The 144179-nt window shown below is 39.8% G+C and overlaps 1 protein-coding gene across 1 annotated transcript; it reads left to right on the top strand.

Moving 5' to 3' along the window:
• The first annotated feature begins 77686 nt into the window (after positions 1–77686).
• Positions 77687–137191, top strand: LOC149204862 (malate dehydrogenase, mitochondrial-like). Its single transcript, XM_089394810.1, has 7 exons — positions 77687–78001; positions 78756–78929; positions 82034–82202; positions 82384–82445; positions 82855–82982; positions 97732–97849; positions 136764–137191. The coding sequence occupies exons 1-7, from the start codon at positions 77747–77749 to the stop codon at positions 136902–136904; spliced, it is 1047 nt and encodes a 348-aa protein (XP_089250936.1). The 5' UTR covers positions 77687–77746; the 3' UTR covers positions 136905–137191.
• Positions 137192–144179: the final 6988 nt, after the last annotated feature.

The raw sequence follows: 144179 nt of genomic DNA, 5'->3' as shown, positions 1-144179 counted from the left end.
TAGGACCGTAGCGGTTACGGTTAAGGCTAACCGCTACGGTTTCTCGGGGCGGTTTGGGTACGGCGCCGAAGTTGTCAGGCCCGGCTCCGAGATACCTTAGCGCTTGACGCGTGGAGAGGCCCTGACGTGACGCAACGTCACCTTCTCGGGCGGTAAAGGACGGCAGTGGGGGCCGCTCCGATATCAACGTGGATCGTCGGATCTTCGGGGCTTGATCCGACGGTGGGCGGAGCAGGAAGATGCTCGGGTTGTATGCGGGCGGAAAACTTTGGGTAGAGGGTTTTTCGTTGGTTTTTCATTGGTTTTTTCATAAAATCAAACTGCGCGCTAACCCTTTGGAAATGCGCCAGAGGCGGGTTTTTGACTTTGGTAATTTTTGCAAAGGATTTTTATAGGCAAAAGAGGTTTTATAAGGTTTTTTCAATGCAAATGGTGGTTTGAGGAGCATTTTGACTTGCAGCAAGGGGGAATGGGATGGGACAGGTTCACCAAAGTGACCAGAGGTCATTTTGGTCCCTTTTGAAGAATATAGGGCTATAATGCCAAGGGGAAGGAGTATTTATAAGATTTGGGGCTTTATACACCATAGTGTTAGTATTATTAGGGGAAGGGGTAAAATAGGGGAGCTATATAGTAGAATTAGAGGTTAATATGAATGAAGGGAGCAAATGAAGGGGATTTTACTGAGTTTATCTGAAATTGACTTGGTTTTGAGAGTAGATCAAAATGAAAGATCTTAGACCAGAAATGTGGCTTCTGAATGAACTAGAACCATCATAAAACCATGATTTCTCTTCATAAATCTCAGCTAAAGAAAGGGAGTGTTAGTAATGGAATAGAGGGGAAGAGGGAGGTTAGTTGCGCTCCTTGCTGTAATTTGATGGATTTAACCACTTTGTCCATTGACAGATTTTTGCCTTGGCAAAACACCTCTTGACATATGTGTAATGGTGAAAATACCTTTCTGCAACCACAACTGCTTACCCAGCTATTTTCCTAGCATTTTTTGTTTCTCCATTGGAGGGTGCATTTAGGCTTGCAAACCCTTACTTGCCTTTTCTTTTCTTTGGCTTTTTCTTTTTTCTTTTCTATCTACTTCTACCCTTATCTCTTCCAAGGTCCCAGATTAAGCTGTTGGGAACCTTTTCTTCTCTACCTAAACTACTTGTCTGCCAAGATTAAACAGTTTGGACAGACTTCTTTCTCTATTCTATAACTCAAAATTGAACACATGGCATGATCCAGATTAGACTGTTGAATCATCCACAAAATTGAAATAAGGTCCTCAATACTTGAAACACTTTACCCACCTCTTGTTCTCTAGGAAATATGGGATCTTTGTAATACCAAAGCAGAGCATATTTGGACTTTCTTTGGCCAATCATGAAATATGAAACCTATTAGTATAGGTATCCAACAGTGGCTCCACATGGGGATGGTTTTTCTTCTGAAAGACCAAGAACAGCAGGTCAGATTGCCTTGTTCTTTGACTGCCCATCTCAATCTTTGAAATCTGCTGCATAAATGTGTCAAACTTGTGTGCTTTTTCCTTGGAGAACCTCTGATTCTATTTGCCTTTTATTGCTTGGTGAATCACTTGGGAAAACTGCTTCTTACAATCTAAGACAGAAAACAATATGTACATCTGCATATATACAATGAATCCTTGGATTCCACTCATAATGAACAGTCAAAGTAGTGCTTCAGCATCCTGCCATTGACAGGACCTTCATCCAAGTCAGTTTCAGTCAAACTTTTGAGGAAGTAGGTGTTATTACCTTGCACTGCTTGGACAGCAAATGGTCCTTTCCATAAAGAGTCAAACTTTCCATGTTTCCCTTTCTCTTCTCTTCTTGCATCCCACTTTAAAACTTTGTCCCCTACATTGAAATCTTCTGCTTTGGTTCTCCTATCAAAGGCCTTTTTCAGTTTCTCTTGTAGTATCTGCACTCTGCTGAAAACTTGTTCTCTAGTTTGCTGTAAACAGATTATCTGATTAATCCTTCTTTGCATGTCATTTGGCTCTGCTTGGCTTTCTTGCAGAAGTTTCATAACCGGCACTCCTAGTGATGAAGGAAATCTGGCCTCTAATCCATAGACTAACTCATATGGGCTGGTCCCAATTGATCTTTTAGTTGTTAGTCTGTCTGCCCATAAAGCATTTACTAGTTTCTTATGCCAGTTCTTTTTGTTCTCTTCCAGTACTTTCTTTATGATATTTATTAAACTTTTGTTTGATGATTCAGCAAGGCCATTTCCTTGAGGATAGTAAGCTGTAGAATGGCCCAAAGTAATGTGAAATTTATGGCAGAAGTTCACCATTTTCTTGGATCTGAAGGCAGCAGCATTGTCTGTTATTATTTTGTCCGGGCAGCCAAATCTAGCCAGTATATTGTTTTCCAAAAACTGAATGATTGCTGAATCATTTGCTTGTCTGCATGGGGCAGCTTCAATCCACTTGGTGAAGTAGTCTGTCGCTGTTAAAATCCATCTGTGTTGCCCTGAAGATGAGGGATGAATTTCCCCAATGAAATCCAAGCCCCATTGTTGGAAAGGTCTCTCTGTTGCAATGGGCTTCAAAGGAAGTGGCAGCAACTGTCTTTTGCCTTCAAACAGTTGGCATTTGTGGCATGAGGCTGTAAATTTCTTAACATCAGAGAACATAGTGGGCCAGTAATAACCAGCCCTCAATATTTTGTCTACAGTGGACTTCCAGTACAAATGTCCACCACAGTCTCCCGCATGGAAGTCTTGCATGATATTGTTAGTTTCATTCTCTATTAGACAGTGCAGTAATATACCTTCATGGTTTTTCCAAAGTAAGTTTCCATCTATCACACAGAATCTAGATGTTTTCATTTTTAGGAACCTACACTTAGTTCTGGACAGCCCTGGGGGAGCACACAGGTTTTGTAACACATAACAGATATCAGAGTACCAAGGAGATTGTTCAAAGGCTACATTGATCTTTGGAGTCGCCAGCTCTGTTCCACTGTCCAGTTGGTTGATATCTAAGGCTTGGAAATTTGCTTCTGTCATTAATTTGGCCAAACCTTGCCCTTTTATTAGCTTTGTGGGTTTTATTTCAATGTCAAATTCTAGTATATTGGCAATCCATTTTCCTCTCCTGCCCTCTAAGTTTTCTTGGGTGAGAATGTCTTTGACAATAGGACTTGGTACATAAGCCACAACATGGGAGTAAAGGATGTAAATCCTAAAGTCTTTAATAGCTTTGATCAAAGCATAGGCTTGTTTTTCCATTATTTGATACTTTAGGGGGGCATCTCTAAGAGCTCTGCTGAAGAAGGCAATAGGCTTCTCATTCCCTTGGTCATCTTTCTGTAATAATACAGCAGCAATAGTATGTTGGGAGGCAAAGGAGAAAATGATAAAGTCTCTGTCAAACTGAGGATTGGTTAACACTGGGGTTTGAGTCAAGGCTAATTTTATACTTTCAAAGGCTTGTTTTGCTTCGACAGTCCATTTGACCTTTGAATCTTTCTTTAGCATATTATTTAGTAATCTGATTAATTCTGCTAAATTAGGGATAAACCTTCTTAAAAAGTTGATTTTCCCTAAGAATCCTTGCAACTCCTTGACATTCCTGGGATGAGGCATTTGTAGGATAGCTTGTATCCTATCTGGATCAATTCTTATGCCATCTTTTGAAATAATGTGTCCTAAGAGTTTCCCTTCTTCCAAGCCAAATAATGACTTCTTGGGGTTTAAGGAAATACCATATTTCCTGCATGTTATGAAAATCTGTCTTAAATGTTTCAAGTGTTCTTGGTCAGATTTTGAAAAGGGTGTTAGATCATCTAAGTAAATGACCAAGAAGTCATGAATCTCTTTTGCAAAAGCAATGTCCATTGCTCTCTGAAATGTTGCCCCTGCGTTTTTCAATCCAAAGGGCATTTTCACATACTTGAAAGTTCCCCATGGGGTTGTAAATGCAGTTTTGTCCTGATCATCAGGGTGTACCAGGATTTGATTGAAACCTGAGAAACCATCAAGCAATGATATCCTTGAAGCCCCTACTACTCTTTGAAGAATATGATCCATTTTGGGTAGAGGGTAGTTATCTTTGAGTGATACTTGATTCAAATTCCTTAAGTCTACACAAAGTCTAATCTCACCAGTTTTCTTTCTTGTAGGGACCAAATTTGAAATCCATTCAGAGAATCTGATTGGTGCTATGATACCAGCTTTGAACATTTTCTGTAATTCTTTTTCAATGGAAGGAAGGAGCACAGGATTGATTCTTCTCAATTTCTGTTTGAATGGTTTTTGATTAGGCTTGAGGGGAATGGTATGCTGGATAACAGAGGTATCATAGGACTTTAGATCCTCATAACCCCAAGCAAAGACATCTTGAAACTCTTTAAAGAGATCAATATATTTGGGTTTTTGATCAGGGGGCAAAGCAGCAGATAGCTTTATTATTTTAGGCTTGTCAGTGGTACCAATGTTGCATTCTTCAATTGCTGCATCTAATGGCTGCATCTTTGGTTTCCTAGGGACATCATTTGAGTCAAAAATGTCCTCTAGTGGGGTAAGGCCTGCTGGAAGGAAATTGTCTTTGAGTTGTATGATTTCATCTTCAGCGTTGCTCACCTCTTCACAGTCAATTTGGTGAATTTGCTGAATGTTTTCATTGTCGAAAATGGTTGGAGTCAGTAATTGTTTTGCTGTCCTAGGTGACATTGGGTGAGCAGACTGTTGAAACTGTATTTGTGATTGACATGCTGACTCAAGCATTTGTGATTGGCATGCTCCATCAATATCAATATTTAATCTTGTGAACTCTTGTTGCAAGGTTAAAAAATTGTTTATTTGCATGTCATCCTCAAAAACTTGCCATTCTTTGACATTGTTTGGAATAGAGGGTCTGTATTTGACCTCGGCTGTGAAACAGTTATTGGGTTCTAATGGGAATTTGAAGGTGCTGGCAAACGTTGCCAAGCTGTGTGCATGGAGATTGTGGCCCCTTGAAATTTTTGTGATAACAAACTCAGAGAAGGTCTCTAATATTTCAATTACAGCAGACCTGTAGGACCTCAATCTCTTGTCATTGGTGACAAAATTTCCTTTCACTTGTTGGATTACTAGATCAGAGTCTCCCATGATGGAGAGCCTGGGTGCTTGTAATGATTTTGCTATCTTGAGGCCCAGCAAGAGAGCTTCATATTCTGCCATGTTGTTAGTGCACCTAAAATTCAATCTGTAAGCCCTGCCTTCTGCATAATCTTTCTCTTTATTATGTATCCACACTCCAGCTCCTGCCCCTAACTTGTTGACTGACCCATCAAATTCTAGGACCCACAGGATATCTTGCTGAACAGAAGATTTAAAATTCTGTTCATGAGATGGCAATGTGAGCAGGAGTTGGGGTTTCTTCCCCCATTTGTTTTCTAGGACAGCTTTATCACTTGTTTGACAATCTTTAACAACTAGAGGAGGGTGAATGTGTATTGTTGGGCTGATTGATGTTTGGCAGGTGCTACTTGTCTGATCAATGTTTTGTTCTTGTATGAGTGCTTCGGTCCTAATGTCATTGTTTGAGAGGCTTGTGTTGTCATTGAAGAGGATGAAGGAGTCTATGTCCGAATGGACAACATATATTGGAAAATTTTGAGGCTTTTCTTCACTGCTGACCATATACTTCATGAGTGTTTCCCTGTATAGTCTTTTTGGTTGCCCAAAGACAGAGATAGTTGCATATGACATGTCTAATTGCAGGGATCCTTGGAGCTTGGCTCCCCATGATCTTGATAATAGCATCCCATATTTGGGTGGGATATCAGCAACTACAACATCCATTAGAATAGTCTTGTTGGGATATTGAACCAGAGATACACACAAATCTTTTATTAGGCCTAAACATTTGACTTGGCTGGAATCAAAAGAAAACAGGTCTTTGTATGGTCTTGTTATATCCAAGTTCAGTCTTTCCATGACTGCTTTTGGCATAAGGTTGTGAGAGGCACCCGAGTCAAACATTGCATTGTGCAGTATTTTATCATGAACATGCAAGCTGATATAAAAAGGTAAAACCCCTGTGACTACTGTTTTTCCATCTACCTCTGGGCCAAACAGTAATTCTGGAGTGTCATCTAGCACATTTACATCATCTTTGCTATTAGTGAGTTGAAGGGAGTTCTTTATCTGCTGCTTGTATATGTCATGCTTGGCTAGCTCTGAGAGGGGGATTGCTATCTTTAACTTGCCAATCTCTGTACCTAGGTCAAAAGGTTTGTCAACTTGGATTTTAGAGTCACGGATAGCAGTCTTTTCTTTGTTCACTAAATCTTCTTGTTGGATTTCATCTTGATTTCGAAACCTGCCCCTCATACTCATGTCTTGAGGGGTAATGTTCGGATTTGGGTGGGAGGACGAGGTTGCCGTGGGTTGTTGTAGTGGGGACAGTAGTTCAGTAACCTCCTCAACCACTACTTCTTTTGTAGGCACGTTTGTGTTGTGATTAGGTTCTGTGACCATGGTTTCTTTGGACTGTTGTTTCTCCTTTGCCTTTTCAGGCTGATTTACATTTACAGTCCTACTCCTTAGTTTGTATTGTTTATGGACTTCATAGACAGCAGTATCATATCCTTGTTTAAAGTCAAAGGATTCTCCTGATTTAGTTTGGAATGTTTTGCTTTCATCCTCCTCATGGTCTTCTTGTGTTAAGAAAACATGGCTTTTACCATCCAGACCCATTAAGTTAATTTCGGGATCTTCATTGAGCTGATTGGCTGTGGAGGTTTCTGCATAGTTTTCTTGAAAAGGGGGTCTAATGTCTTGGTCAGCACTGGTTTTTCCTATGTTTGGGTTCTGAGTTCTCCTAAAATTTGGGTTTCTAGGAGGGTTGCTTTGTGATGCCTCCCATGATGATCTTCTTTCAACTGATTCCACCCTTTCACCTAGTCTCTTCATGCTGTTTAGTATTGCATCCAACTTTTGATCAAAACCTGAGGGCTCTTCTCTGAAGCCAGCCTTCTTTTCCAGCTTTGCCCTGTTTCTCTTGGCAATCAGGTTGGCCTCTACAGTGACTGCAACTCTTTGAGCTTCTGCAAGGGTTGGGGGATCTCTTTCTTTCAGCTGATAGGCCATATCAGAGTCAAAACCGTCAGGGAAGTTATACAGGGCCAAATCAGGAGGGGGTCTTAAGTTCTGGGGGATAGCATTATATACATTGTTAAACCTAGCACAATATTCCAAAACTGTTTCTTGGGGACCTCTTTTAATAGTGTTATATTCACCGAGTATGTGGAGTGGATCTTTCTTTTTCTCCCATCTGTTGGTAAACTCTTGGTACAGGACCTCAGGGGTTGCAATGGAATTTGCATTCAGGGATCTAAACCAAGTTCTGACATCCCCAGTTAAGCTTTGAACAAAAATTCTCATCCTGACACTGTCATCATCTATTTCATAGGTCTCAAAGTGGTCTTGCATCCTCTTAGCATGCTGGACAGCTGTTAAAGGGCCATGGGAATCAAAAAATGAGATTTTGGTTTGGTAGTCTTGGGGTAGAGCTGGAGCATTAGCTGGTATCTGCAGAGGTGCATACCTGTTAGCCATGTTTATGGGGTTTATGGGGTTAATAGGAATAAATGGGACAACAGGGATTATAGGTGTGACAGGGTTAATGGTATGGGTAACAAGCGGGGAACTGGTTGAAAGAGTATGTGCAGATGGTGAAGATGGGAGAGGAGGGCTTTGAGGTGTTGATGATGAACTAGGGGAACTAGGGGTGGACCGGAACAGAACTTTGCAGGGTGTGGGAATGCAGATAGGATGTTCTGAAATTATATCTGAATCGGCAGGCTTCTCCTGCTTTTGCTGTCTCCTAATGTTCTTTGGAATGATATTTGGATTATCAACAATGATGGGTTGATTAGGGTCAGGGTTTGCCCTAGTGTGCCTTGGGTTTCTTTTGGGAGCCAGCTTCTAAATATTCTTTTGAATTTGTACAAGAAGTTTATATATGCAAGGACTGGATGAAAATTTTGGAATGGCTATATATGTTTCAAAGCTAGGATGAAGATTCCCTAATCAGCTCTTCCCTAAAGCTGTTCCTGTGGCACAGAAACAGTCCTAAGGCCTCTTGGCTAGTTCAGGCTTGATGGTAGCTTTGGAAGATAGATAGTAATTGAAAAATCTTTAAGAAGTCCCCAGTGGAGTCGCCAATTATGTTAACACCCAGGTTGTTCCCTATGACTCCCAAGGGAATACGGCCGGGGTAACCACTAACCAATCTTTGGATCACTGTTTCTAGCCAAACTGTGATCAGAGAGGGCTCTCTCTTTATGATTTGTAACTGTTTATGATAGGGTTTTAGGCTAGCTATTATGCACAGGTTTTGTTTATGTTTTGGTTGAAGAGTTTCTTTTAGGTCTTAGTGAAGTAGTATTCAGAGAGTCAAGTATCATTGGGCAATGGAGTCTATGGCTGTAGGTGTCTAGAAACCTTGAGGTGAACTGGTGAAGTTTGCAGGGCCATTTGGATACTTCATAGAACAAATTTTGATTTATAACACAAACAGGTGAAAAAACCAGTGAAAGCAATTAAGAATTTTCACTAAAGTATTCGAGTATTTCCACCAAACTAGGCATGAGAAACAGATAGATGCCTCAGGAGCAAAGCTTGAATCCCTGGGGATGTCTATCACTGTAAAAGATATAGTTTTTAAAGTGCAGCAATTAAGAATTACACTCCATTCACTGTATCTGAAGAAAACATGGATAATAGCTCAGATTGAGTTCAGGGTAATCAGTGATTAAATCCTGTAACTATTCTTCTACTTGGCTATTAAGTGTAAAACATTTAAACAACAAAAGAGAACAAAAGACTCGAAAACATGTAATACAGAGATTTAAGAAAACTTATTGTTTTATGAAACACTCTGGAATCCTGCAACATTCACCATTCATCACAACGCATCACATACACCAAGCTTTTGGAAATTCCATTCTCCCTTTGTATTACTTCTCTCAGAATCTTACAGCAAGTGAGACTTCTAAAAGGAAAATAACAACAACCCCCTGAGCTTCTGCCAGGGGTGAATATATACTTGCGATTTTTACAAAAATATCTGAGTCCTGAGTTATCTCAGACTTAATATTCTCACCAACTTTGAGATATTATTATCAGAAATTTATTACAGCATTGAATACAAAATAAAGGCGCCTTAATGTTCTGTCAGAAGATATTTTGGCCTTTGGGATCTGCTGAGTCGGTTGAGATACTTTGATTAAATGCTGGAGAACCCGACTTTATGGCTTGTACGCTGTATTTTGGGTTGTCACCTGTGATTGTGACTGCTGCTGTGGTGAGTAAATAGCTCTGCTGAGTTGGCTCAGCATCTGCCTCTTCCTTGTAGATTTTATTCATCAAAATTGTGCCTGCGCATGACTGCTCATGTACTGGAGAAAACTAACGCTACAGGTTCTGGCCTGATAAAATTATCTGTGTCAAATTCCTCCATACTTCCTGTGTGGGCAATTGATGATTTATGATTGCCCCCATAGTCTCATCTGCTTCAGTATACTTAAAGAAATTTGGTGGTGTATCAAACAGATGATCAATTTCATTCATAATAAAAAACAGATTATCCACCCTATCATACAGATTCTGCCCTGATGCTGGCCCTGTGTCTGTTGAGGTACTGGGCTGTTTTGCAATCTGTGCTACTGCATGGGCATCAATCCTTTTGTTGTAATTTTCTAGGGTGAGCAGTCTTCCTACACTGCTTAAAATGCTGGGGAGGCCTCTGTTCTGCAATGCCACAAATCTGTCCAGGAACTTGTTGATCTCGGTCTGCATATCCTGTGTCCTCCTCTCCAGCGTACCAACTAGACTTCTTAGTGTCAGGACTCTTTTAACTACTGAGATTGTTTCAGTCCTGTTAGTAATTCCCATGGTAGCTAGTTGAGAGCTAGTTTTGTTATTTAAAACATTGATCATTCTGCTGGCAGCATCTGGCATGTGGCCAAGGCTTGCTCTGGCTCTGTGTATTTCCTTGTTTGCCTTGGTGATGAGTACTATTTGCTCATCCATAGTCTCAATATACTGCCACTGATTGGTGATGGATCGACCAATGTTTCCCCAGAGGACTGCTTTTAATTCTGCTGTTACTTTTTCTAGTGCAAGCTCTTTTTCTAGTTCAGCTATTCTCTTTTTTAGAGCTTTTATCTCTCTCTCCTTTGCTGCTTCATTCTGCTTGCTTTTGTCAAATTTTTCATTTACCTTGGCCAAAGATTTCTTGACTTCATCAAGCTCTTTCATTTGAGATTCAAGAACTTGGATCTCAGCTTGCAGCTTCTGCATATCCAGAGTAGGAGTTGGCTCTGTTGTTGGTGTAGTTGTTGCTGTAGATGGTGCTGTAGGCCCTGTCTGTTGAGGAGGAGGAGTAGTCGTTGGCTGGACTTCCTCAAGGTTGATTATCACAGGAGGAGGCTGGGAGGGTTGGCCCTCTTCTCTTTGCTTCATTGCTGTTTGTAGTGCTGCCTTTGCAGCTTCTGATTGTCCTAGCTGGTCTTGAGTTCGAACCAGCTCCTTGTATAGGGATATCAGTAGGTCTGTAGCATCCTTTTCCTGCCTTTGCTGGGCAACCTCGTCTGTTTGCGGATGGATGGTGGCTGGGAGCTTGATTTTCTTTCTTAAGGCCGCCATGTCTGCATCCCTTATCTTCAGGAGTTCTTGGATACCTTTGACATCTTTAGGACCATGTCCTATTTCTATAATTACCTCTTCCAAGGACTTGATCCTGTTGTCCTTGGCTTGTGATGATGCTCTCTCCAATTCCAGCTGAGATGCTGTGTTATCAAGGCTGCTCTTCAATTTGTAGTTCTCCAACGTTTCATCTGCCAAGGAGGCATACACCATTTCACCAGTTTGTTTATGTAATTCAATCTTATCCATAGGGTGTATGTCTTTGGCCAGAACCTCCATGTTGATTCTTAGGTAATCCGAGGTAGATTGAGGATGCAGCGTTGTGGGCATGAAGTGACTCATGATCATCTTGCCTTCACTTACATCAAAGGCAGACATGAGTCTTTGCTGATTGGTAGGAGCCAGGTTCAGCAAATGATTGTACAGCTGTACTTTAATAGGATCACTCCTCCTCTTAATGTCAATAAATTGCTGTTTGATGCTTGACTGTCCTTCTCTATGCTGGCTGGAGGAGCTGACCTCTCCTCCCACGGCTCTATCATGTTCATGCTGAAATGAACTGGCTGAAACTTCTCCACTGGGTGGGCCCATGCCCATTGCTTGCCTCACTGCTATGTCATCCTCTTGAGAGTCATTTAGTCTTTGTCTTTTCTCTCCCCGATTGATGGATGAAGTCAGGGGAGTCTCTCTATCCCTTTTCCTGGTTAAGTCCTCCTTTTGTGGGGTTTGGAGGACTGAGGTATCAACAGTAGTTTCTGCCCTAGGAGGCACTATTGTCTGAGCCTGTTGCTCAGTGGAGCTTGGAGCATTAATCACTTTTTCTTGCTGCAAGGGCTGCTGTTCACTAAACTGTTCCTCTTCTTGTTGCTGCCCAAGTTCCTGCTGCTCCATCTCTTCTTGTTGCTGCCCAAGTTCCTGCTGCTCCATCTCTTCTTGCTGCTGTAGCAATGTGTCCACTTGTTCTTCTGTCAATGGAGGTGGCTGTTCCACCTGCTTCCCTTTATCCTTGCTTGCTGTCTGTGGTGCTTTCTCGGCAGTTTGCTGCTGTGCTGTTGATGATGTAGCAGCTGCTCCAAGTTGCTTTTTGTAGGAGAGGGGCACCTGTCCACAAGTTTCCAAGTCAGCTTCCTTTTGCATATTTCTAGCCTCTCTCTCAAGTAACTCTTCATTAGTAATTTCCTCCTCTAGGGTACCCTCTTCCCAATTTGATGCATTGGCATACTGTTCAATCTCGGGTTGTCTCTTGTGTGCATAGCTACCCAATTTGTATCTAATCCTCCTGAGGGAGATAGAATGATTGGGGTCATAGGGTATCCATTCAAAGCTGGTTTGCAGTCTAAGGCCCTCCAGGATACTGTCTGCCTCCTTCCACCCTTCCTCTTTTCTGTTATATAGGAAAGAACCCAGCTGGCTCCTCGCCTTTAGCTGTGACTTCTTGTTCTTGCTCTGAAAATGCAGGTAGTCTGAGTTCCCAAACTGTCTGAAATAATCCAAGGCAAAAAGCCTCATGGGGACATACCTTGGCAACCTAAAAGGGGTCAACTCACAGCCATATATCCTGATGACTGCGTGGTTTTGGTAGAAGTACCAATTACCAATGCTGTAGGACTTATTCAAATGGAGAATTCTTCTCATGTCATCAGTTAGTCTAGGAGGAGGAGTACCATGCAATACTGTCATGACTGGATAAATGAATAAGTCAATAAACTCAGTGTATGTGTAAGGTGATACAGAGGTATGATGAAAAACAGAAGTCCAGAACACAACTGATCTTGGATTTCCCTGGGCATTGAGTTGCTTCAAAGGAAAAGAGAAGGTGGCTGACTGATAGAACAAGAATAGATGGTATATATATGAAGTATACCTGAATAGTCTTTCCCTCTTCAAGTTCATAAACTGCTCATGGATTTTATCTGCAATGTAGGTTGCATAGTCATAATGTACAGCTGGGGGTTTACCAGGAGAGAATATAGACAGCATTGCCATTAGGCTATCATCCACATCCTCCATCCCCCTGAATCCTAGGACATAACTGGTTAAATCCACTAACATCCTGCCCAATTCATTCAAATAGTGATACCCAATAGGAGGGGTTCTGACTGATTCAGAGCCTGGTCTTACAAACAACTGATTGATTTTAATGATTTGGTCATTTGACAGCTTGGTCCCTTTGTTTATCAAATTCTGCATAAAGAGGGGGGTCAATTGCTTGGCAGTTTGGAAGTGCAGCATTCCATTTATACTCTCTGGGGTAATCTGGAACAGGATTGAGCCTGTGGGGCTGATGACAGCTCTTTGGTTTGGGTCATAACATTCCTGGCAGCTGTAGATCAGTTCTGGCATAGGATTTACTTGGGGAAGGTTGTAGATGGGCAAATTTGAGTCCCAAATTCCCAAGATGTCTGCCCCACTCAGGTGCTGGGCTTTTAACTCATTCATCATCTGGATATTGTATTTGGTTCCCATAGGGAACCAGTCCAGCATTTGGTAATCCATGTCTCCCAGGGCTTTCCATGCTAATTCCTCGTGAGGAGCATTGAGGGGCTTGATATTTAGAGCAATAGGAGTCTCCATAGTTCTTCAAAGTGCAACAATTGTAGGTGAATAGTCAAAATGGAAGCAACACAGAATAGAGGTGATTCTCTGTGAAAACAGTTTGTATTTTGGATACCAGAGGGGGATTTACACAACAGCAATTGAAATACTGTTTGTTTTTAGGAGCAGAGCTTCTCTAAGGTCTAACTGTCCCCTTCCAGCGGGTGAATTGTATTTATCAAGAAATCTGCCGGGAAATGCAGAGGGACAGTGGTTTTGAGCGAAATTACAAGTATTAAGGCTCGGCCGGTGCTTTTTGGACTTCACAGTTACAATGGTGGACGTGCAGAGGGAAATGGGCGGTGTAAATGTAGTTTCAAGGTGTCTTAAGCCTTCTGAGCAACTTAAATTTCAATAACAGTCGTATGGAGGGCAGAACAATGGTAAATACCTGTTAATTGACGAACAGAGGTTGCGCAGGTGTGCACGGTTGATGCTGAGGAGGTCGCCCGGGTTAACTCAGCAGGTTGGCGGAAATTCGAACGTAAACGGTCATGCAGAAAGAATAATAGCAACAGGAGCGAAAAGTGGGAAAAACACGGTTTTTTGGGTAAATATAGACTTTTTTACCATTTTGGCGCTTTTTAGTGATGACGTCAGCATGATGTCATTGGTGGGTCAAGGTGAGGTGACGTCAGCTGTCATCATCGGGTGACGTGGCGGTAGACTATTGGTCCAAGGGGCGATGAGGTGGCGGCCATGTCAGCGGCCAGGTGGACGAATAGCGGGGCGAGTACAGGCGGGCGTGACGTGGCGATGCGTTGGCAGAAAACAGGTGGCGGTGAGGACCGTAGCGGTTACGGTTAAGGCTAACCGCTACGGTTTCTCGGGGCGGTTTGGGTACGGCGCCGAAGTTGTCAGGCCCGGCTCCGAGATACCTTAGCGCTTGACGCGTGGAGAGGCCCTGACGTGACGCAACGTCAGCTTCTCGGGCGGTAAAGGACGGCAGTGGGGGCCGCTCCGATATCAACGTGGATCGTCGGATCTTCGGGGCTTGATCTGACGGTGGGCGGAGCAGGAAGATGCTCGGGTTGTATGCGGGCGGAAAACTTTGGGTAGAGGGTTTTTCGTTGGTTTTTCATTGGTTTTTTCATAAAATCAAACTGCGCGCTAACCCTTTGGAAATGCGCCAGAGGCGGGTTTTTGACTTTGGTAATTTTTGCAAAGGATTTTTATAGGCAAAAGAGGTTTTATAAGGTTTTTTCAATGCAAATGGTGGTTTGAGGAGCAGTTTGACTTGCAGCAAGGGGGAATGGGATGGGACAGGTTCACCAAAGTGACCAGAGGTCATTTTGGTCCCTTTTGAAGAATATAGGGCTATAATGCCAAGGGGAAGGAGTATTTATAAGATTTGGGGCTTTATACACCATAGTGTTAGTATTATTAGGGGAAGGGGTAAAATAGGGGAGCTATATAGTAGAATTAGAGGTTAATATGAATGAAGGGAGCAAATGAAGGGGATTTTACTGAGTTTATCTGAAATTGACTTGGTTTTGAGAGTAGATCAAAATGAAAGATCTTAGACCAGAAATGTGGCTTCTGAATGAACTAGAACCATCATAAAACCATGATTTCTCTTCATAAATCTCAGCTAAAGAAAGGGAGTGTTAGTAATGGAATAGAGGGGAAGAGGGAGGTTAGTTGCGCTCCTTGCTGTAATTTGATGGATTTAACCACTTTGTCCATTGACAGATTTTTGCCTTGGCAAAACACCTCTTGACATATGTGTAATGGTGAAAATACCTTTTCTGCAACCACAACTGCTTACCCAGCTATTTTCCTAGCATTTTTTGTTTCTCCATTGGAGGGTGCATTTAGGCTTGCAAACCCTTACTTGCCTTTTCTTTTCTTTGGCTTTTTCTTTTTTCTTTTCTATCTACTTCTACCCTTATCTCTTCCAAGGTCCCAGATTAAGCTGTTGGGAACCTTTGCTTCTCTACCTAAACTACTTGTCTGCCAAGATTAAACAGTTTGGACAGACTTCTTTCTCTATTCTATAACTCAAAATTGAACACATGGCATGATCCAGATTAGACTGTTGAATCATCCACAAAATTGAAATAAGGTCCTCAATACTTGAAACACTTTACCCACCTCTTGTTCTCTAGGAAATATGGGATCTTTGTAATACCAAAGCAGAGCATATTTGGACTTTCTTTGGCCAATCATGAAATATGAAACCTATTAGTATAGGTATCCAACAGAAGCTACCCCACTAACTGAACTATGGTCTCTATGCAAGATAGAGGAAACTAGACTCAAAGCCAAGGATGATGTGGGATCAAAGGAGCAATCATTTGCTACCATGTCCAAGAGAAAGGAAAAATTTGGCAAATTTGGTCCACGAAGAACAAGCAATAGAGATATGTCCAAAATCCAATACTTTAGATGCCAAGAATATGGACACTACAAAAGGGATTGTCCTAAACTTAAGAAGGACAATAACAACAAGAGAAAGAGGAAAGAAGCTCATGTAAATCAAGAAGTGAAAGAAGAAGACAAGAAGCAGAAGAAGGAAGATCCTCCAGATCTCTACTATGACTAAGTCAACCTCTTTACTTAAAGTCTTCTTTCAAAGTTTTGACTAGTATAGGAGCATGTAGAAATATAATAGAATGCATGATTAAAGATATCTTCTAGAATATAGGAGCATGGTGTAGATATAGCTAGAGATATTCATGTAGAAGGAGCATACCTATTATAGGACCTCATCCATAATGAAAGAATATTTGATCATGATTAAAAATCTTAGAAGGCCTCTATCATCAAAAGGAAGAAACATTTGCAGGATAAGGGTCTTTAAGATCCTCTGATAGAATCTTCAAATAAGATTCATAAATAAGAGCAAATGTCTCATTGGGAGTCCCATTCATGGGATTCAAGAAAGGATGATATGCAAGCAAGAAAGGATGATATGCAAGCAAGAAAAGATGAAGCAAGAAATGCTACATCAATCAAGGAGAACCATCAAATGAAGCCGAGATGATCAAAGAAGAATCAAGATGAGGTATATATGCATCAAAGTTTAAGTCATTTCATCAGGCATATATTATTGGGTCATGGGAATAGTTTTAAAAGCATGATCAAGTATAAAAGGATCTCTTTCACCAATGACATGCTCGAAGGCATGTACTACAATGCAATGAAGGTCAACATAAAGAAGTGCTCCCATAAGGAGTATAAAGTGGTTGACTAATCAATCCAAGAAGAAGCAAATGAAGAAAGAGATCAAACATGTGAAGAACACCATGGTCACAAAGAATCACTATCTGACAAGATCCATTAAAGACATCTCCTGAAACAACGCATGACAACTCTGACAAAGGAAGAAAAAGATCAAAGGACCCTTGACACCTATAAAGGCCTTGGAGATATTAAGGTGCAGATAACTGATTCAACTCTACAAAGATGTCATGATGAAGAAGCCATCTAGCAAAAGCATTATTTGATGTTGAAGCAATATTAGGATGAAGTCATGAAGGGCTACTAAATCGAAGTATGGGAACAAGAAAGTACAACTAATCATCTATGTGATAAATATTCTGAAGCATAGCCAGATGGCAAAGGAGTAGCCAGATGATGAAAGAACCTGACATACGTCAAGAAGTCCACCTTCCACAAAGGAAAAATGACATGAAAAGCCAGGAAGGAAAGTGATCGATGGTTAGTTCCCTACCAAGAAGAAGTTCAAACAAAGACTTCATGACATCAAAAGAAAGAATGAGATCAAGCAGTTGAAGGACCCACGAAGAAGAAGTTGTTGATGAATGGACAAGTCCCTAGATAAGAGGGAGTTATAACAAGTTCCCAATTACAAAGGAGCTTGGGCAAGTTCATTATTAGAGTAAACTTGGACATGTCTTCCTCAATTAAGAGAAAGAGATAGACACAACATTCTTGTCTTCACTTGGGAAGAAAGAATGGGAGGATTGGGTAATCATCTGGTATCTAATACCCTTTGAGGATGTGTAGGGCATCCAAGACAAGAGTAGGAAAGAGGACCAATATTCTTTGAGGGCTGGGAACCCAAGATAAGAATAGTCCTAGAAGGTCATATTGAGTGAACGCCCAGGTGGATATATACCTTGAGAGACAATGACTAAGGTGTCTATAAAGTCATTTTTCTCGCCAACATTGTGCTCTGATCTTATGAGAGATAGAGTTGTTAGTCAAGGCCTTGCTATGAACAATGTTTGTTACTATGATGCTATAACAGATGGATTGCCAATCTGGTTTCTCTTATGTGAATTCTTCAAGATTGAAAAATATCCAAACACCTTGTAATGATCTATGAATACCTCCCTAGTTAAGAGGGGGTGTCGAAGAAAGTGTAACTAGGTTCGGTCTTCATAAATGTACTTTTGATATTTGTATATTTCCAAGAAAAGAAATATTATTTTTGTTATATTTATCAATGAGTTTCTTGCTCATTTAAATAGGTCTAGCACATGTAAAAGTGCTATAGGTAAGTCAAAGAGTCAAAAGAAAATGTTGAAGACCCTTAAGGGCATGTTACACCATGTATATATTTGTATAAGAGTCAAAAGATATCCCTCCAAGCAAAGTCAAGTCCTCTCCATGCAACGACATCATCAAAGAAGCAATTCTGAAGCAAGAAAAGTCAAGTCGGCCTAAAGGAGGGACAATCCTCTATATATAGAGTTTGTCCACTCCTCTAACAAAAAGGCAATCTACCTCTAAAATCAGCGAAGAAGAAAGACAGAGAAAGGGTGAAGAAAGTCGAAGTACAAGGAGCCTCTAGTGTAGCGAAGAAGGAGAGACACAAACCAAAGTTTATAGGGTTGCTCTAATGAAGAAACGCAATCACACGTGCGAGAAAAGAAGGGACATCTGTGGATATAACATCAACATGATCATAGTAACATATTCCTCCTTGTTTGGGCTAGTAACTTAGGCCTATAAGGCCTCCTACTCAGTCGAAGAAGAGGGTCTCTCAAGTGAAGGAGAAAGGAGCTAAAAGCATAAGGGAAACCTCCCACACATGCGAGAAACTAGGGTTGTAGTACTACTATATCAAGTTTGCACTATACATCAGGAAGAAGCTCAATTGGGTCAAGAGAAAGAAGGTATCCTCTTAGTGAAGGATCTCACTAAGGATCAAATATTGGTGTCTCTTCTAGAGCTAGTGTACTAAGGACTATCGACAAGTTGAAATAAGAACAAAGTGCATAAAGGAGGAGGACGAAGTGTCGGGGAACAAAGTGTCAGAAGGAGAAGGACAAAGTGTCGGGGAAACGAAGTGCAAGAAGGAGGAAGGACTTGACTTATGCTTGGAGGATATTCTTGTCAAGGGTCTAGGGTTTGGCATTGATCAATAGAAGCTTCAATAAGAGAAATTTACAAAAGGGTTTTCCTCTCTAAGAGAGAGAGGTCTTTCCCTGGCAGAGAGCCAACATCTTGTGTTCTTGTTTCTTGTGTTTTTGGTAGCAGTTTGATGAAGTAAACACACATGCATTAATAAGAAGAGAAGAAGATTAAGCTAACAAGATAAATTGTAAAAGTGTTTCACAAATTGTTATCAAGTCTGGAAGAATCCTACTATATCTAATTGCCCTATATTCTTCAACATATCCAACCTTCCTTGCTTTCCCTTCGCTTTCCTTACCCTTCCTTTGCCTTGCTTGCTTGCTTTCTCCTCTTGGTGCTCTTCTCTCTATCAAACTGATTCCAAGGCTAAACTGATAAAAAGTTGTGAACTAATCCTCAGAAGCCTTTTAATTATTGAGGCCTCTGTTTTCTTCATTTTCCTCTATTTTTCCTTCAATTTCCCTCTCATGCAAATATGTGACCCTTCATCTCCATTTTCTCCAATTTTCCTTTATTTTCATTAATAATTATTAATTAATGTCTCTTTGCCTTTGTCAATTTCCTTAACCATTAATAAACCAAAGTGGGACCCACTAGGATGTTTTTCCCAACATTCATCTTGGAATATGTGTGTCATGACCTTGGTCTTATTCTTTTGCCTTTATTAACTTTATTACATGAAATTTTAACTCAGGGTTGTTAAAAAGGCCTATGACTCTTAATCCCTTCCCACAATCCCACGCCAAACTCCAATAAGGTTGAGTAATGGTCGATGAAGTTGCAAGGATACTCTATGTTCTGTCTATGATCATGGTCAAGAGGCCAACATTGAGGGAATTAGAAAAGAGGAATATTGGTGATAAACAAAGCCTTTCGTCGAATATGCGCATGCAACTAACAATTTTAGTGAGTACAAGGCCTGCTCCAGGACTTCGTGCCACATTTTTCTTTACCTCCTAAATTATGCTATTGCAGTTCTTCTTGCTTTGCAAGAATTGTTGATTCTTTGAACTTGATTTATCGATTCTAGAAATTTTCACAAATTATTTAGAATTTATGAATCATGGAGAGAAGTTGCAGTGAACATCAAATCTTGTCGTTGCGATTCACTACAAGGAAAATACCTTATAGCAGAGGTTATAACGAAGGTTTTTAGTGTTATAAAATTGGCAAAATTTGTCAAAAAAGCATCCGCTAAAACATTTGTTTGTGGTAACAATTTTTTTAGAAGAGATTATATTGGAACTTCATCACAAATAAAAAAATTTGGGTAGTTGAAGGTTTTAACAGTTTTTTTTTTTTTTTTTGAAAAATAAGCACCAGTGTGCTACTTATAGAAACGCATCGAGTTTCATACATAATTAAAAGCACAAAGACATTTATTTCAAAGAGCATCAACACCTAAAATGTATACCACCCTAGTGCTTACAATAAAGAAAGCCCTGGTGCGTTCAACTCAAAGAGTACCAGAGCTTGAAACGTATACCGCGTCGGTGCTTATATAAAAAAGCCCTAGTCATTCTTTGATGAAGGAACGAGTCTAAGGTACTCAAACAATAATTCCAGTACCGATGCTTTCTCTTAAACATGCAACACCAACACGTCTTGTTTGCATAAACACACCACTGCATTTGTTATATATAGGCACTAGCGTTGTTGATTTTAATAGTGCATCAGGAATGGAAACAATATTTTGTAGAATTGGGGGTGTTATTGTTAGCGCTGCTGTTTAACGCCGATTTTCTAAAGGTCAGAGAAGGGCTCGTTTCGTTTGGTGGCATCTTCAAAGGAGCTCACGATGGCCATTTTCTCCTTTTTCCTCCACCCTACTTATTCTCCACCACCTTTGTACCCTATTTTCATCCTAAAACTCAGCAAAATAGCCCCTTTGCCTTTAAGCCCCGAGCGCAAAGCCTAAACCCACCATAAAACCTCAACCATATAACTTTGCGCCTTTATAACTCATCGCCTTACATCTCTGCCATTGATCTTCCCCGCCAATCTAATGGTTCCCGTCGCCTCCAATAAAGCAACCTTCTCTCCCATTCCCAACCGTCCGATCATCTCTGAAACAATCCGACAGCATTCGCTCTTTTCACGCCTGCGATTTGATCTAACATTAGCGTGTGATGAGAACGGTTTTTCTCTCTCATCTGCCGCTATGTGTCGATTGCTGAATGGAATCGCGTGACCTTGTCCTTTTACCGCTCAACACCCGAAGGCGGTGCAATCAATACCGTTACCGCCCATCCAAACCGCCCGCGCCCGTTATACAACTGCGCAACTCATTACCCCGATCACCATCCGATCTGCCCGCCTAAGATCTAACGGCCCAAATTCACCCCGCTCTCGCCTCGGCCAATAGCCTCCACCAAGCCATCTCCGTCGTCTATTCCCTCGATCCGACGACTATTCTCCCCGCTCATCCAAATTGTTCACTTGCCCATGCATTCCACGTCCTTCACCATTCCGTTTGCCTGAAGAAGGAAGATGACCAGCTTGTTAGCCGTCACAGTCAGACTCCCAACCACCATATTTAACCGCAAGCATGGCCGAAGGGGGAAAAGGACAAGCAAGACCCTATAACTGCATTTATCAGTTATGGAACACCACTGGTACGAGCACTCCAACTGCCTAAGAGGACAACACAACACCTGAACAGATCGGATTCTTCCACTCCCGCAAGAAAACACACTCAGAGACTCCACCAGGCAGTTAAATGCAGTTGGTGGTCAATTATGTCCCCTCCATACCTAAAATGGCCGAGTGCCTTTGTAATGAAATCTATAAATACCGAGAAACAAGATGTAATCAGGGTTGATGGTTAGCATTTGATGTAAATTTCAACTTCTGGAGACTATAGATATTTTGTCACTTGCAGTGTCTCATCTTCATTTTCAGCTAATACAAGCTTCCTTTGTTGTTAACTGCTCACTTTCCATTTTCCTCTGTTCTAAGCTGTGCCTGATATGCTGTGTTCTTGAGCTCTTGATGTTTAGAACTAGATAGTTTTCATCCTATCTCTGTGTTAGAATATTGTATGCATCATTGAATAGGTGGCCCAGGTTTCTTCCTATCTAATGCAGGAGAGTTGTCATCCTGTCTTTGCATTAGTAGATTAGATTTGCATACTTCTTTGCTAGTTGCAGCCAGCCATCACATGGTCTTGTGCATCTGCTGGTGTGGTTAGTATTCTCCGTATTCACCTAATACCTCAAACTGTGAGAAATTGGTGGTCTAAAGCTTGTAGTCTGGGGGTGCTCACGCATGTCTGGAGTGAAACAAAGTAGAAGTGGTTATCCGGCTTGAACTAAACCATCAGTCCTTCCATTAATCCTGCAAGAATAGTTGAATTTATATGTTACCAGACATCTTCGAGCTACAACCTAGGAGAGTTTCTTGGAATCCTAACATAATTGGCATTGTTGCTGGGGAGAGGAGATTGAAGCTCAACTTCCCTGGGAGAACGACACAGATCCAGCTTTGATGATAGACAAAGTCTGGACACATTTTTGGTTGTAATCATCTATCTGGCGACTCTACTGGAGGACCAACCTTTTGGCGACTCCACATCACAGTTCTAGCTCAGTTTGTGAGGCATACTCAGAGAAATCCTCAGAAATCACCAGCTGACCCAGTGCCTGACCCTGAGAAGATTGTTAAGCAGAAAAAGATCATTCAGAAAGGAGCATCAGGATCAGGTAAGCCTAAACAATCTTATGTATCTCTGCAAGAGAGGCTTGTAACTGAGCATGTTCATTTTGAAGATATAGAGCCTAGCATTATCAGTGAAGAAATACCCTCAGAGATTCATAAAGCTCCTTGTTCAATAAGTTCCCCTTTGGATCTCAGTCCAAAGAAAACTTCCCCTATAGTCCATTAGTTTCCTTCAGCCCTTTCATTCATTCCTTAGCCCCCTGCCTTTCAAACTGCCAGTACCCTTCCATCTACCCCAATCATGGCACGCCCACAAGCACCCACTAAGATGGAGAGAATCATATCCGCTAGGTATGGACCCCTGGTTTTGCCTACCCCCTTGAATGCCATGCCTGCAGGAGAATACCATAAATACATGCCTAAGTTCACTGATACAGAGGGAGTAACTGCTGAAGAACACCTTGAATCTTTCTATAGCTATGTTGATAACCTAGATATCAGTGAAGATGATGTGTGGATGAGAGTATTTGTCCAAAGCCTTGATGGAGAGGCTAGAAAATGGTTCAGAGAGCTGACCCCTAGGTCTATAGCAGACATTGAAGCATTACATGATGTGTTTTTAAAGCATTGGGGAGATAAGAAAGATCTGCTATATTACCATACTGAGTTTGGCAACCTGAAGAGGGAAAACAGGGAGTCGTTGTCAGACTTTAATAAAAGATTCAATCGTATGTATAGTAAGATACCAGCTGAAGTGAAGCCTACCCCCACCTCTGCCAAACTCACCTATGCCAATGCATTCGATTCTGATTTCTGCCTGCTATTAAGAAAGAGAAGATGTGCTTCTCTAGCTGAAATGCAAGATGTAGCCTTAGAGGTGGAATCTAATATCATGGCCGCATAGAAACTCAAAGGCCATGCTGATAGAAGGAGGCAGAGAGGCGAGGCTTCCTCCTCTTCTTCATCTTCAAAGCCTAAATTAGACAGCATGACTAAAATGATAGAGCCATTGGTTGCTGAAATATCCAAGCTGAAGGTTGAGTAGAGTTCTGGGAAAGCAAGGTTTCCTAATACATTTGCTCCTAGAAATCCAAATCCATTCAGAAGGGCAAACTAACAATTGCAGATCATTCAGAGGGGCAAAGAGGCCAGTGAAGAGCAAAGAGTTAAGGCTCCTTTCCAGAATGTGGTCATGGAGGAGGAGCCGTTTGATGAAGAGGATGAGATTCACTGCATGGAAGACAAGGGAAGTGCTGCCTTTTTGACATTAGCTGCCTACAAAGAGTCATTACTTTAGGACCAGACCAACCAAGAGTGGGACGGAGAAGCTGTTCTACAGACTGAAGACCAACAAAGATACAACCTGAGGTCAAGAACGAACAATGCCAAAGAGAATCCTACCCAAAGAGTTGTTGTCCCCACAGAGCAGCAGAGCAACAAGCAGAGAAAACCAGCAGCTAATCCAGTCATCCTCAAAGCACCAGCTCAAGAGGTAAGAGGCCCTGACAAGTTCCCTTCCCCTTTCAGTTTTGAATCAGAAGTCCAAAAGTTAAAAATATCTGTACCTCTGATAGAACTTGCAAAGAGTGAGGTCTTTAGAAAGCCTATCCTTGATGCCCTTGAGCTAAAAGCCACACAAGCCTCCACTGACTATGTGAATCTGCAAGATGATAAACCTGCATTTGTGCTTAGCCCAATGACTGAATCTTCTGATTATAGCTCCCCATCATTTTATGTCTTCTTGACCATTCATGACAAGATCCTCCACAACTGCCTGCTGGACACGGGTACCAGCCATAATCTGATGCCCAAAGCTGTCATGGAAGAGTTAGGCCTTGACATTACCAGACCTTATCATGATTTATTCTCCTTTGACTCAAGGAGGGTCAAATGTCTGGGATTAATCAAAGATTTGGCTATCACCCTAACTCAGCTGCCCATGAAGAACATGATGATGGATATTGTGGTAGCAGATGTCCCCCCTAATTTTGGCATGCTACTTTCTAGAGGGTGGATTAAGAGGTTGGGTGGGACATTACAGAATGACTTATCTTATGCCACTGTTCCAGTTTTTGGGGGAGAAAGCAGAAGATTGTACAGAGAAGCTCAGCTGGCCTATATCATCAGTGATGAGAAGAACCCCACTAATCATCCCATTTACGTTGTGGACACTGATTTTGGAGCATGTATTCTCCAAATTGAATAATTGCATAAGACCCCGGTGCAGCTCAAGAAACCAGTAGGCCAGACCATGGAAGAATAGGAGACGCAGACTTGGGAGATGTTCTTTGATGGAGCCTGTTCAAGGGAAACTGCAGGAGCAAGAGTGGTGCTGGTATCTCCAAAGCGAGAAGGCATACATCTGTCTTTCAAGCTTACTTTTCAGGTCACCAACAACATAGCAGAGTATGAGGCTCTAATATTGGGCTTAAACGCTGCCAAAAATAGAGGAATCATATACATAAAGGTGTTTGGAGACGATGATCTCATCATTCAGCAAATGAACAAAATGTTCCAAGCAAGGCACCCAAGGCTGAAACCATACAAAGATGAGGTATGGAGACTCAAAATATGCTTTTGACAGTTTTTTTATCTCATATATTCCTAGAGTCAAAAATCAGCTTGTTGATTCCCTTGTTGTGTTTGCTAGCATGTTCATCCCTCCCATGCCTCCTAGGTTGGCTTATGAAGTCCAGACAAAATATAGACCATCTTTTCCTGATAATGTCCAGCATTGGAAATTCTTTGAGGGTGATGATGAAATAAAGAGGTTTCTTCAAGTCATTGATGAATTCTTTGAAATGCAAATTGATCAAGAGAATGAAGCCTTGGAGGAAAGTCCCCAACCCCAGCTAAAGAATAGAATTGGCCAAGACAGCATTGTGCAATTGCCTAGCAATCATATACCAAAGGGGCTAGTCCATTTAGAGAAGCTATTTGACCATAATGATGTGCCTCATAAGATTGCCCAAAAAGAAGAGCAATCTGCAATCCATATGCATAACATAGGGAGTCCAGATCATCCAAAGTATATAAATATGTCGACCCATTTGTCTGCCGCCCAAAGTTCTGAGTACTGCACCTTAATGAAGCAATTTGCTGATGTCTTTGCCTGGGAATACAACGACTTTAAAACATATGATAAAAAGATCATCCAGCATAAGATCCCATTGGAGAAAGACATCATTCCTTTCAAGCAGAAGTTGAGACCCATAAATCCTTTGCTCCTCCCTCTGATTGAAAAAGAAATCAAGAAGTTGTTGGCTGCCAAAATCATAGTTCCCCTGAGGTATTCAAAATGGGTAGCCAACTTGGTAGTGGTGAGGAAGAAAAGTGGAGAAATCAGGTTGTGTGTTGATTTCAGGAACCTGAACAAATTCTCTAAGAAAGACAATTATCCTCTACCCAAGATGGATCATTTGCTACAGAAAGTCTCAGGAGCCAAAGTGATGTCTTTCCTGGATGGATTTTCAGGGTATAACCAAGTTATTGGACATCCAGATGACCAAGAAAAAATTGCATTCATGGCTCCTTGGGGCACTTTTATGTATTCCAAGATGCCTTTCGGGCTCATGAATGCTGGAGCCACCTTTCAGAGAGCTATGGATATAGCGTTTGTGGGAGAGAAGGATAAATTTGTCCTTGTCTACCTGGATGATATAACAGTATACTCCAGCAGCCATTAGGACCATTTGCAGCATTTGAATAAAGTGTTTCTGAAGTGCAGAAGGTTTGGGATATCAGTGAACCCCAAGAAATCACAGTTTGCTTTAGAAGAGGGCAAGCTTTTAGGACACATTGTTTCTGCTGCAGGTGTCAAGATTGACCCAGAAAGAGTGAAAGCAATACAGACCTTGTCTGTCCCAAGATCAAAAAAGGACATCCAATCCTTTCTGGGCAAGATAAATTTTGTAAGGAGGTTTATTCCTAATTTTGCAAAACAAGTGAAACACATCACCTCCATGCTAAAAAAGGGATCAGAAATCAAATGGACTGATGCAGCAAGAAGATCTTTCGAAGCCATCAAGAGAGCCATTATGGAAGCTCCCACTTTGATCAGCCCAGACTACAGCAAGGAGTTCCATATCTTCTCCTTTGCTTCTGGTGACACCCTTGCAGCAGTTTTATTGCAAAAAGATGATGAGGGTTCAGAGCATCCAGTGGCATTCTTCAGCAAAACCTTAAGGGATGCTGAACTGAGGTATGATACCATCGAAAAACAGGCTTATGCTCTTATCAAATCTGTAAAGGCTTTCAGGATATACATCCCACACTTCAAGGTGATTGCATATGTGCCCTCTCCTTCAGTAAAGGATGTCCTAACGCAGCCAGATGTTGATGGAAGAAGGGCCAAATGGATTGCAAAGCTTATTGAATTCAATATAGAATTGAAGCCCACCAAGCTGGTCAGAGGTTAGGGCCTTGCCAAGCTAATGGCTGAAGAAATCTGGAGGATACTGGACATGAATTTGATAAGCACAATTTCAGAGGATGGGCGGACAGAAGAAACAACAGTGGGACAGAAACAATCGTTGGCAGAAAATCTAGCTTCTTGTGAATGGTATTCTACAATAGCTCAATTCTTGCTGAAGCTAGAAGTGCCTTCAGGTCATAGTTCAAGTCAAGCCAGAACTATTAAGCTTAGAGCTGCCAAGTATTGCATTCATGAAAACTTGCTCTACTGGAGGGATCCATCTGGAATCCTTTTAAGATGTATAGACAAAGAACAATCTATGGAGGTCATGCATCAGTTCCATTCTAGCATCTGTGGAGGGCATCACTATTGGAAAACCACGGCCCATAAGATCCTAAGAGCTGGGTATTATTGGCCCACTTTGTTTTCTGATGTCTTTTCATTTGTGAAATCTTGTGACAAGTGCCAGAGATTTGAAGGAAAACAACAGTTGAAGTCCCTGCCCTTAAAGCCAATACATGCTAGTGGCCCTTTTCAGCAGTGGGGTTTGGATTTCATAGGAGAAATTAATCCACATTCCAGTGGCTAGCACAGATGGATCTTAGTAGCCACTGATTACTTCACTAAGTGGATTGAGGCCATCCCTACTAGGAAAGCTGATCACCATGTGGTCATGAAATTCTTGACAGAAAACATTTTCACCAGGTTTGGCTGCCCACACAAATTAGTTACAAACAATGCAGCAGCCTTCAGGGCAAAAGAGTTGGTGGATATGAGTGACTCAATGGGCATTAAGCTAGTTCATTCCACCTCATATCACCCTCAAGGTAATGGTCTAGCAGAATCTTCCAATAAGAGCCTGATAAGGATATTCAAGAAGCTGCTAGAAGACAATAAAAGGAATTGGGATTCCAAGCTGAAGTATGCATTGTGCGGTGACAAGGTAACCACCAAGAAATCCACAGGGAATTCTCCATTCAAGCTGGTATATGGCAGTGAGGCTATATTTCTAATTCAATTGACCCTCCCTGTGGCTAAGTTCTTGCAGGAAGAGCAGAATGATGAGGATGACATGGCTAGGAGGATTAGTGACTTGGCAGAAGTACATCAAATCAAAGATCAATTGGTTGAAAGGTCTGCAGCACATCAGAAGAGAATCAAGGAAGCCTTTGACAGAAAGGCAAATATGGACGATTTTCAGATTGGAGACTCGGTGCTCAAATGGGATGCACTGAAGGAAAAGAAAGGCAACCATGGGAAGTTTGATGCTCTGTGGACTGGACCTTTTATTATTTCTCAGATCCAAGGGAACAACACCTTCATACTGCAAATTATGGAAGGAGAAACAGTTTTTGATGGCCTAGTTAATGGGCAGTTTTTGAAAGTTTACATTGTTTAAGGCCTCCAGGCCTCAGCATTGTAAATATGTTGTTTTTATAAGTTTTAGTGTAGGCTTAATTAGACTCCATGCCCAATGGAACACTAGGAGTTTTTGCTGATTTGGTTTTTGTGATAAGGTAGTGGTCTACGGTTCTTGAGACCTCACAGGGAGGATCTCATCCCCAAAAGGAGCCAGTGTTAGCGCTGTTGTTTAATGCCGATTTTCTAAAGGTCAGAGAAGGGCTTGTTTCGTTTGGTGGCATCTTCAAAGGAGATCACGATGGCCATTTTCTCCTTTTTCCTCCACCCCACTTATTCTCCACCACCTCTGTACCCTATTTTCCTCCTAAAACTCAGAAAAATAGCCCCTTTGCCTTTAAGCCTCGAGCGCAAAGCCTAAACCTACCATAAAACCTCAACCATATAACTTTGCGCCTTTATAACTCATCGCCTTTCATCTCCGCCTTTGATCTTTCCCGCCGATCTAATGGTTCCCGTCACCTCCGATAAAGCAACATGCTCTCCCATTCCCAACCATCCGATCATCTCCGAAACAATTCGACGGCATTCGCTCTTTTCGCGCCCGCAATTTGATTGAACGTTAACGCGCGATGAGAGCGGTTTTTCTCTCTCATCTGCCGCTACGTATCGATTGCTGAATGGAATCGCACGACCTCATCCTTTTACCGCTCAATGCCCGAAGGCGGTGCGATCAATACCGTTACCGGCCATCCAAACCGCCCGTGCCCGTTATACGACCGCGCAACTCCTTAGCCCAATCACCGTCCGATCTGCCCGCCTAAGATCTAACGGCCCAAATTCACCCCACTCTCGCCTCGGCCAATAGCCTCCGCCGAGCCATCTCTGCCGTCTATTCCCTCGATCTGACAGCTATTCACCCCGCTCATCCAAATCCTTCACCTGCCCATGCATTCCACGTCCTTCACCATTCCGTTTGCCCGAAGAAGGAAGATGACTAGCTTGCCAGCAGTCACAGTCAGACTCCCAACCACCATATTTAACCGCAAGCATGGTCGAAGGGGGAAAAGGACAAGCATGACCCTGTATTTGCATTTATCAGTTATGGAACCCCACTGGTACGAGCACTCCAACTGCCTAAGAGGACAGCACAACACCTAAACAGATCGGATTCTTCCACTGCAGCAAGCAAACACACTCAGAGACTCCATCAGGCAGTTAAATGCGGTTGGTGGTCAATTATGACCCCTCCATACCTAAAATGGCCAAGTGCCCTTGTAATGAAATCTATAAATACCCAGAAACAAGATGTAATCAGGGTTGATGGTTGGCATTTGATGTAAAGTTCAACTTCTAGAGACTATAGATATTTTGTCACTTGCAGCGTCTCGTCTTCATTTTCAGCTAATACAAGCTTCTTTTGTTGTTAACTACTCACTTTCCATTTTCCTCTGTTCTAAGTTGTGCCTGATATGTTGTGTTCTTGAGCTCTTGATGTTTAGCACTAGATAACTATCATCCTATCTCTGTGTTAGAATCTTGTATGCATCATTGAATAGGTGGTCCAGGTTTCTTTCTATCTAATGCAGGAGAGTTGTCATCCTGTCTTTGCATTAGTAGATTAGATTTACAGACTTCTTTACTAGTTGTAGCCGGCCATCACATGGTCTTGTGCATCTGCTGGTGTGGTTAGTATTCTCCATATTCACCTAATACCTCAAACTGTGAGCAGTTGGTGGTCTAAAGCCTTGTAGTCTGGGGGTGTTCACGCATGTCTGGAGTGAAACAAAGTAGAAGTGGTTATCTGGCTTGAACTAAACCATCATTCCTTCCATTAAACCTGCAACAATAGTTGAATTTATATGTTACCAGGCATCTCCGAGCTACAACCTAGGAGAGTTTCTTGGAATCCTAACAGTTAGTTCTATGAAAGCACTGGTGCGATAAGAGTTACAATGCACCAGGGCATTAATTAAAAACAATACTGATGCTTGAAGACCTAAACGCCCCGTGTTGTAGTTTTCTGAAAATGCATCGTTTATGCTAAAAGGTAACATCATTGTGATTTTATTTAAAGTACAACACCAATGCATTTTTATGTTATGGACGCACCGGTGTTTTTGTATGAGATTTTTTTTTTTTTTTGAGACATTGACGTGTGATAGTGATATTATTGTAATTTTTTTAATCTAATATTCATTGAAAAATCAACATATATCTTATAACAGTATTCATATAAATTAATATTTGATTAGTGCATTTGTATATGATGTTTGGATTAATTTGTTATATTATCATATTTCACATCTCTTCATTATAATATTTAATCATCCATATATTTAATCAGTGGTGTAACATTTCACAGCGACATTGGATAACACAATAGAATAAATTAAAATGTATTTTATTATATATCAATAAGAGGCTATTTTTCATACAAAATGGGATTGTTATTGGTAACCTATTTTCTTTCAATTGGGACACTATGTCCATGATTACATTAAACAAAATTTCTGATTTTCACAGACAATTATTTCAAAAAATACAACAGGTTGCATTGATATCCAAATAAATCATCATTCTTCGTTGGAACTGTTGTCAGTGCTCGAGCTACTTCCATGACTTGGGTTATTTGGAGGAATGTTTTGTTTATTGCATCGATTGTTTTCATCTTCTTGATCTTGTTCCATCTGCAAACATAAAAATAAAGTGTAATGAGTGTATCTACATTAGTGAGAATAATGAAAATTGAAATAAATAATATACATCAATGTAAATCGAAAAACAATGTACCATAGCAAGAAGTGACTCGTGAATTATACACATTCTTTCAAAACCAAATCTCATGCCTTCTTTCAACAACTCTTTTGTTGGCGTAGTTCCATACTTTGTTTCCTGCAAGTTTTATACCCCATAATAAATCATATATTTAATATAAAGGATTTTTTTGTTCTATTAATTATAAACTCAGAGAAGTAAAACAACATAGATACTTACAAATTCCACAATTAATTTTTGATATGCCAACATATACTCACAACCCTTATTTAACCCAATGTCAATCAATTCTTCTGATGGCTCTTCTTTGTATGTTAGCACCTATTTGAAGACATTTAAGGATGGTTGTTGTAAAATAACTTAAAATATACAAAAATGAAACATTGAGTTGTTATAAGGAAATATTAACAATTACTCACAAACTTTGAAATCAACCCTTTTCTTCCTTGTCGTCATGTTTTATGTGCTGAATGAGTTCCATCTTATTTTCTTTTCTGCAAGAAAATATTTGAAAATTAATATTTAATGCTAATTATTTTTTTTATATGTACAAAGTCAATCATGATTACATACATTTGAAGCACGTTGTTGTTGAGATGACTCCTCCTGTGATGCAATTATGTCCATTTCTTTGACCATCTCCTTATACACTTTTTTGGACATTCCTACTAGCATGTTTCACATATCAGCGCATTGATCATTTGGGATTTTCATAATCTTCTTAAAAAAAGTAATAAACTATTTTTATAATGATATATGAAAACTAAATATAACAAAATCGATATTAATAAATTAATGATTTATAGTAATATATACATATAATTCTAGAAAATCATTTTATACAATTAGGAATATTACCTTTTGAATGATTCTTTTTTGTTGTTGTATGTTTTTGCTATTGCAACTCTGATATGTCTCATTAACAATTGCTCTAGAAACATTTCCTGTTGTTTAAATATAATTTCGTTATTAGAATCATTGCATTGATTTTTGTATTGTGAGTGGAAAGAATGTTTATATGTTCATTCCACTAGATCCCTCATAGTTTTGTAAAAAAAAAAAATTCCCTTTCATTAACCTTAAGCACCACTCCAGATGAGCTAAGGACCAATTCATCGTCATTTACATGTTCCATAATTTTTCTTTTCTTGTAATGATATTGATTTTTCCCTTTGTTGTTTCTCCATGTAGAATATTAAACATATATGAATTAATAGATTGTTTGAAGCATGTTATCTAATATTCTTAAGTATATTATTAATGAAAATTAAAAAAAAAAATTCATATTGAATAGTATTTTTTCATTCACCTAATTCATCATTCTACAATTTTTCTATCAGGCTTTTATGCACATTTGCACTTAGGTTATAAATAATCTTATCGACCTTGTTCATTTTGTGGCTTTGCATGACACACACCAACTAATACATATTAGTTAAAATTACATATAGTTCAAACATATTAATTTTGTAAAGAATTTACAAAGAACTTGCCTTCTCTGATTTTTTTGATGTGTTGGCATTGCGTCGATCAGTGTTTTTGTTACTTAAGACCTTCTGAGACCTTTTTTTTATCAATATACAACATGTACCAATCAAAAGCCATTAAATATATTTTAAAAATAAATCAAATAATTTTCAACCAAAAAGAGCTTTGGTAATCGGTGCATTTATCTAAACAAACACACTGATGCGTTTATAAGATTAAAAGCACCGAGCATTTAATTGTTCAACACCATTATGAAAAGTGATTTTTTAAAATAATTTTAAAATAGGACAATGTGATTTGTAAGGCTAAACACACCACATTAATTTAACGGTATTATTAGGAACAGACACACCAATGCATTATATTACACAAGGACCGATGATGAACAGACTGGACAAAATCAGTGTTATAATATATTGTTGCGTTGTATTACTCTAATAGCCCTAAAGTGTTATATTACATAAGGTGCACCGCGAAACATATAGTCATTTAAAAAAACAAGAAGGAGAAGGTCGACAATGCGATTTGTAAGGCTAAACACAACAAAATGATTTAACAGTGTTATTAGGAACAGACGTGCCGATGTGTTATATTACACCGGGAGCAACGATGAACATACTGGACAAAATCCAAAGTGTTATAATACATCGATGCATTGTGTTACTTAGATAGCCTCGGTGTGTTTCATTACATAGGGTGCATCACGAAACATATAAATGTTTTTAAAAAATAAATTGGAGAGGGCTTATGGTGCAATTTGTAAGGCTCAACACACTGCAATGATTTAACGGTGTTGTTAGGAATATGCGTATCAGTGTGTTATATTACACCGAGAGCATCGATAAACAAACTAGACATAATCGAAAGTGTTATAATTTACCAGTGCATTATGTTACAGATGGCGCACCGCACAACACAAAGTTGTTTAAAAAAAATAACGAAGAGGGCCAACAAGGTTTGGATCTAATTCAATAAGTGATTCCCCTACTTTATATGTCAAACACCCTATATATAGTAAGTACACAAACCCATTAAATCTAAAATGCCTAAATTGAAAAACCCTAATTGTGAAGTGGTAGAGAAAGTTAAACCCTAATGTGAAATTTTGTAAGAAGAAGCAAGGGTTTAAGGTAAGCATTGATTTTTTTTTTCATTTTTTTCCTGAATTTTAATTAAATTTAAATAGGAACAAATATCATAAAAAAAATTACTAGTAAAATCTATAGTAAATTTTTTATTATACAGGGTTTTAAATTTTATTTTTTTTGAATTGTGAATAAATCTAACAAAAAATGTAAAATATTTTAACAGTAAAATTTAAAATTCTTGCTATCTAGGGTTTTGAGTGAATTGCCATACCTTTCAATTTCTGATCTTTCAACGGATCCAAAATATTTTGTAGCTCTGATCTGACCTTCTCTTGCAAATGATCTCTCTTTTAATTAAACCCTAACAAAATTTGTACAAAAAATTATTAGTAAAATAAAACATAAAATTTAAAACTTACTATGCAGGTTTTCACCATACCTTTTAGCTTATGATCTTTTTAATAGTTCTGCTACTCCAAAGTATTTTGTTGCTACTGCACAATGCTCCTAGTATATCTCTCTTGCAAATCACTCCCTTGAAATTTTGGGTAAAATAATGAAATGGTGAATAACCTTTTACTATTTAAAAGACTTTATGAAATTAGATTTCAAAAAATCAATTGTCGCTCATTTTTTAATTTAAAAAAAATAAAATAAATAAATCACTCTTTTTTTATTTAATTTCTCCACACATCAGTGCATTTGATAGTCAAGCGCACTAGTGCGTTTATATAAAAAGCACACCAACATTTCTAGGGCACCATATTTTTTCAACACACTGACATGATTCAATTCTTTTTCATTTTCAAAATCCTGAAACGGTGCGATTATTTTTTTTAACGCAATAGTGCGATCTATATTTAAAAGAGCACCGAGATGGTTGAATTCATTTTTATTTTCTAAATTCAGGAAACAATTGCGTATCGGTGCGGTTGTATGTAAAGGGGCACTAATATGATAACTTAATTTTTATTTTTTTCGGAATACTGGAAACCGGTGCGAGTATTATTTAAATCCCCCGGTGCTCTTATTATTTAAATTGACCAGTGCGGTTTATTCTGATTAGCGCACCAGTGGGGTTTAAAAGTTATCTGAAATTTGTTTTCACATAAAATGACATATTAATCTCAAATTATTCTTTAGGACACATCCACATGAATTACAATAGTTCATAGTATACATTTTCCGCTTAAAGTCGCATTGTTCTTGAAAAATGGTTTCAAAACTATATTGAAATTCAGATTGTGGTTATATGGTTCTCGAGATTAATTTTAGATATTCACACAAAATTTTATTTCTGTTTTTTCTCAAATATAGGGACAAAATCTCAATAATATCAAATGACCAATTCTTCAAATTCCAGCTCATTCCATATTGTTGATCAAAGTCCTTCGCAGAGTTCTCCCTTTCCATCTCAAGTAAGTTCAGATTTTATTTATATTTCGATTATCTAATTGAATTTATTTATTTTAATCCATTTCAATTTGAATAAAAGTGTATTCAAATTATTTGCAGGATCTAGATTAAGAATTGAGTTCAGATGCAAAAACTATTACTCCATATTATTTTTAAAAATGTCGGAAGCTCTTATCAGGAGCAACATATCGCAAGCAGTTGGTAGATGAAAATGGAAAGCCTCTTCACCCTGCCAATTGGAACATGGCATCTTCTAGCTGCAATCCTGGATCAACGATGGTAATAATTGTTTGGTATACTGAAATTTCAACAAACCAATTGCATTGACGTGCTTACTAATATCATTGATATTGTACTAATGACGTTTAATATTTTTTGAAATTAGGATTCTAATGATGATGAGCAACCCACCTACCATCTTCCAGTGCACCCCACTAAAACGTCAAATCGAGAGAAGGTTGCATTAAGAGCAAGACTCAAAGAGGAAGCATACAAAGAATGGTTGAATCAACCACCTATTCAATTCCCACTACGTTCAGATTCACCAATTAGGAATGATTACAACAATAGTAGTTCTTCATCACAAGTTGGCAATGGAGATAATCAAATGGAGGTTGGTATGGATGATTACTTACGGGATACGACTGCCATGGAGGCAATGTTGTTAGATGCATTCCAGAATGATGAGCTAGGGGATGATGCTCATATCACTAATACCTTATTCGAAATCTTGAAATATGCTTCCACCACCCCTCTCTTTGGACCTAGCAACAAGTCAAAGTCTACTCAGTTGGGGATAACGATGTTGTTGTACAATGTGAAAACAAAGTTTGGCATGTCGAATGCATGTTTCTTGACAATATTGAGGTAATTGACTTGCATGATTGATCAAGTTCCTTATATTTTGTCACACAATCAAATTTAAAAATGGTCGATTTTATGAATGTTAAATATTGACATTGTACAATTATATTCCCCACCAATTGTAGGATATTCAAAGATAAGGTTCTTCCGAGTGATAATGTCTTGTCAGGTAGCTGCGAAGAGGCAAAATAGTTGTTGAAAATGTTGGGTGTTGAGTACATATCATATCATGCATGTCTGAATGATTGTATTCTATATAGAGGAGAATATGCATACAAAGAGACATATTCGAAATGTGGGCATGATATGTACCGTAATTAAAAAAAAAAAGCAGGCAAATCACATGGTCCTCCTCATAATATATTGAGGCAAATGTCTACAATCCCAATTATTCAAAGACTCTTTCATTGCAAAGAATTAGCTATGTTGCAGGGATGACATGCGTCACATAGAAGTGATTAAGGAGTTATGTGAATCCTAACAGATTCAATAGTCATGATGCATATAGAGGATACATGGTCTTAAAAATTCAAGGATGAAGTAAGAAATCTATGACTCATCATAGCCATGGATGGCATCAACCCATATTCCCTCCAAAACACCAACTATTATGTTTGGATTGTAGTAGTGATCAATAACAATATCCCCTCATGGTTGTCCGTGAAGAATGAACATCTTATGTTGGCTCTCATAGTCCCTGGTAGAAGACAAGTGAAGAATATGGATGTCTACTTACAACCATTGGTAGATGAATTTAAAGAATTATGGGAAGGGATGCATATGTACGATGTATCACGACCCATCACAACAGAGAGGAGTTTTATGTTGTATGGAATATGTGCTTACACCATACGTGATTATCCAGAATTAGGAGTTTGCTTTGGTAAATTAAATTCTTATTGATTTGTTTAGTAACAATATTGTTTCAGACTTAAAATAACGTTCCTTCTATGGACCATTCTGGTGCCATTTATGCAAAAGGAATGACGAAGATACTGAACACCTCTTCCTCACCTGTCCGGTTGTCAAAGAACAATGGTCTTTTCTCTCTTCACGCTCCCCCTCTCTCCATCAATGGCATGGCCTATCCATAAGCGAAGCCTGGGAAAATTGGCAGGAACAACACTCTGGAAAAGACAAGAATATCCCTCTCCTTATGTGCTGGTCCATCTGGACAGCAAGGAATCGTGCAATCTTTGACCAAAAACCTCCTCATTGGCCTGTTCTTATTGCACACCTACTTGCGGACCTTGCTCTCATTCCTGATGATCCTCCACCTGCTCCCCCTAGGACCATTACCCCTGAGCTCATAGATAAATCCTTTCCCTGGGCCTATTTTGATGGCTCAGCCCAAGAGGAAGGTTGTGGGGGGGGAGCCCTCCTCTACCTGAGAGAAAACCACTATTTCATGCTGCAAATACACCTGGGAAGAGGCACAAACAACTATGCTGAGCTCACCACTGCAAAACACCTCATTTTTTTTGCACATGAGAAAGGCTGCACAAAACTACAATTGTTTGGAGATTCAAAGATTGTCTGCAATTGGCTCACCAGAAAATCATCATGCACTGCTTTCTCTTTGAGACACATTCTGGATGAGGCACTCAGACTAACAGATGCTTTTGAAAAATTTGAATGTCGACATATCTACAGGGAGCGCAACACTCGGGCGGACTACCTATCCAAGCAAGAAGCGGACTGGCTAATACAAGAAGATCTGGATGGAACCTTCTTTCAGCACTATCACAGACCCTTTGATGACTATCAGGCTCAAAGGGACACTCAGAACTGAAAGGGGTCCCAACATGCACAAAATGCTGTTTTTGTTCTTTATTTTCATGCTTTTTTTATATAACTGTTATAATGGACAGCATCGACTATGGTGGACAATCATAGTTATCTATCTTTTTTTGTTTTTTTTGGGGCAGCAACCTACAGCTGCACAGCAAACAACAGTCAAACACAGTTTATATATGTTTCTTTCTCTATTTCACAGATAGTCTCTTGGATAGATACCTCTCCGAACTCCCTGCGTGGACAAACAGTTCGGGGAGAGGATGGTTTTTTTTATGATCGTATATCTGTTTCAGTTTTTTTTGGAACAATGGACAGTCTCCTTCAGAAGTTTTGAGAGGCATCCTGCCTCAGTATGCATATGCTCAGCATCTACAGAATGTAATTTCTTTTGACTTAATAGAAATTACGACATTTTCCATGGGAAAAAAACAATATTGTTTCAGATATTAATTTAATTTTTTGCAATTGTTCACATCTTCAAGGTCGCTAACATCTCGGCCTGTATACAATAATTTCATAGGTCTTGTAACAAAAGGGCATTATGGATGTAAATGTCGTGGACCTTCTCTGAAGGCTAGGTGGTTCGACCACCTACAAAATCCAGTGTATGACTGCTCTAGGGTATTCCTCCGAGAAGAAAACCCTTACAAGAAAGAAACATTTGCTTTTAATGGTAAACCAGAGATAACCAAAGGCCTGCAATAATGACACTAGTTGGATGGCTTAGAGCATATGAGATAGAGAAGGAGAAGGAGTTTGTAGGAATGTTCGATTCAAACGGGGAGAATATGTTCGACGATCCAGATTTCTTCAACACCTATGTTGAGAAGTTATACATTGGGATGAAAAGGAAAACTATTTTTATGGGCTCCCATATTGGGAGCATCTTAAAATTGCCCACTTACTAGAAACCATGCATATATTTAAAAATGTTTCATCTTATTTATGCATGCACATATCATTGAAAGAAAGTGATACATTGGTTGTTAGGAGAGGTCTTATTTCTTCAAAAACTAAAAAGAAACATTGGCCAATACAAGAAACTAAAGGAGAGGTTGGCCCCTCTTTGTCTTTCAAAGAAGGTGATGTCCCATGGATTTTAAAGAAATGTGATCTTTCTTTGTCAAAGGAAGTTATAATGAGTGTGAGGGCGCCTTCTCTATATGGGTCTTCACTACGATTTTGCTTCACTGTGCATGACCGTTTGTCGAAGTTGAAATGACATGACTATTTGAACCTTCTAAGCGTATGTATGTCAAAAATATGATTTTATTTTTATGTAATGGGATGTTTTATAATTAATTTTTGTATAATGTATTATTTACTGTGCAATGTCATTATCCTCTGCTCGTGCGTGGGTGTGTGAACCATGACTTTCCCCAAGACTTATGATGTGCCATATCTAAATTATCTGCATTTGTACATTGGATCACATCAAAGGAGATTCATAAGTCTAGCATTCTATGGTGGCGTCAAGAGACAACTGAGATTGTTTGTATGTTTGAGAAGGAACTGCCGACGAGTTTCATGGACTTGTAGGTTCATCTTCTAATTCACCTAGTAGATGAGGTTGAATTAGTTGGGTTCGTTTCTTGTCATTGGATGTTCTTCTTAGAGAGGTACATGAAGAAATTAAAAGGTTTTGTTCAAAAAAGGGCAAAACCCGAGGGGTCTATGGCATAGGGGTATATATCGTATGAGTCTTTCTATTATGCCAGTGATTACATCAAGCAGATTGACAACACACCAAGTGTGACGATTTGGGACGACGAAAGGGATGAAGACAAAAGAGAAGGGGAGCTTCTCGAAACGAATGGAAAGAGGTGCAAGCTTATCATTTGTCAAATTGCTACATAATAACGATTCACATTGAACTTCATATTAATGCATATTTTGATCTTATATATATATATATATATATATATATATATATATATATATATATATATATATATATATATATATATATATATGTTGGTTTGATTTCATTAGTGAATTCAGAAATTGAAGCCATCAACAAATTCATTCTTTACAATATGGAAGTGACACAACTGTGGGTCACATTGTACGAAGAGAAGAGGAGGAAATGGGACAATGACATGAAAGAATTCAAACGATTGAATGGTAGAAGTGTGCCTTATCCTGGTCATTTAAAATAAAATATGCCAATGACATGCCCTAACAGTTGGGTTGTTGATCAAGTTAGAGAGAAATATGGTGCATCTGGTCGTTACCCGCATGTTGAAAAGGATGTGTTAAACATAGGGATTAGGTGCAGCAACTCGATAATTATAATCTCTTTCTGTATAGTTTTAACTTCATATTGCACCTTTGAATTGTAACATCTATATATATTTTATATTTTTAATTATGTTCAGGTTATTAGACACATGACACTGTGATTTTTTTCACTTTTTTATAGGTGCATTTGTTCCCATCTATGTGGGCATATGGACATCATTTTCACACGAAAGATGTCGATGATGGATGCAAGGAACAACACTGTGGAGTGGAAGTCGAGTTCGACCAATCTAGTCATGCTAGCCACCGCGATCAAAACCTAATGCAGGGGACATTAGGTTACGTTGGAAAGATACAAGAGATCATTCAAGTGGACTTCTCTTCATTCCAATGTGTTATTTTTAGGTGCAAGTGGTGGGACACCTTTGATCAGAATAATGTAAAGGAATATCACGATAGTGGGATGATATCTATCAACTCTAGAAAGATGTGGCATGAAGCTAGGGAGCCTTATGTTTTCCCAAAACATTGCAACTAGGTGTTTTTTTACCTAGATGTGTTAGACATGGATTGGTAGTTCGTGTTAAGACACGATCCTAGATTAAAACATGTTTGGAAGATAATCAAGGTGATGATAATGGAGATTGATATGTACTTGTGTTATTTTATCATTTATACTGTTGTTGTATGTTTTTGTTTTCATTATTTCGCTAAGTATTTCCAATCATTGTTGCTCCCTCTATTGATGTCTCTGTTACATGATTGACATATAAAATACATCAACCTCGCACATAAAATACTTTTTTTTTTTATATTAAATGAAAAATGTATTTATTAATATGGAAACATAACTTTCAATTTAAAAGAAAAAGGAAAAAAAGTTATCAGTGCACCAAAAACACAGTCATGCACCGATTTCGGTGCTTCGTAAAACACAATCACACCGTAGATGGTGCGCACATACCTGTGACACATTGTTGTTGGTCCATAAATTTAATTCACAGCAGTGTGACACATGTATGCATCGATGCGCACATAGAACATTTTCACACCGGGACGGAACGTTCACGTTATTGAATACACCGAGATATAGCTATATTTTTAAATATTATTTAGGCGATGCGTTTGGTAAATATGATAACACTGGTGCGAGCATAACATACCAAGTGCACCGCATTTGTGATGGTGATTAAGACACATTTGTTTGAGTTTCAAATAGATTAGGTGAAGCATTTTTGTTTCCTGTTTAGATTATGTAAAATAAATATCTATTTTTTTTATGTATTTCTAACTAAATTATTTAAATTAGACATGCATTTATCATTGTGAACATGATGTAATATTAGCTAGGAGAAATGTGAAAAACATGAATTTTAGTGAATATTTGGTGATAATTTAATTTGTATTATTTAACTCATATTTATTATTAAAAAGAGTTAAATTTAAATGAATACAATAGCAAATAAAGAACCAAAATAACATCAAAATGTTATATCTTTATTACTAGAAAAAAGTTCACTTGCCTCTTTAAGGGAGAACTTCCAATAAAGAAAATCCCCAACTACAAGTAACTTGATCACAAGTCTTATTTTACATTTCTTTATCCTCATCTTTAGAGAGAAATTTTTAATTTAAATTGGTAAGAGTTGCTATAAAGATTAAATTTAAATTGCTTGAAAATCTCATAACTTTAGTAATAAAATAAATTTTATAAAAATAGAATTTTTTAAGTTGTATTAAATCTAAATTAATTGCGTCGAGAGGCGCTCTACAGCTCAGTATGGGAGAGATGTTGTCACATAACGTTACATTTAAAAATAGTAAAATAATAATTGAAATTAACAAATTAAAAATAGTAATAAGAAAATAAATTAATGTCTATCATAATTACAATACTTCAATTTACACCTTAATCTTATATAACTTTATATTTTCAATTTACACATTAATCTTATATAACTTTATATAGAGATATAATGTAACCCAAAATATAAAAAAACATAATTTAGCTTTTATTATGAGGAAGAAATGTAATGAGTAAAAAATTATAATTTACTTTTTACTACAAGGAAAAAATGTAATTTTTTCATAGGACAATAAATAGTATTATTGATATTACATTATGTGTAATGCATTCTATGTTCGATTTACATGTGACATTTAAAACAAAAATATATTTATAACAAAAAATATTTTACTACAACCATAAGTAAAATATTTCAATGTCCATATTAAATAACATAATTTTATAGATACTTTATATAGAGAAAAATAAAGTAATTTAAATTGAAAATTTTCTTATATTTTCACTTTAGTGAGAAAAATTGAAAGAATTCTTATTCCATTAATAGTTGTTTTCTAATTCAATGTATGAATGATATTTGTAAAATTTTCAATGTTTAATATGGATTTGATATGTAATATTTTATAAAATATTAATAATTAAAATAATTAAATGTATACATATTGGAAAAAATACGAGGCATATTTTAGCATTTCAATACGGAGAAAGTGAATTATAAATAAAATATTTCAATGTCAACTACATATATATTAATATACTAGTTGCCCAGATCCATTAAGCGCCTAGAGGGATAAAATCTCTTTTCACTCCAAAAGATGTTTGCATTTCAAGAGATTTGATCCCTCTCAGCGCTTGGTAGATCTAGAGTTAAGATGGATCTAGGCTACACATTGTAAAAAAATTATGATTTAGGTTTTTAAATTTAACAATAGGTTGAATTTTATAAACCAATATTGAATTAGTTAAATTGTATTTTTTAATAATTTATTATTAATAATATTTTATATTAAAAATTGAATGAGTTACACATTTTCGCATTTTTAAGAACTAACTAAATTATTTTACCTTTAATTATTTTATCGTTGTGAGTATTGAAATATTTTACTAATTAAGTTAAACTCAATATCAATGAACTATCTAAGCAATAGAAAAATATTTATCGTAATTTTATAATCATAGTTTCAACCATACTAAACTTTGTAATTTATAAAAATATCTTTGCCTTTTTTTTTTAAAGTAAGTCGTTTTACATGCAATTTCATATACAGAAGTTTGATATAAATTCACCAACCCATAATCTATAATAAACAATATTTCATAAAAATAAGCATCATGATGATAATCGTCTAACAAACATAAACATCATCTAAGATACACATTCGAATTCACTACCATCGTCTAATTATATACACTTTTAATAGCACATATAAGCGCCATTAGCTAGCGTACAAATCTAATAATCTAACAGAGCATCATCACATCTAACAAAACACAAAGAGTGTAACCTAACATTATCACCACACACATCCTCAAATTAATATAAATCTCATGTCAAATAATTGCTATCACGTACACATCTATTTGTAAGCACATTAAATGTTCATATCTAACATGACCTAACAATATACACATCAACACCAACATATAAATTAAGTACATAAACACGAACAAAATAAATGCATTCTATATATATATATATATATATATATATATATATATATATATATATATATATATATATATATATATATATATATATATATATATATAAAGAAGTCAAATAAGTGTAATCAAATATATGATACAACAGACGTAGTAGTGCCTGTAGCCTGGTCTGTAGTAGAAGACGATGGATGGTCAACTACCACCTGATCAAGTATGTATGTCGAACTCAACTAAGGTGGAGGACTGAGAGGTGGTTGGTCTGCAGTAGAATATGGTTGGTTTGCAGGAGAAGGCGGTTGGTTTGCTCCATCAGGAGAAACATAGGACACATCCTCTAGGTGACCAGAAGGATCACCGACACCCCGACGACCATGATCCGATGGGGTGGCACCACCAGAAGCATCATCATCACCATCCTCATCATCATGATCATGATCATCACCCTCATTTGTAGATTTTTATTGTAGATTCAACAACTTATGTGATTTGCTAAAACACAAGACAAGAATCTACTCTACTCTTCAGCAGAAACCAAAATTGATTGATGAAAACAATAAGCAGAAAAGGAAGAATATCAATCACACATAACACAATATTTCTCTAGGGAAATCAACTGCTCAAAACCCCGACTATCTATATTGCATTAACCAAAATATCTGAGAAGAAAATACAGTGCTTGTTCAACCCGAACAATTCCTGCACTAGTACAATCTATCTCTCTGCTTCCTAGGTTGACTATGGCCAACACTTAGCCAATTTAATAGCCTTCCAAGCCCCTACTTCCTTGCGCAATCCCTAAGGGAATTAGCCTCTATTTAATGTGGAAATTCCCTCTCCATAACTACGCAATCCAAACATAGGTTTTCAACTGATTGCATGCATCATCTATAAAATTCAGAAAATTATGCAACTGATAGTACACTGTCCCTAAACTTTAATCTCAACGGGGTCTTCCTCTGAACTGACATGCATGAGTTATTTATGAGTGAATATTTAGTTAACTGGTGTGGTACTGGTGATACACTGATGCACTACTCCACTACTAGACCTCTACTAGTTCCTCCAACAATTAGAACTAGTTTAACTGAATATAACTCAGTTAGACTGAGTTATCTAATTACAACTCCAAAGAACTCAACTTGGGCCCCTAAAATTTAGGGATCACTCTACATGACTCCAGATAGACTTCCAACTCGAGTTTCCTAAGTCAATTAAGTCAATTTAACTTAATTAACTATTACAAGTTGCTATGAGAATATAATTTCAATTTAATTCCCAATTTAATTCAAGGACAAATTAAATTAGAATTTCTAGATGCTATTTTTAACATTTCTTGTTGCTATTTTCAACACTCCCTCTCAACAATAAAGGAATTCAACTCTATCCTGGTCCGATACCTTTGGAATGTTCTACATGCAACACTTGTCACTTTTGGTCTTGCTACTACAACATCTGCAACCACAAAGCATCCTACTGAATCAGCATGATGCATCTGTCACCATAGTCTCTAACCGTTACTAGCTTTGCCTCTGTCGACTGAACACTCTGCGCTTTTGCTGACTCTGCCTCTGTGCCATCTGCACTATTGTCAACTCTGCTCTGCGCTCCTCAATATCTGACTATTATTAGCCTCTACCTCTGTCACTCTGACATCTGACTGCATCAACCGCCACTGATCCATCCTGCTACTATGTACTGTGGGCTCCTGTAGCAAGGTAATGATCCATGAGACAAAACCCCTCAATGGACCCTGCCCAAATTTGTGCACTCTTAGGACTAATACTTCACATCGCTCCACCTATCACCTGGAGGTATGACTTCATGTGCTCCCTCTTGTTACAGGGAAAAGTGTCTATATAGAACTGCTCTATCCCACTAAGGTGCGACAGCTGCCTTAGAAACAAACAGAGAAAAGCTACTTTCGTTTTTCCTTTATGAATTATAGATAGAGAGGGACAGAAAGACCAACCTCTGTCTTGCGCTAATCTCCTGATTTGATTCCTCTCTTCCTTGATAGTCTTTCGCTACTTGTTCCCTTGCACGCCCAACTTCACAAAGTACCTGTAAGATCACAGTAGCATAGCACTATACAAAGACATGGATCTATAATCATAAACAATCTAGGATCAGATGTAAATTGACCATACAAATGCAGCAAACATCAATGACACAAGAGCATGGAGGAAAACTTGAATAACTTTTATTGATAAACAAGAAAGAGCCAAGAGGAGTTACAACCAGTTGTTCTGACCCAGCATCAACCTCTCAGCAAGGAAGCCCCTCTTCACCTCATACAAAGCTTAGATCACCCAACAATCTGATGTTTGTCTCAAGAAACCAACAACAATTCCTTACAATATGCAAAATTCCAGCCTCTGGATCTCTGGGATGAGGGATCCATATATAGATATTTGTAATGGAGATGAGTCAGCTTATGATTTGATGAGTGTCTTCCCTCTGATAGTTCTTGCTTCCACTTGGAGATTGATGATCTCTTACTCATCCTTGGTCGAATTCAGAGAGGCAAGTGTCACAGGAGAAGTTTCTGGAAGCTTCCATTGCCTCTCCACCTCGCGGAATGACACTGCCATTTGTCATTTCTCGCCCATCGCACCCTATAGAAGGGCTTTTTGAAATGCAACGCACCCACACAGTGTATTTAGGTGAGATGCAACGTACTTGGCCAGTGGAGCAGCTGAAATGATCCTATTTTGACCAATTCTAAGCAGTTTTTCATGGAGAACTTCTGGGAGAAGCTGTAATCTGTTGACCTTGTTCCTTTAGGGGTTAGAACAACACTTTTAGGGACTTAGGAGACCTTGGTTTATGGACATTTCATGCTTGGGGTTGTAGTGCCCAAAAATGTCTATAACAGTTGCCCCCTAAAGCATGAGGTCGTTAATCTTTTGATGTCAGGTGAAATGCTTTATCATGAGGATATGAAGTTCTTTCAAGCTGGGAGGAGACCTATAATAAGATACAATACAATACATTATCTTCATAATATTTTCATGATCTAGCTGAGGCGGGCATTCCCATGCTCAACTTTATAAATTCATTTTCATGTACGTAGGACAGACAATCGTCTGAGTGTAGACTGATGATTCTGATAGAGCCATCATCCCTTTGATTGGATGATTATCTGTGCAGCAAAGATGTACATTTGATGTCTTTATTTCCCTGAATATATATTGCAGCCCGGATGGATGAAACTAGATCCGGGGTCTTCAATCTCGTTTGATCTTCACTCGAAGTACAAGTTGATCCATGTGGAAGATGTTCTGGAGTCGAACATGGAAAGACATCGCCTGATTACCAGCCAATGATGTAAGCTGTTAACAGGCGCGAGAGGAATCACCGATAATGATAATCACCCTCAAGGTACTGCAGTACAATTCACGTGGTGTGAATAAAGGACTTGGCGTCGAACACCACGCAAAATCTTTCAGTCGAAGGCCATTGATGTAAACCTATCGCCGGAAGTGAGAAACTTGCCATTGAGGCATGCAAGCTTCAAAGTACTGAATGGGGTGTTCCTAGATCAACTTATTGGATAATGATCTGATGTCGACAAGAAGCGATCCGTCACATGAGGCCTTAATGAATCCCACATCAATGACACGGAACGGAGCAAATGATTTTAATGGAGGTGAAAACGATCTGGTGATATACGGTTCAGGGTGGCTCATGAAAGAATGGAGTATAAATGTATGGTAGTGGGTGAGACACAAGTGACTTCTCTGAATGACTTCTCTTGAACATATCGGCGACACAGATGTGATGGATTGGTAGCATTAACCCCAAATGTGGATGGTATGATGGGACCATAGTGATGTGACCGGTGAATGAAACAACCCAACCCGACTCGGACGCGGAGTGGAAGTGTCATGTTCAAGAGCGACTTGCTACCAACAAAGTTTCTTCAAGTTTTCTTCCCAATTTTCCCCAGTCATTGCTGACCAGTACCTCTTTATCTTTGTCAAGCTTGAGGAGGATAACATATGCTTGTTCTATAATTTGCCCTTCGGGCAAACCCATCACCATGTTTTAACGAGCCTAGCGATAGTGAAACTCGTTCTCGTCTATAGACAAGTTTGTCGCTATTAAAATTTTAACGAGTTTAACGACAAAGATAACTCAGTCCTTTTCAATTTTAGAGAGTCTGAAAAGGAACGTAAAGGAAACTCCAAAATTCCTTTTTCGTCATCTAATCCCTTAAGTCCGAAAAAGTATAAAACAATACAGAAGGGATGAATTTTCGATACTTTTAACGAGCCGAACAAAACAAGTGCTCGATCTCTCAGGTCCAAAAAGATTAAAATTTAGAGGAGAGATAGCACTTCCAGTCCCTTTAACGAGCTGGAGAGGCCAATGGCTCTGCAATCTTTTCATATTTTACGAGTCAGTTGAAAAGAGCTTAAAGGAGACTCGTCTTTTGAGGAACGAGTGATAAAATGGGTAGCAACTGATTCCAGGTAAGGTTTGGAATTTTCCAATCACAGCAGTGTTACAAGGATGGCTAGTGAGATCACTCTTCGCAGCTGTTCCTCAAAATGGATAAACAATCAAATGGAGGTGAATGATCGGCCAATGCAAAAGTGGAGGTGATGGTGCAAACACGACCAAGGCTTTAATGGCTGAAGTACTACATTCACGATGGTTAATTACCGGGGAATAGTTCATTTTTTAATGAGCTTAAACGCGGGGGGAAACATTTGTTCATGTCTTATGTTTATTTTTGACGAGCTTGAACTATGCGCTAAAACTGCTCGAAGCGGGTTTATTTTTCAACGAGCTTGAACCCTGCGGTAACACTGCTCATGGCGGGTTTATTTTTTAATGAGCTTGAACCCTGCAGTAACATTGCTCGTGATAATTTTGCATGCCCCCAGCATAATAACGCAAATCGAGGTGCATGCCCCCCAAGCTTCATTATATTCATCTTGGTGGTTGGAATGAAGGTTTACCTTCGAGATCTTCGAAAGACTCGACTTTGATTTTACGAGATCGTAATCAAAGACTCGATTTGGAAAGGGAGTCGTTTCATTTTTTAATGAGGTTGACATAGTAAAAGAACTATCCTCATGACTCCTTGTTTCATTTTTTAACGAGGTCGACACGAGATAAGAACCGTCCTCGAAATCCATCGTATTTACAGTATTTGATAGAAAATCAAAAATTGATGGATGATTAAGGTTGATGGAATAATCTTTGTGGTAATCCAGAAGATGGGAGCGATGGTGGTAATCTTCCCATGGTGCCTCTCCTATTATCATTGATTGAATGACTCCTTTGTCTGTAGAATGTACATGCGACCAAGGATCTGAAGAGGTGCCATATTCCTTAGACCTATCTATCCAAACACTCGATGAGCGTTTATTTGGGTTTGCCACCCAGGCTAGGAACATTGATTGCTACAATATTTCCGTTGGGCTTGGAGGCAAGACCATCGCATGATCCATGTCGATATCGTTTTCTGAGATCTTTTTAGAAGATATCATATTGCAGGTTCCTACCGTCGCTACTTCCGCCAAATTGATTGGAGGTGGAAGGGCAAAAGTTCCCATTAATATAGGGTCTTTTAGTAGGCCTACTCCGATATTTTGAAGTGAATGGGGGCTTCCATGGATCATAGGAATGCTTCCCGTAACTTGAGAACCATTGGGGAGGAAGTTTTGTTGATCGACGATTGTAATCCCTCCTTGAAAGGGAAATGCAATCTTCCTAAAATAGGTCGACACAACAGCAGCCATGGCATATATCCATGGTCTTCCCAGTAGGATGTTGTAATCGAGATTTCCGTCGATTACCTCAACATCTATTTCTACTATTTTTCCTCCTAGTTCAACTTTCAAGTTACTTAGAATACCATATGGGGTATAGGTTCTTCTGTCGAATGCTTTTAATGTCGTCGAAGATCGCGACAAGGTTGGAGATCCTAAGGTTTTCCAGCAACTCATCGACATAATGCATGTAGATGCCCCCTCATCAATAATTGTTCGATGAACAGTTTTGTTGAGGGCTTTCACTTGAACAAGGAAAGCTAGCTGAGCTGGTAATTGAGGATCGTATCCTTTATGATCGAAGGATACAAGATTGGAATCCTTTGGGTCTATCCCACCAATGGCTGATAATAAAGCCTGCTTTTGGGATGGGCAATTTTGTAGTACTTCAAGAGTCAACATAGCGGATGGCGATTGGGCCAAATCTTCCACTATATTATAATGTTGTGCCACTCTAGCGCGGGGATTAAACGTCGACTTGTGTACTACTCCCTTTGGCGGTTTTATTGTCAATTCAGGAATGATGGGTGGCGCAACTTCCGTAGAAGTTGTTGTCGAACTACTAGGCTGATCTTTATCCTTGTTGTTCGATAGTTGTGGATTCCCATAATCTTTGTTCCTCGTCGATATCAAAGCATCATTTTGCTGTTTTGAGATAGACAACATAAGCACTTGGGATCGGGAAGCATTTTGATTAGCAACCAGTTTGGTTCCCGGGTTTGGAAACGGATCAGTCAATACCGCTGAGGTTTTTGAACTCTTAAAGAGTTTCTTAACTTTAGCTATATGTGGACAATCTCTTGTCCAATGATCCTCATCGCATATATGACACCCCGCAGGGGGTTTCCTTTGCCCAGAAGGTTTTTCAGGAGATGATTCTTCCTGTTTCTTCTTCTTCCCTTTGCCTTTCTTCTTGCCCCTTGGTTGTTTGGTTTCTTTGCCTTTATCTATCGATACGGCATTTACTTCCGAGGCAAGAAGTTCATCTTTTGCATTTTGACCTGAAATCTTACGGGTCTTTTTGGATGTAGCCTTTGTTGATTTCGTGTCTGTTGTGCCAATCACGCCATCGCCAACATGAGAGTCATTGTTTGATTTAGGAGGAGGAGGAATTGAGAATTTCGGTCTAGGGGCGTCAGGTATTTTATCGTAGAGCGTGCCGGACTGAGTGTAAATCAAGTCCAAATATTGCGCACAAGCGATAACTTGCTCTTCTATTACGACTCCCCCCTTCGCCACATCTTCCGTGATGGAAGGTAGTAATGACTTGATAAACCATTCAGCTAAGAGCTGATCGGGAACATACGTTTTTACCATTCTACGACGACGTCGCCACTCATGTATATGATCAGATATGTGAGTGGCCGTCGTCTGTTTGAAGTTGGTAAGGAGTTTCGTTCCCGTTTCGTACCTTATTGGTAATTGAAAATGGGTTTAAAAGGTTGTGGCTAAGGTACTGAAGTTGTCGAATGAAGCTCTAGGCAATTTGATGTACCATTTTGCCGCTGGACCAGTTAACGTCCTCTGAAAAAGGCGAAGCCTTATCGAATCATCATTTAGGGTGTTTGATGAACACCACAGATGAAAGGTCATCACATGATTCGACGGATCTTCACCCGGATTTCCATTAAATTTAGGAATATCTGATGGAAGTTTATGCGGAATCGCTGGCCACCAAGGGGCGTAAGCGATTGGATCGTTTGTTAACCGATTTAAATCAGGTAACTCTAAAGTTGCCACAAAGGGTAACTGCTGATTCAGGTTAGGTGAAGCATACCCAGGATAAGATGGGATTGCCTGAGCAGTTGGTCTTTGCATACCGGCATAATGCATTTGATGCTGGTAACTTTGGTAAGGTTGGTGGGCATGACCATTGTAAAATGGTTGATTTTGACCATTTGAATATATGGTTGTCCACTATTTGCAAAGATTTGTTGCTGAGAACCTTGGTATACTTGTTGGAATTGCGGTCGTTGGTATTGTACTAGCCATGGTTGTGAAGCCATGTGCTGTTGACCGATACTAACAGTTTGACCAAGATGAGGGGTAATTGTACCCGTCTGAACCTGTGTCATTCCACCAGTCGACGATTGTGGTTGAGTCGCAGGGTCAAGGGGCTGTTGCATTACAACCTGAGAAACCTGAGGTTGACATACAACAAGCAGCGCTTGAACTTGCGACACCGTCACAATAGCTGGCGTAGTTGGTATATTTGACATAGGTAAGCATTATTGCATCGAGTATACAACTCTTGGTTGTTGAGGTAGTATCGGTACCCAACCGCTAGAGGTAATTCCAACATAACCCAAATTTTGTTGTGAACTCCCGTATGGTTGTCCTCCCGGAGGGGATAATGAAAGGGCATACTGCCCCCCATACGGTGGTAATCCAGAACTCAAGGGAATGGTTTGCCCTTGAGGGCCGAACTGCCCAAATTGATCTCCAAATGGATCAATTTGCTGAGACTCAACATAAGAGTTTCCGGATATTATTCCGGATGAACAAACAGGAACAGACCATACTGTCGAAACGACCCCTAAGTGGGCTCCTTCTAGCGGTTCAGAGCTAGTTGGGACAGATGGTATACCGGCGAACATTGTTGGAGTGATAGCAGGGAGTTCTGCCGTCGCTGTGTCAGAAGACACAGTCCTAGATGTTGATGGTTGTTCAGACATTTCTAGTCTATCCAAAAGATTACCTGGCGATTCTACAGGAGCTTCCGCTGGCGGTAGACTAACTTTTGATGAAGAAGGATATAGAGTGATCCCGACTCCAAATTGCGATGGAGTACTAGTTGGAGGATCTTCCACAATCTCTTCTATGGCAATCAGACCAGGTGGAAGGGGTAGACCGTCAAGTCCATAGAATATTTCTGGTGCCGAAGAAGGTATGGAATCGGCAGCGACAGATGTTTGAGGAGTAAGACTCTCTGAACCGGTTGTAAATGGAACTGGTTCAGTAACACAAGTGTTTACCCTCAAACTAGGATCAGTACCACTGTCCTTCTGTGGCTGCTGAACTTCTTCTGTAGAGGCAGGGATTCCAGAAATGTTTGGAGTAACCGGAGTCTCTGATGTTGTTGGAACACTTGTTCTAACTTTAACAGGAGATTTGGAACCGGTTAAACGAGTTCGTTTTGTCCATACTAGCTTCGATTCCGGAGACAAAGACGGTTGACTCGTAAGCCTTCGCGAACGACGGGGTTTCAATTGACTTTCTTCCACGATTGCGGATTACTCGATCAACTAAAAATAAAGGGGAAGTATGTTTCTGAATTAAATGAATTTTAGATGCTTTGACACAACTTGTTTTTTCAATTTTTAAGAGTCGAGAAAAAACAAAAGATGACTCTAGTCTCCTTCGATTTTTAATGAGCCTGAAGTGACAAGTGCTCAGATGGACCTTTTCTGTTAAGGAGTCTAAAAAGGAACGAAAGGGACTGCTCTGGAAATCTAGGTAGAGGGATTACCAAACCAATCGCAAAACTGCAGAATACTTTTTACGGTACGGCAGTCAATCTTCTTGAATGCTGTGTTCAGTGCATTGCGATCGATAGGGCGGCAGACACGGCTTCCTATGGATAAAGGATTAAGCCTATTGGGGTCTCCCAAAATATATTCGACGGTACGTGGGAGCACAAGTCCGTACTGGCACTTATCGCCTCAAAGTGGAGGAATCACCCAACCATCAGTGAGAACAACAGTTACCAGGCTTTACGACGCCGAAATACGACTCTAGCCTAGACTTCTAAATGTTGTGCGTTAAGTTCCAAAGCATTGTTAGATTCATTGAATTTATTTTATAGTTGATCTTGTTTATGAAGTTTGCCTTTCAGGTTCGCCGCGAGATGTAGATGTAATTCCTAAAATGCAATCTAAGATGATAAACAAACTTTTTATCTTATTTGTGCAATGAAAATCCTATCTACTAAGGAAAGAAAGACAAAATCTTTTCACAAAGAGCAAAGAGCACACTCTAAATGCACTTTCCTAAATCAAACCAATCAGACTGTCTATTGCAAATGCACATGCATGTATTTGTTTTCGACTTTCTTAGTATATTAATGCTAAAAAGAAAGTTGATGCACAAATCTGAATTTCTTTTCAAGCGACAAATATCAACAAGTTTCCTTTCGAAATAAAAAATGGAGACGATCACCACACCTTACGATTTTGAAATGAATACTTGTTCTTGACACTAGAAAATTTCAAATTCAGACCAAAAACAATAGTAACAAGATAATTGACCATCAACAACAATCAAACTCTTTCCTATGATCGAAATTGACACTTGCGACAGTTTCAAATCAAAGGACGACAGTACGATTACGCTACTTTTGCAAAGGAGAACTGAAAATGACTCAACAAACACACAAAAACATCTACAGTTCTTTTGTACAAAGGAGGCGGAATAACAGCAAGGAAAAGGGGTTTCAAACAGACATATACTGATCACAGGCAACAAAATTCAAGAATAGAACTGGAAAGAATGAATCACAGAAACCAAAACTGCACAGAGCCTAGTCTGATCAACGCACCTGTAACACAGAGAATTTGAAATGTAGCGCACCTTCTCCACTCGGGAAGTGCGCTGAAGTTCAGATTCTCTGAATAGTACCTGCGCTGGGCCAGAAACGAGATTCTATTTGGGTTCCGGGTCACAGTTTGCAGTTCAGTTCTTGGGTTTTGGCTGAGCAAAAAGCAATCAGTAATGCAACAATCAGGGGTAGATCTAAGGAGGATCTAAGAGCTATCACAAGGGCAATCAGATAGTTTGTGCATCAGTTGTTTCAATCATAAACAGATCCAGTAGATGGATTGAAGTAGCATTTATCTACTTTGCATTTGCTATGGCAAATGCAGTTCGAATGCTACCTGTAAGTTTATGAAACAGACAACAAAGAATGATAAACAAACAAACTAATTCTTCCCCACCGGAGTCGCCATTTTGTTACAGGGAAAAGTGTCTATATAGAACTGCTCTATCCCACTAAGGTGTGACAGCAGCCTTAGAAACAAACAGAGAAAAGCTACTTTCGTTTTTCCTTTATGAATTATAGATAGAGAGGGACAGAAAGACCAACCTCTGTCTTGCGCTAATCTCCTGATTTGATTCCTCTCTTCCTTGATAGTCTTTCGCTACTTGTTCCCTTGCACGCCCAGCTTCACAAAGTACCTGTAAGATCACAGTAGCATAGCACTATACAAAGACATGGATCTATAATCATAAATAATCTAGGATCAGATGTAAATTGACCATACAAATGCAGCAAACATCAATGACACAAGAGCATGGAGGAAAACTTGAATAACTTTTATTGATAAACAAGAAAGAGCCAAGAGGAGTTACAACCAGTTGTTCTGACCCAGCATCAACCTCTCAGCAAGGAAGCCCCTCTTCACCTCATACAAAGCTTAGATCACCCAACGATCTGATGTTTGTCTCAAGAAACTAACAACAATTCCTTACAATATGCAAAATTCCAGCCTCTGGATCTTTGGGATGAGGGATCCATATATAGATATCTATAATGGAGATGAGTCAGCTTATGATTTGATTAGTGTCTTCCCTCTAATAGTTCTTGCTTCCACTTCGCGATTGATGATCTCTTACTCATCCTTGGTCGAATTCAGAGAGGCAAGTGTCACAGGAGAAGTTTCTGGAAGCTTCCATTGCCTCTCCACCTCGCGGAATGACACTGTCATTTGTCATTTCTCACCCATCGCACCCCATAGAAGGGATTTTTGAAATGCAACGCACCCACACAGTGTATTTAGGGGAGATGCAACGCACTTGGCCAGTGGAGCAGCTGAAATGATCCTGTTTTGACCAATTCTGAGCAGTTTTTCATGGAGAACTTCTGGGAGAAGCTGTAATATGATGACCTTGTTCCTTTAGGGGTTAGAACAACACTTTTAGGGACTTAGGAGCCCTTGGTTTATGGACATTTCATGCTTGGGGTTGTAGTGCCCAAAAATGTCTATAACACCTCTGCCCACTTGGCTCGAAATTTCTCCCTACTGGAGGTCTCTGCTTGAGTGTATGTCTCCACTCGGTCTCCTCTATGCTTCTCTAATTGCGGCTACTCCATAACTTTTTGAGGCTGCTTCTTCTCAGCTTGAGTGGATCTCTCCACTCGATATCCTCTGCTTCTCTAATTGTGACTGCTCCACAACTTTCTGAGACTGCTTCTGAGGTTGCTTATGGGGATACATGTTGATAGGTAATTCATGCTCCCTTTCAACCGCCAAGTCTCTAACATTTGCCTTGCTCCTCAAGGCTTTGCATGCATCTTCGACCTCAAGAGCATACAGGTTCTTGACTCGCACACCGATCTGTTTCACCTATCCTGTGGCAATGTGTCTAAGGAAAACCTTTCCCTTACTAAAAATCACATCATAGCCACGGTCTTCCAATACCACGATGGAAACAAGATTCTTCTTTAGTCCTGGAACATACATCACATATGTGATTCTGAGAGGGGAGCCAGACTCCCTCTGAAAGGTAACTGTATTGATCCTGGTAGCGCTATACCTCCCGTCATCTCCAAACTCTATGTTCTGCTTGAGGTCTTTCTCCTCAAAGTCACTAAAGAGATCTCTATTCCCTGTCATATGGAACGAGGCACCATTATCAAGATACCACACACTTCCCATTACAATGTTGGTCATGCATGCAATGAGAGTGAAATCAAGTTCAAATTGTGAAGCTAGAGCTTCACCTACTGCTGCTACTATTGGCTCCTTCTTGCTTGCTTTCTTCTGTGGGCAATTCGTGGCATAGTGCCCGTACTCGTGATAGTGAAAACACTTGACTTTTGACAAGTCCTTCTTCTTGCCACCCGCCTCACCTTGGGACTTCTTTCCCTTGGCTTTATTTTCTTTGCTCACTAATGCAAAGTCCTCTTCCACTTCTTTGGAAGAGGTCCCATCTCTGGTGTTCCGCCAAATCTCTTCCTATACCAAATCCGACCACAACCACTCCCAATCTGGTAGCTTCTCCCTCCCATTAACAGAGTCTTGGTAACTATGCCAGCTCTTGGGAAGTCCTAGAAGAGCTAGGCTCACCATATCGTCTTCGACAACAGTAATCCCGACACTTCCAAGCTCATCCCGACAATGGGTGAACTTGGTCAAGTAATTCAGAATTGAGTCACCCTTCTCCATCTTGATCTTTCTGAGTTTTTCCTTCAGTGCCAACTTCCTATGGTCACTGTTATTTTGAAACAGGTCTGTCAATGCCTTCCACATTGAGTATGGAGTATCCTTACTGTGGAGACTCGAGACAATGTGGTCTCGAACTCCTTCCAGGATAATTCTTCTCGCTTTTGCCACACACTTTCTCCATTCAGCCAGATCTTTAACATCAATGATTTGAAATGGGGCACTAAAGGCTTCTTGTCAGCTTACAAGAACCTCTCCCACTCCAAAGCTTATATATTCCCAAGATCTAGCTTATGATTGATAATTTGCGGAATTAAAAGTGCTTGAAATAGGTGTATGCTTGTGTTTGCCTTTAACTACTTCATTGCCTTAAGTTTATCTACTTAAACTGATATATAAACACACATAACAGTAAAATGCAGCAAATAAACAAACACATAAAGACAACAAGTTTAATTAGGAGTTCACCCTGATATCTTGGGCTACATCTCCTTGAGCTCTAATCAACTCAATTAGGCTCCTTTGGATTATGGTAATGCTTCTTTTACAAGTTCCACACTCAACTCCATTGGTTTACAACTGAACCTATGGGTTTAGAAATACCATCTTATCCCACTGGTTGTCCATACTCTGCAGACAGATCTAGGCTTCTCTGAACTAGATTCCTTCAATTAGCACTCTGAGCTATCTTGAGCTCTAGCTTACACCAACTCCCTTAGAATTCTTTCACTGTCTCTAGAACTCCTTCTTCTATCTTCAGCACACATTGGACATCAGCAATAGCCTGATCATTTGATCTCTTCACTGTTCTGAAACTTCATTACCGCTCCATGGCTCTTAGAAGTCTTCAGGATTTTCTGAACTCCATCTCAATGGATTCAGCGGTCCCCTACAGTCACCTCAACTATTGGAACCTTGAGAATGAATGTTGGCTCTATTCTCTGCAACTACCTCGAACTTCTGGCGGCCTCTACTTCTGCTCTCGGCTCTGGCTCACACAAGCTTCTGGGTTCGCTTGACCTCCAAGCGATCCTCTATCAATTGAGCTCTATGGTTTCGCTCGACCTCCAAGCGACTCCAAGCTCCCCTTGTCAATCGTGCTCTCTAGCTTTTGTGAGGCATCCTTCCGGCTCTGCGACTGGTCATCTGGCTCACTGGCTCTGTGGCTCTACATATTACATAACGCATCATTGTTACAGAAATGCCCACTCATAGCGTGGCACAGGTGTGATGGCTGTTTCCAAATGGAAATGAACTGGGGGGCACTTTCCAGGACGAAATCCACGAAATAACGCATTCCTGTTCGTAATGGAAATACACAGGAAAACTCACGAAAACACATCATGAGCCTTTAACCCAGACTTCAAATAATATGTAGCCGCGTTTATAAACCCTTCGGGTCCGTCCTTCATCGCTCATCGCAAATTGCATTGATTATGGCCAAACACCAAATACACAGAAATACACTGAAAATCCGAAAATCTAGATTTCAAAATTTATGCAATCGCATTCATAAACCTCATCGGGTCCGTGCCTCAATCGCATATCGCAATCGCACATCGTATATGTCAACGGCCCTTTGTATTGTGCGATCTGATCGCCGATCGTCGATCGCATTGGCGTATCACTATCGCTTTATCAGCATATCGCAATCGATGTGTTCATCGCACGCCGTCACTTGACCCTCCGAAATGCGATTAGCGATTAATCCCCATTGTTGATCTGCTCCTCGATCCGATGATCGATATTTCATCGCAATTGCTTTATCGACCTGATCGCAATCGCAAGTCGCAACGGCCCTTGTATCCAGGATTCACCGATCGCATATCGCAATCGCATGTCGCAACGGCCCTTGTATCGAGGATTCGCCAATCGCTCTATCGATGCTATCGCTATCGGCCCATCGCATCATGTATGTCGCATGTAACAGCCCCCTTGGTATTTGCGCGACCCAATCGCCGATCGCATCGACGTATCACTATCGACCCTTCACAATGCTACGGGTCCTTCCCCTTGGGTTATGTGCGATGCGATATTGCGATGTGATAATCGCAATCGCATATCGCTGCATCCTTCGGCCTGCTGTCCACTCCTTTGCTTTTCTCCGATGCGATTTCCTTAAGGAACGCATATAAAGCCTTAAGCCCATTTTTATAAGAATTTGCCTCCTTTTCTAAGGATAATGGGCAATCTTCTTTTTACAATAATTTCTTCATTTGAAGTCCGTTTTAGCCCATTCAAATTGCGTTAGATTCAGAATAAAGAGATCTCTGCAATGAGACTATTTTAAAAATCATCCAATGACTTTTGTTTTTCCCCTGTGAGGAAAATTCATAGACTTAGAAGTCTATGTTAGAACCATTTTGGATCACGCCTTCCCACTAAAAAGCTTTTGGACTCCAAAAGACTGATATACTTATCTGAACAGTAAATGAGAGTACTCACCCTCTTCTTTCAACCTCCATACACTTGCCTTGCATAGTGCCTCTGAACCAAAGAATTTGAACACTTCCTTCCTGGATGTGCTTGTCCTCCTGGGAAGAACTGTCTTCCTTCTTGACTTCATGCAGAACTCCTGCTGAGAAGGTTACAGAAGGTAGTTTGAAATTCTCTTCCTTGACCATTGACCCAAGGTGGCTCAAACAAATGTGAAGTTACATCTTCTTCACAAAAAATTTCATTTGTACCTGTTTGACATGCTGTCAACAACAACAGAAATACAGAAAACCATTGGATGGCCTAAACTCTTACTTCAACAAAAGAAACAGATTTCACATCTTGTGAACACCTCCATGTCTTTACATCTGCATACAAATGATTGACCAGATAACAAGCCAACAAAATCTTACATGCATGTTTACAACAAAGTAATCAACCCTTCAAGTTAATTACACATACATGTTCAAATACAAGGAAATCATCAACATCCATGTGGTCATGCATATCATGCTTATGCATGCATTTCATCCTTCAACTTTCGCTTAAGTACATTGTACTTTCAAAGCTGAAATGAACATAATGTTGCAGCAATAAAGTGAGTCTCCTACTCAACTTTTCCATTCACCTTCTTGGCAAAACCCTGCAACTTGCATTCCATTAACAAAGAAATGCAAATAGATGCATTATATCAATAGACATGCAATCTTAATTGGATAAGATTTCTAACCATTTCTATTTAATCCATTTCAAAGGTCCTTCCTCTGTCTACACATCAACATCAACATGTGAATCATCCTGAAACACATCATTTATGGAAACTTCCTTTCCATTCCTGCCATTTTCTCTTTCCACCTTCTTCAAGTTTCGTGGAAGCATTGTTGGATTCAGAGTCCTACATTTTGTAGCAATATGTCCCTGCTTATGGCAGTAAGTGCAACACATGTGCATCTTCTTGACAGCATGATTTGCCTTGTCCAACGGACCTTTGGCTCTTTGCTTCTTTTCCTTCAAAAGTTTCCTGTATGTAGCCATTCTCTTCCAACATCTAGAAACATTATGGTTATCAAAACCACAAAAGGAACATGCAATTCTTTTCCAATGCTTATATGGGAATTTATCATGCTTAACATAATCAAAAGGAATATGATTAGAACCAGATTTATACCTTTATTTTTCACCTTTATTACCTTCATGAGGAGGTGAATCAAATGAAGAAGTAGCTCCCTTTGGAACACCATCAACCTCTTCAATGGTTTTAGAGTTTCCACAACTCTCTGGTTCAAGTGTATGTTTATGAACACCTTCTTCTTGAAAATGATGTTTCAAGCTATTGCATTCCCCATGAATACAATATTTACACTCTTGAGGTAGAAGCCCTGAATGAAACTCCTTCTTGGAACTGTTTCAATTGTCTTCATGGCAGCTTTGGAACTTTCTCCATAAGCTCGTCCATAGCCAAGACCTAAATACTTAGGCCTTTCCTCAACTATTATTGGCTCAACAATACCTTGTGCATGTTTGCCCAAGCCTTTTCCTTCATAGCCCATCTTGGACATTAACTTGGAACCTATGCCTCTGGTATGTTTTTCAAAAGAACCAATATAAACATTCTTAGAGGAAATTGAAGACAGACTGGAACCATTTACCTCTTCTTCAAGCTGATACTTGACTAAGGCTTATTTGGTAACAAGGAGCTGGGTCTCCAACTCATGCACCCTTTCCAGGTTCATATTTACAATATGAAGTTGGCCTTCCACTTCCTGCAATTTGTTAGAAAACAACTGCTGCTCTTCCTTCATGGGATTCAATTGCTCTCGAAGTCCAACACTCATTTCTCTCACCATATCCATCACGATGAACAAGTCTTGCTTCATGTCTTCATCAAAGAATCTTGTGAAGAAAGAAGAATTTGAGGACTCACTTGTAGAAGTTGTCATTATCAGAATGAACAAAAGAACTTCAAACAAGATTAACAAAGAGCTTATTCAAGCAACCTTTTGCAACAAACCTCTTGTGCTTCAAGGATTGCTTTGAGGTCCTTTGGGATAAGAAGAATGCCTTCAACCCTTCTTCCTTCTTGTCCTCTCCTGGACTTAACTATCAATAGCTTTCCCTTCACCTTTGCAAACTCAAACAACAGTCAGTTTACAAACAATCAAACAATCAATCCTTGACTGTTTAAACACATTTCAAGTTAAACAAGCAAATAGATTGCTCTGTCAATCAAGCATTCTGATCTGATATCACCTGCTCTGGTATAACTTAACTCTGATATCACCTTCTTTGAAGGTGGGGTTAATTAACCTAAGGCTTTGATATAACCAGCTCTGATACAATCTTCTTTGAAGGTGGGGTTAATCAACCTGATGCTCTGATATAACCATCTTTGAAGGTGGGGTTAATCAACCTGATGCTCTGATATAACCAGCTCTGATATCACCTGATCTGAAATGGGCACTAAAGGCTTCTTGTCAGCTTACAAGAACCTCTCCCACTCCAAAGCTTATATATTCCCAAGATCTAGCTTATGATTGATAATTTGCGGAATTAAAAGTGCTTGAAATAGGTGTATGCTTGTGTTTTCCTTTAACTGCTTCATTGCCTTAAGTTTATTTGCTTAAACTAATGTATAAACACACATAACAGTAAAATGAAACAAATAAACAAACACATAAAGACAACAAGTTTAATTAGGAGTTCACCCTGATATCTTGGGCTACATCTCCTTGAGCTCTAATCAACTCGATTAGGCTCTTTGGGATTATGGTAATGCTTCTTTTACAAGTTCCACACTCAACTCCATTGGTTTACAACTGAACCTATGGGTTTAGAAATACCATCTTATCCCGTTGGCTGCCCATACTCTGCAGACAAATCTAGGCTTCTCTGGACTAGATTTCTTCAATTAGCGCTCTGAGCTATCTTGAGCTCTAGCTTGCACCAACTCCCTTAGTATTCTTTCACTGTCTCTAGAACTCCTTCTTCTATCTTCAGCACACTTTGGACATTAGCAATAGCTTGATCATTTGATCTCTTCGCTGTTCTGAAACTTCATTACCGCTCCATGGCTCTTAGAAGTCTTTAGGATTTTATGAACTCCATCTCAATGGATTCAGTGGTCCCATACAGTCACCTTGACTATTGGAACCTTGAGAATGAACGCTGGCTCTATTCTTTGCAACTGCCTCCAACCTCTGGCGGCCTCTGCTTCTGCTCTCGGCTCTGGCTCACACGAGCTTCTGGGTTCGCTTGACCTCTAAGCGATCCTGTGTCAATTGAGCTCTATGGTTTCGCTCGACCTCCAAGCGACTCCAAGCTCCCCTTGTCAATCGTGCTCTCTGGCTTTTGTGAGGCATCCTTCCGGCTTTGCGACTTCCTGTCCGTTTCTCTGTGTGTAATCATTCCTCTACCTCTACATTTCTTCGACTGGCCCTCTGGCTCTCTGGCTCTACGACTGGCCATCTGGCTCACTGGCTCTGTGGCTCTGCGTATTACATAACGCATCATTGTTACAGAAATGCCTGCTCATAGCGTGGCACAGGTGTGATGGCTGTTTCCAAATGGAAATGAACCGGCGGGCACTTTCCAGGACGAAATCCACGAAATAACGCATTCCTGTTCGTAACGGAAATACACAGGAAAACTCACGAAAACACATCATGAGCCTTTAACCCGGACTTCAAATAATATGTAGCCGCGTTTATAAACCCTTCGGGTCCGTCCTTCATCGCTCATCGCAAATCGCATTGCCTATGGCCAAACACCAAATACACTGAAATACACTGAAAATCTAAAAATCCGGATTTCAAAATTTATGCAATCGCATTCATAAACCTCATCGGGTCCATGCCTCGATCACATATCGCAATCACACGTCGCATATGTAAACGATCCTTTGTATTGTGCGATCTAATCGCTGATTGCCGATCGCATCGGCGTATCACTATTGCTTTATCGGCATATCACAATCGTTGTGTTCATCGCACGCTGTCACTTGACCCTTCGAAATGTGATTAGCGATTAATTCCCGACCATTTATCTGCTCCTCGATTCGCCGATCGATATTCCATCGCAATCGCTTTATCGACCTTATCGCAAACGCAAGTCGCAACAGCCCTTGTATCGGGGATTCGCCGATCGCTCTATCGTTGCTATCATTATCGGCCCATCGCATCATCGTATGTCGCATGTAACGACCCCCTTGGTATTTGTGCGACCCGATCGCCGATCGCATCAGTGTATCGCTATCGTCCCTTCGCAATGCTACGGGTCCTTCCCCTTGGGTTATGTGTGATGCGATAATCGCAATCGCATATTGTTGCGTCCTTCGGCCTGCTGTCCGCTCCTTTGCTTTTCTCTGATGTGATTTCCTTAAGGAACGCATATAAAGCCTTAAGCCCATTTTTATAAGAATTTGCCTCCTTTTCTAAGGATAATGGGCAATCTTCTTTTTACAATAACTTCTTCATCCGAAGTCCGTTTTAGCCCATTCAAATTGCGTTAGATTCAGAATGAAGAGATCTCTGCAATGAGACTATTTTCAAAATCATCCAATGACTTTCATTTTTCCTCTGTGAGGAAAATTCATAGACTTAGAAGTCTATGTTAGATCCATTTTGGATCAATCAGATGTTGGAGGCTTAGGAATGTCATAATCTATGAATTTCTTGAGGCCATTGTCTTCCATCACTACCTCCATCTTGTCCTTCTAAGCTATGTAATTCGAGTTGCCCTCCAAGGCATACTCAAGCCGCAAACCGTAGAATGACATATTTCTTCTTTGAAGTATGAACTTGAAAATTCGATTTTCACCTACACAACAAACTCGAATTATCCTCTTCTATATTGTCTTCAACTCTGATACCATGTAGATTTTTAATGTAGATTCAACAACTTAAGTGATTTGCTAAAACATAAGACAAGAATATACTCTACCCTTTAACGGAAACCAAAATTGATCGATGAAAAAAATAAGCAGAAAAGGAAGAATATAAATCACACATAACACAGTATTTCTTTGGGGAAAGCACCTGCTCAAAACCCCGACTATTTATATTGCATTAACTATAAGATCTGAGAAGAAAATACAATGCTTGTTCAACCCGAACAATTCCTACACTAGTATAATCTATCTCTATGCTTCCTTGGATGACTTTGGCCAACACTTAGCCAATTTACTAGCCTTCCAATCCCCTACTTCCTTGCACAATCCCTAAGGGAATTAGCCTTTATTTAATGTGGAAATTCCCTCTTCATCACTGCACAATCCAAACATAGGTCCTCAACTGATTGCATGCACCATCTATAAAATTCAGAAAATTATACAACTGATAGTACACTATCCCTGAACTCTAATCTCAACTGGGTCTTCCTCTGAACTGACATGCATGAGTTATTTATGAGTGAATCTTTAGTTAACTGGTGTGGTACTAGTGATGCACTGGTGCACTACTCCACTACTAGACCTCTACTAGTTCCTCCAACAGTTAGAACTAGTTTAACTGATTATAACTCAGTTAGATTGAGTTATCTAATTACAACTCCAAATAACTCAACTTGGGCCCCTAAAATTTAGGGATCACTCTACATGACTCTAGATAGACTTCCAACTTGAATTTCCTAAGTCAATTAAGTCAATTTAACTTAATTAACTATTACAAGTTGCTATGAGAATAGAATTGCAATTTAATTCAAGGAAAAATTAAATTCGAATTTGTAGATGTTATTTTTAACATTTCTTGTTGCTATTTTCAACATCATGATCATGATCATCACCCTCATCATCATCATGACCACCCTCAACTGATGAATGTGCTATTGCATGATGCCCTATAACTATCATCTCTGTCAGTAAAGGACTAGCTCTGATGACATGCCGCATAAGAGACATCAAATCCAGCAGACAATCCCTGTAGAGATCCACGAACATCAGATCTGCATTGATATCTTGAGGCTTCGTAGGGCAGACTCCCTGCCGAACCAAAACTCTAGCCAATCTATCACAGTGGTCCATCCGAAATCGCATAACAATCCTATGCCCCCGGATGCCCACTCCCCCTTGAGGATGTGCCTCACCCTCTTTGGCCTCATCCATCTCCTCATCTCCTCCATCCGACGGTGGGGGAGGAGGCATGTCCCCATCACATGAGCCGATGTCTACAAAATATGTAGTACACAAAAAATTAGACAATTTCATAAAACAATTTAATAAAAACAAGTTAAAGAACATGCTAGAATATATTTTCGAATTAGTTGTGGTGAGTTTTGCAGTCAATAACTATACATTTTCAGAGTTACATGGAAAGAGTGGTACTGGTGATAGTTGCGGCTTCGGAAGTGATAAATGATCCAAAACAACTGTGCGGATGCTTTGGATAGAATGAAGTAGACAACCATTGCAAGCCATCAAATTTAAACAAAGTTTCATTTTTAGTTAGAGTATTTGAAATAAAAGTAAGCGTAAAAATAATTATAGCATTTAAAAACCGAGAGTCCAAACTACAGAAGGGCATGGCATCTAAGTTTATGTATAAAGACAACATAACCATTTACCATATTTTAAAAAATTTGGATGGAGTTCAATTTTGTTTTTTTATATAATATTTATTCTATTACAAATAAGAGTTTTTATGGGCGTAGTCTAACTTATACACTTATACACGAAATGGCCTTTTTCACGACCATTTTTATGGTTAATTTTAATCAAAATATGACAAAGTTTTTTAAAAACTTGAGTTTAAATTGTTTAATTTGCATAATTCATGTGCCCGAGGGGTTTTTGTAGGTGTTGAATACATTTATGCATTCAAAATTGTATTTTAGACAACAAAAAATATTGAATAAATGTATTCAAAATTATATTTTAGACAACAAAAAATCTTGAAATTGTATTGCCCGATTTTGGTGAATTCCGGTGAAAAAGGCTATTTCATCTATAAGTTAGACTATGCCTTTTTTCTATATAGTGATTTATTTTTTCAAGATGATCGTCACAAATCTTCTATTTCTTCAGTGTACCTTTGCACCTTTAGGGACAATTTCTAGTTTATTATAATTTAATTGTTAATTAGTAGTGAGGGAAGTTATTGCTAGTCCCTCCCAAAGCAAAAATCGACTTGCTTACTGGCCACTATTTATTTAGCATTGACCAACACAACTTATAATGCTCAGCTTTGCAAAATAAATATTTATTTTTCAATATTATTAAAAAAACTAATTTACAAACATTTGATAAGACCATAACTTGAAGGTCTCTTTGTAGCCTTTGCACAAGATAATACCATGTGGATATGACTGAGATATTTTATGCCATAATTTATGGATATGGTTGCAATAATCATGCATTATTTTTAGATATTTGTGTAGTAATTTTTATTTTAGATATTTATATTTTAATTTTTATTATTAAGCTTTGAAGGAAGTAAATAACATATATACCATCAATTACTTCCCATCATAACTTTGCATAAAAAAATCTCTAGGAATAAGATGTGAATAAATATATTTACGAGGAGTTACTTCTCACCATTATTTATGTTTTCTTCAACACTTACCAATGAGTGAACTTATAAATGTGTAGATTTACTATTGATTACTACCCACCAAAATTTATGTAAGTCCATGTGCCTGAGCAAACAATTAATTTATCCACTTCACATCTCAATTTATTAGTTCCTCCTAAAGCAAGGTTATAGGATTCCATTTGCCTATTAATCACTATTAATTTAGCTAACATTCACTAATGCAATGTATAATTTTTTATGCAATTTTTCCCATAACATATTTTTTAACATAAGTGGAAGGGACAAAGCCACCCTGCAACACTTATTTACTATTATTTATGAATTTATGTTGATTCAACACTGTTATTCAAAGAAAGCTATATCCCCTTAAATGACTTGTTGATAGTCTATAAAAAAGCATACTTTCACTCTTGTCTGCCTTTAAATCTTAGGTTGTGAACCTAAGATAACTTGTTAGTGGTATATAAAAAGACATATTTTCTTTTTGATCAAGTAAGTGTAGGACCTTCTATTAAACTGAGTCAAATATACATAATTTACAAGGAGCCAAACCCTCACTGCAAGAGTTCAGCAGGCAGCCGAGCAGGCCAAACCACCCAATCACTAAGAGAACCTAAACTGGAAAAACAGGGAGAATTGCCAAACAAATCACAAGGAGCATAGAAAACCTTGGAAGGCAAATCCAAAACCCACTATGGAACCATGAGAGGTCCCACCACAAGTCAAACTAGAAATTGACCAATTGACAAACTGAGAAACAGACAAATGGACCCGAAGGAAGTTAAAGCATAATACTCTAAATTTTTCGGGTCCGACCAACGTGCACACACAATTGCCACCGTTGATCCATTGATTAAGATCCAACGGTCATCATGGATATCGGAAGGACGAGAAGCGCTCATCGGGTGATTTTCTCTCTCTCTCCTCATTCCGCAACGTGTCGCTCAAAGAGTGTAATCAGAGCCAAACACAGAAAAACCGGAAACCGCTCAGACCTCGCCCGATATACCGCTTGTGGTATTGGATCGGTTGACTCGCGTGAAAACCCACCCGACCATTCGCCACGTGCTGTCCCTCGATTCCATCCAGCGGCCAGTACTTGAGCCAATCCCGTTCACCTGGATTCTCTGTCAACCACCATCTAGGCCAAATGACGTGGGCTACCCCACACAAAGGAACAGTCTGAGTAAAGCCATTCTTCATTCAAACAAAGGGAATCCTGACCTTGGAAGATCGCCTGGCCATGACGGGTTGGACTGTATGGAATCCTCCAATCTCCCGCTGGTCTTCAGGGTTCCTCTAATCCTCCCTGTTAGTCCACAGATCCATATCCTTGGTAGCGTTACATATGCAGTCCTCCCGCAATTTACCTGGGGGAAGCGAATCCCAAGCATACCTTGAGTCCCTGTCCCTATTTGTGACTCCTTCATTCGCCAACCAATCCGCTAACATATTAGCCTTCCTTTTCACATGAGCAAATCTAACAGTTTTGAGGGTTCTCAAGTGAGAATAGATGCGGTAAAAAACCTGCAAGAGCTTCCAGTGCTTCGACACTTTATCTGGAGAGGTGCCATTACTAATCTTCTTAGCCGCTCTAATAATTAATTCCGAATCCGCTTCAATTATAACATTGAGTGAACCAGAATTTACCAGGATTTCCAAGCATTGCTCCAATGCCATGAGCTCAACCATGTTGTTTGTAGCCTTTCCCAGGTGGCCATGGAAGATCATCTGTATTTGTCCCTGATCGTCTCTTATGGCACCCCCAAAGCCCGCTAATCCTGGGTTGCCCTTAGCTGCTCCATCAATATTGACTTTTAAGAAACCATGAGGAGGAGGCTTCCAGATGGTAGCACTCACGTTTAGAAGGTTCATTGTCTTCATTATTCCAAAAGGATTAATAGACTGGAGCCCAAAGTGAAGTAAAATTCTCTCCTCTTGGGGCAGGGGAGGATCTTTAGGAAGGGTCCTCAACAAGCTTCTAACTGTTATTTTGAGCTACCTTAGAATTTGCTTAATGATGTGTTGGGGCCTGTGCTTTTTGTTTTTGAAGATTCGACTACTGCGTTCCTTCCACACATGCCAGATGACAAAACCTAGAACCAGAATCCAGGCTTTATTAACTATCTCATTCCCTGAGAAATTCTTCCTCCAGTTATTTTGAGTATTGGATATGCTGAGACTGTCCCTGTCAGTTTGTCTAAAGATAGCAGCCACCCAGTCCCACACCTTTGCAGTGAATGGACAGAGGTTGAGAAGGTGTTTAATCGTCTCCTCATGCGCACCACAAAGGTAGCACCTGGACGGACCAATGAAGCCTTTTTTGAGGAGATTCTCCCAAGTTAACATCTTCTTTTGATGCACTAGCCAGATGAAAAGCGTTATTTTCATCCAATGCGGACTTTGCCAAAGCTTCTTCCAGATCTGATCAGAATTCACAAAGTTAAATCATGTGACTTCCTGTTTGGCCTCTTTGAGGTTAAAGTTGCCTTTTGTGTTCTTTCCCCATCTTAATTAGTCCGTAGAGGAAGAGACAGAATCCTTTTGTGCTCAAGCTCCTGGGTGAGGGCTTCTGCCTTGGTTTTCAGCTAGGTTTTGTCACTGTATCTCAGCTTCTTCCATTCCCTCCATTTTCCATTGTTCCTTCCCTGATCCTAGAAGTCCTTTACTAGAACCATATCTTTGCTGTCTGTGTCATTTTTGAGATCTGCAAATTCATCCCTGTAAAGGTTGGGTTCCTGTTGCCAGTTATCCTCCCAAAAATGAGCAAGATCCCCTGCCCGTATTTCCCAAAAACAATGGTGCTGTACAATGTTTTTATTATCCTAGGCAAGGTTCCAAATATGGGAGCCCCTGATTTGCCCTGACATTCTGATATGGTCCTTTTCCTACCAGTGCTTGGCATATTTTTGTTTCCAAAGCTTGGCCCAGGGGGCATTTGGTTCCTTAATCCATCTCCACCAAAGCTTGGCTCCCGAGACTTTGCTGAGGGTCTTAGGGTCATGAAGCCCCAAACCACCATGGCTCTTGGGTTTACAAAGCTTGTCCCAGGCTACTAAATCCCACTTATTTTTCTCTTCCCCTCTGCCCCACAGAAAGTCCCTTTGAATGCTTCTTATTAGCTGCTTAATACCTTGAGGAGCAGGAAGAGCTGAAAACATAAAGTTGGGAATGGCCTGCAGGACTGCCTATGTGAGCACAAGGCGTCCTGCCAGATTTAGTGATCTGCATGTCCATTTTTTGATCTTGTCCTGAAGTTTGTTTAAAATGGGTTCCCACACTCTCTTGCTTAGTGGTTTGTCAGTAAGAGGAATGCCAAGATATTTGGAAGGTAGTTGTTCTCTTTGAAATCCAAGAATTCTGGTAATGTTTCTCTGAATAGCAATATTAGTATTAAAGAAAAAAACTTTGGACTTGTTAAGGCTTACCTCAGTGCCTGTTGCCATAGCAAAGTCATTTAAGATATTTTTGATTGCTCTGGCCTCCCTGATGGTGGGTATGCCTTGCAACATAGTATCATCTACAAATTGTTGATGAGTGTTGGCCTCTCCATCTGCGGTAAGTTTGATACCCTGAATTCTTCCTTCAACATTTGCCATCTTAATCGCTCTACCTAGCCCTTCCATCATGAGGACGAAGAGGAACGGTGAAAGCGAATCTCCTTGTCAGAGCCCTCTGGAGGGAGTGAAGGTTCTTGTGGTGGCTCCATTAAGCAGTATGGAAAAACTGGTTGAGGTAACCAATGCCATGACCCATCTTATCCAGTTCTGATCAAAACCAAAGGCTTTTAGAATTGCTCTTATGTAAGGCCAACTCAATTTGTCATAGGCTTTCGCGAGGTCCAATTGAATGATCATGCCAACTTGTTTGTTGCTTTTGAGAGAGTGTACCACCTCATGAGCTTGGATGATATTGTTGAGGATTTGTCTTCCCTCCACATAGCCTGTTTGCTCCTCCGAAATGAGAGAGGGTAGAAGTGGTTTGAGCCGATTAGCTATTACTTTGGAGATAATTTTATACACCACATTACATAAGGCTATGGGCCTAAAACCATCTGGAGTCATGGCATTTTCCTGTTTTGGAATCAGAGCTATGAAGGATGCATTCAGAGCCTTTAGTACCTTTTTGGATCTTCTTGAGTCTTCCACCACCTCAAGGATATCATATTTGACAGTATCCCAACAGGCCTTGAAGAAGTCTACATTGAATCCATCCGGGCCTGGTGCTTTTCCACTCTGCATTTCATTAATCACTTCACTGACCTCCTCTTCTGAAACTGGCCTGTTGAGATTGTGGTTGTCCTCTCTGGTAACCAGCTGAGGGATATATTGAGTGAAATGTTCAATGAACCTAGATCTGTCCTCCAGAGGCTCCTTTGCAATGTTGCAGAAGTGTTGAACAAGGACCGATTCCATATCACTGTGAGAAACTAGCTCAATGCCTTGAGAATCTTTGATCTTTGTGATTCTGTTGTGTGCCCTGTGAGCTATGGTGGTTTTGTGAAAGAATTTTGTGTTTCTTTCTCCCTCTTTAATCCATTGTATTCTTGATTTCTACCTCCAGAAAATTTCTTCTTGTAAGCATCGATTCTCCCATTCTTCCTGCAGAGAGTCAGTTAATTTTTGCCTCTCTTCGGTGAAGCCATCTGTGATGATGATCTGATTGATCTCCTGGAGCTTCAGTTTAGTTTCTCTTTTGGCTTTGAAGATATCTCCAAATTCATTTTTGTTCCAAACTTTAAGACGAGATTTTATGTGTTTAAGTTTCTGCTGGAGCATATACATTTTTGAACCCTGAATATTCAACTCCTCTCTCCACCAAGTCTCCACATTATTAGTGAAATTAGGATGTGAGAGCCAAACATTTTCAAATCTGAAAGGTCTATTTCTTGGAGTGCCCATAAAGGTGGCTTCCAGCTGTACAGGCCAATGATTAGATCCTCCAAAGGGCAGAATGGAGGCTGTCATGGTCGGTCCTGAGAGAAAGAGGTCCTATGAAATCATGAATCTATCAAGTTTGGAAGCAACTTGATGGGCCCCTCCCCTTTTGTTGTTCCAGGTGAAGGTTCCATTTATTGTTTCAGTATCCATCAATGTCATGTTCATAATGAAGTTCTGGAAGGCCATAGAGTCTTTGCCTAGCTGTCTGGTGCCACCTTTTTTTTTTTTTTTCCGAAAGAGATCTTATCATGTTGAAATCTCCTACAACGATACAGGGCATAGTGGGATGTCTCTCTCTAATTTCTTCCAGGGAAGTGAGAAGCTTGAGCTTATCTGCTAGCTTTTGAGGTCCATAAACATTCATAATCATGTATATCTCCTTGTCCCCTACAGGTTGACATATCAGGGAAAGGTAGTTCCTGGATGCTTCAGCATCCAGAATTCCCAATTTTTGTGGGTCCCACAAAGTGAGAATCCCCCCCGCCAAATGATCTGCCTTGACCTCTAAATACTCATAATTGCATAACCACTTATTATGGATATCTCTTATCTTTTCTATCGAACATTTTGTCTCCTGAATAAAAACCATGTCTGATTTTTCTTCTTTCATTCCGTTACTAAGATTTCTTTGTTTCCTTCTATTACTTATTCCTCTAATGTTCCAGGTTGTGAACTTCATTAAGAAAGACTAGTAAAGGAATAACTGGTAAGATCTTTCGTCTTACTTGAGTTGATCAACAATTTTCCACATTCGTTCAGCAGTTCATTCTGCCTCTTTCTTCCTCTTTTCCTGCTTGAGTTCTTTGGAGATTGTGCCTGAGAATTCTCCATCATCTTGACCCCACTTGGCTCCTGGCTTTCATGATTTCTTTTGACTCCCGCTCCCTTCGCTTGTGACCTCCAGAGAAAGAGCTGTTGTACTCTATCATAGTCATCTTTTGGCAGGGAGTCCACCCCTATTATTTTTCCTTGTTCCAAAAATTTCTCTAGATCTAGATTTTCCCTATCCAGAATCTTTTGCAATTCATGGTCCTCTGTTCCTGCTTCACTTGGAGTCATCTCCAGGTCCCTACTTATCTCCATCAGGCTTGTTAGATTGTCCTTTTGCTGGTTGTCTAATGTGATGTCCTCCTGATATCAGCGACCCTATCTTGTTCTTTTGTTACATTCTCCATGTCCTGGACTGTCTCCTTGTTCCCCTCTTCTTCCTCCAGGATCTTGAAGTTGTTTTGTATTTTGTGTTTGTCCTCATTTGCCTTCTTGTGTGGACGCTTTCCTCCTTTTCCTTTACTCCCAACTTTGGTGAAACCCTCGTGGTCTCTCTCGACAGTGGTTTTTTGATTATCTTCCCTGTTGATTGTAGGGCAGTCTCTATATAGATGCCCATGTTCATGGCACTTACAGCATCTGAATGGTATGTGCTCATAGTCCACTATCTGCACCCATTCTTCATCATATACTTCTAAAATGATCGCTTCCGGCAGGGCTCCAGATATATCCATTTCCACACATATTCGGGCAAAAAAGGTGTATCTCCCTTTCAGAGTTGCCTCTGAGATTTTTAGGAAATGTCCCAGCTTGTTGCCTATGGTTTTCAAAGATTCTGGCAACCAATAATCCAGAGGAAGGGAATATAGTCTGATCCAAACCGGTACTCAAGTGAATGTTTCATTTTCCACAAAAAGATAGAAAAGAGAGATCCACGCCTTATAATTCAGCCTCTTCGAGGGGGCAACCTCCTTTACATTACATAAATGAACAATTCTTGGATGATACAAATGAAAAGACCTCCTTTCTATATATAGGAGTCTAAGGGCTCATAACATAATGAGAGCCTACATAACAATAATAATGTAAGGGCACAATAATAACAATAGTGGGCTTCTATGGGGTGCCATAGTAACAATATGGGCATTACATGGGTACATCAATATAATAAGTGGGTTCTACTAATAAAATAAGGGGTTATATTAATAATATAGGGGCCTAACATGCCCCTCTCCTTCAGAAAGCGTTGTCCTCAATGCTTGAGTAGTTCTTGATGCTTCTGTACAAAATTCTTGTCCTCCCATGTGGAATCTTCAATAGCTAAGTTCTTCCACTTGATGAGATACTCTGAAGTTGATTGATTTCGTAGCTGTCGGGTTCTTATTTCTGTGACTGCTCCAGGTTCCAATATGATTTTTCCTTCCTCTTCAATTTCTGGCAATATTGGGATCTTTTGCAACTTTTGAATAAGTGGCCATACTTCTTCGTCCTTCTTCCATTCATCCCTTGCTTCGTTTATCCAATTTGGTTGGATAATATAAATAGCGAAAAACAATGCTTCCACATCCTCATCCTTGAAGAGTATTCTCATTCGGTAAGGTCGCCATTTTTTAAGTGCATGTAGTATTGCCAACATTTCCTTCTCATGAATAGCTTGCTTGAGATGTAGCAGTAAAAATACCCAATCACCTACATCAAAACATTTTTCACTACGATGTTGATCTACCTGTTGTTTCGTTTGATTTTGCACCGAAGTGGCGTTATCCTTTAAAAGTTGGAGAACTTGCTGTTGATGCTCGATGTGATCTTTCTCTGCTTGAACCTTTTTCTTCTTGATATGTCCTTCTATCTTTTGAGGAGTGGTAATTTCTTTCCGTCCTTTACAAGATATGGTCGGATTCATTTCTTGATGCTCAATCTGATCTTTCACTTCTTGAAGATTTTTCTTCTTGATGTGTCCTTCTATCTTGATAGTTTGAGGAGTGGTAATTCTTTCCAATGCTTTACAAGATATGGTCTGATTCATTTCTTCTTTCTTTGGGGTGGTGTCCTGGCGTATATCCTCTTCTTTTGATGTTTCTTGATCCTTTTCTTCCTCCTCTTCATATTCTATGTAAAATAATTTCTTCTCAGCACACCTATGACCTTTAGTGCATTTGCTATCACAATTGTAACAAAGCCCTTTTTCTCTTTTTTCTTCCAATTGTTGTGGTGTAACCCTTGTAGGTTGTGGAAGGTTGGGAGAAACAACACTTCCATCTTTATAGTTGTGAGGGGTATGCTTCCTGGTTTCCATAATTTTTCTTTCCATTATGTCACAAAGCCCTTTTACTCTTTCCAATTGTTGTGGTGTTGCTCTAAAGAAGGTGTTGCTCTTTGTATCCTCATAATGTGTTATCATTTCCTCCGTGAAAATTGACCACGTAACAAGTTTTTTACGAGAACAAAGCCCTTCATACCATAAAAATTGATCTGGTTCTAAATATGAAGATGCAATACATACCTTTTGTAACAGTTGTACACCATGTAGATCAAAATATTGCTCCATCTGAAGTATCCAATTTACCGGATCCTTGCCATCAAAATTCCTCATCTTGCTTTTTCTTGATTTTAGGAGCTCGACCTTGAAACCATTGTAACTCTGTACTTTTCAATCACCTAGTTCTGAATTTGTGACCTGCAGTAGCCCTCTGTGTCCTCTTTCCAATGCCACAAGTCTGACCCAAATTGGATTCTCCAAGAAAGAGTTATGCGAAATCTCCCACAGTGACTTGATTATAGACTAGTTCAGTAGAGCGAACTTGTACGACGTTCCCCGAGTCACTGTTTCGACTTTTGGATCTGAAAAACACCCACAAGAAACTACAGTCTGTCCTCTTTCTGTACCTTCTTACGAAATTTCAATCCGATGCTCAGAAAGAAAGTTATGATGATTTTCCCCAGGTCATCTGTTTTGAGTGTAATTCAGGAGTCTGCAAAAAGACCAGCTTCCTCAGATCATATCTCCGAAAATATCACGTAAAAATCTCTGAAATTCGGACCCAAGGTTCAGCGTCAATTCTTCTCAAATGGGTTTTTTTTGCGACTTCTGAAACGTCACAGAAAAAATGTTATAGCGAAAATGCCACGATGACCTGTTTGGAGCAGCGAAACCCTAGAATCCAAAGCTCTGATACCAAATGTTATGAAACCAGCTCACAAAAAGATAGAAAAGAGAGATCCACGCCTTATAATTCAGCCTTTTCGAGGGGGCAACCTCCTTTACATTACATAAATGAACAATTCTTGGATGATACAAATGAAAAGACCTCCTTTCTATATATAGGAGTCTAAGGGCTCATAACATAATGAGAGCCTACATAACAATAATAATGTAAGGGCACAATAATAACAATAGTGGGCTTCTATGGGGTGCCATAGTAACAATATGGGCATTACATGGGTACATCAATATAATAAGTGGGTTCTACTAATAAAATAAGGGGTTATATTAATAATATAGGGGCCTAACAAAATGTCCCAGCTTGTTGCCTATGGTTTTCAAAGATTCTGGCAACCAATAATCCAGAGGAAGGGAATATAGTCTGATCCAAACCGGTACTCAAGTGAATGTTTCATTTTCCGGGACAAAGTTCATCATCCATGGCCGCATGTAGAGTCTTGCCACAACATAGAAATATGGCCCCCCTTCAAACACTCTATCTTTGTCTTCCAGGCTTGCAAACACTATAGTGAAGAAACCCTTAGAACCCAGATGCAAATGTATTTCCCCTTTTGGCTTCCAATGGCTCCTTATCCAGACATGTAAAGCCCTTTCCGTCGGCCATAGCCCCATGAACTTGCATATAATTGCATGCTCCGTCATATGATCTCTATGAGCTTGTATCGCTGGGTCGCTCAATACGACCCGAGGAATAATGCCTGACTTGGGCTTGCAGACTCCCGTAGTTTTTCTGGAAGCTGGTTTTTCATTACTGCCTTCGATCTCCTTTTCTTTTCTCGTTTCCTATTGATCCCCTTCCTGATCCTGATCTCCGTTTCTCCCAGATGTCCCCTGACTTCTGGTCTCTGATATCTTGTCCGGTGGTTTTTTGAAATGTTTCTTTCCCGCGTTCTGACTTCCTCCTGTGACTGCCTGGCTGTAGGAGGGAGCAACACTCCCCCCTGCACTCCTCGCCATGGTATCCTGAATCCAAAACCCTGTCTTCAACTCCAACCCTAGCTTCTCCGCCGACGCTCCCTCGTAGTTTAGATCGAAAATCAATAATCATTAAAACACATACTTTCACTCTTACCTAATACCTTTAAATTTTAGATTGTTAACCCACTTTCTTATCTCTAAATAAAATGAACTCTTAATCAATAAAAAAATAATTTCAAATCTTACTCAAAAACTACAAAATAATTTTAAATATAATATCAACAAAAACTCTAGTATTTTTTGTTAATCATTGTTTAGATCATCTCTCATTTCTGTGGATTCCATTACATTCTGCCCACATCCCTTCAAAATGCCCGGCATATAGCGTTGATACATCTGGTATGTTTGTTTGTTTGTTTGTTTCTGACTCAAATCTGATTTCCTGTCAAAAGGAACTATCTCTCTGCTTTTTGCTACTGTCATAGAATATTTATGTGACTCCAAAAGCAGTTTTGTCCAGTATAATATTATATCTCTCTATGTTGCTATCTCGCTGAAAAGTTTCAGCTGGTCTGTCCATATACACAAATCTCAACATGTACCAGATTTTTTTGACTCATATAATACAATATATACAACTTAAAAAAAAAAACCTCCTTCCTAATTACTTTTACCTTAATCATATACATGAGACAATATACCATTTTTATTTAATTATAATTTAACCTCCTCTCCAAAATTTAATATTCTAAGATGATATCTTATTTATTTTCCCTTTAACATTTGGTTTATGTTTGTATGCTCTCCATATACAGATTTTCAGATTGAGACAATGCGTCTTCTATGTACCCAAGATCTTTATATTTTCTCAATATATATATATTCTGATTTTTCTTTCTGAAAAAAAAAATCTTATTTATTTTCCCTTAAGATTTTAATTTAACTTTAAATTATGTATTACCATCAATCTTTTATGAAATATTAAAATAATTTAAAAAAAAATGAAAAGGAAAGCAAGTAATGATAAATCCCTTTATGAAAACGTATTAGGCAAATAGGATATGTAAACGAAAAAAGACGGGCTAACGTGCTGAAATTTATTACTACTTCTAATTAATTAATTAAAATTTTACGTTTTTAAGTAAAATAAATAAATTAATAATTTAAAATTTAAAACCATTCAATAATTTAGGGATTTTTTTTTTGATTTAATCACATTGTAATTTGTTAGTTACTTCTAATAAATTAATTCAAATTTTATGTTTTTTAAATTAAAAAATTAAATTAATAATTTAGTGATTATTTTTTGGATTTAATGACATTGTAATTTGTTAGTTATTATCTAATATAGGTCCACATCAAATGATTCGAAAAGTCAACCAACCAAGTACGATATAATTAATACGAAACACATGCTCTAGTTCAATATAAATCAACGTTTTAATCACCGAAAACTACGTCAATAACCTTGAATGTTGTAAATGCTTTAAGCTGCTCACCCTCACATTCATACCTTCCACTGCCGTGAACAAATTTGATATTTAAAATTTCTGTCGGGAACAAACCCCTTTTGTTCCTCTGAAAAATATTTTTCGCCTCGCACCTTATAAGTCAAAACCCCTATAAACCCACCCGGACCTTTGCAAGGTACCCACTCGCATTCATCTGTGCTGTGGAATTCCCCTAGGAGAGCTGAACAAGGAGGAGTGCTGTGGTGGAGCGAGGACCTTAGAATTCCGCTAGGAGATCTGAACAAGGAAGAGTGCTGTGGTGGAGCGACGACTTTAGAATTCCGCTAGGAGATCTGAACAAGGAGGAGAAGAGATGGCTTCTGCAATGCGTGGAGCTCTGGGAAGCGCTCTGCGCAGGGCAAATGCGAGCCGAAGAAGGTTGTACTCAACAGCAGGCGTTAACTCCCCGCCTCGAAAGGTGGCCGTACTCGGTGCAGCGGGAGGAATCGGGCAGCCTCTTGCTCTGCTGATGAAGCTTAACCCTCTTGTCTCTGATCTCGCTCTCTATGATATTGCTGGCACGCCTGGAGTTGCAGCTGATGTTGGTCACGTCAATACTCGAGCACAGGTAATCTTTTCCGGTTCTAACTGTTTCTTTCATACTACAGTTACTTACTGTAACTCCCCAAGAAGTGATCACCTGTATTGTTTTGTTCTGGGGAATTATGTGTGCGAACTGCATCTGGTGTACACAACCCTCTCTATGTGGGAATTGGACAGTCCATGAATCGAACCTAGGACCTGGGGCTGCTCTACCAATGGAGCTAACTTCCCACATTCGGTGGGCTTCCAATTGTTTGACACTCGTTCGTGATCGAGTGTGGCTTGTTAGGTTAACACTCAACCCCCTCCATGCTATTTTCCTCAAAATGGGGCACTTGCATTCATTTTCAAGCTCAAAATCCTGAACTAAAGATTAGCAGGCATTTGAAAATTTATCCATGGAGTTTGACAGAGTTATAAATTGGTCCATATGCACAATATTCATATGCCCACTATACCATTAGAAACCGAACGTTCACAGTAGCATTAGGCCATATGCACAACCGTATGCGTACTATACCAATGAAACCAAAAGTTCACATTAACATTAAACTGCATTGCATTTTAAACCCAATGCCGAGCTTTTGATGATAAAAGGAAATCAATCAGCGTGTAAAATTTTGGAGATGGCATGGCTTTTATAAAGGTCATTTATCTAAGTCGGCACATAATGGTTGGGGATACTTGGTTCTTTTACATTAAAAAAATGCAGCAGGTATCCTGCAATCTCGAGAGAAAAGTTGAGTGTAATTTAACTCAGTTTTTATCATGTGGAGCAGGTTGCAGGATATATGGGCGATGATCAACTGGGTAAGGCACTGGAAGGATCAGATGTTGTGATAATTCCTGCTGGTGTGCCTCGTAAACCTGGGATGACACGTGACGATCTTTTCAATATTAATGCTGGCATTGTCAAATCCCTGTGTATAGCCATTGCAAAATATTGCCCTGAAGTAAGTTGTTACTTAACTTTGTTCTCTCCATTAACTTTTCCTTCCATGTAAATAGGGAATCTAATATTATGTCCTGGTCAGAATATGCGTTGTTATGGCTTTATTACAATGGCTTTTCAGTAATATAAATAGGAGAGGAGGATATTTCATCTTCTAATAATATGCATTGTTACAGCTTTATAAAAATATCAAGGTAATGATTTCTAGAAAAATAATTGAGGAAACATTTCACAATGGTCTAGAGAAAACTGAGCGTTTTAGTTGTGGTGTAATTATGGATGTCTCTAAGTTTGTCTCTTGATGGTTGGTCTCGAGGTTCAGTGAAAGCACTGCATTCAATTTATATGGGCCCTGGTCCAATATTAATATGAAATAGAAATCCAGTTAAGTTAATCCTGCTTCTAGGATTTAACAGAGCTTAGTCACCATGTATAACGATTTTTTTTCAAAACAACTAAAACTTTGTTGTCTCGAGCAGTGGTGAATTTAATCAGCCATGCAAAATTTTTCAGAAGTTTCAAAAATTTATCTTATATTTGTTTGTTAAACTTAAAAAAAATATAAAAGACCCTCATGTAGAAACTACTGGGCACTAACTTGCATTTTGTGGATGGTACTCAGTGCAAAATTCTTGGTGTTGATTATGGACCCTGACTTAGTGATGCATGCAGCAGAGGAAGTGAGCCCAGGAGATTGACCCGGACACATCCTACATGAATCTTGAAATATCAACCATCTGAGCTAGCCCATTGGGCTGGAAAACAATACCATATATACATACACACATACATATACATATACATATATAGATGGTTTAGGTTGCCAAAGGCCCAAATCTGCAAACGACTGGTTTACCCTAGGTACTATACATACATACATATATATTTTACAATGAAATGTACATCCTAGGCTAAGTTGCACGAAACGGGGAAACGGGTACGAGTTTCCAAAACGGGAAGCGATACGAAATGCGACCTCCCCAAATTTTGGAAACGGGGAAACGCGAATATATATATATATATATATATATATATATATATATATATATAGATGTGTGCAATCATAAAGCATAAATGATACATTATAATTTATTACACTTAAACATTAAGATTTAATTACATCACATTTACTCATGAATGATCACATAATGAAAATAAAAATACGGTAATATCCAAAAGCAACTTTTATTATATATCCAAATCTCAAAATCAACCTTTATTTATATTAATATATGAGGCTGCAAGTACAATAAAGACTATAAGGCTGCAAGAGAGAGATCCAAATCAGGATTTTCTGCATCCACATCCCATTCTTTAGAAGGACCATTGTTGTATTGGAGTCTCCTCCTACATAGTCGAACGACCTTAGTGCTCTTGATTAAATACACGTTTCATACCCTAGTACCCTACATGATCTTGATTATTGGGAGTTTCCCATGCATAGAGGGCTTGGTTTTCTTGATTAAATACAAGTTCTATACCCTAGTACATGATAAAATCCAATGGAAACATTGCAATCCCTCCAATCCTGAAATCCTGAAAAACAAATAAGTCTGCTGGATTTTGAGTGAGATCTAAAATTCTACTTTCTCCATATGAAATCCAATGAGGGCGAAACCACTCTCAAACATCCTGAGTCATTTCATGGTAATGTTAAAAACTTAAGTAAAAGGATGAAAATGAAAAATAAGGGAGAATATCACTTTTACTTTAAGAATTTAACATTACCATGAACTGCATATCCCTCAAACTTCCCGATGAACTGCATATCAACACTAGGGCAAAAATTCGCTTTTATAACTTTAGACACGCATCTAGAAGCAACAAGAAGTCAACATACCCTAAAAGTAAATTAAAAAACAAATTAAAAAATAAAAAAAAAACACAAATTAATGAGGAAACGTGGGTCGTACGGCCCTGAAACGCGTTTCCGGCCGTACTGGCCACGTTTCCGTTTCGGGAAACGTGGCAGTACGGCCGGAAACGCGTTTCACAGCCGTACCAAACGCGTTTCCACGTTTCGTACCCGTTTCCATACGGAAACGGACCTCTATACCACGTTTCCTGCAACATAGATCCTAGGGAAATGTACCAGACAGTTCCCCATTTTGAGGATGGTACTTAGCATAAATCAGCAATTTGCAGTTTTGGCAACCTAACTGGGCAGGGACATCAAGTGATATTCATAGAGGCCTGTCCAGTAATATTCACAGAGGCAGCCAGCCGCAGGAATTGACCTTGTGACCTTCTGCTTGTAATTCACAATTCTCGGCCACTTGATCTAACCCATCAGGCCAAAACAATCCATACATACATACATACATACATATTTTACAATGAAATGTACATCCTAGTGAAATGTACCAGACAGTTCCCCTCATTTTGAGGATGGTATCTAGGGTAAATCAGCAGTTTTGGCAACCTAACTAGGAAGGGACATCAAGTGAGGCCTGTAATATTCAGAGGCAACCAGCCGCAGGAATTGACCCTGTGACCTTCTGCTTGTAATTCACAATACTTGGCCCCTTGAACTAACCCATCAGGCATACCTTCTGCTTGTAATTCACAACACTCAGCCACTTGAGCTAACCCATCGGTCTAAAACAATAACATACATACAAAATACATACATACATACATGATCAGTTTTGACATTTCATTCCACATATTTTTGGGTCAAATTTAGTGTTGAAAAATAATTGTATTTTTTTTTGTTTGGATATATAAAGTTATAAACTTATAATGGAATTCACAATATTCACTTAATTGTCTTTAACAAACTTAATGTCAAATTTATCATAATTATTTTTGCACTAGAGAACCTTTTTTAAATTTCATCATCCTTGATTTCAAGCACGAACATGAACCAGGTGACTTAGCTTATGATTTTCTAAATATTTATGTCACAATTGAATGTTAATAGCACATCCCACGGTTTTAACTCTGCAAGAAATTCTTAGAAGAGTTTCAATAAGTATTTGCAAGATGAGGACTTACATATAACACAAGTATTTTCGCCGGCTAAAAGAACAGTTTCTGAGACAATTATTGCTATGAATGTGAAGTAGTTAGCCTGATGAACATGCCGTAAATTTATTATGGCAGGCATTAGTAAACATGATCAGCAATCCTGTTAATTCAACTGTACCCATTGCTGCTGAAGTTTTCAAGAAGGCTGGAACCTATAATGAAAAAAAACTCTTTGGTGTCACCATGCTTGATGTTGTTCGAGCAAAGACTTTCTATGCTGCCAAAGCAGGTGTCCCTGTGGAAGGTATGCATTGTTATCGATCCCTTTTGGTGCTTGTTTTCAGTGTTGTAGCAGGGAATTTCTAGCATGCTACATACATAAACACATGCATATATGCTGCCGTTTCTAGTTGCTCTAAATGTGTTCTATTGGTTATAATAATTATTGTGCTTGGATTTTTGGAATATTTTGTGTGTGTTTGCAGAAGTGAATATCCCTGTTGTAGGAGGACATGCAGGTGTCACTATCCTTCCTCTCTTTTCACAGGTAGTAATACCTGTATATTTTTTTCCCCTTTAAGTGTCTTAATGGTTTATGATTCAGTTTCATGGCAATTTGTCAGCAATGATGTCTAATATATTGGTAGTTCTAATAATAGCAGTAATTGGATACGTGATCCACATTTGATATCCCAATATCAGTACTGAATTGAACACTGTTGATAACCTGTTAGGATTCAGTCATATATAGTTACTGCCATATTTATATTAGCACACAATATAGGCCTTTTATTTACTATTTAGTGTCTTGTATCTGACGGTAGCAATTGTGGTCTGTAAAGAAGATGAAAATTAATGCTAGTTACCCATGTGTGCTTTTTGCAAACTATATGAATGCCTAACTTTCTACAGACATTTAGAATGAGATTGACATTTTTTTGTTCCAACTTTTCTAGGCTACTCCAAAACCAAATGCTAATCTTTCGGATGAGGATATCAAAGCTCTGACTAAGCGTACTCAAGATGGAGGAACTGAAGTTGTTGAAGCGAAAGCTGGAAAAGGTTCTGCAACATTGTCTATGGCGTGAGTATCTTTCTCCTTTCTCCTTACTGTAAATTGTGTCAGGTTGAGACAATTATTGCATATTTAGCACCACATGGCCAAAATCCCTAGTTTACTTGATTTAGCTTCATGACAACTAGTTTCTAAGCAATCTATCTTTTGTCTTTAACAATAAAACTTTGAAAGTTCTCTATGCGGTTCCGCATGTTTTCTTTAATTGAGTTTTCAACGTGTGTCATACATAGCGGGCAATCTTTTTTCTATGCAGTTGTAGTGTCCTTTTCTAATGACCTACATGAACAACATGTTCTCTCCCATTTTTTTAGCTTTCAAGTAAGGTGTCATGATCAGTTGAAGATATATTTTTGATTTTTCCCCTTACAAGATGGTTTCATTGTATAGAAATCCAAAAGACCTTGGTTTTTTCATAGGCCAAGAGTACATACTACATAAGGATTCCTTTTTTCAAATTGAACAGCGTTCCCAGAGCTACATGGGAATGCTCATGAATTTTATTAACAGACTTTGTTTCTCTGCCAATTTGGCACCACTATTATCTTACAATCTGGGTACATAATAGCAAGCAAAACAGAACATAGCTTTTTGGAGAGCACTTAGGCAATTTTAGTTGAACCTTTCTGGCTGTTGCATGATGCAGCAAAGGTACTCTGAGATTTGAGGGCTTTGTTTCTCTGTTTCTTGTTCTCTGAGTTCTTTCTTGGAGCACACTCTTGTGAAGGGGTTTTTCTGTTCTATTTCCTTTGATGAGGAAAGCTTTTAGGTCAAGTTCCTCAAGCATGGCTATTAACTCTCACTACTTTCATATTGCTAATTTATTTAATCATGTTGTTTGTTGAAGTTTTCTTGTGTCATGGTCTTGTTACCCCCTCATACGCCATAAGGGTAATTTTTGCAATCTTCATCACATTGGAGGATTTTCAAAATAACATATAGGGTTGCTAATGGACTCGAGGTGTACACCTTCTCTTTTAGCTTGAAGATGATGCTTTTATTTATGTGCATTGGATTGGAGGAAATCTAATTCACATGACACAGGGACATGGACACAGAGGACACAAAAATACAAGTATTTGACACGTGACAGGGTGACCCCCCTGAACATGACACAGAGGACACGTTGTGTGTTATATATAAAAAAGTATAAGATATATTAAAAAATATAACAAATCAGTGAATTACACTAAAAATATGAAATATATAAAACATTTACATTATGATGATGCAAATCCAATCATACAACTAATGCATACAACCAAAATGTCATTGAGTGTAATCCATCTCTGAACCAAATATATATCAACAAAAAGGCCCTAAATAGCTTGTAGAGTCCAAAAAAGTTTGTGCTACAACAAATAACTAGTACCACATATCATTAAAATCATTGCCTATATTGGGATCCTCATCATCAATATCACCCTCTAAGCATTAAAATAAGATAGAAGAAGCTTAACATGTCAAATCAAGATTCTGTTTAAGTGATGGGTACATTTTTACTAGGGTCACGACCTAGGACCTCAACAATCAATACCACTAACATTGAGGTACACAAGGGGCTTGGTCCTCTTAATTAAATGCTAGTTCCATACCCTCATACATGACAAACTCTAATGGAAATGTTGCAATCCCCCCAATCCTGAAATCCTGAAAATTGTTAAGTCTGTTGGGTTTTGAGTGGGATCTAAAATTCTACTTTCTCCATATGAAATCCGATGAGGTTAGAACCACTCTCAAACATTTTGAGTCAATTAATGGTAATGTTAAAAATTTAAGTAAATGATGAAAATGAAAGATAAAGGAGAATGTTACTTTTATTTTAAGAATATAACATTAACATTAATTGCATAACATTAGTAGGGCTTAGACAAATCCACTTCCCAACCCTTGCAATCTCTTCTAACATTGCTTAATTTCCCTTAGCTGCACTCCAAAACCTTTGAGAGCTCCAAATTTGTGATTGAATTGTGTGAGAATGAGGCAATAAATCGATTTTAAGATGCTTTTTTCATTGGACACGTGTTCAAATTTCGGGACACCAATAGGGCTTGTGTCCGACACTAGTCAAACTCGTGTCTTATGAATAGGTGTTAAAATTGGCAACTAGGGCCAAACTCCATGTGGGTCATCTTATTTATCACAGCTGATATTTTTCTTGGATCCTTCTCATCGAGAGGTGTAGGATTGATCTAAAGATCATCCAATTCCGATAAGTATTCATGGAGTTATGAATTTATTTGTGTTATAAGACAATTCGTCAAGGTCGGCCAACAATTAAATAACACCCACATGTGCTCAACGTTTTAGTATAAAAAGAGGTGGCTTTCTAGTCACTTGTACACACTCTTCTTGTGATCTCTTCCTCTCCACTTATCTTTGGGTTTTGGTGGGAGGATAGATCCTAAGAGATATGCTGCCCTAAGAAGAGCTGCCCTAGATGCTGCCATGGGGAAGAAGGATCTACGCAGCTCCTAGAAGATGATGCCCTAGCTCTATGTGCCCTAGATCTAGGACGTTGTCATGGTGAAGCTGCCTAAGACAAAGTCATGTTGAAGCTACCCAAGTGACAAGCATATTTGGAGGGCTGTTCGAGGACTATTGAGAGGAGTTTAGGGCTGCCCAAGTGCCCTAACTAAAATAGTTAGGAACAACAAAGTGACAAGCATATTTGGAGGGTTGTTCGAGGACTGTTGAGAGGAGTTTAGGGCTGCCCAAGTGCCCTAACCAGAACAGTTAGGAACAACAAAGTGACAAGCAGATTTGGAGGGCTGTTCGAGGATTGTTGAGAGGAGTTTAGGGCTGCCCAAGTGCCCTAACCAGAACAGTTAGGAACAACAAAGTGACAAGCAGATTTGGAGCAGTGTTAGAGGTGCGTTGGGTCAAGGATATTGACCAGATTTGGATCAGATTCGGAGCAGCCTGTGGGAGCCACGTGTTGGGTTAACATGGAGTGTTGAATACCCCAAAGGAGTGCAACATGATGTGATGGATGCAACAATATTGTATATTGCAGCAACATGGTGCAATAAGGTGCATGGAACAACATGTTTAGATGCAGCAGTTGGACAACAACAAGCAATGCAAGGGACAACAAGCTAATACATGAGACAGCTGCAAGCATAGTGAAACATGGGACAACTGCAAGCATGGTGAAGCATGGACAACAACAAGAAGCTTGGGACAGCTGCAAGCATGGTGAAGCATGGACAATAGCAGCATGGTAAAGCAAGGACAACAACAAGCACAATGCTGCAAGTACATTGGGACAACAGTATAGTACTTGGTGCAGCAAGGACACAAAGCAACAATGGTGCAGCAAGCACATGGGTGACAGCATGGTGTAGTTGTGGCACTAGGTACATCAATGCTAAACACTGGGACAACAACAACATGAGGTCCAACATTGTGATGATGGGTGCAGCATGGTGCAACACGGTGAGGTGCAGCATGATTACGAGATGTATCACAATGATAGGTGAAGGAGTCACCTTAGAGAATCAGTTGAAGCAACATGTCTTCAACTGATCTCACGTATCATCTTCCTAGAGATGATCTATGTTGTTATCTAGATAAGTCAAAGTGTTGACTTCTGTTGTAAATGTATTATCCCTCTCTCTCTCTCTCTGCTGAACTATTGAAGAACATATAAGAAGAATTGATCAAGCGTTTCCCTACATTGGGGTTTGTCCCTAGCTAGCGCCACATCTTGTGTCCTCTTGTTTTGGCTTGTCTTCTGCGATTTATATTTATGTTCTATCTGCAGTTTACTTTAATGCTAATGTGATTGCTAATCTGGAAAAGATATTGAGCTAACTGTGAAAATTGAAATAGATTGCTCTAGCATAGAACATACCTAAAATTAACAATAGGACACGATTCACCCACATGTCGTGTTCGACATGTAAAATACATGACACGAGGGAGGGAGGATGTGTCATATTACTTAGGAGGAAATCAATTGCTCTTTTGTGATGGATTGTCATGGCTCTCCTTATGGTTTCACATCTTTGGTTGATGGAGCGATGGAGCTAAAAGTTTATAGTCTTGATGCTTTGGTTGATGGTTGTGAGATGCTCTTTGATGCTATGGTATTTCATTTGTGGATGCCCAACTCTTTATTAACCTAGCAGATTACAGATCTATTGAATAAATGCACAACTAGGTTCTTAACACAATTAGCAAAAGCAGAATTACACCAATCTCAATCATATGTGGTACATATTGATTTTGCCAATTTAACAATTCTTCATTAATAAGTCAAGACCTGCTTGGGCTCCTATCTTGGGATAATAGCCCAACTGAAGAAAATACAATTACAACATACCTTGGGTTTGTTCCAGTTGATCAAACCCCAGATCTGTCTTAGATCTCCTTGGCTGATATTGATCTTTAATGTTGCACTTCTGCACTTTCCTTGGACTCATCACACTAGAATGGAAGTCCTCCACTCACCATTGAGATGATTCTCTCAATGTCTTGTGTTGTTGTATGGTGTGGTGTGTCTTTCTCCTCTCCCTAACCTTGCTTTTGTAACTTTCCATTGAGCTAAATCCCTGACCCTAATCTCCAAAGTGATTAACAGTTGAGATTAGATCTCGCCTCACTTGAGCTTAAGGGTTAAGATTAAAACATAATCACTAAAGTACATTACTTTTCTTAAGTTTCTTTAGCTCGATAGCCAATTATGTGCTTTTCTAAGTTAGAGATAGGCTAAGTTACTATAAAAACTTATACTCGAGCAAGTGTCTTAAGGAGACTTTTAGCGATTTCTGCACACCTAGACAATTAGGCATGTGCAAAAGTACCTACCTGAGCTACAAAATCAACACTCCCTCTTAGCGAGGTAGCTACTTCTGCCACATGGAATTGGCTTTGATCTTGGAACTTCATCCGCTGCCATGACTACTCCCTTTGAAGTCGAAACCTTCCCTGCTAACTGGTTCATAATTATCCTTGAATACTTGTTCCCTTTGGACTTGTTCCTAGAAGCTCCCTTCTCGTGAACATCCCTCTTCATCATGGTTTTCTCCAAATCTCATGGTCTGCTGCCATAGTCCTTGTGCTAAGTCCTTTTAGCACTATTGTTGGTTTATAGATTCGCTAGGATCTCCCTTGTGGATCTTTCTCAATCCTTTGAGACACCCACTAAAATAATATGTTGCCAATCCCCCAAATAGTATTATCTCCCTCTCTCCCTCTTAGTGTTGGCCTCTGCCAATCCTACTAGCAAACTTTGTACACTTTGTACAACCTTTGTTGGTTGACCCTGCCAACTGTTATTAGCTTTGTTGGCCACCATTGGCTTGTGCTTGTTGCGGCAGATCCTTTGCCTAGCGACTCTGCACCCACGAACATCGACGGTTGTCCAAGCTCCCTTTGTGGTTGTAGGCTTACTACTCATGCTGGCTCTAGTTTCCACTGCCCTCTGAGCATCTTAACCACAACGACCTTGTCTGTTAACTCTCCTGCCCTGCTTGCACTTGCGGCCTATCAGTGTTGTGCTGGCTTGCAACTGCTTGATGTTGTTCTGGTTGCTGGCTCGACGCTCGAGTGTGTGAGTTCTCCAGGTTCACCCTCGCGCCCAACCCTGCGACTATTTTGTGGCCCATTAGTTGTCTTCGCCCCACCCAACACCCTTTGCCTTCTATCAATGGTTGTTCCACTGCTGACCCTCCATCGATTTTGCCTTTTACTCGTCAACGACTCTCTATGCTTTCTTGTGTTTGATTGTAGCGATGGTTCAGCTCGTGCCCAGTTTCTCCACACCTCGAGTACAACTTTTCTACGTTGACGACTCCTCTTGAGCTGTCTTGTTCGACACATTCTGCAACGTGCTGCCTCCTCTGCTCAACCCCAACTCCACCTAGTCCAAACACCACTCGACCACTTGACCCTGTCGACCTTTTTCAATTGTGTGCAACCTTATCTCGACTTCTTTTCACATGGCCCCATCGCTCCTGCCTCCAACCAGCAACTCCTTCTCTGTTAATTTTAGATAACAATGGTATGTTCTATGCTTAAGCACAATTTACTTCAATGTTCCTTTAGTAGCGTAATGACAATTTCCAATTATATCCAGTAGCAATCACATTAACTTATAAACATTGACAATAAATGCATATAGAACATAAAATCATATGTAGAAGACAAGCCAAGACAAGGGGACACAAGATGTGGCGGATGCTAGGGACAAACCCTAATGTGGGGAAACCCTTTGATCAAATCTTCCTATTATTCTTCAATAGTTCAACAAAGAGAGAGAGAGTACAAATATCATAAATATAAGCCCAAAACAAATCTGCCAAATTAGCAGTCAATGTAGCCCTAACCAGAAAGTCAACAATGGTCAAAGCTACTCTAAATCATCCTCTAATCAGCGTGGTCAACAATAGAAAAATGCGGCCTCCAAAGAGGGTCAAAGTCAACCCAAACAAACCTTGCTATAATTTTTGCGGTCAAAATAGAAAGTGAACACTGCAATTAACATGGTCAAACAATCCCCAATCACCTCGAATTTCGTGCCAAAGAATGTGACCTGAAAAGGTTGAAATTCTGGCCCAAAAATAGAAGTCAACGCTTGGCCAAAGTGCTCAAGTCAATGCTGCCCTAATCATAGAAATTTTGGCCTCTTGAAATCTGCCTTCCTTCCACACATGTGAAGAAGAGAGAGCCTCTAAGTGTACGAACCAATCAAGAGAGGAGAGAGAAGATGATGTGATGAGATGAGTGAGTGTCCAAATGAGAGAAGGGTCACTCCTATTTATACAATTCGTTAAGGGTGAGGAGACACATCCATTGGGCTTCATGAGCCTATGTTTGATTGAGGCCGACCTTGACAATTTGTCCATGAGAGAATAAATTCAAAATTCCATTTCTGCTTGTCAGAATGAGATGATCTTTATATCAAAATTGTATCGTCGGAAAGAGGAATCCAATGCAATAATCATATCTATCATGAGCTGTCCTAAGGTGGAAGTTGGCCCTAGTTGCCAATTTTAACACTCCCTCTCAACTAGGGAGAATTCCACTTGCCAATCCATCATCATGCCAACTTGTTATCCTGTACCATCCCTGCCATCACTGTCCTGTACTGCTCTGCTGAACCATGAAGAAATAATGAAGAAGAAGTGATCGAGAGTGAGTCATAAGATCATACCACTCTCCACTGACTAAAGTCAGTCCTTGATCAGAGATCAAGTTGTTGAACACCATGCATCCTAGCCATAGGGAGTACGACAGTACACGATGCATCCATCGGTAGTGCTATCGTCCCTGACCATCTTTTCCCAACTCATTGGCCAGATGAGAGGTACTTCCCATGAGTCCCAGACTCTATGGGTAGGATGTGTGCGGGTCATCAACAGGAGAAGGTGAACCACTCATCCTGCTCATATGCCATAAAAGAAGGTGAACCACTCATCCTATGCATATGTCAATCGTAAGGGAAGGTGAATAACTCACACTACATGCATGTGTTTGGGTAGGGGAAGGTGAACCATTCACCCTACACACATGTCAACCATAATGGGGTATCACAGAGAAAGGTGAACCATTCACCCTGTATCCAGGGCACCACTAGGGGAAGGTGAACCACTCACCCTATGGTTGCTCATAGCTAGCTCCAAGAAGTACCCCACGCCCCCAGGAGCTCCCAGAGCTCTGTGTCCAACTCATACGGGATCCTCATAGGAGGGTCGTTCCACGACTCCAAGTGTTTCTCGGAAGGTTAAGAAGACCTTCCCCAAAGGATTCGTGAGAATGTTTGCAACCTGCTCATCTGTCCTGATGTGTTGGAGCCTCACTGCTCCCCATTGTACCATATCCCGGATAAAGTGGTACCTGATATCAATGTGCTTGGAGCGGTCGTGGAACACAAAATTCTCTGATAGATGAATCCCACGCTAGTTGTCGCAGAAGATCACGATGGTATCTAGCACGTGCTCAAATAGCTCACCGAAGAGCTTCCTCAACCAAATTGCTTCACAACAAGCCAGACTTGCAGCAATTTATTCAGCCTCAATGGTGCTTGGTGCAACTGATTTCTGCTTCCTGCTCATCCATGATATAGACGCAGACCCCAAAGAGAAGCAACACCTAGACGTGCTCTTATGATCCACCACACTGCCAGCCCCGTCAGCACCTATATATCCATGTAGCCTCAAATTCTCGACTGTGTATCTCAATCCATAATGGATTATGCCCTGGAGATATCTCAAGAGATTCTTGGCAGCAATCTAATGAATGTGATGAGGCTCGACCATATATTGACTCAACGTGTTCACAACGAAGCATATGTCAAGACGAGAGTTGATCAAAAACATCAAGGTCCCCACAAGTTGACGATACTCGGTAGGGTTTGCCAATTCGGGCCCAACAACACTTCCACATAGCTTCTTAAAGTTGAGTTCCATCGGAGTAGTCACAAACTTGTAGTCCACCATCCCACATCTCTCAAGTAGCTTCACAATATATTTTCCTTGAGAAAGGAAAATCTCACCTGGCTTTTGCCAGACCTCCAACCCTAGGAAATAATGCATCGTCCTAGGTCCTCCATCTTGAACTCGGAAGCCAACTCCCTCTTGCATCGATGAATGAGATGGTCATCACCTGTCAGAAAGAGACCATCCACATAAAGGACCAGAAATAGATCCATGTTTTGCGAGAGAAGTCATCCACAAAAATAACATAATACAAATATCCACTCAAAGATGTCACGAGCAACATACTTGATATATCATAATGGACAAATTGAAGAATATTGGCGGTTTGAGTCTCACTTGAGGGGAATGGTCCCCTTGTATGTTTTCCAACTTCACATCCCTGATAAACACCTTCATGATTTAAGTTGAATTCGGACATTCCTGTGACCATCTTCCTTACATCAGGTAAGGCTTTGAAATGAAGGTGAACAAATATTCGGTGCCATAATTTGGATTGAAGAGAAGTATCACAAGTCATTGCTCCTAATAGACTTCGTCCAACCTGATAGAGACCTTCAACCCTGAATCCAAGAGTGAATGCATCTCTTGGGTTCCTTTGCCAAACACGAACCTTCCCATCAATGAATGTCACTTTAAAACCTTTGTCTTCCATTGCAGAAATAGAAACCAAGTTCTTTTTCAGATCAGGTACATATAGCACTTCTTGCAAATGAAGAGTTTGACCTTGATTTAAGTGGAGAGTAATGGTCCCAATTCCTTTCACGGGATAAGTGGCATTATCCCCAAGTATAATCTCCATATTTGTCTTCTTTTCAACCAAGTTTGAGAGAGCTTCTTTGTACCCAGTGAAGTGCCTTGAGGCACCACTATCAATCAACCAATGGTCCAATGTATCCGGAGGAGAGGGCAGAAATAAGATAAAATTATTTTTGCTTTACAACATTAATTTCATCATACTTGGAGTTTCTCGACTTCTTGGGAGGACGACCACTTCCATTTCGAGCAACGGGAGCATTCCTCTTTCCTTTGTTATTGAACTTGTTGTTCCTTTGATTGCCATTGCCTTTGAAGTTGTTATTGTTGTCATCATCTCTTGGAGTATCTTTCTTGTGAGGACACTCTCTAGCGAAGTGGCCAAACCTTATGCTCGACTTGAACCCTTGTCCTTGATTCCTTGGACCAACATTGTTCCTTTTCTTAGAATGAGCGGAGAAGGCGGTAAGATTGTTTCCATTTGAGGGCTTGTCTCTTTCCATCATCCTTATTTATTCTTGAGTGCATCTGGCCAATAGTTCATCAAATCCCGGAATCCTATCATTGTTGAGAATGGTAGTGTTGAACACATCCCAATTTCTTGTAAGACCCCCAAGAGCAATAAAAGTGAGCTCCCGGTCACCAGTGACTTCACCAATAGATAGGAGATCATTCTTGATCTCGGTGATTCTCATTAAGTAGGATTGAATGGATTCTCCTCTATCCATTTTGATATCTTTCAGCTTGTTTTTGAGAAAGAGAATTTGATTTGCATTGTTTACTTTGAACATCCCAACTAGCTTTTCATACATCTCCTTAGATGTTTCTAAATCAGAAATATAGGCAACCAAAGGCTTATGAATGGAATCAACAATAATCTTCTTAGCTTTAACCCTAAGTTGCAGGAAACGTGGGCAGAGGGTTTGTTTCCATACGGAAACGAAACAAAAATGGGGAAACCTGTATGGTACGGCCCGGAAACTTGTTTTCGGCCATACTGGCCCGTTTCTCGAGGAGGAAACGTGGCTAGTACGGCCAGAAATGAGTTTCCGGGCCGTACGACGGAGTTTCCCCACACAGTTTGACTTTTTCTTAATTTTTTTTATTTTTATTTTGTTTCCTATTATATAATTGGGTGACTAAAGTGGCTTCTAGTTGCTTCTAGATGCCTCTCAAGTTATAAAAGTGACCTTCGCCTCATTCTCTCATCACACAGTTGAGCAAGTCGTTTCTCTTGGAGACTGGCGATTTTAGCAAAGGAGAAGAGAGGAAGAGAGCAGTGGTTTCAGCTAGGGTGTTTTCAACAGTGAGCAAAGGAGATTTCAGCAGCAAGAGCAAGAGATTTCAGCAGCAAGAGAAAGAGATTTCAGCAATAGATTTGGAGTGCAGAGTTTCTGGCTACGGCATTCTTGGTTTTTTGGCTCAGCTACAGCCATATTTCTCTTGTCTTTTCTGGCATTTTGGGGTAGCTTCAGCTACAGAAAATTAATTTGGGTAAGCAACATTCATTTTCTTAGTTTTTTCCTACTATTTCTTCAATTTTTCGAGGGTTTATGCTGCCAAAAATATGAAAAACGTTTTTTATTTACAGATTTGTTTTTTTAATTTATTTTTGCAGCAATGGCTTCCAACCAAAGTGCAGCTACAAGTTCAAGCCCTAGGGCCAACCCAAGGGCTGAATATTATCCTCTTTGGAGGCATGTTCAGAAGCTTCAAAAATGTGGAGGTGGTGGCTCATGGGAATGGCAATGTAATCTTTGCAATAATTTGTACAAGGGCTCCTACCCATGAGTAAAGGCACATCTTTTGCATGGAGGAGGATAGGGGGTTGCACAAAAACAACAGATCCATTGGCAAGGAGGGCATATCAAAGAGAGCAAGATGAGGTGGATGTTATTAAGAGAAGGCATGATGAGCTTACTCAAGCTACTCCTCAAGCTCCATCTAACATTGAGCCAAGGATTGTAGTTGAAGCAAGAAAGAGGAGAGCCGGTGCCACTCAACAACATGAACAACCAACACCCAAAAATACCAGAGGGGCATCCCCTTCAGTTCAGGATAGCAGAATTGCTAAATTGGTGAATGTGCAAGCGAGAGAAGAAACTGATTCCAGAGTGGCTAGGTGCATTTATGCATGTGGTATCCCATTCAATGTTGTTTGCTCTCCTTACTGGCAAGATATGATAAGGGCAATTAACAAAGCTCCTCAAGGGTACAAGGGGCCCAACTATGAGAAAGTCAGAACTCAGCTTCTCAAAAATGAGAAGGAGCTTGTGGAGGATATTTTATCACCAATTCGTTCTTCCTGGAGTAGCTCTGGGGTTACCATAGTCTCAAATGGATGGACAGATACAAGGCGCAGACCATTGATAAATATCATTGCCACTTCCCCCAAAGGAGCAATGTTTATCAAGGCAGAAGACTGCTCAGGAGAGGTAAAAGATGCACAGTTCATTGCTGATGTTATTATAAAAGCTATTGAACAAATAGGGCCTAACAAGGTGGTGCAAGTTATCACGGATAATGCACCAGTTTGCAAAGTTGCAGGTTTAATTATTGAGGGGAGGTATGACCACATCTTTTGGACACCATGCATTGTCCATAATCTGAATCTAATCTTAGAGGAGATTGACAACAAAGTTTCCTGGATAAAGGAAATCACAAGTTCTCCAACTCTTAAAGGATAACCTGGCTCTAGCACAAAATTGAATGAAACAACAGGCAAATCAACATCGCAATGAATTTTTTTTGATGTGGGCAATTAGGTATTTTTACGACTACAACCATACAAACAAATGTCCCTCAAGTAAGTTAAGAAGGATAATAAATTATCACCCAAGTACTATGGTCCTTACAAGGTGTTGCAAAAGATTGGTACTATGGCATACAAATTTTAGCTGCCTGCATCTTTGCGAGTACACCCAGTTTTCCATGTTTCATGTTTAAAGAAGGTTATAGGTGACAAATTTCTAGTTCAAACTATATTTCCTGAACTTGTCAAGGAAGGAAAAATCATATTGGAGCTTGAAGCAATCACAGAAACAAGAATCTGACAACTACGAAACAAATCAATTCTAGAGTATCTCATTAAGTGGAAGAACTTACTTGTTGAAGACTCCACATGGGTAGCCCCCACATTGTTATTGTTGTGCCCCATAAAAGCCCATTGTTGTTATTGTTTCGCCCTTACATTATTATTGTTATGTATGCCCTAATTATATTTTGACCCCTTAGACTCCTATATATACCAAGGAGGTCATGTCATTTGAATCATCCAAGAATTGTTCATTTATGTGATGTAAAAGGAGGTTGCCCCCTCAATGAGGCTTATTTTCAAGGTGTTGATCTATCTTTTTTGTTTTTGTTTTTGTTTTTGAGATCTGGCTACATAACAAAGTGTGTCAAGGCACAATTGGAGAGCATTAAAAGCTCATGGAAGTTTACAGGTTGCACAATTATCGCTGATGGGTGGACAAATTAGAGGGGCAGAACAATAATATATTTTGTTGTAGCTTTCCCTAAAGGAACCATGTTCCTAAGATCCATTAATGTATCTACACATGTAACTCATACACATTTGATTTTTACATTGTTGGCTGAGGTTGTGGAGGAAGTTGAGGTTGCAAATGTTGTCCAAGTAATCACAGACAACGCAACAAATTATGTGGTAGCTGGAAAGTTGCTTTATGCCAAATATCCCACCATTTTATGGACTCCTTGCGTTGCCCATTGCATAGACTTGATACTGAAGGACATTTGGAAGTTGGAGTGGGTGCAAGATGTTGTGCAAGAGTGCAAATAAATTACCAAGTATATTTATAACCATGCTTAGGTGTTGAACCTTACGAGGGAGTTCACAGAGAATGAGCTTAGTCGCCCAACTATCACACGGTTTGCTACAAACTTCCTTTCCCTCCAAAGCCTTTTGTATGAGTACCAAGCTTTGAGAAGAATGTTTTGTAGCCAACAATGGCTATTTTGAAAGATAGCACAAAAATAGAAGCATTGGCTGTGAAAACATCTTTCCTAGGTGATAGTTTGTGGGAGAAAGTCATTGAGGTTGTTAGCTTCACTGAGCCCCTTGTGAAAGTCTTGAGATTGATGGATGGAGAGAAACCTGCAATGGTATATATTTATGAGGGCATGGACAGAGCCAAAGAGTCCATCAAGACTTTCTACAAGGGTGATGGATCTAAATATCTCCCTTTATGAGAAATTATTGATTCCAGGTGGGATAGGCAACGACATGCACCATTGCATGCAGCGAGAGCATATCTCAACCCGAGCTTATTCTATAATGAGGGGTCTAACATTAAAAAAGATCCCGAGTTGATGAGATGTGTCATGATATGCATTGAGTTGGTGTTATCGGATCAAGATATTCAAGACAAAATCAACATGCAATGAGATATGTACAAGGAAGCATTTGGCATGTTTGGATTCAGCTCAAGTCAACGTCTCAACGACAAGAAAATGCCTTGTAAGTGCTTAGAACATAGCTTGTAATTTTGCTAGTTCTCTTTTATATGTTTGGCGTTGCAAAATAGATTTTACAACTCATTGGCGGATAGATTGTGGCTGTGAGGCACCACAATTACAAGAATTCGCCATCAAAGTTCTGAGTCAACCTTGTAGTGCTTCTGGTTGTGAGCGCAATTGGTCGGTATTTGAGCACATCCACAACAAAAAGAGAAACAAGTTGGAGCATGAGAGGTTGGAGAAGTTGGTTTTCATCTACTACAACCTTCGAATGTTCACAAAACAACTACAACCAAAGGATCTAGATCCAATTTTATTGGATAGTATTGATTTAGAGTCTGATTGGGTTGTGGAGGAGGAGTCCCCTGATTTGAGTTGGCTTGATGAAGAGATTGAGGATCTCTCTAGTTTTCCATCTCAAATGGAAACTCCAAATACACCTGCCTCACAGTTGCTTCAACCTTCCCATGTTGGCACTAGCTCCTCGAGGGCTTATTCTAGGCGTAGTCGTGCATGAGACTCAAGATTGTTATGAGACTATGACTTATCATTTATGACATATGTATTTGAATTTTGAACTTGCTACCATTTTTGATTTTGATTATGGAATCATGATTCCTTTTCCTATTCACTATCTAAATTTTTTGCTTACAAAAATCAAATATGTTATGTTGTACTATCATAGCTATGAGATGATGTTATGAATTATTGCATGTATTGGTTTTATAACTTATTAGGATTGGAAATATCATTAGTTTCTTTATTGTGCTTAAAATTTACCATGTTTTAAGTTGTTTTGTTTGTTTTTGTTTTTGTTTTTTTTTGTTTTTGTTTTTGTTTTTTTTGTTTTTTTTTTTGTTTTTTTTGTTTTTTTGTTTTTTTTTTTTTTAATTCTGTATTTTGCCAAGGCTTATACGAGTCGTTCCCGATTCTTATACGAGTTGCTGAGTCAATAGCCAGACAAGTCTTATACGAGGCCGAGTTGTGCAACATTGGTGTATGTTAATCAGTCTTATGTGCCCACAATGTGAAGAAGTTAGGACTAGCTAAGGTAACTTAATAACACTACCTTCATTGTGCAGGTATGCTGGAGCAATATTTGCTGACGCATGTTTAAAGGGTTTGAATGGAGTGCCTAATATTGTGGAATGTACATATGTTCAGTCAAACATTACTGAATTGCCTTTCTTTGCCTCAAAGGTAAGCAATTATTTTCCACCCCTCCGCCTCTTGAATTCAGGTTGTATTTTCTTTTATCATTTGTTGTATGTACTGTATTTGGTCTGTGTCCATTATTACTGTTCTGTTACGACTATCTAACTTTCTTGTTTTTGAGTGTATAATTGTAGAATTGAGAAATCCTACAATTTGTGAGTGAAAATTCTTTGTATTATGGTTTTGATTTTCAAAATATATCTCATTTCAAGTTGTGCTGCATTTTTTCTGTTAATATTTGAATAGGTTTTTATCCTGAATCATTGAATAAATTTTGACCAAAGAAAGCTTTACCATCACCTTTAGTTTTCCAAGTTTTTATTTATGGTGATAGTTCTGCTGATTGACAATTTGACACTGCAGCATGCCCTGTGCCGATGCCAGTAATCTGTTTTTTTATTTCTGTTCATTGTAAGCCGATATATAATCCATTAAAAGATTTGTCCCAGTGAGAGTTCTTGCTGCCTGAATCCATCATTTCTTTACATATTCCTATTGATGACTACATGTTTCCTTATGCACACAGGTACTGTTATTAGAATGCTAAATTCTGATCTATAGCATTGTTTGTATAGTGTCTTGTTTGGTGGATGATGTGATTTGGCCATAGTGTTCTTCTTGACATTGGAGTTTCTGACCTTCATTTTATGGCAGTATGCAAGTTTCTTGCTAATGATCTACTATTTGTAGAGAGTTTTTAGTATGTACATGGGAGCATTGTGTTATATTCTGAGAAGGAACATAGAAACTCCCATCCTATTATATTTTCTTTGGTGATGTTTCTGCTGATTGGTATCTGATCCTATAGCAAGTAATCTGATTGTTTGTTCACTACAACCCTATACATAATATACTAAGAGTGTTTTTTAATTAGTTTCCCCACTGTAGCTGCGCTATCCTCTGTAATTGTTGATGCACAGAAGTATTATTAATAGAATGTTGATATATAGGTAGTTCTGCTTTTTATCTTGTTTCAATGAACTGAAATGGTGTTTTCAGTGTTAATATACTTGATTCTTGTGTTAGTATAGCAATACTTCCTGAATCTGTAGCTGCTGGACTTATGTTCATGGCAGAATTTGTCAATGGCTTAATATCAGTATTGCAAACATCTTGATTTTATCGCGAAATCGTGATATTTTGGCCTAGCAGTTGTGTGCCGATTTTTACTGATATTTTGGTGATATCTTAAATTTACCGATGTTTGCAACATTGCTTAATATATCTAAAAGATATTTATGCTTCACATTCCATGGGGGGGTATTGAAATTAAAGGAAAAGCCTTTATGGAATTATTTAATTAAAAATACTATTCTGTTTCTTGTGGTACTGTCAAAAGGTGCAACTAGGCGCTAATTCCCCTTCCTAGAAGCCCCTCCTTTGATGGCTCATCACTCCATTAGACTACCCTTAATGGCATCCTCCTTCACCTCAAAAATCAGAATTTTTGGAGGCTGGTGGTTTCTCTTTCCTTTGGCCGCAGAATTCTAGACTGTTTTGACCCTCCCTTGACCAGATTGGGAGGCCACACTAATTGGATGTTTGACCGATTTATCTGGATGCTGTTTTCCTGGGATTTGACCTAGTTTGACTTGACTGGTTAGGGTATATTGACTGCTGTTGACTGATCTCGGAATTGCAGACTTTGACAGATCAGATTGGGCTTCTTGTTTTGGCCAACTTCATTGGATAAGCCAATACTAAATTGGATTTTCTCTCTCTGCTGGACATTTGGTATTGTTAATTTTAGGTATGTTCTATGCTTAGAGCAATTTATTTCAATTTTCACAGTTAGCTCAATATCTTTTCCAGATTAGCAATCACATCAGCATTAAAGTAAACTGCAGATAGAACATAAACATAAATCGCAGAAGACAAGCCAAGACAAGAGGACGCAAGATGTGGCGCTAGCCAGGGACAAACCCCAATGTGGGGAAACCCTTGATCAATTATTCTTATATGTTCTTCAATAGTTCAGCAGAGAGAGATAGTACATTTACAACAGAGGTCAACACTTTGACTTATCCAAATAAGAGCATAGATCATCTCTAAGAAGATGATATATGAGATCAGTTGAAGACATGTTGCTTCAACTCATTCTCCAAGGTGACTCCTTCACCTATCATTGTGCTGCACCTCACCGTGCTGCACCCATCATCATAATGCTGGACTTCATGACCATGCTGTACACATCATACTGCTGCACCATGCTTGCTGCTATCCCATGTGACTTTGCTGCAACATGCTAGTCGCTGCTGTCCTATGTGGCATACCGCTGTTCCACTGTTCATTCCAAGTTTGCTTGCTGTCCCATGTATCTTTGCTATGTAGCCTGCTGTCCCATGCATCTTTGCAGCACTATGTAGCCTTGCTCTCCCATGCATTTTAGCTGCACTAGTCACCTTGCTGTCCCATACATTTTAGCAGCGCTATGTAGCCTGCTGTCCCATTTACTTTGCTGCACTAGTTAGCAGCACCATGTAGCCCAGCTGTCCTATTTACTTTGCTGCTGTCCACAACACTGCTGTTCCAATGTTGCCTTTACTGCTGCTTATATGGTGACTGGTTAGGGCATCTGGCAGCCCTTACACACCCAGCTATCCGTCCACAAACAGTAGCATATTGCTTCTATTCTCCTCGGCCTGGTTGCTTGCCTATTGTGCTCTTAACCGTCTTGTCCCCACGCTGTCCCTACAGCCCTTTCATGCTGTCTAGGGCAGCCTCCACGCTGTCCCTTTGACCTTTCACATCAATGTCCTCCTTCTTGAGCTGCCTTAGGATAGCTTCGTTAGGGCTGCCTTTAGGTCTTAGTGAGGGCTGCCTTTAGGTCTGCGTTAGGGAAACCTTTAGGTCTGCGTAAGGGCAGCCTTTAGGTCTGTGTTTTAGTAAGGACCAACGTATAGGTTTAGGGCTCCTTCTTGATAGCGTTAGGGCTTTTCTTCATGACTGCGTCCTTTAGATTAGGGCAACGTATTTCTTCTTGACTACGGCTAGGGCAACCTCTTATACTCCAACGTCTACGGCTTCTACTCCTAGATTTCTCTTCCACTAAAACCCAAGACAAGTGGAGAGAAATCAAGATAGAAGTGTGTGTGTGAAATGACTCTCAAGTCATCTCCTTTTATACTAAAATGTTGACCACATGTGGGGTTTATTTGGTTGCTGGCCAACCTTGACGAATTGTCTTATAACAAAAATAAATTCATAACTCCATGAATACTTATCGGATTTGAATGATCTTTAGATCAATCCTAACCTCTTGATGAGAGGGATCCAAGAAAAATATCAACTGCCATAAATGAGATGACCCACATGGAGTTTGGCCCTAGTTGCCAATTTTAACACTCCCTCTCAACTAGGGAGAACTCCATCCGCTGATCCATATGTCCGACTGTACTATTTCTGCCATCAGTGCCATGCACTGCTCTGCTCTGCTGAACCATGAAGAAGAAGAATTGATCGAGAATGTCTCATACCATTCTCGACTGACCCGAAGTCAGTGTTATTGATCCCAGATCAATATCACAAGAGTGTCTCAAACCACTCATACTGATCCCAGATCAATGGAGGTCATCCTAGCATAGGGAGTACGATAGATACAACGATGCATCCATCGATAGTACTACTATGGTCCCTAACCCCATTTCCCTGCTCATTGGCCAGATGAGAGGTACTTCCCATGAGTCCCAGATTGCATGGGTAGGATGCCTCGACAGGAGAGCCATTCATCCTGTCCCAAAGTTGCCACGGGGTATCACAGGTGAAGGCTGAACCATTCACCCTGTACACAACGCACCATTAGAGGAGGGTGAGTCCCCCTATGGTCGCTTGTTGCTCCAATAAGTACCCCAAGCCCCCTGGATCTCCCAGAGCTCAATGCATGCATCATGCAGGACCCTCATAAGTAGGTCTCTCAGCGACTCCAAGTCGTTTGGGAAAGTCATAAATTTGACCTTGCCCTGGGGCTTTGACAGAATGTCTGTGACCTATACATCAGTCTCAATGCGATAGAGACTCCTCGCTCATCGACGTACCATATCCCAGATAAGGTAGTATCTAATGTCTATATACTGGAGCAATCATAGAATACGGGATTCCTCAACAATCGAATCCCCCCCCTTGGTTGACACAGAGGATCCCGGTGGTATCCATCATGTGTACAAACAACTTATTGAAGAGCTTCCACAACCAGGTAGCTTCACACGAGATCATACTCGTAGCTATGTATTCGGTCTCAGCAGTGCTTATAGCAATCGACTTCTGCTTCCTGCTCATCCAGGATATCGAACAGAACCCAAAGAGAACCAACACTCGGAAGTGCTCTTGCGATCCTCCACACTGCCTGCCTAGTCAGCATTCGAATAATCATGCAACTTTATATTTCCGGCAGTGTATCTCAATCCATGAGAGATTGTGCCCTGAAGATATCTCAGAAGATTCTTGGCACCAATCTAGTGTGGCTCAACCATATATGAGCTCACCATGCTAATTGCAAAACATATATCCGGACGGAAGTTCACCAAGAACATCAATGCAAATGAGTTTATGAAACTCAGAGGCATTTCCCAAATCTGGTCCGACATCACCACCATATAACTTCTGAAAGTTAAGCTCCATCGAGGTAGTCGCGGGCTTGCTGTTCACCATTTCAAATCTGGAATCCAACTCCCTCTTACTTCTGCAAATGAGAGGGTCTGCACCTGTCAGAAATAGGTCGTCCTCAGAAGGTGCCGGTATGAGAGGTCTATCATCCACAACCTTCGAGCAATGGTTTGGATCAGCTTCACTTATAGTGAATCTCAGCTTCATCAGACAGCTATCAATCCTCTCATACTGTTAGGATATTCCGACACATAGGAAATAGTTAAGTACAACTTGGTCTAGTATAGAGTTAGGTAAAGTGTGTTTCTTTACCGTTGTACATTTTGTAACTTACAATCCGACGGTCACGATATGTAGTGATCCGACGGTTCATTCTCTCCTCGGTATTACCGACACTTGATCCGTGGCTTGACACCTGATTGGTCCATGAATTCTATTTAAAGCGCATGGAGGGTCATTTGTAGGGTAATCCGTGCATGAGAGAAGCTTATGTAAATTTTCATTCTTTGATTAATAAATTGCCTGAAGTGGCCGCGTTGGCTTAGGCCGTGGATTGTTTCCCTCTTTGAGGGTTTTAATCACGTCAAAAATACTGGTGTATTGATCTGTGATCTGGTTGTGAGCGGTGTCCTTTTGGTGTTCTTTCTGAGGAACTTACCCTGTAAATTCCTACATGGTATCAGAGCTATTTGAGGGCCGCGTCCGTTGGTGATCCAAATCTGAAGCCGGTAGAACTGCATCCGACTGCCGTTTCCTAGATCTGCTGTTTCTGACTGCTTTCGGGCCGAGAGGACTGCTCTGTTGTGTTCGGAGCATCTGTTCCAGTGAGGAACCCCTTTCGTTTCACGCGAAAAGGTTTCCAGTAGCCCTAGTTGCGTCATTTTTAAAATCTGGAGGTATACATTGTTTATTTGCAGTTTACTGTTATTTTCTCTCTGCTTATTTCGGTTTCGGTTTATTTAGCTTTTTTTTAATCGGATCTATACCTTTCATTTCTGCGTATGCTCTTTGCCCTGCGACTCTGTGCGATCTGGGCAAATCAGAAACAGAAAGGAAGGATTTTTCTCATGCGTATGCTCTTTTCCCTGCACCTTGGTGTGATCTCGGAAAATCATAAACATTGAGAAAAATATTTAGTTTTTCGGCTAAAGCTAACTTTGAGCCGCAAGGTTCAATTTTTGAAAATATTTAGTTTTTTGGGTAAAGCTAACTTCGAGCCGTAAGGTTCGTTTTCTTTGCATGTTCGTGTTGGGTTTTGTGTTTTTTGTTTTGTAGGGAAAAAGAGCTTTCTCAAAGCAAACACGCAACCCAAAGCCCCCCCCCTCTCTCTCTCTCTCTCAATTTTTTTGTATAGATCAATTGGTTCAAAGCTATTTTAAGAGAGTAGAGGTCTTGGGTTCAAGTCTCCATTTTGTGGGGGCGGACTTTTTTATTTCCGCACATTCCCGCACTTCGTCGGCAACTTCAACAACTTTTTTTCAAAAAGCCATAACTTCTTCATCCGGAAGCCTTTTTCAGAGCCGTTTTTTTTAAACCAGCCTAATTTTTCGAGATCTATCCATTGGAACACTTACTTTCAGCATCTTCAGCTTCAGTTTCTGTTGAAATGGAGAGTCAACACCAAGTTACCCTTGACATCACCAACTACTTCCAATGGTTGTCCTACATGGAGGATTTACTTAGAAGTAAAGGTCTCTACCGAATAGCCACAGGCCAAGAAAAGAAACCGAAAGATGAAGACAAGGCTGCTAAATGGGAAAATAGACAAGATCAAGCACGTGGTTTGATAGGGATGTCTATTTCTCCAGATCTTAGATTCCATATTGCAGAACTTGAAACTCCTCATGAAGCAATGGAACAAATCAATAAATTTTTTGGGATTAAAAATGAAATTAGAGTCCATCAACTTGAAAATGAGTTGCTTACATTGGACCCTAATAATTTTTCTTGCATTGAAGATTTCTTGTCTAAGTTCAAGACCCTTAAATATCTTTTGGAAGGTGTTAAGGTTAAGAAAGAAGATAGTAACCTTATTTATTCCATCCTTACTAAGTTGGGACCAGCCTACTCTGTATTTGTTTCCACCTTCCATTCTACAAGAGAAGCCTTCATTTCTCAAGGAAAAGACTACAAGCCCCCTTCCTTTGACTCTTTTTGTGATTCTTTAATAAGAGAACAAGAAAAACTCTTACACCTTGGTCTTCTTAATCTTCCAAGAAAGCGTTAGCCGCCTAGCAGCAACCAAATTCAAAGAATCCTAAGAAGTCATATCCTAAAAAGAATGGTCCTAAACCAAACAAGGGTCCTAAGCAATTTCAGCCCCAAAATGAAAAATCATTTCAACAAAAGGATAAGATAAATAAAAACAAAGGGAAGAAGACTGATAGACATTGCAATTTTTGTAATCTAGATGGCCACTTAGAATCAAAATGCTTTAAAAAGATGGAAGCCTTGGAAGCAGCAATGAAGAAGCATAACATCCATTTGGGGCAATCTTCAACTTCAACTTCATCTTCAGGAATGGCACTTTCTGCATGTGGTTGTCAAGCATCTCGGTCTGGCTATGCATTAAATGTATCTTCTTCTTCTCATTCTCATGAGTGGCTCATTGATTCTGGAGCTTCTTATCACATGGCCAAAAACAAAGCCATGTTTTCTTCTTTAAATGATTGTAACACCAAAAATATATATGTTGGTGATGATAGATCTCTTAATGTTGTAGGGACTGGAACTGTTCATCTAGACAATGGTCAGTTTAATGATGTATTATGTGTTCCAACCTTATCCTGCAACCTTCTATCTGTATATCAGATAACTCATTCAGGTGAAGGTAAAATCGTTGAATTTTCACCTCATGATGTTGTAATCAAGGACTTAAAAGATCCTAAACAGATTTTGGCTACTGGCATTGCTGATGATTCTACAAGGTTGTATAAGTTTCACAACTTTGGGTCATCAAATCTTCCCTCAGTATTTGTTGCTCATAACGATGAAGTGAGCAAACTTTGGCATGAGCGATTTGGTCACTTAAACTATCGCTCCCTTCAGCATCTATGTAAAGAAAATATGGTGACAGGTCTTCCTATGGTATCTTGCAGAGATGGTGTTTGTTCCGGATGTGTACTCGGAAAACATCATCGGGACAGTTTTGAAAAACGTGCCTCTTGGCACGCCTCAGCCCCTTTACAGCTTGTGCATAGTGATTTATGTGGTCCACTTCCAGTTGTGTCATTCTCTGGTTGCAAGTACTTCTTAACTTTCATTGATGATTTCTCTAGACGCACTTGGGTATACTTCTTAAAACTCAAGAGTGAAGTATTTAACACTTTTTTGGCCTTCAAGGCCTTTGTTGAAAAACAATCTGGACATCAAATTCTTAAGTTAAGATCTGATAATGGTGGAGAATATGTTAAAAACACATTCATCAACTATTGCACTGAGAATGGAATTCAAATGCAACATACTGTTCCATATACTCCACAACAAAATGGTGTAGCTGAAAGGAAGAATCACACCTTAAAGGAAATGGCTAATTGTATGCTACAATCTAAAGGACTTGGTCTTAGTTTTTGGGCAGAAGCAATTAACTGTGCAAATTACATAATAAATCGCACTCCTACTAAGGCTTTAAAGAATATCACTCCAGAAGAAACATGGAGCTCAATCAAACCAGATGTAAGTCACTTTCGTGTTTTTGGAAGTGAAGCGTGGGCCCATATTCCAGATTTCTTAAGTCCGACTACACTTTGGTGTGATAATCAAAGTGCCATTCAGCTATGTGAAGATCCAGTTCAACATCAGCGCAGCAAACACCTTGAACTGCACATGCACTTCATCAGAAAGCTCATTCACGACCATGTTCTTGAAGTGCAATATTGTTCAACAGATGATCAAGTTGCAGACATCTTCACAAAGACTCTCACAGAGGCGAAGTTCACTAAACTTCGATTTATGGTTGGAGTTCAGGAAGTTGTCACTAAGGGGGGATAGGCTCTAGTGCCTCCTTCCTTCTCCTATTGTGTCATATTTGTAAATCCTTCAATCCTATCCCAAGTTGTTCTTAAGGGGGATGTTAGGATATTCCAACACATAGGAAATAGTTAAGTACAACTTGGTCTAGTATAGAGTTAGGTATAGAGTTAGGTAAAGTGTGTTTCTTTACCGTTGTACATTTTGTAACTTACAATCCGACGATCACGATATGTAGTGATCCGACGGTTCATTCTCTCCTCGGTATTACCGACACTTGATCCGTGGCTTGACACCCGATTGGTCCATGAATTCTATTTAAAGCGCATGGAGGGTCATTTGTAGGGTAATCCGTGCATGAGAGAAGCTTATGTAAATTTTCATTCTTTGATTAATAAATTGCCTGAAGTGGCCGCGTTGGCTCAGGCCGTGGACTGTTTCCCTCTTTGAGGGTTTTAACCACGTCAAAAATACTGGTGTATTGATCTGTGATCTGGTTGTGAGCGGTGTTCTTTTGGTGTTCTTTCTGAGGAACTTACCCTGTAAATTCCTACACATACTATGCTCGGGGTGTTTTGCTTCAAGCCATAGAGGTCTTTCGTCCACTTGAGATTTCTGATCATGAATCTCAAACTCGGGTTGTTCCAAACCCGTGGACCTGTTACATGAGGGGAATAGTCCCCTTGTAAGATTTTCCTTTCGTACATCTTAGACATGTACCTTCATGCTCTTCTTGAATTCAGGTATCCAAGTCACCATCTGACTCACATCGGGTAGGGCCCCATAAGTAGACGCACGAAGATGAGATGTGACAACTAACATGGTCCCCAATGGACTTCCAACAACTTGATACAACCTTGAACTCAAAAGTATTGAAAATTCCATTTTCAAATACGTACCTTTCCATCGATGAATGCCACCCTGAAACCTTTGACTTCCATTGCCAAAATGGACACCAGGTTCTTCTTGTGATCAAGTACACAAAAGAGAATTTTGTAAATGAATCGAGTTACACTCATTCAATTGAGGGGTAACATTCCCTACACCCTTTCCGGGATAGGTGGCATCGGCTCCAAGTATAATCCCGCGATTGTTTCCATCTCTACTAAATTAGAGAGAGCACCCTTCTATTCGATGAAGTGCTTTGAAGCACTACAATCTATAAGCTTGATTCCCAAAGAATCTAAAGGAGAAGGCCAATGCAAGATAATGCTTCTTTATCTTATAAGGAACAACATTTGATTCTTCATACCTGGGGTTCCTTGCTTTCTTTGAAGAGTCGGCCGTTTCCTTGATGACCCGCATTACCTGTCATTCCTTTGATCATTGAAGATGTCCCTGGAATGATTGTTATCATCATCAAGTGATGTGTCCCTGCCATTCGGACACTCCTTCGCATAATGGCCGAACTTATTTACAAATAAGGCATCTGCCTTTCCTTCCACCCTTAGATCCAGACTTCCCAATGAAGTGATCTTTAGGTAGGCCATTAGAAGCTTCCGTTGTGCCATTCTGATAATATTCTCTGCTTCAATTTCACCCTTGGTGAATTTGAAGAGGGATGAGGAATCCATTGATCCTTTTGTCCTTTCCCAACTGTCTTCGGTTATTGCTCTTTCACTCTTGCTTGGGCAATATCTTCACCTCAGCTCAATATTTTTTCTAGATTAGCAATCACATCAACATTAAAGTAAACTGCAGATAGAACATAAACATAAATCGCAGAAGACAAGCCAAGACAAGAGGACACAAGATGTGGCGCTAGCCAGGGACAAACCCCAATGTGGGGAAACCCTTGATCAATTCTTCTTATATGTTCTTCAATAGTTCAGCAGAGAGAGAGAGAGAGAGAGAGAGATAATACATTTACAATAGAAGTCAACACTTTGACTTATCCAAATAAGAGCATAGATCATCTCTAAGAAGATGATACATGAGATCAGTTGAAGACATGTTGCTTCAACTGATTCTCCAAGGTGACTCCTTCACCTATCATTGTGCTGCATCTCATCATCATGCTGCACCTCACCGTGCTGCACCATGCTGCACCCATCATCATAATGCTGGACCTCATGACCATGCTGTACACATCATACTGCTGCACCATGCTTGCTATGTTGCACCATGCTTGCCTTGCTGTCCATGCTTGCTGCTGTCCCATGTGCCTTTGCTGTAACATGCTAGTCACTGCTGTCCTATGTGGCATACAACTGTCCCACTGTTCATTCCAAGTTTGCTTGCTGTCCCATGCATCTTTGCTATGTAGCCTGCTGTCCCATGCATCTTTGCAGCACTATGTAGCCTTGCTGTCCCATGCATTTTAGCTGCACTAGTCACCTTGTTGTCCCATACATTTACTTTGCTGCACTAGTTAGCAGCACCATGTAATCTAGCTGTCCTATAGCCCAGCGGTCGTATTTACTTTGCTGCTGTCCACAACACTGTTGTTCCAATGCTGCCTTTACTGTTGCTTATATGGTGACTGGTTAGGGCATCTGGCAACCCTTACACACCCAACTATCCGTCCACAAACAATAGCTTATTGCTTCTATTCTCCTCGATCTGGTTGCTTTCCTATTGTGCTCTTAACCGTCCTGTCCCCACGCTGTCCCTACAGCCCTTTCACGCTGTCTAGGGTAGCCTCCACGCTGCCCCTTTGACCCTTCACATTAGCATCCTCCTTCTTGAGCTGCCTTAGGATAGCTTCGTTCGGGCTGCCTTTAGGTCTTAGTGAGGGCAGCCTTTAGGTCTGTGTTTTAGTAAGGACCGACGTATAGGTTTAGGGCTCCTTCTTGATAGCGTTAAGGCTTTTCTTCATGATTGCGTTCTCTATATTAGGGCAGCGTATTTCTTCTTGACTGTGGCTAGGGCAACCTCTTATCCTCCAACGTCTAGGGCTTCCACTCCTAGATTTCTCTTCCATTAAAACCTAAGACAAGTGGAGAGAAATCAAGATAAAAGTGTGTGTGTGAAATGACTCTCAAGTCATCTCCTTTTATACTAAAACGTTGAGCACATGTGGTGTTTATTTGGTTGTTGGCCGACCTTGACGAATTGTCTTATAACACAAATAAATTCATAACTCCATAATACTTATCAGAGTCGGATGATCTTTAGATCAATCCTCTACCTCTCGATGAGAGGGATCCAAGAAAAATATTAGCTGCCATAAATAAGATGACCCACATGGAGTTGGCCCTAGTTGCCAATTTTAATAGATATTGATCAATAAGAAGGATTGATTGGGTTTTCCCCCTTGTGGGGTTTTGCGCTGGGATTAGCCTAAATCTCTGTGTTCATTGTCTTGGCTTGTCTTCTTGTGCATATTGTTGATGATGTTCTATCTACTATTACTGTCAATAATGATTTAAACTAAATGCCAAGTGATTGTTACTCAAATCTATTGTGAATGTTGTTGGAATCTGAAGTGGAATTACTATTGGGCTAATAAGAGATTGAAGTAATTCTTGCAAACATAGAACATACCATAAAAATTAACATGGTATCATAGCTAAGGTGAAGACAAAGCCCAAGGAAGAAGTAAGCAATCATTGTTGGAATACTTGACTAGTTAGGGCATATTGATTGATCTCAGAATTGCAGACTTTGATAGATCAAATTGGGCTTCTTGTTTTGGCCAACTTTATTGGTCAAGTCAATACTAAATTGGATTTTCTCTCTCTGCTGGACATTTGATATTGATCAATAAGAAGGATTGATTGGGTTAGCCCCCTTGTGGGGTTTTGCCCCGGGATTAGCCTAAACCTCTGTGTTCATTGTCTTGGCTTGTCTTCTTGTGCATATTGTTGATGATGTTCTATCTACAATTACTGTCAATAATGATTTAAAGTAAATGCCAAGTGATTGTTACTCAAATCTATTGTGATTGCTGTTGGATTTTGAAGTGGAATTACTATTGGGCTAATAAGAGATGGAAGTAATTCTTGCAAACATAGAACATACTATAAAAATTAACATGGTATTAGAGCTAAGGTGAAGACAAAGCCCAAGGAAGAAGTAAGCAATCACTGTTGGAATACTTGCTGCTGCAAAACAAGGACTGTTGGACAAGTCTCCATGACTGCTACCTCTTATTTCAAAACTGAGGATAAGCTCAATGACAAATCAGATTATCATGCCTGGAGATGACTCTTGATTTGACCTTGGAGGAACATGAAGTGTTGGATTATGTGCAAGGGAAAGTGGTGGAGCCTCCTTCACCTGGTGTTGCTAGAACGAAGTATAGAAAAGGTGAGGTCAAAGCTAAGAAAATCTTAGTTGATTCCATTAAAAAACATTTAATCTCTTATATTTCTAATTTGGGAACTTCAAAGGAAATGTATGATAAATTGATTGGGATGTTTAAAGTCAACAATGCAAATCAAATCTTCTTTCTCAAGAACAAGTTGAGGGATATCAAGATGGACAAAGGGGAGTCTATACAAGCTTACTTCATGAGAATAACTCAAGTAAATAATGATTTGCTATCTATTGGAGAAGTTACTGCTAACAAGGAACTCACCCTCATTGCTCTTGGAGGTCTTTCAAGGCCATGGGAAACATTTGTCACCACCATTCTCAACAATGACAGGATACCTGGTTTTGATGAGCTATTGGCTAGATGCACTTAAGAGGAAATGAGGATGACAGAGAGAGATAAGTCTTTAAATGGAAGTGAATCTATTGCTTTCTCTGCACATGCTAGAAGGAGAAATGATGTTGGTCCATCTAATTCAAGAAAGCAAGGTCAAGGATCTAAGAAGGGATTCAAAGGAAAAAGCAAAGGAAGATGCTACAATTGCGACAAGTTTGGCCACTGTTACTGCTCAAACTAGCAGGGTTCCTAAAAGGGGATCCTAGAGGGGCAACTCCTAGGTCAAGGGCAACAATGGAGCAATAGTATTAAAGTTGGCAACTAGGGCCAAACTCCATGTGGGTCATCTTATTTATGGCAACTGATATTTTTCTTGGATCCCTCTCATCGAGAGGTGTAAGATTGATCTAAAGATCATCCGATTCCGATAAGTATTCATGGAGTTATGAATTTATTTGTGTTATAAGACAATTCGTCAAGGTCGGCCAACAACCAAATAAACCCCACATGTGCTCAATGTTTTAGTATAAAAGGAGATGACTTGAGAGTCATTTTACACACTTTGATTTCTCTCCACTTGTCTTGGGTTTTAGTGGAAGAGAAATCTAGGAGTGGAAGCCCTAGACATTGGAGGAAAAGAGGTTGCCCTAGACGTAGATGGAAGGCAGCCCTAGACGCAGACTAAAGGCTGCCCTAACGCAGACCTAAAGGCAGCCCTAAATGATGGTCTAATCCAACCCTAACTGATAGTCTAATACAACCCTAAACGATGGTCTAATTCAGCCCCAACCGCAGTCAAACAAGAGAGTCTTAGCCGCAGCATGAAGGGTCAAAAGGGACAGCGTGTAGGCTGCCCTAGACAGCGTGAAGGGTTGTGTGGACAACAGAGTCTTAGCCGTCGTATAAAGGGTCAAAGGAACAACGAAGAGGTTGCCCTAGACAGCGTGAAGGAGCTGTAGGGACAGCGTGGCCCTAATCGCAGTTAAACAAGCCAAAAGGAATAACATAGGTGTGGAGGGTTATTCCCTTGGAGAACTGCAGCCTTTAGAAGGCTGTCCTGCTGAATTGTATGGAGAATAAGGGCTGTAGGGTGATGCCCTAACCTGTGATGCAGTACAATAGTGCAGCGTGGTGAAACAACAGATGGTAAGCATGGCAAGAATGGAGCTGCAAGGGACAGTTGTATAATAAATGGGACAACAAAAGAATGCTAAGGCAAGACAACAGTTGTGACATGGCCTATGTTGCGGGGGAGTGCCCCCCCCTGAACCCGCTCTTGAATCGCGCTCCGGGCGGGAGCGGCTCGGGAGCGCGCTCCCTCAAAAAAATTTGCGTTCCCTGGTCTGTTAGGAAGTGATATAGGGAGCGATCGCTCCGGCGCTCCCGAAGCGATTTTTAACGCTCGGCAGCGATCGCTCCCCGATCACTCCTGGGCATTAAAAATCGCTCCGGGAGCGATTCGAGCCGGGACGGGAGTGGTTCGGCGGAAAAAAAATCCGCGGACTCGAAAAATAAAAAAAAAAATTAATTTTTTTTTTGGGTTTTAAAAGCCCAATGGGCCAAAAAAATTCATTCTAACTTCATTGAGCTTGAGTTTGGAGCTGGAGCAAGAGCAAAGGAGCGAAGAGCAAGTGCTGAGGAGCGAGGAGCAAGTGCCAAGGAGCGAGGAGCAAGCCTGTAGAGGTAAGTAACTTAGTAATTTAGTTAGTTTAGCTGGTTAAATAGTAATTTAGTTAATTTAATTTAACTGTTTGAGTTTAAAAATCATGTATTTAAATTAAATTAATTAATCCCAATAAATTAAATTAATTTGCAGATTCAAGAATCAAAACCCTACAAACATCAAACACCATGGACCTGGCTATATTTATTGGCATTTTCCTCTTCCTGGTCCCTTTTACGGTTATTATGGTGCTGGAGAGTAGGAAACGGAGGGGGCCCCAAACTGAAGAGGGGGATGAAGAAGCCGGAGAAAGTCAAATGGGTGAAAACCCCGATGAGGAGGAGCTGGAGGAGGGTGAACATGACCCTCAAAAAACTAAACAAGTCCAAACTCCATTGTGGAAATATGTTCACAGGGCTGAAACAGGGAGAGGGGGTGGAACCACTAAATTTCATTGCCCCCATTGCAACACTGATTACACAGGTTCATACACCCGTGCTAGAAGACACCTCTGCGGGAAAAGGCCATGGGGTGGAGAGAAACAAATAGGGATCAAAACTTGTACAACGGTGTCAACAACGGATAGAGCCAAATACATAAGGGAAGAGGAGGAAGCCCAATACAGAGCAAAAAAATCAAGGGGTTTCTTTGAACCAAGCTCACAATCACAAAGAACTCCTTCAGCATCCTCCCAAGGCAGTGGATATGGACATGGAGGCACAGGGTCATCATCTTTAAGGCGTAGAACCATATCAGATTTCCTTGATGAGGGGTGTAGGAATGATGTGGATTCAAAAGTTTACAGGTTTCTCTATGCATGTGGGATACCATTCAATGTTATACGCTCACCTTATTGGCACGAAATGGTTTCTGCCATAAATGATGCCCCTAAAGGATACAAGAGCCCTGGGTATGACAAGGCAAGAACCGTTGGCCTTGATCATGAAAAAGCAAAAATATCACATTCTTTGAATAAAATGACAAGTTCTTGGACTGACCATGGGGTGTCCATTGTATCTGATGGATGGACAAATGTAAAAGGCAAGCCATTGATAAGTGTTCTTGCTGTGTTTGTTAGTGGTCCCATCTTTCTAGCTGCACATGATTACTCAGACAAGTTCAAGACCGCCATCAACATTGCAGAAGCATTACTTGAAACAATTGAGCGTATTGGCCCATACAATGTCATCGAAGTCATCACTGATAATGCTCCTAATTGTAAGGCAGCGGGAGCAATTATTGAGGATAAATACCCCAACATATTTTGGTCTGGATGTTTGGTTCACACATTGAACCTTCTGTTGCATGATATTGTCAAAAACAAAAATGAACAATACCAATGGATTGGTAATTTGTACAAGAAAGGCAAACAAATGATAAAATTTATTCCAAATCATAGCAATACCCATGGCCTTTTCCGCAGTCACTCGAGATTGGAGTTGCTGAAGATTGCGAAGACTAGATTTGATAGCTATTACCTCACCTTTAGGCGCCTTTTGAAGGTAAGAGAGGCATTAGCTAGCATGGTATCAAGTCCACATTGGCAGGTGTTAAAGGAAAGGGCTACAAATGTAGCTGACATGGCAGGTTTTGAAATGGTGGAGGAGGCTGCTCTTGATGGGCAGTTTTGGACAAGTGTGAGGCAGGTATTGGATTTCACCAAGCCAATTTATCACATGATTCGGTTTGCAGATACAGACAAACCAGTGATTGGCGAGGTGTATGAGCAAATGGATACCATGTTGGGGGAAATAAAAGACATTGTTCATAATAGAGATCCCAACTTGTACAAACTGATTCATGATTGTGTGTGTGAACGGTGGAATAGGCTTAACCTTCCACTACATTGCTTGGCGTATATCCTTACGCCAAAATACTACTCTACATCTTGGTTGGGCCAACCTGCAGCAGGGGGTGGGGTTAGGACCAAACCCCATTTAGATCCAGAGGTAACTAAAGGATATTTGGAAGCATTAGAAAAGTTGGTACCTGACAGGGAGGAATGTGCAGCTGTGCGCCTTGAAATAGGCAGATACTTCAGTGGCAATGGTTTGTATGGTAACTTCCATGCAATGGATGACAAAGATAAATTTGAATCTCTCACATGGTGGGAAACATATGGCGGCCACGGACTTTTGCCAAAATTGGCAAAAAAAGTTCTTTCACAGGTTGTAAATTCTTCTTCTGCAGAGAGGTGTTGGAGCACCTACAGCTATATACATAATGTGAAAAGAAACAGACTCAATGAAAACCGAGCAGAAAGCTTGGTTTATGTGCACTACAACTTGAGGTTGTTGAGTCATTACTGTGATCGGGCTAATGAGGATCCCACATATAAAAATTTGGGACAATCACCCAGAGGATGACAATTTGGAGGATGGCATTGTACATATTGAAGAACTAGAAGAGGAACTTGTAAGGGATGAAAATGAAGCAGCTGCAGCAGCCATGCCACCTCCACCTCCACCATCCAGTAGTAGTGCTCGAGGTCCGAGTCTTGTTCCTTTGCTGTCGCCACCTCCATCTACACCCTCGCGTGGAGGTTCTAGTTCTGGTCGTCGGTCTGTGCGGGAGACTCCTAGAAGACCACCACGACCTGCTTATACTCCTGGAGACTCTCGTGGCAAGGGCCACATGTAGATTTACAGTTTACTTGTCTTTTTTAGTTTCTATTAGACTTTAGTTTTCATAATTGTTGAGTTTTGAGTCCTTGACTCTTGACTCTTTCATATCATAATGATATTTTTTGTAAACATTATATCTCTGTGACAATGAAAATTTGAAGTTTGAAGTTGGGCCTTGGCAATTATAACTCATTGGTAATGATTGTGAATTATGAATATGATGCTTTGTGAAAGACTAAAGCTGTTTCATTTCATCTCATTATTCATGTTTCATTTTATAAATTTTTAACATTTCATATCATGTTAACAGTTAGAAGTTAGGACTTAGAAATATCTTCGATATTACTTCTTGTAATGGTTAAACTTAGCTTACAAGTACAACTTTGGTGATCAATGATGATAAATGTTATTGAATTTTCAATTCTGAAAGCTTGAAGTTGAAACTTTAAGATTGAATTTGATGAATCATGATTTATAAGACTCAATATGTTGCAGTTGTAATATGTATTTTACTAACTTGTGGACATGGTTGATGACGATTATAATTTCTAGATGATTGATGTGATATGGTTCAGTGATCAATCTATGTTTTTTTTATGTTTTTTATGTCTAATTCATCATTCTACATGTTTTTGTTGACATATATGTGTCAAAAATTAAAAAATATAAAATATATATATATTTTTAAAAAATCGCTCCCGGATTCGCTCCCAAACCGGGAGCTTCTGAAAATGGTCGCTCCCGCTCCCCGCTCCCGCTCCCGCTCCCAAGTAACATTGGACATGGCAACAAAGGTACATGGTGCTGCAACCTCATTGGATAGCAGCAAGCATGGACAATAGCAAGGTATGTTAAGATGCATGGGACAACAAGCATAGTGCTGCTAACATGTATGGGACAACAACAAGGTATGTTAAGATGCATGGGACAACAAGCATAGTGCTGCTAACATGTATGGGACAACAACAAGGTATGTTAAGATGCATGGGACAGCAGCAAGGTATGTTAAGATGCATGGAACAACAAGCATAATGCTGCTAAGACACATGGACAACAGCAAGGTATGCTTAGACATATGGGACAACTGCTAGGTATGGCAAGGCTAAGTGGGACAACAGTTGTGACATGGCAGAAGGCACATGGTACAACAACAAGCGTGGTACAACAACTAGCATGGACTAGCATGGACAACATGGCTATCATGAATAGCATGGATAACAACAAGAAGCATGGTACTGCAAGCACATGAGACATGTTGTATGACAACATGGTTCAACAATGGCATATGGGACAACAGTGCAACATAAGGTACAACAGTCATGAGGTCCAACATTGTGATGATGGGTGCAGCATGGTGCAACACGGTGAGGTGCAGCATGATGACGAGATGCAGCACGATGATAGGTGAAGGAGTCACCTTGGAGAATCAGTTGAAGCAACATGTCTTCAACTGATCTCATGCATCATCTTCTTAGAGATGATCTATGCTGTTATCTAGATAAGTCAAAGTGTTGACTTGTATTGTAAATATACTATCTCTCTCTCTTTGCTGAACTATTGAAGAACATATAAGAAGAATTGATCAAGGGTTTCCCTGCATTGGGGTTTGTCCTTGGCTAGCGCCACATCTTGTGTCCTCTTGTCTTGGCTTGTCTTCTGCGATTTATGTTTATGTTCTATTTACAGTTTACTTTAATGCTGATGTGATTGCTAATCTGGAAAAGGTATTGAGCTAACTGTGAAAATTGAAATAAATTGCTTTAAGCATAAAACATACCTAAAATTAACAAGGGCAACTGCTAGGTCAAGGGCAAAAATGCAACAATAGCCCACGGTCACCTCAACTAAAGCTCCCTACTTTTTACGAACTTACACCGATGACAAGAGACCCGGTATGACGGGAATAACCTAGATGAATTGGTCAATAAAGGGAAAAGAGTGATTCCTTAAGAGGCCTATTCACAAGAGAGGCTCAATATATGGCTTTGCTTGCCCAGGAGGCAAGATGAAAGGCTCTCTAAGAAGGGCCAAGAGGGTCTTAGGGGCTAGGTTTAGGGAATGAAACTTCTTGAGGAGGGACCTAGTCCTAAAAACCCTTATGAAGACTTGGTTTCCAAATGGTCTTTGAAGAATTACCTTCCAAAAGTTATGGGACCACACAGGACCAAGTGGACCCCAAGTTAGGTCAAGGGGATAGGATTGAGCAACCAATGATGTGCTTGACCTAATTAGGGAGGAGAAGGGGATCAAAGAAAGAATTTTCAATGAAAGGTAATGCAATGATCCCAATGAGGTCACTAGCCAAGGGAAACCTAGGGAAAGAAACAGTCCTTGAGCTAGGGCTTGTAATATCTTGAGATCTCACCGTTGGATTTGCTTCAAATTTGGAGGACTTATAGATCAAACTCTAGCGTAGTTGTGGACCAAATATCGAAATATTTGGATGGCTAGATTGTGAGATAAGTGATGCCATAGGTGACCTATGTAGGCTAGGCTTAGAAAGAAAGGGAGAATGTGAAAAAAATATGCTTTAAGGTGATCACCTATGGAGGACTAGTGCCTATTCATTTGGGAGAAATGGAGTCAAGAAAATTTCAATGATTAGGACGATTTCATTTAGTCAAGGAGGCCTCTAGAATAATTTTTCATGACAATTAGGGCAGGAGGAAAATTGCTTCAAGGTATTTATACTTCAATGTGCAATATGTGACGACTTATTGAGATAAATTTCAATGAAATATCTCTAGGAACATTCACTTATTCAAACATGGCCCATAACATGATGCAACACTAATAAAAGACAAATTTATACCCTTTCACCAAAGAAACGCAACAAAATTTCGGCCTAGTATAGCAAAAATCCTAGCATCATTTATGTGACATAGAAAAGAATAACAAAATAACATTAAAAGAGCACTTACATGTAAGAACAAGTATATCCAATCATTATCATATGCCAATATAGAAGCTCCAAGACAAAAATGAAGATATCTAAACATCAAAATTCATCCATCCATCCAATTTCGTCCTCCAAAAAGAATAGTGAAAATCTCTTAAGAGAGAATGATCAATCCAAGTGATGATGAGAGAATGAATCAACTCATCATCTATTTATACAATGTTTAATGAATTTGATTTAGCTTATTTTGGCCTAATTGAGCCCCTAGAATAAAATAATGTGCAATATAACAATTACTTTTGGTGAGAAGCCCACCAAATAGCTCAATAATACATGAATAAGCCTCTCAAGAGGGTCGAATGGTCAACTAAGTGAGTCGTTGGGCCTTTGAGGAGGCTTAATGAAGTCCAAAGGGTGCCATGATGTAGAAATGGACTCCCAACATAGTGGACAAGGGGTTGGCCCCTTGTTTTCCAAGCAAAAACCTGTGGTGCTCCCAAGTGGGTGTGGGGGGAACAAGGTCATCCTCATGGGTCTCCAAATGGATCGAAAGTGTTTGTAGACCATCTGTAAGGGCTGTAATGATGGCATAAACCTTGCCTCTGTAGTGGGGAACAATCTTCTGGGCTCTGGAACATCTACCAAGTGTATGGTGCATCTGTGGAGCCGACTGGGCATGGTGAACTAGGTGCATGATCCTCGTCCAAAAGGTGGGATAGTAGCCATCAACAAACACTGTTGGGGATCCATGAAGTAATCTCGGCTATGGTGGAGGTCCATATGTTAATTTTTGGTATGTTCTATGCTTAAGAGAAATTTACTTCAAAATTCTTTTCTTCGCCCAATATCAATTTGCAGATTAGCAATTACATCAACATGATAGTAAAATGCAGATAGAACATTAACATAAACAGTAGAAGACAAGAGGACACAAGATGTGGCACCAGCCAAGGACAAACCCTAATGTGGGGAAACCCTTGATCAATTCTTCTTATATATTCTTCATTAGTTCAGCAGAGAGAGAGATAGTACAAATATACAAAACTGATATTTATGACAACAGTAGAAAGTCCATCATTATGTTAATGATGACTGTTCAAAGATGCAACCCTGAATTCTTATGAGAGTCTGCAACCAATCGTTAAGAATGCTGAAGCATACCCTTTTTGGAGACCATCAATGTAGAAGCCTTCAACATAATACAACTGCAACATTCCTTTGCTCACTTGCTGTTCCTGCAATTTCGGTTAGGGCACAATAGGCAGCCCTTAACCTTGCACGCTGTCAACGAACTAACTGTCCTAAGGACTCCTACAAGTTGCCCATCAAACTGTCTCAACACATACAAGATACATTCCAGAAATGTGTGCACTAGTTCACTGTTCGAGGGTATTTATGTTGCTGCAATTCTGGACTGGTTAGGGCACCCAACCATAGTCCCTAATATCCCTCAAACTAACCCATAATTCCTTCCTCTTGCTGCAACTGTCCCTCAATAGGATGTTTCCCTCCATGCTATTCCTTTAGGGCAATTACAAGCCCAATGCATGGACTTGAAACAGTGGTTGCACCCTCCAACAAACCCTCCTTGCCTCTGCCTCCAAGAACAGGGCCTCGACCCTCCAACGAGTCACTCTATCCTCTAAACGGATCCCAAAAATAGCCCTCAAGGGACCTTGCTGTCCAGTCTTCTCCTTGCTGCGGCTAGGGCTTCCTTTTGTTGCAGTTAAGGGCTTCTTCTTCCTTTACTCTTGTTGGGATATGGCCTCTCCTTGCTGGGGAATTAGGGCCTCCTTTTTGCTGGCGAATTAGGGCCTCTTGACTGCAGATAGAAGACCTTAGATTAGGTCTCTTTAGGTTGCAGTTAGATCCTTCTTGTGCTGCGTGTATGGTCTCCTTGTTGATGCGGATGAGAGCCTCCTCTGTTGCGTATAAGAGTTTTGTTCAATTACGGATATATGCTTCCTCTAGACAGCGTATAGGAGCCTTCCTTTTGACTGTGGCTAGGGCAGCATTAGACCTTCCTTGACTGTGGCTAGGGCACCTTTTTTTAGGACTGCGGCTAGGGCTCTTTCCACCAAAACCCAAACGAGTGGAGAGAGATCTCAAGAGATGAGTGTGTGTCAAATGACTTGAAGACTCTTCTATTTATAATGCAACATTGGGGTTGAGCTGGGGTAATTTGCTTGCTGGCAGACCTTGACAAATCGTCAAATAATACAAATAAATTCATATCTCCATAAATACATGTCGGAATCGAATGATCTTTAGATCAATCCTACACCTCTCGAAGAGAGGAATCTAAGAAAAATATCAGCTGCCATAAATAAGATGACCCACATGGAGTTTGGCCCTAGTTGCCAATTTTAACACCATAGCTCTCAGCGCCACCCTACGAGTGCCAATGTGGCCCTTCAGAGGGATAGGACCTTGTATAGGGAGACCAAGCACCAAATGGCAATCCACCTGCAATCCTGCATAAGATCCAATGCGTCCCCTTGCACTTCAATACAACAAGTCATTAGAATAATCAAGTAAAAGAGCTTACAAGTCATGGAACCAGTGGGGCACTTCATGGTGGCATGCCCTTACATAGTGGGCTTTGGTATGTATAAGTGTCTCCAAGCTCAATAAGGGTTAGCCAAGGACCCTATTAGGTGGTTTCAACATCTAAAGGGGGTGACATGTCAATGGTGCATCCTTCAAGTGGAAAGTGGCAAATGATATAATAATGGAATGAAGTGGGGATCAGGGGAAACATCCAGGCCACATGTCAAGGTGCCAGGGTAGCTATAATAGGGGAAGCCCATACCTGGGTATATAAGTGCAGGAGGGAGCAGATCGTGGTACATGAGTTACCCCGACCTTTGTTTTTCCACCCTTCTTCATATGCCTTTTGCCTTTTATTGATTTTTCTTCATAACTGCTCGGGGCTCAAGGGAATGAGAGCATGATGTGTAAAGTATAGCAGTGGACACCCCTTTTAAGGTGGGGCAGTTCATTACCTACTAGGGGTTGGGACAATCATGGGTTTCTAAATGATAGAGGAGGCTCATCTAGGGCTTATGGGAACTAGGGTGATGGCCATGGAAGAGGGTATAGCTCATGTATTGGCTTTTTCCCACGTGCTAAATGTGTTTGTCCCGACCATCTTTTGCATTTTGTGGTACAATTCCCTGTTGAATGTGGCCAATTATGCTTTTTTGTTTTTTTGTTTAGTTGCATCAACCTTCGGGGCATCGTTTAGGACGACCTAGGGTGTGGAGAAGGGGAGGGGAGGCTAACCCCTTGTGGATCCAAATGGAAAAATAGATGAATGGGGGTAAAATGAATAGAAGGGGAGTGACGTAGGTGGTATCGGGAAGCGAGACAACGCAACCAAAATCGGGATTTCCCGTGTAGTGCCAACCCAAAAGCCAAATGGTCAGTGAAGGAGACCCCATGAGACTAGAATACAAGGGTAACCACGAAATCAAGGAATGGAGACAAGAATATAACCCTAATCCACTCTTTCTGCCGAATCCCCCCACTAATTTATGTCCAAAAGTCCCTGTGACAAGTAAGGAAAAATACTCAACTGTACCAATGAAGAGCCATACCTTTGGGGTCAGAAGGCCCACCTTCAAATATACATTCATGACAAGTGGTTGAGGGACCACATGATTGGCTCAAGTGGTGGAGAAAATAGCACATCGAGCTATCTGGTGGCTCCAAGGGGCTGCTCGCTGCCGGTTGAGGACCATCTAGGAGAATTTTTTTTCTGCCATATACATGTTACCCACAAGTGGTGGGTAACAACCACTATGCTAGAGAATGTCCTAACAAGAAAAAACTTCAAAGGAACAACAAAAACAATCAAAAAAACAACAGGTCTAACAACAAAGGAAAAAGAAATGCTCCTGTTGCTCGAGAAGGAAATAATTGACCTCCCAAGAGGACAAGAAATGCCAGGTATGATGAAAATAATGTTGTTGAAAAACAAGATGAATATTATCTCATTTCTGCTTTGTCTACTGCCTCTCCTTCGGACACCTTGGATCATTGGTTAATTGATAGTGGAGCCTCAAGACATTTCACTAGATATAAGGAGGTTCTCTCAAATTTAGTTGAGAGGAAGACTAATCTAAATATTATTCTTGGAGATAATGCCACCTACCCCGTGAAAGGGATAGGAACTGTTACTCTTCACTTGAACTATGGTCAAACCATACATCTTCAAGATGTTTTGTATGTGCTTGATTTGAAGAAGAATTTGGTGTCTATTTCTGCGATGGAAGACAAAGGCTTCAAGGTAGCTTTCATTGATGGAAAGGTACGTGCATGGAATAAGAACTTTAAAGATGCTTTTACTCTTGGGTTTAGGGTTGATGGTCTTTATCAAGTTGGTGGAAGTCCTTTGGGAGCTTTGGCAAATGACACCTCTATTCAATGTGAGCTATGGCACTGGAGATTTGCTCACTTACATTACAAAGCCTTACTTGGCGTAAGGAAGATGGTTATAGGGATGCCCGAGTTTCATATGAATCATGAAGGAGTTTGTCAAGGTTGTGCAACTGGAAAACATACAAAGGGACCATTCCCTTCTAGTGAGAGCAAGACATCTGATATTCTTCAATTGGTCCATTCTGACATGGTTGGTCCTTTGCCCGTGACTTCATTGGGAGGATACTTATACTATGTGATATTTGTGGATGACTTCTCCCGCAAAACTTGGATTTATTTCCTAAAGAAGAAGGATGAAGTATTTAGATGGTTCTTTCAAAGCCTTGGTGGAGAATCATACAGGAAAGAAGATCAAGACATTAAGAACTGATAATGGAACTGAGTATGAATCTAATGAATTCAATGAATTTTGCAAAGAGGCAAGTATTAAGAGGGAGACAACCGTTCCATATAATCCACAACAAAATGGAGTTGCCGAGAGAAAGAATCGAACTATTATGGAAGCCACCTGTGCCATGATTTATGATCAAGATCTACCGAAGTTTTTATGGGTAGAAACTGCGAACATTGCTGTGTACATTCAAAATAGAAGCCCTCATCAAAGCTTGGATTTCAATACGTCCGAAGAAGTCTTCACTAGTAAGAAACATGATGTTTCTCTTTTTAGAATCTTTGGTTGTCTTGCATGTTTTCATGTACCAAAAGAGAAAAGGAACAAGTTGGAAGCCTCTGGGAAGAAAGGTGTATTTGTTGGATATAGTGAAGATTCAAAGGCATATCGAATTTATGTACCTGGTCAAAGAGATGTGGAAGTGAGTAGAGATGTTACTTTTGATGAAGACACTGTCCTCAGAAAAGCTATGGATCCCTATCATAAGGAAGGATGATGATGCTACTAAAAGTTAAGAAGAACCTTAGATGGATGCCCATGTCCGAGGTTGATGGCCCAATGGATCCACTTGATCCACCTCCTTGTGATCCGTCTACTTCAAAGAAAAGACCACTATGGCCCCGAGATACACTTCAAGATGCTGAAAATCATGTTGTTCCAAGAGGGACATTTTGGGAAAGTAAAAAGCCCACCAGGTATAAAGGATACTTGGTTGCCATGAGTACTATCATCCAAACCAAACCTTGCACTTTCGAAGAAGCTGTGAAACACCAGGTATGGAAAGGTGTTATGGCTAAGGAATATGAATCGATCATGAAGAAATATGTTGGGGAAGTGGTGCCTAAACCCAAGGACAAGGTCGTGGTCACCTCAAAATGGATCTACAAGATTAAGCATGGAGTCGATGGAAGTGCTGAAAAATATAAGGCAAGGTTCGTGGCTCGTGGGTTTTCTCAAAAGGAAGGAGTTAATGATGATGAGATATTTGCACCAATTGCTTGATACACCACTATATGATCCATAATTGCTCTTGCTGCAAATCAAGAATGGAGCTTGCATAAAATGGATGTCAAGACTGCATTCTTACATGACTCACTTAAAAGAAGAAGTCTACTTGGAACAACCTCAGTGTTGAAAAATGTAACTAGTGTCGGTCTTCATAATTGTACTTGATGAAAAGAAAGAGAAAATAAATTTATTGTAAAAGAAAAATTATTTTGAAGCATGAGTTTCATGCTCTTTTATTTATTTTCTAGGTCAAAGCCTCCATTGAAGGCTTCTAGGTTTTGTCATGAGTCAATATAGTCATTGCCATTTTTATTAGAGCCTTCTTGGGCATTTGTATCATGTAAAAAGAATTATTTTTGAGTCAAAAGAGTCATTTGTCACCTCCACACCAAGTTGGCCTTGTCCTCATGAAGTCGGCCTGGATTAGGGCTATTCGACCCAACAGAAGGAGTATATATAGAGGCAACTCGACTCATTTGTAGCACACTCAACAAGTTCGATCTACAAGAGAAAGAGGCAGAAAAGAAGAGCGAAGTTGAGGAGAGAGAAGGAAGAAGTTTGTAGGAGTCAAGGATAGAGTCTTTAGGCATCTCTATCTCACATGTGTGAAGTTACTAGACCGCCGTTGGGGTTGAAATTTCAGAATCTACTACAGGTCCGAAATTCTGAAGTTGGGGGCCGAAATTCTGTAGCGGGGGGCTGAAATTATGGATTGACGCTGCAATTGAGAAGCTGACACTTGGAGACTTTGGCAGGGATCATCTATTGGAAGGAAGGGGACTTTGGCAGGGATCATCTATTGGAAGGAAGGGTTGACTTGGTGATTGGAGGAGGTCTTTGTCTAGGTCTAAAGGGTCTTGTATTGTCTCATCTTGATTTGAATCTACTAGTGGAAGAGTTGGACTAGGTTTTCCCCTTGGAGGGATTTTGCCTTGGCAGAGTGCCTACATATCGTGTCTCTTGTTCTTATGGTCTTCATATACATTTATTTGGTAATTGCTTGATGAAAGATAAACTAACAAAGAAGTAAAAGAAGCCAACATAAATCACGAGTAATTATCAAGAAAGAGGAATCAAACCCTAAGCATTGATTTCTCAACACACAGGGGTTTGAAAAGCATGATAGAAGGGTACATGTATGCAGGTTGAAAAAATCCCTTTATGGGTTAAAGCAAGCCCCTAGGGCTTGGTATGAGAGGATTGATAGCTATCTTATGAGGCTGGGATACAAGGAGCTATGCTGATCCGAACTTATACTTCAAGGTTGAAAAGGACATGACACTTATTTTGGTCTTATGTGTTGATGATCTATTTTTGACTGGTGTAGACCCTCATTTATCAATGTAAGAGGGAGTTGACATTCGAATTTGAGATGGACCTCAGATTGATGCACTACTTCCTAGGCTTGGAAGTCTGGCAAAAGCCAAGTGAGATTTTCCGTTCTCAAGGAAAATATATTGTGAAGCTTCTAGAGCGATGTGGCATGGTGGAATGCAAGTCAGTGACTACACCGATGGAACTAAATTTCAAGAAGCTATGCAGAAGTGCTGTTGGTCCAGATTTGGAAAATCCTACTGAATATAGACAAATTGTGGGAGCATTCATGTTATTAAATAATGAATCCATATAGGTGAGGAGAAATTTAGATAGAGGAGGAATGACCTGTTATAGAGTTTTATGAACCCAACGTTTCGGACTACCAAGTGAGTCCATCATTAGGGGATGTGTCAATAGATTTAAGAAGATACTAATGATGTATCCAGGAGCTAAATTTTAGAGTATCCAGGAGAACATGAATTGTGGGAGCATTCATGTTCTTGGTGAACACCCGACCGGACATATGCTTTGTTGTTAATACATTAAGTCAATTTATGGTTGAGCCTCATCATATACATTGGGTTGCTGCAAAGAATCTTCTGAGATATCTTCATGGTACTATCAATCGTGGATTGAGGTACATTGCTGGGAGTTTGAGACTGTAGAAATTCCTTGTAGATTCAAATTGTTAATTATAATATGCTAAAACAATAGACTTGAATCTACTCTACTCATCAGTGGAAACAATTAAACGATCGCGAAATCACGAAGCATACAAGAGAAAGAATTCAATCAACACATAACATAATGATTTCCTGGGGAAAGCCACAACTAAAAACCCCTGCTATTTGTATGTTGCATTAGTCAGAAAATAAGAAGATTACAATGCTTTGCTCAAGCCCGAGCAACCTCTGCACTATCTCTATCTGTCTCACAACTTCCTAGACAAGCCCAGGCCAATACTTAACCAATTTTCTGCTTGCCCAAGTCCCTATTTCCTTGCGCTGTTTCCTTGGGAATTAGCCCCCTATTAATTAGGGAAATTCCTCAATTGGAATTGTGCAATCCTCATAGGCCTTACTTTAACTGCATGCATCACTTGTACAATTCAGATGATTATACAATTGATAGTATTGCCCATGAACTCCAATTTCAACTGGGTAACTCTCAGATCTGACATGCATGAGTTATTTATGAGTGAATCATCAGTTTACTGGTTGATCACTACAGGCAGCACCACACTACACTGTAGGCAACACCACACTACTAGACCTCCCACTAGTTCCTCCAACAGTTGGAACTAGTTTAACTGACTTTAACTCAGTTAAACTGAATTAATTAATTACAACTCAAAATAAACTCAACCAAGGCTCCTATAATGTAGGAGACACTCTACATGACTCAAGTTAGACCCTCAACTCGAATTAACTGAGCCAACTAAGTCAAATTAACTTAGTTAACTAATACAAGTTGTCATGAGATGTGGAATTACAATTTTATTCCCAATTTAATTCAAGGACAAAATTAAATTAAGATTCTCTTGTTGCATTTTCAACACTCTTTCTCAACAAGAAGGGATTATTTGCTACCCCGATCCTGCCTCTATGAAACTCGAATTTGCATCTTGACAATGCCTTTGTCAAAATATTTGCATCATGTTCCTTTGTAGGAATGTATTCCAACAACATGATTCTCCTCTACACACAATCTCGTAGATGGTGATACCGGATGTCGATATGCTTGGACCGATCATGAAAAACTGGATTCTCAGAGAGTTTGATACAACTCTGATTGTCACAGTAAATCACTGTAGGATCCATCTACTGACCAAATAACCCAACAAGGATCTTCCTCATCCAGATAGCCTCACAAGCTGCTTGACTAGCAGCCATGTACTCTGCTTCTGCCGAACTGAGTGCAACTGATCTCTGCTTCCTGTTGTACCAAGAAACTGCTGCTGACCCAATACTGAAGATTCCCCCTAATGTGCTCTTCCTGTCGGATGGACTCCCTACCCAATCTACATCTGTGAAGCCTTGAAGCTTCACTCCCTCTATCCGTCTGTACCAAAGACCAAACTGAGTGGTGCCCTCGAGGTATCTTAGCACATGTTTAGCTGCCTTCCAATAGAGTTTGGTTGGCTTAACCATTGCTTGACTAAGCTGGTTAACTGCAAAACATATGTCGGTCGTGTGTTCACCAAATACATAAGTGAACCCACAAATTGCCTGTAAATAGTAGCCTCCACTACTTCACCTGAAGTAGCATCTTCCTTCCTCCAATTTCCTACTAGAGGAGTCTCCATGGGTTTGCTACTCTCCATGTGGAACTTCTTCAGTATCTCGTTGGCATACTTTCCCTGAGAGACAAACAGTTCCTCATCTCCTTGCCATACTTCCATACGAAGGAAATAATGCATGAGCCCCAAGTCCTTCATCTCGAATTCTCTTGCAAGATCCTCTTTGCAAGATTTTACCAACTTCTCATCACCTGTTATAATTAAATCATCGACATATAATACTATAATCAACAATTTACCTTCAACCACAATATGGTAAAGGTTCGCATTAACTTCACTTCTGGTGAAGGACAACCTGGTGAAATACTGTCAATCCTGGTGTACCAAGCACGAGGTGCTTGTTTCAATCCATACAACGCTTGCTTGAGTCTGCACACATGCGACTCTTTGTTGAAGGTCTCAAATCCTTCTGGCTGCTCAATTTACACCTCTTCCTCAATCACACCATTGAGGAATGTTGTCTTCACATCCATCTAATGTATCTTCCATCCCATCTGTGCTGAAAGTGCTTGAATAGATTTGATTGAAGAGTACCTTGCTACTGGAGCAAAGATCTCCTCGTAATCAATTCCGCAAATCTGGCCTTGTGTTTCTCCACACTCCCATCTACTGCTTGCTTTACCTTGTAAAGCCATTTGGAACTCACCACTGACTTGTCTGTTGGTCTTGGGGCCACTTCCCAAACACTGTTTCTGATAATGGAGTCATACTTCTCAATCATGGCATCAATCCATATTGGTTTTTGCACTGCTTCCTCGAATGAGGATGGCTCAATCTCTACACTCTCGCTCCTCAGAGCCATGTAGCCAGTGTACCGATCTAGTGACCTCTGCCTGCGCTGTGATGTGGGTGCTCTCACATTCTCTCTGGCATCATGCATCAATTTGTCAGCCTCTCTGGTGCGCTTCCTTCCATCTCTGGAAGTCTTTGCATGAGTGGGTGCTTCCACTCTCTGCTCCTCTGCATGTGGCTGCTCCACATCATCCTGAGGTTCTTCTTTTGGAGCTAAAAGCTCCTCTTCTCCATGCAACTGAAGCTCCCTCTCAAGGGAACATCTCATGGCCTTCTCTTCATTGAACTTCACATCTCTACGAACCACTGTCATCTTGTGAGATGATAGGTACACTTGATAGTTGTGAGGTGTATTAGTGTACCCCACAAATATGGCCAACTCCTCTGTTGGTTCTTGTTTTTTTATTGCATCCTTGGTAACATGATAGTAGACTGATGAACCAAAGTTCTTGAAGTGTGCCACATCTGCTTTCTTACCTGAAAAATCTTCTTCTGGTGTATTCAGCTCAAGAATCTGATGAGGAGTCCTGTTCTGCACATATACAACTGTGTTGCATGCTTCAGCCCACAAGTGCAATGGTAGGCCTTAATCATGTAACATCGCCTGTGCAGCGCCCACAGTACTTATGCTCTTCCTTTCAGCCACCCCATTTTGTTGTGGGTTATGGGGTGCTATTAACTCCCGTCGAATGCCTTTTGATGCACAAAAGTTCTTGAATTCATTCGACACATATTCTCCACTGTTATTGCTCGTGAGAGCTTTAACTTTTTTGTTAGTGTCTTTCTCAAGAAGTGCTTTAAATTCACAAAATTTAGCGAACTTTTGATCTTTCTTCTACATGAAGAAAATCTAGCATTTACGAGAAAAATCATCTACAAATATTACATAATACCTGTGTTTGGCCATGGAGGCTGTCGAGAACGGTCCCCACACGTCTGAGTGAACTCTTTCAAGAATTGTTTGCGCTCAACTGTCCTTATCATGAAAGGTAGCTTTGTTGTACTTCCCCAATGTATGCCCTTTGCATGTGTCTCTCTGCTCTAGTGTACCCTGGGAAGTCCTGTAGAAATTTGCTGCATGATCTTCAAAGCTCTGTGGTGCAAGTGACCCAATCTTCTATGCCACAACTCACCGATGTCTCAACTCTGCACCTTCTATGCTTTTGTGCTCAAAGAAACACAATCTTCTACATCCAATTTGTAGAGGTTCTTCACCTGAACCCCGATCCGCTTCACTTGTCCTGAGGCTATGTGATGAAGGAAAGCCTTTCCTTTGCTAAATATCACATCGTAGCCACAGTCCTCCAACATGGCAACTGAAACCAAATTCTTCTTCAAACCCAGAACATACATGACATCTTTTAATGTGAGAGGAGAACTAGACTCCCTCTGAAAGGTAACAATATCGATGCCGGTCGTGCTTTACCTCCCATCATCTCCCATTTCGATGTGCATCTCGAGGTTCTTCTCCTCCAAGCCACTGAAGAATAATTTGTTTCCGGTCATATGGAATGAGGCTTCACTATCCAGATACCACACACTACCCATCACTAATGTCACCATGCAAGCAATGAGGGTGAAATCCAACTCGAATTGTGAAGCAAGAGCTTCACCTACTGGTCCTCCTGAGGGCTTCTTGCCGGCCTTCTTGTGCGGACACTTCGTGGCATAGTGCCCCAGCGTGTGACAGTGAAAACATTTAATCTTCGACATGTCCTTCTTCTTGCTGCCTTGACTGGAATCTGATTTGGAATGGGTTGACTTCCCTTTTCCTTTCTTCACCTTTCCAGCTAAGGCATATGTTAAAATTGGAAACTAGGGCCAAATTCCACCTTGGGACAACTCATATGATGGAGATGATTATTGCATTGGATTCCTCTTTTCGAGAGGTCCAAGTTTGATATAAAGATCATCTCATTAGGACGAGCAGAAGTGGAATTTTGAATTTATTCTCTCTCATGCAGAAAATTGTCAAGGTCGGCCTCAGTCAAATATAGGCTCAAAATGCCCAATGGATGTGTCTCCCCACCCACATCGAATTGTATAAATAGGAGTGACCTCTCCTCATTTAGACATCACTCACTTACACATCCTTCTCTCTCTCCACATCAGATTGGTTCGTACAACTTGGGATCTTCTCTCTCTCTCACACGTGTGGCAAGGAGGTCGAAAATTTCAGAGACAAAGAGCAGACTGAAATTCTAGATTGCAGACCAGCGTTGACCAAGGCTAGTTTGACTTGATTTGACTGCGTTTTCTTGGGCATAATTTTGATTTCTTGAGGCCGTACTCGCTGGCATAGAAATCGAGGCATTTGGGGCAGTTTGACCTGCGTTGACCGCAACATTGACTGAAGTTTGTTTGAGGCTGGGTGGATTGTTTTGGGTTGACTTTGACCCTTCTTGGAGGCTGAGTTGACTACCTTTGACTGAGTTGCAAAGGAGAAGTTTTGTTGCTGATTTGACCAATGTTGACTTTTTGGTTAGGGCTGAAGTTGACTGCTTTTGACTGTTGTTTTTGACAGGGCTGTTTTGACTGTGTATTGGGCAAGTGAATTTGATCTATGTACTCTCTCTCTCTCTCTTTGCTGAACTATTGAATAATAATAAGAAGATTTGATCAAAGGGTTTTCCCTACATTGGGGTTTTTCCCTGACATCCGCCAAATCTGGTGCCCTCTTGTCTTGGCTTATTTTTTGCATATGTTTTTATGTTCTATTTGCATTTACTGTCAATGTGATTAAGTTAATGTGATTGCTACAAGAAATAATTGGGAATTGTTATTGGGCTGCTAAAGGAACATTGAAGTAAATTGTGCTAAGCATAGAACATACCATTGTTATCTAAAATTAATAGCACAGTTCTCCTCATCATCATGCTTGGATGAGGATCCATCTCTGGTGTTCCGTCGAATCTCTTCTTGCACCAAGTCAGACCACAAATGCTCCCACTCTGGTAGCTTCTCCCTCCCATTTATCGAGTCCTGGTAGCTGTGCCAGCTCTTGGGAAGGCCTAGAAGTGCTAGGTTGACCAGATCATCTTCAACAACTGTAACACCGACACTTCCAAGCTCATCCCGACATTGGGTGAACTTGGTCAAGTACTTTGGTATTGTGTTGCCCTTCTCCATCTTGATTTTCCTGAGCTTGTCCTTCAGTGCCAGCTTCCTGTGGTCACTGTTGTTTTGAAACAAGTCTGTCAAGGCCTTCCACATTGCATATGGAGTCTCCTTACTGTGGAGGTTCGAGACAATATGATCTTGACCTCCTAGGATAATCCTTCTCACCTTTGCAACACATTTTCTCCACTCTGCCAGATCTTGAGCATCAACTGCTGGAGGCTTAGGAATATCTTTGTCTATGAATTCCTTAAGCCCGTTGTCTTCCAACACTGCCTCCATCCTGTCCTTCCAAGCAATATAGTTCAAACTACCCTCAAGGGCATATTCAAGTCTCAATCCGTAGAATGACATCCTGCTAGCTTTGAAGTATGATACTGCAAATTCGATTTCACCTGCAAAAGACAAACTCGTATTCTCCTCTTCTAGAGTGATTTATGCTCTGATACCATGTAGAAATTTCTTGTAGATTCAAACTGCTAATTGTAATATGCTAAAACAATAGACTTGAATCTACTCTACTCATCAGCAAAAACAATTAAACGATCGCGAAATCACGAAGCATACAAGAGAAAGAATTCAATCAACATATTACACAATGATTTCCCGGGGAAAGCCACAACTAAAAACCCCTGTTATATGTATATTGTATTAGTTAGAAAATATGAGAAGATTACAATGTTTTGCTCAAGCATGAACAACCTCTGCACTATCTCTATTTGTCTCACAGCTTCCTCGGCAAGCCCAGGTCAATACTTAACCAATTTTTTGCTTGCCCAAGTCCTTATAACCTTGCGCTGTTTCCTTGGGAATTAGCCCCCTATTAATTAGGGGAATTCCTCAATTGGAATTGCACAATCCTCATAGGCCTTCCTTTGACTGCATGCACCACTTGTACAATTCATATGATTATACAACTGATAGTACACTGTCCCTGAACTCCAACTTCAATTGGGTAACTCTCAGATCTGACATGCACGAGTTATTTATGAGTGAATCATCAGTTTATTGGTTGATCACTACAGGAAGCACCACACTACACTATAGGTAGCACCACACTACACTGCAGGCAACACCACACTACTAGACCTCCCACTAGTTCCTCCAATAGTTGGAACTAGTTTAATTGACTTTAACTTAGTTAAACTGAATTAATTAATTACAACTCAAAATAAACTCAATCGGGGCTCCTATAATGTAGGAGACACTCTACATGACTCAAGTTAGACCCTCAACTCGAATTAACTGAGCCAACTAAGTCAAATTAACTTAGTTAACTAACACATGTTGTCATGAGATGTGGAATTCCAATTTTATTCCCAATTTAATTCAAGGACAAAATTAAATTATTATTTTCTTGTTGCATTTTCAACAAAGACTACATGGATATATTGATGCTGACTGGGTTGGCAGTGTGGTGGATAAAAAAAACACATTTGGGTGTTGTTTCTCTTTAGGATCCGCTTCAATTTCATGGATGAGCCCAAAACAAAAGTCTGTTGCCCTAAGCACTGCTGAGGCTGAATATATTGCAGCTAGTATGGCTTGTTGGGAAGCCGTTTGGTTGAGAAAGCTCTTCAGTGAGCTAGTTGAGCACGCACTGGATACCATTGTCATTTATTGCGATAATCAAAGTGGGATTCGCCTTTTAGAGAATCTCGTGTTCCATGATCGATCCAAGCATATTGATATTAGGTACCAATTTATCCGAGATATGGTGCAATGGGGAGCAATAAGGCTTCAACATATCAAGACAAATGAATAGGTTGCTGATATCCTCATGAAGCCTTTGGGGAAGGCCAAGTTCTTAGCCTTCAGAGAGAGACTTGGAGTCGTGGGAAGACCCTCCCATGAGGGTTGTGCTTGAGTTGGACATTGAGCTCTGGGAGCTATCAGGAGCTTGGGGTACTTCTTGGAGCTATATGAACACAAGGTGAGTGGTTCACCTTCCCCTGTGGAGTACATACACCAACATTTGAGAGTAGGGTGAGTGGTTCACCTTCCCCTATGGAGTATGCTATATGAGAACAGGGTGAGTGGTTCACCTTTTGCTATGGATACCCCAACGTACATCCCACCCTTACAGTCTAGGACTCTTGGGAAGTACCTCTCATCTGGCCAATGAGTTGGGAAAAGTGGTTAGGGTTAATTAGTACTACCGATGGATGCGTCAGGTACTATTGTATTCCCTATGACTACGATGCATGATGTTCAACAACTTGATCACTAAGGATCAAGCCTGGTAGGGTTCTTTCCCCCTGGACATGAGGTCTTGCCTCTGTCATTTTGGCGAGGGTGACAGGGTCTTGTGACCCACTCGTATGATCCTTTCTTATTGGTCTATGATATCAATCTTCAGCAGAGACGAGACATGTTGCAGAGATGGATGATCATGATGGCATACCAATGGATGGATGTTGACAATTGGAATTACTTCCTAGTTGAGAGGGAGTGTTAAAAGGTGCAACTAGGGGCTAATTCCCCTTCCTAGAAGCCCCTCCTTTGATGGTTCATCACTCCATTAGACTACCGTTGATGGCATCCTCCTTCACCTCAAAAATCAGAATTTTTGGACACCTACAAATGCCCTTTCTTCAAGTCGACCTCATCTCCTTGAGTCAGCCCCTCTTCATGTAGGCTCACTTGGTCAAGAGACATGTCTTTTGACCCCCACATTGATCCATATAAATACAACCTAAGGTCACCTCATTTTTGCCATCAACTCATCACACATTCCTCTCTCGTCATCTGATTGGTTCGTACAGCCTAAGGCAGCATCTTCTCTACACATGTGCTAAAGGTTTCTTGGCTGCTCTGTTTTTCTCTGCGTTCACTTTCTGCAGCTGACTTTGACCAGCGTTGACCAAGGTGTTTTTGGCACTGTTTGACTGCAATTTTTGTGGAATATTCTCTGTTTGGACTGGTCACATCTTTTGGCACAGATTCTGAGGGTTTCTGGGCAGGTTGACCAGTGTTGACTGCAGGCTGGACTGCAGACTTTGAACGCAGGTTGACTGGTGATTTCTCTCTTCTTTGACCGCAGAATTGGGGACATGTCTTTTGACGGTTGACCCCCACATTGATCCATATAAATACAACCTAAGGTCACCTCATTTTTGCCATCAACTCATCACACATTCCTCTCTCGTCATCTGATTGGTTCGTACAGCCTAAGGCAGCATCTTCTCTACACATGTGCTAAAGGTTTCTTGGCTGCTCTGTTTTTCTCTGCATTCACTTTCTGCAGCTGACTTTGACCAGCGTTGACCAAGGTGTTTTTGGCACTGTTTGACTGCAATTTTTGTGGAATATTCTCTGTTTGGACTGGTCACATCTTTTGGCACAGATTCTGAGGGTTTCTGGGCAGGTTGACCAGTGTTGACTGCAGGCTGGACTGCAGACTTTGAACGCAGGTTGACTGGTGATTTCTCTCTTCTTTGACCGCAGAATTCTGGACTGTTTTGACCCTTCCTTGACTAGCTTGGGAGGCCACACTGATTGGCTGTTTGACCGATTTATTTGGAGGCTGTTTGACTGGGCTTTGACCTAGTTTGACTTGACTGGTTAGGGCATATTGACTGCTGTTGACTGATCTCAGAATTGCAAACTTTGACAGATCAGATTGGTCTTCTTGTTTTGGCCAACTTTATTGGATAAGTCAATACTTTGACTTTGACTTTGACTATTGTACTAAATCGGATTTTCTCTCTGTGCTGAACATTTGATATTTGATCAATAAAAGGATTGGTTGGGTTTTCCCCCTTGTGGGGTTTTGCCCTGGCATTAGCCTAAATCTCTGTGTTCATTGTCTTGGCTCGTCTTCTTGTGCATATTGTTGATGATGTTCTATCTACAATTACTGTCAATAATGATATAAACTAAATGCTAAGTGATTGTTACTGAAATCTATTGTGATTGCTGTTGGAATCTGAAGTGGAATTGCGAGCATAGAATATACCATAAAAATTAACAGGTACCCATTTAAGTGGTGTCCTCTTTGGATCTCTATAATTTGCAACCGCTTTTGTTTGACTGTCAAAGATCCGCAACACCTCCTCTATGCTGTTAGTTGTTATATTTGCTCTTTTCTGTATTTTCTGAACATTCTTTTTGGATGGGTAGTATTTTATGCTATTAGTTATTGTGCTGTTTTGTTCTACCCCCTCCCCCCCTCCAACAGCTACCATGGTTTTGAACAGAAACATAGTAAACTTTGCCATCCTTGAATATTTTTCTGAAGTTTATCATGGTTCTGAACAGAAACATAGTAAACTTTACTATCCTCGAACATTTTTGTGGACTTTATTCTTACAAAACTGATCCTTCTTCCTACTATCTGATGGTGTTGAGAATTTTTGTTTTGTGATGAGTCTTTGGTATTTTATTTTCTGTCTTCACAAGTCTATATATGTAGGCTGCTGAGATATTTGTTCCCAATAGGGTCCTGACATAGTTGCACCATTCACCAGAATTTGTCTCTCTTTTATGCTTTCCCTTTGAAAGGGACTTTTGATGGATACAAGTACTATTATCAGAGCAACAATTTTTTTAGTTGAGCCTGTATTATCTTATTCGATGCTTATCTTTGGCATGGATATAGCTACACTTTCTGGAACTGGAGCTGTTTCACATGCTCTGCTTATGAAAATATCCTTGTCAATGATTTAATATTTTTTGAGTAATTGATCTATCCTGGACAGATCAGAATATTCTGTTTAGTGCCCTCCCTGGCAAGTTTTCTTGAATTTTCTTCGTTTAACTTTATGAATCCTTGTTCATTTTTGAAGACATTCTGAAATCAGGAAGTGATTAGATGTCTGAAAATTATTTTCTTTCGGATGCTCTACATATTGCCACACTATAAGTAACATTATCTTTCACTGTAAGAAAATAACCTTCATTTTGAAAAGGTTGGTTCATTTTACACAGCAGTCTCCATGTATCCGTGAAATTGGTAAAGGTACTGTCTTTTGTCATGTGCATTTATATACACAGGCTTCCACTAAAATGTCAGTTATAAATTCAGTTACATCATCTTTAACTCCATATTTTATGAAGTATTGTGTGGATTACTTTGCTGTATATCACGGATATCAAATTCATATTGTAATCGTGAATTTCTGCTTTTTTGGTTTAGGTTATTGAATATTAATGCAGTGCACCAATAACTGTGTGTTGCAGGTGAGACTGGGTAAAAGTGGCATTGAGGAGGTTCTGGGGTTGGGCCCCCTCTCTGCTTTTGAACAACAGGGGTTGGAAGCAATGAAATCAGAACTCAAGTCTTCTATTGAGAAAGGAGTGAAGTTTGCTACTGCAAACTGAGTCAGGACTCTCCTTGTGGTACTTCAGTGTTTGGTATTTACATTGAAGGAAGCTAAGATACTGCCATTTTGTCATATTGGTTTAGTAGGCACCCTATTGGGGCAGTTAGAGTTTAAATATGCTAGAGCCAGTTTGTGCAGTTTTTGTTGAACATTGCGCAGTATTCCATCCCAGGTCTGCCTTAGAGAAATGAAAATTTCTGTGGTCTTAATAAAGTTGGGAGGAAACACATCGAATTCAACCTTTGAGCTTTTTGAAACGAGAAATAAGAGTCACTTTTTATGTTACTGCCTCTTATGTCTGCTCTTCATTTGATTGTTAGTAAAGTCTTGCAAGCCTATCAGGGAAAGTACAGTAAGAATGTTTTGCATCTTCCCTGCTTTTGACAGTAATTTTCACTCTTAACCCATGAGGTTTGGGCCAATTGGTTTGTGTGGGTTTTAGTACACATCAGGTCACTGGTTCAAATCTCATGGGATGGGGTTGAAGGTGGGAGCCACCTATGGGGGATAAAAACTGTCTCATGGGGTGTCCAGGCTTGACTGAGCCTCACAGATTCCTGGTGACAGCATCCCACAGGTGGGCAGATTGTTCTTCCATCCAACATTGGGGCTGGCCCTGGCGTAGGCTCAGCCTAGTTGGAAAAAGAGAAGAAGCAGCCAAAACCTGGTAATCTAGTTCAAGATACTGAGGTAGTCAACTTACATAAAGCTTTGTTGTTGTTTACCTGTAGATACACAATACTGCCCACAAGCCTGTAGGGATTTGTTATCTTGGAAGGCAGTACTGTTTTCCATTTAGAAGATTGCAGACTGTAGATTTATAGGCATCCATAGTCATTACATTGGCAGTGAGTTTAATGCACAGTTTTGTATTGGTAGGAAGTATCCAGTGCAAGACATGCTGCAGACAGATTTTGCCTTTTGTGTTCTGAGACCCAATATGAGCTGGCTTTGGATTTCATTCCAATGTATTTTTATTTCATGGATCATATATATATTAAGTAGGGAGAAGGAAAATTTTGATGGGTCTAATGGATAGTTTTAAGTGCCTTTTTGCATGTCTTAAGATTAACCAAAACCAATGTTTCCACTAATCCCATCTCGAAGGGTGGCATTGGTCATTATGCTCTTATTTTCATTTGGCGACTAGATTATACGGGGAAGAGAGACAATCTGTTTAAAAATTGTTGCAAATGTGCTCCAGATAGTAACGAGTCATGAGACAGACAGGACGTGCGTAGCCAGGATAAATATTGTCAGTTATACGGTTGTTTGAATTACAACAAATACATGAAAAATATAGCACAGTTGTATGTCATAATTCAGAAATTAAAACAAGGGTACATATATTTAAATAAAGTATCCATTGAGAAAAGCAGAAAAGCAAGAGTGCAAGGTGGGGACTCTTTATGTGCGAACTTGATATCTTGCCAATGTTCCACCACGTTTCTGGGATGGGTGTGGTAACGGGGAAATGTGTGCAGGGAACATGTGGAGACACTTGTCAAATTTTCAGTATTGTCATTTGAAATGTTGGGGTCCTCAACATCAGGGACTCTGTTTGAAATCCTAAAAGAAAAATATAAATATATAAGAAACAATGACAAGTCACAAACATGACCAATGAAATGTTGAAATGGATAGGCACATTGACTTTAGTGTATTGAATTTTTGCGGTTTTTTATTATTAGTATTTATTTTTTTCTTTCTTTTAGACTTTTAAGCCCTTTTGTCAAATTCAAAGGGGAATGCTCAGGAGTCCCCCTTTTTGTAGGGGAAGGGGTGCCTAGGAGTTCACCGCAGAAGGAAAACATCCCACCATACATTTCCCTGACTTTCCCAAAAGGGGGACATGGGGAAACATTCCCATCGAATTTCCCTGTCCCAAGAACATATCCTTCCTACCTGGGGGAGTGCCCCACCGTGTAACACTTTGTATTGCATGTGCTATATTCATTCTACCTAGGGGAGTGCCCCACCATGTAACACTATATATTGCATGTATCAAAGTCGGTGCAAGAAGTGGCAAACCAAAAATACAGAAATATATTGCAACATGCAATAGAAATAAATTACACTAAAGTTATTTTGGATAATTTTTACCTTTGAATAAGCAATTGAAAATAGAAAATTAACAACGAACGTTTAGAAAGTGGTTTAGAGGTTGCAATCAGCTTGGAGTGGATTATGAGTTGGGACACGTTAATTGATGCATAACAGACGAAGTAATAGTTTAATTTGTTGCTAGTAGGTGAAAGCATGTGAATGAAATATTTAATTTACGCAAGTATAATTTAATTTACTGAACTTGCATTGCACCAGGGAGGTACTACAATGTATGTTGAGATAGAAGGAATAAAATCCATTATAACCATCTCAGCTTTTGCGATGTGGTAGTGGAGGTTCTTTTGTGGCTCACTCAAATAAATATTTGAGAAGTGGTAGTTGAGTTTATTTTGTGGCTCAAAGAAATAAGTATTTTAAGTTGTAAAAATCATTAATGAATTTTTTTTTTTAATCATTAAATAATTGTGTTTTCTAATTATACCATCCTAACGAGGAAAACCACTTCAGAAAGAGGCACAGGTTTGGATGCTAGCCCTTTTACATTCTCTATATTGTCTCGAGTGTTCATCAATTTTGTCGCGACATAGAGAGTAGCAAGCCCCTGTAAACCACTGGGTAAGTGGACTCTCACCTTAGGGAAGAATTGACAGCAAGCGAAAGGTTGGGGAACTTGTAAGTTTTTGAATAGCTAGATACGAAGTTGCATAAAATTATTAAATGTTAATGAAGTGTGTAACTATGATTTGTTTTAGTGTGGATTCTTAATTTGGATTGCCAAGAAGACTAACACTGATCACCTGCTCAAAAGGTCGTTCAAGTGGGGGCTCTGCCTTCGAACTCAGCATGTCTGTCAAATCCCACATGCAATGTATGCTAAGAAGGATTTGTCGGTTCATTGCAAGAGCGGTTTTATTAGATGAAGTTCTCAAATCTGGACTTTAGCAAGTAAAACACTGAAACGAAAACAACTCGAAAAATTAAAGTTGAGTGCAAAAAGTTAATGTGTTATTAATGAAAGAGAAGGAGAACGGAGTGAGCATAAAAACAAAAATTGTAATGCAAAAATAAAGAAATTAGCCTAAGCTCATGAATCAAGCAAACAAACCAGCCTACATGCATAAACGGAATTGCAAGAACTCAAATCTGTTCCTACTTGTGAAAACAGATTTGATTGAAAGCGCTTTGCATTTTTGAGCATGTCGTTTTTGTGTTGTGAAAAATTCCAATTAATCCAACTTTAATGAAAATATGCAGGCTAAGTGGAGGAATTTGAATCAAACAACACCAAACAAATCCATCTCAGAAATAATACTTCAGGCTAAGTGGAGGAATTTGAATCAAACAACACCAAACAAAGCCATCTCAGAAATAATAATAATAATTTATAGTGAGTGACGGTGGACCTAAGCAATGTCTCTTTCCAATCGTGAAGTTGTGAAGATTGCAAGAATTAAGTGGGATAACTAGGTGAAGATTTTTTTTTCAATATTATAAGTTTAAATGACAAAGAAAAAAGTTTTTTTTAAGAATCATGGAAGGCATCTGGGTTAAGAAACATTGCTAGTTTATTCAATCCCAGAGGATTGCTGATCTCAACTTTCCAAGTCAAATGCAACCTGTAGTAATTGCTCCAAACGTATTGATTTGAAGGTTCCAGCTAAAGTAAGTAGTAAATTAATATAATGATCCGCATAGCCTATGCGTTTTTGGTTAAAATTGGGATTATATTTTTTCGTGGCCTTTGCCAGGGAAGGGAACATCTCCTTTGGCAATAACTTTTGATCAAGTTATTGCAATGCTCAAAACAATTGTTGCTGCTACTACAGAAAGAACAAAATTGTTTTGATTAAAAACTTTAGGTTTTGTGAAGATACTATTAAATTCCTTGTGTTTTGGTATCTCCTTTGATTGCAAGGAGGAAGGTGTTTTGTTTTTTCGGCATGGGGATTGATCAAGCAATGAACTATCTTGTGGATGAATTTGTGCACGATGGAGACATGGTTGTAGAGGAGTTGTCTCTTCTTGATAAAATGAAAGATGCAAACCTTCTTATGTGGGATGGGGTATTTCACCTTCCTATTTGAATTGAAAGATCAAGATTACATGATTAGAAACAACCCCTATTTTATGGGTCTAGGGGAAATGTATCTATTGGAAACTTAATCCTTTGGAATTATGGTATTCTTGAGGAAGAATACAAAGTCATCGATGAAGGTGATCATTTATTGGAAGTCCCAAAGACCTTGGAAGATGAATGCAATGGTCATAAACTACTATATTTATATGCGTATCTTATTAAGAAAGGCATCCGACATTTATTTAAATGATAAATCCGTCCATTTTCGTGTGTTCAACAGTGGTATCAAAGCCTTCCTCAAATTGGGTAGTCCTCCTTAGGAGCGTGGGTGATCTTCATTGGTATTGTGCATGATTGTGCCTCATTTTGATTGTTGTGTCATTCCTAATGCTCACCTGCCATTCATAATGATGCAATAAAAGGTGTGGGATTGTGATCTTCGTGAAATGATTTACAAGATAAAGATCAAAAGGCATTCTGAATGGGAAATTGAAGGATTCGCTTCGTTATTGATCTCTCGCGATTCTTGATTGCTTTACCTTGACCTGATTTGATGTGGTTGTCTTGAAAGAGCGTGTTGGTATAGTAAATACATGAAGCTCATCCACTTGTTTGGGCTAATTCCTTTCTTATTTAGTTCATCCCATCTTTGTTAAGGGGCATAGAAATTATTGAATTACTACAATGAAATTACAATTGCAGTACGAGGTAGGAAAAGGTGTGTGGATTGACTATACATGATAATTTTTGTTTATGTTCTGGATTTTGGTCATGTAGGAGCAATGAAGAATCACCTTTGGTGCACTTTTTCTAAATTGGAATTTACATTTACATCAACATCGACAATATATAGGATTCAATAGTGCTTGACAAAAGAAGCTTAATAACGTGCCCAATTGATCTATTGTAGGATAGTAACAGTAGTTGCAATTATTACATGACCACAAATGGATCATCAACAACTCTTCTTGGGTCATTTAACAAATATGTGCTAACAACTACAAGTTGTGTGGCGTAAGGAAACTCTAGTTGATCCAACTGTTATTATACTCCTATCTCTATGTATGACTCTTCTCATTGCCAGTGAACACCAAAGCAAAAATAATAGTAAAAGCATTTGTGTTTTTAAGACTATCATTAAATTGCTAACAATGGTGTCAAATTTAGTGGACCCACTCACAATATCATCTCATAAAGCAGATCTATGGGAATTTTGTCGTTATCTTTGTTATTCTCTCAATGTGAAGTATGTTTATGCTAGATTCATTAGATTAAAGTGAAGTGTTACAATATCGCAGACCTCCCACAAAGTCTATTAGTAGTTTGTTGCTTCCATTATCGGTAATTAGTTTTGTTATGGTAGGAGGTGACGTTGAGTAAGTTAAAATATAACGAGGGTGCAAAAAAGAAAGGACTGTGATTGGTATCCAAACATAACGTGGTGTGTGGCCTTTTTGGACCACGAGTTTGGGGTCCCTTGAACCTTTGAATTCTCTCCCCTCTGCTCATATTTTTGTTAGAAAATCGAAAAGGCAGAACTATTTTCTCTTATTGATAATTACTTGTGATTTCCTTAAATTATTATTATCTTTCTTGTGTTATTCTTTTTTATCTTAGTTCATCAAGCAATTACCAAAACCAGAACACGAGAATTAAGGACAACAGATGTAAACATATAGCCAGGGCAAAACCCCTATATAGGGGGAAAACCCAGTCAAGAACTCTTCCTTCAGTAGATTCATATGACAGTGAGACAACCAAGACCTTAACCAACAAACTTTCCTCCTCCACCAAGTCAACCTTTCAATGAGATATAACAATCTTCAATAGTCTCTTCTTGTCCAACAACTTCAACCCAACATCAACCCAGAAATTTCGGTCGGGCTTCAGAATTTCAGCCCCTCTAGCAACTTCACAACTTTACACGTGTGGGAAAAAGAGAGAGAATTTCGACTCTCTTATGCTTGTGAGAGACCTTCTTCTCCTTCGCTATCCTTCTTCCTCTTCTTCCTTGAAATTCACACTTTTTTTGGCCCCAAAAGTTGCAGGTTGAACTTATTATGTATGAGTGACAAATGAGGTTGCATTGCTGCCTTTATATAGTGATTTTGCTGCCCAGTTTAGGCTGACTTGTCTTTCCTTGAGTCTGACTTGGTGGAGGAGGCCTAAATGACCTATTTTACAATAAAATAATTTTCTTCTTTAACAAATAAATCCCAAGAAGGGTTCTTTACAATATGACATGGACAAGGACACTTGACATAAACCCTAGAAGTCTTCAATGGAAGCTTTGACCTAAAAACAATTGACCCAAACATGAAACCCATGCTTTAACAAATCAATTTATCTAATAGTAAAATTTCTTTTTCTTTCTTTTGATAAATACATTTCATTATGACTCAAGTACAATTATGAAGACCGATGCTAGTTACATTCTTCAACACTCCCTCTTAACTAGGGAGGTATTCATAATTACCTATATCTATAGAGGTACATGGAAGATCTCCAAAATGAACTATAAAGAGTTCTGACACACTGAGTGCCACAAATTAGATTCCTGACAAGGGTAATCTATCCGGGTGGGACTAAGATGGACTAAAGCTTTCAACCAGTCTAGGTACCATCAGACTTACTAACTAACCATCAACCCAGGAATCTAGGTGCGTATCCAAGGTCAGAGCTCCAAGACTAGCGCCACCTTCCCTTTTCAGAGTCTAGACATCAAACGCACATAGGTCGGCCAAATGTCCTCCCAAGCATCCACCATTAGATGCTTCAACTCTCCCTAATAAACTGGATATATCCATTTGTCCAAGCATGCTTTCCAAGTGTTCGTCCTTTATGGAGAGATTTACCTGTTCAAACACAACCCAAATCAATAATAAACTTTCAAATATACAAGTAAACACAAACCTTTGGGGTCCTTATTCATTTGGATGTTGTTTGTATCATCAAGTTATCCATATACAATTTTGTCGGAAGCTTTCTTCTTCTTCTTTCATTTCTTTAGCAGCACCAAATACATTCTCAGTACTTCTCAGGTCTTTTTCATGAACATTCATTTGTAGTTCTTTTGTTTAATTCAAAATATTTATTGTGATAATGTGCCCTCCCTCTCAACTGGGGAGA

Source organism: Pinus tabuliformis, chromosome 1_2, assembly GCF_031772625.1.
Source record: "Pinus tabuliformis cultivar Carrire ecotype Pingquan chromosome 1_2, CPIR1, whole genome shotgun sequence".
Lineage (NCBI taxonomy): Eukaryota > Viridiplantae > Streptophyta > Pinopsida > Pinales > Pinaceae > Pinus > Pinus tabuliformis.
This window is presented reverse-complemented; position numbering and strand designations above follow the sequence as displayed.

What these genes read in the sequence shown, in the direction of transcription:
- LOC149204862 (XM_089394810.1), top strand. Translation starts at nt 77,747, where the DNA reads ATGGCTTCTGCAATGCGTGGAGCTCTGGGAAGCGCTCTGCGCAGGGCA. An exon ending in AGCAGGTGTCCCTGTGGAAG is followed by an intron (nt 82,203 to 82,383) that starts GTATGCATTGTT and finishes GTGTGTTTGCAG; the next exon opens with AAGTGAATATCCCTGTTGTA. An exon ending in TCCTTCCTCTCTTTTCACAG is followed by an intron (nt 82,446 to 82,854) that starts GTAGTAATACCT and finishes CAACTTTTCTAG; the next exon opens with GCTACTCCAAAACCAAATGC.